General features: G+C 48.3%; 9 protein-coding genes across 22 annotated transcripts; 5 read left to right on the top strand and 4 right to left on the bottom strand.

The window, feature by feature from the left end:
• The first annotated feature begins 3,741 nt into the window (after nucleotides 1-3,741).
• On the top strand, nucleotides 3,742-11,235 carry OLFML2A (olfactomedin like 2A). Of its 2 annotated transcripts, XM_014257954.2 has the most exons (8): nucleotides 3,742-3,844; nucleotides 7,546-7,809; nucleotides 7,928-8,035; nucleotides 8,141-8,326; nucleotides 8,508-8,769; nucleotides 8,882-9,115; nucleotides 9,272-9,457; nucleotides 9,691-11,235. In XM_014257954.2, the coding sequence occupies exons 1-8, from the start codon at nucleotides 3,779-3,781 to the stop codon at nucleotides 10,290-10,292; spliced, it is 1,908 nt and encodes a 635-aa protein (XP_014113429.2). In that variant the 5' UTR covers nucleotides 3,742-3,778; the 3' UTR covers nucleotides 10,293-11,235. The 2 variants fall into 2 exon arrangements, with proteins under 2 accessions (XP_014113429.2, XP_014113430.2); XM_014257955.2 differs by lacking the exon at nucleotides 8,882-9,115.
• A 6,095-nt stretch (nucleotides 11,236-17,330) lies between these two features.
• RPL35 (ribosomal protein L35) lies at nucleotides 17,331-19,204 on the bottom strand. The gene is made up of 4 exons (XM_014257965.2): nucleotides 19,123-19,204; nucleotides 18,593-18,729; nucleotides 18,188-18,269; nucleotides 17,331-17,548 (listed from the first exon to the last, which is right to left on the bottom strand). The coding sequence occupies exons 1-4, from the start codon at nucleotides 19,123-19,125 to the stop codon at nucleotides 17,399-17,401; spliced, it is 372 nt and encodes a 123-aa protein (XP_014113440.1). The 5' UTR covers nucleotides 19,126-19,204; the 3' UTR covers nucleotides 17,331-17,398.
• A 254-nt stretch (nucleotides 19,205-19,458) lies between these two features.
• Nucleotides 19,459-52,476, top strand: SCAI (suppressor of cancer cell invasion). Its single transcript, XM_088065937.1, has 19 exons — nucleotides 19,459-19,582; nucleotides 19,717-20,072; nucleotides 27,665-27,726; nucleotides 30,814-30,945; nucleotides 36,952-37,047; nucleotides 37,651-37,737; nucleotides 38,277-38,375; nucleotides 39,030-39,126; nucleotides 39,886-39,984; nucleotides 40,607-40,759; nucleotides 41,588-41,689; nucleotides 42,259-42,360; nucleotides 42,991-43,069; nucleotides 45,126-45,225; nucleotides 45,692-45,773; nucleotides 50,136-50,208; nucleotides 50,743-50,916; nucleotides 50,998-51,098; nucleotides 52,175-52,476. The coding sequence occupies exons 1-19, from the start codon at nucleotides 19,459-19,461 to the stop codon at nucleotides 52,322-52,324; spliced, it is 2,268 nt and encodes a 755-aa protein (XP_087922063.1). The 3' UTR covers nucleotides 52,325-52,476.
• Nucleotides 52,477-52,617: 141 nt separating this feature from the next.
• Nucleotides 52,618-75,306, top strand: GOLGA1 (golgin A1). Of its 7 annotated transcripts, none has more exons than XM_088065709.1 (24): nucleotides 52,618-57,887; nucleotides 58,576-58,884; nucleotides 60,511-60,601; nucleotides 61,987-62,061; nucleotides 62,550-62,647; nucleotides 63,146-63,178; nucleotides 63,706-63,834; nucleotides 64,110-64,279; nucleotides 64,666-64,777; nucleotides 64,901-64,996; nucleotides 65,215-65,340; nucleotides 66,180-66,275; nucleotides 66,716-66,811; nucleotides 67,070-67,222; nucleotides 67,454-67,549; nucleotides 68,269-68,358; nucleotides 69,162-69,264; nucleotides 69,521-69,729; nucleotides 69,857-70,018; nucleotides 70,490-70,549; nucleotides 71,095-71,259; nucleotides 71,940-71,963; nucleotides 72,101-72,187; nucleotides 73,027-75,306. In XM_088065709.1, exons 2-24 carry the CDS (start codon nucleotides 58,750-58,752, stop codon nucleotides 73,105-73,107), a joined length of 2,487 nt encoding a protein of 828 aa, XP_087921835.1. In that variant the 5' UTR covers nucleotides 52,618-57,887; nucleotides 58,576-58,749; the 3' UTR covers nucleotides 73,108-75,306. The 7 variants fall into 7 exon arrangements, with proteins under 7 accessions (XP_087921835.1, XP_014113504.2, XP_087921836.1 ...); XM_014258029.2 differs by lacking the exon at nucleotides 52,618-57,887 and adding an exon at nucleotides 58,139-58,237 and having other exon boundaries at nucleotides 64,122-64,279; XM_088065710.1 differs by lacking the exon at nucleotides 52,618-57,887 and adding an exon at nucleotides 58,139-58,237 and having other exon boundaries at nucleotides 69,521-69,639.
• Nucleotides 75,307-76,001: 695 nt separating this feature from the next.
• Nucleotides 76,002-79,024, bottom strand: ARPC5L (actin related protein 2/3 complex subunit 5 like). Its single transcript, XM_005529163.3, has 4 exons — nucleotides 78,844-79,024; nucleotides 78,640-78,712; nucleotides 78,208-78,384; nucleotides 76,002-76,560 (listed from the first exon to the last, which is right to left on the bottom strand). Exons 1-4 carry the CDS (start codon nucleotides 78,981-78,983, stop codon nucleotides 76,498-76,500), a joined length of 453 nt encoding a protein of 150 aa, XP_005529220.1. The 5' UTR covers nucleotides 78,984-79,024; the 3' UTR covers nucleotides 76,002-76,497.
• A 95-nt stretch (nucleotides 79,025-79,119) lies between these two features.
• PPP6C (protein phosphatase 6 catalytic subunit) lies at nucleotides 79,120-82,451 on the bottom strand. Of its 2 annotated transcripts, XM_005529161.3 has the most exons (7): nucleotides 82,345-82,451; nucleotides 82,117-82,212; nucleotides 81,961-82,026; nucleotides 81,447-81,588; nucleotides 80,942-81,021; nucleotides 80,597-80,806; nucleotides 79,120-79,933 (listed from the first exon to the last, which is right to left on the bottom strand). In XM_005529161.3, exons 1-7 carry the CDS (start codon nucleotides 82,417-82,419, stop codon nucleotides 79,685-79,687), a joined length of 918 nt encoding a protein of 305 aa, XP_005529218.1. In that variant the 5' UTR covers nucleotides 82,420-82,451; the 3' UTR covers nucleotides 79,120-79,684. The 2 variants fall into 2 exon arrangements, with proteins under 2 accessions (XP_005529218.1, XP_005529217.1); XM_005529160.3 differs by having other exon boundaries at nucleotides 82,117-82,445.
• A 96-nt stretch (nucleotides 82,452-82,547) lies between these two features.
• RABEPK (Rab9 effector protein with kelch motifs) lies at nucleotides 82,548-84,860 on the top strand. Its single transcript, XM_088065936.1, has 7 exons — nucleotides 82,548-82,576; nucleotides 82,745-82,881; nucleotides 82,959-83,111; nucleotides 83,220-83,381; nucleotides 83,652-83,801; nucleotides 83,984-84,133; nucleotides 84,311-84,860. Exons 1-7 carry the CDS (start codon nucleotides 82,548-82,550, stop codon nucleotides 84,589-84,591), a joined length of 1,062 nt encoding a protein of 353 aa, XP_087922062.1. The 3' UTR covers nucleotides 84,592-84,860.
• A 488-nt stretch (nucleotides 84,861-85,348) lies between these two features.
• On the bottom strand, nucleotides 85,349-89,360 carry HSPA5 (heat shock protein family A (Hsp70) member 5). Its single transcript, XM_005529158.3, has 9 exons — nucleotides 89,271-89,360; nucleotides 88,926-89,064; nucleotides 88,480-88,711; nucleotides 88,112-88,249; nucleotides 87,734-87,846; nucleotides 87,265-87,655; nucleotides 86,757-86,994; nucleotides 86,401-86,568; nucleotides 85,349-86,224 (listed from the first exon to the last, which is right to left on the bottom strand). Exons 2-9 carry the CDS (start codon nucleotides 89,039-89,041, stop codon nucleotides 85,665-85,667), a joined length of 1,956 nt encoding a protein of 651 aa, XP_005529215.1. The 5' UTR covers nucleotides 89,042-89,064; nucleotides 89,271-89,360; the 3' UTR covers nucleotides 85,349-85,664.
• A 142-nt stretch (nucleotides 89,361-89,502) lies between these two features.
• Nucleotides 89,503-118,772, top strand: GAPVD1 (GTPase activating protein and VPS9 domains 1). Of its 6 annotated transcripts, XM_088065832.1 has the most exons (28): nucleotides 90,045-90,147; nucleotides 90,265-90,313; nucleotides 96,235-96,449; nucleotides 96,805-97,648; nucleotides 98,827-98,913; nucleotides 100,048-100,182; nucleotides 100,297-100,486; nucleotides 101,368-101,448; nucleotides 102,246-102,406; nucleotides 103,185-103,314; nucleotides 104,071-104,196; nucleotides 105,004-105,177; nucleotides 105,482-105,622; nucleotides 106,222-106,356; nucleotides 106,937-107,056; nucleotides 107,502-107,579; nucleotides 107,713-108,086; nucleotides 108,601-108,688; nucleotides 109,062-109,142; nucleotides 109,792-109,914; nucleotides 110,397-110,526; nucleotides 110,917-111,026; nucleotides 111,643-111,802; nucleotides 112,100-112,287; nucleotides 112,970-113,183; nucleotides 113,738-113,810; nucleotides 114,177-114,374; nucleotides 115,068-118,772. In XM_088065832.1, exons 3-28 carry the CDS (start codon nucleotides 96,265-96,267, stop codon nucleotides 115,206-115,208), a joined length of 4,467 nt encoding a protein of 1,488 aa, XP_087921958.1. In that variant the 5' UTR covers nucleotides 90,045-90,147; nucleotides 90,265-90,313; nucleotides 96,235-96,264; the 3' UTR covers nucleotides 115,209-118,772. The 6 variants fall into 6 exon arrangements, with proteins under 6 accessions (XP_014113450.1, XP_014113451.1, XP_087921958.1 ...); XM_014257975.2 differs by lacking the exons at nucleotides 90,045-90,147; nucleotides 101,368-101,448 and adding an exon at nucleotides 89,503-89,524; XM_014257976.2 differs by lacking the exons at nucleotides 90,045-90,147; nucleotides 101,368-101,448 and adding an exon at nucleotides 89,520-89,574.
• The last annotated feature ends 3,124 nt before the right edge of the window (nucleotides 118,773-121,896 follow it).

Here is a 121,896-nt window from a genome sequence, read left to right as displayed (position 1 = left end):
GAAGGCTTTATTTAAATAGGCAGTTTATCAACAGGATAAACTGTGCTCCCATTCTCACAGAATGCTGGTGTAAATGCATCTGTTCAAAGCTCTACCACATAGGAGTTGAACAGTAATTCAATAAACCACTGGCATATTTTCCCCACCAAAAAAAGAAACACCACAAAGGACTTGCCAGAGGCAGGACAGAAAGATAGCTATTGCTTCCCAACAATCAAGAAATAGTCTCCCAGAAGGGAAAGTTCCCTCATTTTCTATAATACAGTATCTTTATATTGTTTTATAGCAAAGCAGGGAAAAAATCCTGTTGTTGCAATGTCACATCACACACTGCATCTGCTCAACATACAGCACTAGTCCTGGGCTCAGCACAAAAAGGCATGCATAAACCCATTTTTCTGATTAATGATCTACAGAAGACATCAATACCAAATTCCAACTTTATACCAAGAGGTATTTTTTCCATCTTTACCTCAAATCAAATAAAGGAGTTAAGTTGTTCCTGAATTAAAAGTCTTTCATTTCCCATCACAGAACTGAGTTCAGAATCCTATGCATTATTTTCTATTATTTACAAAAGCAAGAGACATCCACATTCAACAAGACAACACTGAGCTGAAATAACACTGCAGCTTCTTGTTTATTCAGAGACATTTGACTTCAGCAGCATTGCCATTCGACAACTCCATTTGTTTTTCTTCCTACATCTTCAAAGAAATGTTTATAGCAAGTAAACCAAGACCCAACTATATCAATGAAATAGTCTTTGTTAAGCAAAAGCTTATCTCATCAGATGCAAAGCAACCAAGCATAAAGAACCACTAAAAATGTCAGTGTGAGCCAGTAAAGTTTGGGAATGCTGTGGAAAAGGGAAGAGATGCAGGCAAAGGGATTTTTCTTTGAAAACCTTACATTCTTTGTGCTCTGACAACTTTCCTCTCTTCTCTGGTATGAAGTTTATCCAGATCAGTAATCTGCCCATCTGAAACTCCGATAGTTTTACGGGAACACAAAATTCAAGTACTTTCCTGATAAATCTTTCTTCCAAGACCACAGTACACAAAAGAATTGTCCAAAGTTACCACAATTTTAGATAAATCATTGTGTCCCTATTTTAGCTAAAACATAAAATAACTAAAACTATGTAAAAGCCATCATGTCTCAAACACAGAGGAAAAAGATGCCAACTGAAGCTATTGCAAAACTGATCTTAAATGGGACCCTGTTGAGAAATAATTGCTACTACTGCAGGAAAAATGAATGCCTTAATGAAATTGCTCTTTAAAAAAAAACTGTTTTTACATGTTGTCATTGATTTCCTCAGTGACAAAATATGTTTCTTACATGGAAGAGGAAATACTCAAATTGGCAAGGGAAAACCATCATCTTATATTCTAAGAATGTCAAGTGTCCCCTCAAATAATGAGGCTGCAATTGCCCGTAACTACTGAAATAAAACTACACCCCTGCATTTCAAAGTTATCCTGAGGCTTCTCTCACTGAAGACGCCAATAAACTTGCAGCAGTTTACTCTGGGTTAACACAGAAGCCACGTGCAGAGCTTAAGTTCATTAATGTCTTTAACATTAACATTTTAACACCAAGAATACAATCTGACTTTTATACCTCTGTCCTCATACAATTGTCATCGGTTTTGTTAAGATGCTGTTCCTCAAGGTATCAAAAGTACTATCAATCTTTCTTTAGAAAATGAAATATTCAGAGTCTTCATTTGCCATTATCATTTGCAGGTATTTTATAAAACCATGAATTAACAACCCAATCTTTCCTGCTCCTCCCCCAGAGGCTTTAGAAAGACTGAAGGTCAAGCAATGTCTCAACACTGCACCAGTATTTCACATTTTTGAAGGCAAAGTAGTAAAAGGTTGTTACATCACCCATTGAAAAGACTAACCATAGCCACAGGTACGTCTCTCACAAGAAACAGCTACGCAAGAAACTCTTAAAGCTAATCTGATTAATCAAAAGAGATTTCCCCCAAAATCCCACATCTATGGGAAAAACAGCAAATGCAGACAAAGCATTAATATTGTTGTACTCCTAGGGACACTAAAGCATCAAACACTTCACAAATTAAATCAGAAAGTTCAAAAAGTATTAAGGCTACATTAAAGTATTAAGAGTATTGTTAGAGTGTTATTAAAGTATCTAAGAGTATTAAGTGCCTTTCATCTAATTGGACATCTAATTAAGTGAGAAGGAATAAAGTGCTTCCAGGGACAACTCAACACATCAGGGCGGTTACAGAAATGCCCATTTCTGCAGTCCCCACACTGCCTATCTTTTGGTACCGCCCGTATCTCGAAAACCGAGGATGCTGCCTGATAAAAAGCCTCTTTTGTCTGAGCAAACCCTTTGTAGAGAACCCGAGTACCTCAAGATGGTAAAATGCAATTGTAAACCATAAAAATTGGCAGGGACATTCAAGTGCAGATGCGGCATCTGCATACGGGAAGTGTAAAAGGGTCCCAAATGGTGCCCATAAACCCCGGGCAGGGACCGGCTCACAGGGACCGAGCCGAGACACCCGCGGGGCACCGGGAGCAGCCGCGGGGCACGGCCGGGACACGGCGGGCGGCACCGGCACCCGCGGGGCTGCCCCGGGACAGCGGCCCGGAGCGCTCGGAGCGGCCCCGCGGGAGCTCGGACAGCGCGTCCGGACGGGGAAGCCGCGCTTTCGGCCGAACGGGTTCAGCTGGCAGGAAACGCCGAACCGTCCGGGGGCACCGGCTGCGGCCGGCCACCCCCGCCTGCCCGAGCGGGTCCCGGCGCCCCGGCCCGGGGGGCAGCGGCCCTTTGTTGTGCCCCACGGCCGCGGAAAGTCGCGGGGCCGCATCGGGCCCCCGGAGCCCCCCGGCAGCGCCGGCCCCGCGCCCCCGGCCCGCCCGGACCCCTCGCGATGCACTCACCGCTGCGGGGCGGCCCCTTGCTGGCGGCGCGGGGCTCCGGGAGCTCCGCGGGCGGCTCCAGCTCCATGGCGGCGCCGGGGCCGCGCCGGGCCGGGCCGGAGCTCGGCGGTCTCAGCGGCCCCGGCGGCCGCGCTGCCCCATGGCCGCTCGGGCGCTGCTGACAGCCAGGGCCGCGCCGCGCTCGGCCGGGCCGGCCGCGCCCCGCCCCCCCGGGGCACCACGGGAGCCGTAGTCCGAGCGCCGCCCGCGGGGAGCCGCGGCCCGGCCCTGACGGCCGCGCCCCCGGCCCGCCCCGAGCCCCCAGGCCCGCCCCGCCCCGCGGGCTCCGCGCCCCGGCCCGCCCCGGCTCTCCCGGGCCGGTGCACCGGGAGCGGCGGGGCGCCAGGGGGCACCCGCGGCCGAGCCCCGAGCGCTGCCCGCGGCACCGCGCACCGCGAAAGGGGGACCGGGAACCCGGCACGGGACACGGGGCTCCGGGAGAGGGGAACGGGGCTCCGCGAGAGGAGAACCGGGCACCGGGCAGCGAGCGAGGGGAACCGGGCACGGGGCATGGGGCTCCGGGAGAGGGGAACCGGGCATAGGGCATAGCCCTGGGAAACCGCACAACCCCGGCTCGCCCGGGGACACCGTCTCCTCAGAGGAGGGGATCGGCCAGCCCGGGGAGGGACGGGCAGCCCCGGTACAGCGGGAGCCCCGGGGCGGGCACGGCCAGCTCCACCCGGGGGGAACGCGCCGCCCCCGCGCCGGGCCGGGCCCTGCTGGGGCCGGTGCCGCCGCCGGGACGGGGCGGGGCAGGACGGGACGGGCGGAGCGGGCGCTCGGTGCGGGCGGTCACCGCCGCTCTCGCCATGCGGGCGCTGCTGCCCCCCGCGCTCCTGCCCCCGGCGCTGGCCGCGGTGCGCGGCGCCGCCACGGTAAGGACGGGCCGGACCGGCACCGGCACCGACCGGGACCGGGATTGCGGCCGGGAGCGATCACGGCGGTGGTCGAGAGTGGGCAGGGGCAGCCCCTTCCCTGCGGGACCGGCCCGGTGTCCCAGGCGGTCGCTGCTCTCTGTGCCCGGGCGGAGCGGCGGGGGCGCGGGCGGGGGTCCCGGAGAGAGCTGGGGCTCCGGTGCCGGTGGTCCCATCGCGGCGAGGCTTCGGCGCAGGGAATGACCCGGGCTGTGGGCGCGTTCGAGCAGTTGGAAGGTGCCTAGTTCCCGGCGCTGCGGTGATGGGCGCTGCAATGAGCGACTCCGTGCCAGAGAGAACAGCCCGGACAAGCCTTGCCCCGCGGGGGTGAGGAGCAGGAGCGGGACGGGGCAGCGGGGGGGGGGGGGGGAGGGGGGAGAGGGGGCAGCCTCCCCCCTGCATCCAGGAGCCCTCGGTTCCAGCTGGAAAACGTCTCCCACGGGGTCAATGGCCGTAGCGGGGCCGGAGCAGGGACACCGGGACCCAGCCCAGAGGAATGCTGGTGGGAGCAGCTACTGCTAGGATCACCAAATGTTAAAAAGACAGGATTTTCCAAGACATTTGGTGGAAAACGACGCTGACACAGCTGTTGTCGGCAGCACTTAGCTTGGAACAGATATCCGAAGCCTGGAATGCCCTGTTGCTTGGGCTCCCGGCGGGGTGCCAGGGGTGATGCTGGCAGGATTCAGTGATCCACGCGGTGCCGTCGCCTCCTCCATCCCTCCCTCCCCGCAGGTGCTGCCTGCTGTGCTCAGAGGTGTTTTCTCCGTTCTTGCCGTTGGATGAGATCCCATCGGTGGGCATGCGTGTGCCACACAAGCGCTTGGCATGGCTGTGTCCCCGTGACCAACACGGGATGCCCAAGCAGCGCCAGCGCCCGGGGCCTGGCCGCCGTCAGCCACGGCCCAGCCCTGCCAGCGCCGTTCTGCCTCAGCTGCAGGACGTGTTTGACACCTTGTGCCAAGCCTGGAGGAGGAAGAAGAGGAGGGTGACATGGTTTCTCTCCCGTGAAGGGGACATGCCTCCCAGCAGCTGTGCCAGAGGCGTGCGGGGCGGCAGCTTATCAACGCAGCGTGTTTTCCTCCGAGACAAGTCCTCTGGCAGCAGCCAGAGGACAGCTTAAAAGCTGGCCAAGGGTCATTGTCAAAGGTCCCGCTTTCTCCAAATAATGTCACAAACTCTGTGCTCACATGGATGCTCTTGCAAGAGGTCCCGGAAACCGGGAAAATTACCCAGCTCATAAAACTTGCAGTGAGGAAACCCTCAGCAAAGTGCGGGGTCTCTCTCCCACACCAGCCATGTGTGTGTAGCCCCCGTGGAGCTGGGACCCGCTCTGGAGGAGAGGCAGCAGCCGCCTGCCAGCACCCTGGGCCGGGGTCTGCAGCAAGTGGGGGCATCCGGGGAAAGAATCACCAGAGCCCCGGCAGGGCTGCATCAGCCCCCCACGCAGGTTTCTTGGGGAGCTCAGATTCCCACAGAGAAAGCAGAGCAGCATGGGCTGCCCTCTGCACCACGTCCCCAAGCACCCGTGCCCCGTTGGGGAGCGGGTTTGTGCGTGCCCTGGTGCGGGCTGTGCCCTGCAGGGTGCGTACAGCCAGGCACGGGCTGACAGAGGGCACCCAGCCGATGTACCGCCTGGGCGACCCTCACAGAGTCTTCCTACGTGGGAGCCTGTTTTAATACTTCCTTGCTTGTGGGCTTTTCTGTATAAATAGATCATGCAGTTCCTGTTTAGGGAAGCTGGCAAACGGCAGAGCGAGGTTTAGTGTTACGGCCCCACGTGAAGGAGGGCGGCCGAGCTGCAGAGGCACCCACAGCGCATTTCCCAAGCGGGGTGGACGTGGCCGGAGCCGGGCGGGTCTCTGGGAAGGGCTGGGGCTGGCCCTTCGTGCCGTGGGAGAGGGTCTGAGCTCCGGACACCCGCACACTGTGCAGGGTCCCGGTGTCGCGGCCGCTCCGGTGGGTTGGCTGCTCAGCTCAGCCCCGGCGGGACACGAGGGCCCCGCGCCTCCCGCCGCAGCGTGCCGGGGCCGAGGGAGGGGATGCACAGCCCACGGTCACCTGCTGCCTCGGGAACGAGCTTCCAGCACAGGCAGCTGCAGCCCTGCCCTGCAGAAGGTGCTGGGAGCAGGTGGGGTCACAGCGTGCGCCGGGGCCGGGCTGTGCTGCGGCAGTGGCACCCACACCGGTGCCTGGTGCTCTGGGTGCCGGCACGAACGGGGGACCCCGGCTGGGAACTTCAGTGGGGCTCACCAGGATCTCTCACGGGATTCCCACAAGGATGTGCGCGCACCAGGACCTCAGGCAGCGCGGTGCACACGGATGGACGCTGCTCGTGGCCAGGCCAGCCCAGCCCCGGGTGCTGTGGGGCTGTGGAGAGGGGCCGGCAGCTCGGTGCTGGCTGTGAATCGTCCTGCGTGTTTGCACAAGCGCCGGCGTGGCCATGGGGGAGGTCAGGGGGCCCGGGGACGTGCGAGCCTGGCGAGGTGGTGTTTGGGGAGGGGGTCCCTGCCCCGCTCCCTGCTGAGAGCTTGATTAGATTCTACTCAATTTACAGCCCTTTGGCTTCCTGGTGTTTTCCTTCAGCCAGCGGGACCCGGTTTCCCTTTGAACGAAAGAGGGTTTTTTGAAATGCAAAATGCGTGAAGTTTTGCAGCCCTTCAGAAAGGGGAGGAAGCCGCTGGCCCATGTGGGCTGTGGGGAGCTGGGGGTCCGTGCCCAGTTCAGGGAGAGCCTCTGCCCCGGTGCCAGCGGCGCACCAGCCCTGCGCTGGATCCCTGGGCGGCCGTGGGTGCTGCGGGCAGGCAGGACATGCACCCCGCGGGCCCCTGCCCTTTCCCACGGCGCTCTGTGCTCCGCTGTGGTCCGGGGAGGACAGGGAGCCAGAGCTCAACTTGTTTCCCAGCTCTGCCACCGTTCTGTTTCCCAGGATGAGTCAGAGTCCTTCTCCCTCCGGGGTCATCGCACTGCCTCTCCCAGCTCTCCCACCCCCCCGGGTGCTTGGAGCAGACGCATCCCTGCACTTGGGACACCCGGAGCGGGCTGGCCGAGCTCCTGCCAGCCCCGGGGTCCCCCGCGGGTGCATAGCCGGTGGCGGGGGGTGAGAGGGACTCAGCTCCCCTGTTCCTGAGCACAACGGGAGAAATTAGCTAAACCAGCCGAAAAGCACCCTGGGCTCTGTGGCGTGAATCAGGGCCATGTGTGGAAACAAGGGAGTCCTTGAGCATGTGCCTCGGGCCATCGCGGCAGACTGAGGGGCCGAGCTCACCCTGAGGTGGCTGCATGTCACCACAAACAACGAGCCCTGTGTGGGCTTGGAGCCGTGCCGTGGGGGCACAGAGGCGCTGCTGCGTCTTCATGCCACCATCCCTGCTCACTGAGGTCTTGCTGGAGTCTGGGAAACAGCCACGGAAACGAGACTGAAGTACCTGGGCCACAAAACACTGGTGGCTGCAGGGATGAGAGCTCCCTGGGCTTCGTCACAGAGCGGCGGGACAGGCTGCTCTGGACTAGACAATGCCTCACACTCTTTGGGGCACAACCGTGAGCCCCAGGGGCAGTGGGAGATCTCTGGGCAAGCAGCAGTGAGGGAGGTAGCTGTGATGGTCTGCTGGGCTTGGCAAGGTCCTGTGGGATGCCCGGGCTCATCACCTGTCCTGCAGGCTCTGGGTGATGTGGACCAGGTCCGGATGACCTCGGAGGGCTCCGACTGCCGCTGCAAGTGCATCCTGCGGCCGCTCAGCAAGGACGCCTGCAGCCGCGTCAGGAACGGCAGCGCGCGCGTGGAGGATTTCTACACCGTGGAGACGGTGAGCTCGGGGGCTGACTGCAAGTGCTCCTGCACCGCTCCCCCCTCCTCACTCAACCCCTGTGAGAATGAGTGGAAGATGGAGAAGCTGAAGAAACAGGCCCCTGAGCTCTTCAAGGTATCTGTGGTGTGGGACTGGGGGCCAGACCCCTCCCCACGCTGCGCAGCCATCCCCCTGCCCTGTGCCCCATGCCGTAGCCCTTACCCCAGGGCCCCTTCCTGCGTCCTCTCTGCAGCTGCAGTCCATGGTGGACCTGCTCGAGGGAACGCTGTACAGCATGGACCTGATGAAGGTGCACTCTTACATCAGCAAGGTGGTGGCACAGATGAACACGCTGGAGGAGGTGAGTGAGCTCCAGCAGCATCATCCCCACAGTGTCCCCATCGGGCAGCTCAGGACCACCTGAGCTGGGCCCCTGAATGGTGCTCCAGCCTCTCCTCTCCTGCAGACCATCAAGACCAACCTGAGCAGAGAGAATGACTTCATGAAGGAGAGCATCCAGCACCTCACCAACCAGATGAAACGCTATGAGAACTACTCTGACATCATGATCAGCATCAAGAAGGAGATCTCCAACCTGGGCTACCAGCTGCTGCAGAAGGATGCGGCTGCCATCCCTGAGAGCAAGGCCCAGGTACCCCAAGGCACAGGAACCCCCAGGGCCCAGCCCCATGCAGGCACAGTGGGAGCTCCCCCAGGCTTGTGGCAGGTGCACTGGGGTGACGCCTGGGCTGGTGCCTGTGCCCACTGCCTGGCATGGTGGTGGCAGGGAGGAGGAGGGAGGGAATGGGGTCCGACCAGGCTGTGCCCCCCAGGACACAACAGGTGGCAGAGAGAAAGAGGTGGGACGGTACCCCAGCACCCGCAAGGCACTGGGGGACAGGGCAGGCACCCGAGCACCCAAGGAGAAGCCGCTGAAGCCCGAAAAGCCCAAAAAGGAGAACACCAAGGCCAGGGCAGGGTCACAGCCCACAGCCAAGCCCAAGCCCCTGGCGCAGCAGCAGACTGTGGTCCGAGGCATCACGTACTACAAGGTCGGGCAGGTTGGAGCGGCGGAGGGTCCGGCTGGCAGCCGCGGTGAGTCTGGAGACAGGGCAGGGTTGGGGGGCTGGGAGGGCACATCCCACCAAGGCAGAGGGCCAGGGCCTGTCTCTGCAAACACTCTGACCCCCAGCTTGTCCCCCCACAGAAGGCCCTGTGAGAGGGGCAGTTGTGTCAGAGCAGCAGGAGGAGAGGGGCCCCCCACCCCCCTCAGCTGAGGGCACCCCAGCCCAAGCTGGTGCACAGACAGAGACCACCGTGTCCAGCACCACAGCTGCACCCAGCACTGCCCTGGCCCCCCGCAGCACCGCCCGCAGCCCCCCTGGCCCTGTCCTCGGGCATGGGGCTGACAGCACCGGGGACCCCGAAACACCAAACAGAGGTGGGTGAGCAGGGGCGGCTGGGAGAGGGCACCCAGCCCTGTGTTCCCAGCGCCCCTGGCCAAGCTGAGCCAGCAGCAATCTGCCACGGGGAAGAAGGAGGAGTCAGCTGCCTGGGGCAGGGATAAGCCTCCCTCTTCCTCCCCCTCGGCACCCAGTAAAGGAGGTGGAGTGCGAAGGCACTATCGAGTCAGTGGAGCCCCCCACGGAGCACCACAGCTACGGGCGCAATGAGGGGGCCTGGATGAAGGACCCAGCAGCCAAGGATGACCGCATCTACGTCACCAACTACTACTATGGGAACAGCCTGGTGGAGTTCAGGAGCCTCGACAACTTCAAGCAGGGTGAGGGGCAAGCAGCTGAGTGGGCACTGGGGCTCCTCCTGGGCAGGTGTTGAGTGCTGTGTGACACCAGCTGTGCTGGGCCCTGGGGCGGTGGGCAGCTGAGGGGAGCTGGGGAGCACACAGAGGGCAGCAAGGGGGACACAAGTCCCCTGTTGCTGCCAGCATGCTCTGGCCATCGTGCATGGGATCCCAGTGCTGTGGAGGGCCCCAACACCTCTCCCACCCACTCACAGGCCGCTGGAGCAACCTCTATAAGCTGCCCTACAACTGGATTGGCACTGGGCACGTGGTGTACAGAGGAGCCTTCTACTACAACCGTGCCTTCACCAAGAACATCATCAAGTACGACCTGAAGGAGCGATACGTGGCGGGCTGGGCGCAGCTCCATGACGTGGTGTATGAGGACACGACACCCTGGAAGTGGAGGGGCCACTCGGACATCGACTTCGCTGTGGATGAGAGTGGGCTTTGGGTCATCTACCCCTCGGTGGACTATGACTACTCACAGCAGGAGGTGATCGTCCTCAGCCGACTTGACCCCGTGGACCTCTCGGTGCGCAAGGAAACCACCTGGAAGACGGGTCTGAAGCGCAATACATACGGGAACTGCTTCATCATCTGTGGCATCCTCTATGCTGTGGACACCTACAGCCAAAAGGAAGGGCAGATCTCCTATGCCTTTGACACGCACACAGACACGGAGGCAGAGCTCCGACTGCCCTTCCTCAACCACTACTCCTTCACCACGCAGGTCGACTACAACCCCAAGGAGAAGGTGCTCTATGCCTGGGACAACGGCCATCAGATGACGTACGGGCTCCACTTCGTGGTCTGAGTGCCCGGGTGGGTCCCACTGCACTCCTGCACCCACCCTGTGCTGTGCCTGCCTGGGGCACCCTGACGCAGCCTGGCCCTGGCACCCCAGCTCCAGCCAGGGCTGTGGCAAGAGCCCGGCTTCCACCCCCAAACCTTCCCCATCTGCTATGGCCATCACCCGCAGTGTGCCCACTGTACTGCAGGGCAGGGAGAGCCCATAAGAGCAGCCCCCAGCAGACACGCCTGTGACAACGTGGCCCCTGGGGCCGTGGCAGCTCGGCCAGCTTCGACTTCCCAGGGACAGAGAGGAGCCCAGCCCCGCATCCTTCTGCCGCTGCTGGCACCGCCTGCCCTGCCCCAGCACACTGAACCCCTCCTGCACTGCCCCCAGCCCAGCCACACTCCCCGCACACCCACCGGGACCGCGCGTCCCATCCCTGCCGGCGGTGCCAGGGCCGGGACAGCCCCATGCCCTTGCCTGCACCGGGCCCCGTGGGGCGGGCGGGTCCCCTCACCGCCAGCCGCCAGGAACAGGTGCCAGTCGCTATTTTAGGAAATGTGGTTAAGTTGCCTTTGCTTTTGCTGATCATGAATCTGTTATTTAAATGCATTCACTGAAGCTGTGCAAGTCCCTTTCGGCAGCAGGCGTGGAGGAGCCTGCCTAGGGTGTCCTGCCTGCACACTCACCCTCACACCCACCCTCACACCCACCCTCACACCCACCCTCACACCCGCCCTCACACCCGCCCTCACACCTGCCCTCACACCCACCCTCACACCCACCCTCACACCCACCCTCACACCCACCCTCACACCTGCCCTCACACCTGCCTGCTCCCAGCACTGGACAGGGCAGCCCTCGGTCTCTCACTCTCCGTGTGAGGCAGAGCGAGGGGCTACAAGTGCTTGGCTTGGTTTTGGTCATTTTAGACATGAACAGTATTAAAATATACCAGATGTGAGAGCGAGCTGCGTGTGTTGCCGTTTGTCCTGAAGCTGGGCAGGGAGGAGTGGCCAGGCTGGCTGCTCACCATCCCCGTCCCTCGCTGCCCCTGTCCCTCGCCCCCCTTGTCCGCTGACCCGGCTTCCGTGGCCAGGAGTGCCCAGGGGTTGCTGTCACAGCTGTTGCACACCTTGCAGGTGCGTGTGCCCACACCCGGCACTCCTCGCAGCAGCAGCACGGTGCCACGGCCCTGCAGAGACAGGAGGGTCCCTGTTCCGATCCGGAACAGCCTGCCGGGTGCCGGGAAAAAGCTTTGGCAGCGCCCGGCCTCAGCCGCGGCCCGGGAGCCGTCTGGAGCCGAGGCTCGGAGCGGGGAGCAGCTGCCCTGGCGCTGCTGCCCAGCTCGGCAGGAGCTGCCCCGGCTGCGAGCGCCCTCCCGCTCCTGTCCGTGTGTGCGGGGCAGCGTCCCCCGGCCCCGCCGGGCCCCGCACGCTCCGGCTGCTGGCCACGGGCGCCTCGTGCTCCGGAGCTGGCACCGACCGCGTCCCTGGATGCGGAAAGGTTTCCCACTGCGAAGACCTGAAGCTGGTGCCAGGAGCGGGGCCCTTTCTTGGCCCCACGCTGCTCTCAGGTCCTTCTGTGACTCACGGCAGCACTGACAGCCCCTGCTCCTGTCCCTGCCCTTGCCCCTGCTCCTGTCCCTGTCCCTGTCCCTGTCCCTGTCCCTGTCCCTGTCCCTGTCCCTGCTCCTGTCCCTATCCCTGCTCCTGTCCCTGTCCCTGTCCCTGTCCCTGTCCCTATCCCTGCTCCTGTCCCTGTCCCTGTCCCTGCTCCTGTCCCTGTCCGTGCCCCGAGCCCCTGCACTGGCCATGCACTGCACCCCTCGCTTGGCCAGGGGTCCTCGCCACCAGAAAGGAGCTGGCCGACTTTTCCCCCCCGGCTGGGTCCCTGCCAGGCTTTTATCTAGCGATCCCCAGCAAATCCCTGTACAAACAATATGGATTTCTGACATTTTTTTGTGGTAAAGTAAACTCCCAGCACATCTCTAATTCCAGGGCTTTGTTGTTCTTCTGCAGGGGCTGCCGTGGCTCCGCGCTGTGCTGGGCTGGGCTACGGGCACCCCTCCGCTCCCCTCATGGAAAACACGGGGAGGAATGAAACCCACATGGTCAGAGCACTACGTTGTGTTGGGTCCTTTGGGCTGTGGTGGGGAGCTGCAGTCCCAGCAGCCCTTTTGAGCTGATCCTTGTTCTGGCATGGGTCCACGGTGGCTGGTCCCATGTTCTGCCCCTGGACCCAGTTCCAGCCGCTGGACAAGCCAAGCTGGGGAGGACAGGGGTCCCTGAGCAGGACACAGTGGGGACATGTGGGTGGGGGCAGGATGGGTTCCCACTGCCACAGGCGCTGCTGACTTCCAGACATTCCTCCTGTGCGTGGCCGGCACCACCTCAGCTCATAACGTGATTAAAAGATTAAAATCTCTCAGCTCAGCAGCAAGCAGCAAATGAAGCTTGAGACAAGGATGTTGGGGGGCTGTGGTGCTCGAAGCCCCCGTGACAGCGATGTGGTGCCTCAGGAAGGGCAGCTGAGACCATCTGGGCTGGTGGCCCTGGTGCCACAGCCCTTGCTCCCAAAATCTCCTCCTGTCCTCGGTGCAGCCAGGCAGTGAGCCCTGATCCCCCCTGCCTCCTTCTCAGTTACCGGCCAGGCTGGTTTGTTTGTGGTGGTTTTGCCTCCCTCCTGGCCCTGCTGCCCAGGCTGGCGTCCTGCTCTCCCCACGGTGCCTGAGCTGTCTCAGGGTTGAGGTTAGCTGGGGGTGGCCAGTCTTTGGGTGGGCAGGATGTACAGTGGGCAGGTGACATCCTGGGCAGAGCTTGACTATGGTTGCAGTCTGCTGGCACCTGCTGAGGGTGCAGGTGAAGCACCAAAACTTCAGTCCTTGTTCCACCCCAGGAGCTGCCTCCGCCTGGATCCCCTGCAGCTCAGCTGTCTGGGCACAGCCAGGCTCCAGGACGAGGGTCTTGGCACAGGGCTCTGCCTGGGCCATGGTGTTCAGCCATGCCAGTAGCCCCCAGGCCATCCTCGGAGAGCTGAAGGCTCAGTGCCAGCGCCGCAGCCCTCGTGCTGTGCCCCCACCCATTTGCTGCCTGTGATGTGACTTGTTTGGTGGTAGAACATTGGTGCCACCAGGGCTTCTGGTCAGTCTCCAGGAGCAGCAGGGAGGTGCAGGGACATGGTGTGATGAGGGGACACAGGTGCCCAGGCTGACAGCCCCTAGCAGCTGCGGGAAAGGGTTGGGCAGCGGGTGCTGGGCGGTGGCGGTGGCCGGAGGGAAGGGAGGGGAGCCATGGGCTCAGTGCCGCAGCTGACTCACTCACCAGTGGAAACAGAAATCTTTCCCAGGCTTACACCACCACCTCCACAGCACCCGGGCCTCGCCATGGCAGCCCCTCGGGTTGGCAGGGTGCCCCTTCTCTGGCAGCACACATGGCATGGCATGGCACGGCATGGCATGGCACAGAGCAGGGGGCTCTCACGGCTGGCTCTGCTCAGCCTGATGCGGGGGCTTTCTCCATCTCCCTGCGGATGCACAGCCAGGCTGGCTGGCAGCCCAGAGCCCCAGCACGCAGCAGCCCCAGCCCCAGGAGCCCCAGGGCCACCTTTGCCCGGGAGCCCCCAGGACGGCGGGAGCAGAGCCCTGCGGCGCAGCGCCTGCGTCCAGACACTGCCCGTATTCATGAAGCAGCAGGACCAGGGCAGTGTGGGGGCAAATCCTCCCCCAGACTGGCCAACAAAACGGGCATTCAGGGCCGGGCGCGGGCGGCCGCCCTGGACAGACCGAGGCCGTCCACGAGGCCAGCAGGACGCGGCATTTTCCTGCCAGGCCTCACAGCGTGGGGCTTGTGGTCACCAGATGCACCAGACACGCTGCTCGCACGCAGCCACGCAGGGCCAGCTCTTCCAGCATGCCTGCCCGGGGCAAGGCACAGCCCAGGGCGCTGGGATGTGCCCAGGTGGTCGCTCCCAAACTCCCTGCACCACAAAGCACTTGGCATGTCCCTCCGTGTCCCGCTCCCCACACGTCCCACTGTGCAGAAACCAGGGACAGCCCTGTGGTAGCGCACAGGGCAGCAGCCAAGGACTGTCCTGAGGGAAGAAGGTGACAGGATCAATGCCAGGAGCGTTAGGAGATCTGGGGATTGCATCCATCACAGCAAACACCAGCCAAGGGAGGTGGGTCCTAGGCTTTCCTTGGAAATATTTGGTTTACAGTTGGACTCAATCTTGAGGGTCTTCGCCATCCTAACAGACTGATTATACAGCTCACATCTGCCCCTGCCCCCTCTGCTGCTCCTCCTCCCCCAGCCCCCAGGCCCTGCCCCAGATGTAGAATTGGGTCCAGGAGCGGGTGTTGCCAGCTCCCACACACACCATCCGCTCCGGGCCGGTCCTGCTGTGCTGGCCAGAAACATCTGGTCCTGTTGGATGCATTCCAGGGCGCAGGGCCAGCTCTCCCTCTGCAGCAGCACCAGCCCTGGGCCGTGCCCTGCAGCCAGCCAGCAGCTGCTCCTCTGTCCTCATCCCCACCCGGGAAATTATTTATTTGTTGAAGAACACCTTTTCCCAGGAAACCTCTCCAGTGCTGAGGGATATCTTCAATTGCAAGGAGCAAATAAACAGTTTGAGCCTCCAAGGTTCTGGTGCTCTGCAAACACCGGTGCTAAACCCAGGGCTGGCATTGGCAGCTGTGCAGGGTCAGCGCTGCAGCACGGCGGGGTCCCTGCAACCAACCCCACAGGCAGGCAGCGCTGTGCCACAGGGGGACAGGGGCCACACCGCCTCAGGGGCACAGGGGAGACCCTCTGTGGTCCCCATAGGCAGTGCAACACTGGGATGCTCTGGGGAGTGCATGGCCCTGAGCTGGGGGTTCTGCCACTGGCCTCCCTTCTGCTGGGGACCAGCAAGGCTGGAGAGTGTTCACTCAGCCCTGACAGCAGCAGCTTCTGCCAGGGAGCTGGGGAAGCACGGCACCCTCTGGGGCTGGCTGGTGAAGTGGGAACCAGCACAGACCACCAGAGACCCTGGCCAGGACAGGCCCTGCCTTGCTCTCACAGCAGGAACAAGAGTGTTCTCCACCTGTGCCCTGGAGGAAGCCCATCACTTCACCTCTGAAACCTCTCAATCAGTCTGTTGTTCCTGGTCACTTAAAGGGCTGCTTGTCTGTAGGGTGTCTCCTGTAACAGGACAGGGCAGCTCTGATGGAAGGGCTGGATCAGTTGGTTTTGTCACACAGCTATGGAGTAATTCAGCCCCAGGATTTAGTGCAGTGCCAGAAACATGTTCACCTCCTCAAATGGCTGCTGTGGGCTGTGCTCAGACTGAAGCTGTTCTCCAGTACTGCCTCCTACTTCAGCATGGGGATGTCTCCTGGATGTTCAGTGCCTGTTTAATTAATGTTTCCCCCATTTTTGTGTTTCCCACCCTCTTGTTACTGATTGTCAAGCCAGTGATCTGTACTGACTGGATCTTTGAGACAGCAGATCCTCTCTCAGCAGAGCAGCTGCTCCTGTGGTTGGGGAGGAAGGTGATACCTGGAGCACACCCTGATGCTGTCACCAGTCTCTGCAGTGGAGTTCACAGTGTTTGCTTTGTTGTGCTGTCAGGAATGCTGGCAGAGCCACCAGACTCCCCTCAGCTGCACTGCTGGAGCAGAACAGGGCACACACCTCTCCAGAGGGAAGCCCAAACCCAGCCAGGCACCATCTGGCAGCAGCCATGTGCCCCAGCCTGCCCCATTCCCGGCACAGGGACTCAGCCCCTCTCCTGTCTCCTTCTGGCATCAGGCTCCCGGGATAGGAGTGTGTGGATCTGGGATCCTCACAGGGGGTGCTCCAGCTCCTGGGGGGCTGTGTGTGCTGGACAAGAAGCTCAGGCTCCCCCTGGAACAGTTCTGTCAGCCAGGGCAGGACACTGAGACATGGAGACACAGCCCTCTGAAAGCCTGCCTGCCTTCCTGGGAACGCGAGTGTGAGCCAAGGAGCCGGTTCCCACATGCATTGCCGTCCCCCGGCACGCTCCGGCAGCCTGGCCCAGCGCTGTGCCAGCCCAGGCCCGCTCGCTGCCAGACACGTCCCGTCCACCTCAGGCTCCAAACAAAGCCATGGCACAGCCCAGTTGACATCACAGCACGGCCACCCCTCGCCATGCCACCATATAGGGGAAATTCCCTGCGCTGCACGTGATCAGGCCTCTCTGGATAAAACCAGATTGAGGCTTAGAAAGCCTTAATTGAGGGAGCAGAATTAAGATTTTTCCTAAACAGAATCTGGATCCAATCTAGGAACTCCCTAACGGATAGGGAATCTTTTATGTTCGAATGCATTGGCTGCACTAACACAAACCATGAGTGCTGCAGTCCTCACGCTCCAACAGCACTGTGGAACTCTTCCTCACAATCAGGACCAAAAAAGGCTTTTGGAATTGCAGCTCCATCTGAGTCCCAAAGAACTCCATGGGAGACAAAGACAAACCATTTAACCCATCCTGTGCTTTGCAGGTAGAAAGAAGTGTGGAATTGTGAGGCCACAGATGCCCTGGGAGTTCAGCAGTGCCACCCCTGGAGCTCAGACCTTTATCACACCCTGAGCTCAGTGACACCCACAGAACACCTGGTCTAAAACTATTCCCTGCCCCAGGGGGTTCTCAGGAGCTATGAGCTTCCCAGGGATCTGAACCAAGTGCTGACAAGTTTCCATGAAATCCTGTAAAATCAGCTAATTAATTTGTTTCTAGTAACACTTAAACAATGGCATAAGATAAAACTTTAAACCATGATAAACAGTCATAAGTATCGACTACCAACATTTGTGAAAAGCTTCCATTTTACATCCATCTCACGTTAAATACTTCTTACATGTTTGGTTGAACCAACCACCCAGATCTGTACTCATTCATTGCCTCACTCCTCAGAGGAAAATGAACTGCCAAGTCTGTATTTTCATTAGCAGTCACAGTTCAGACACTTTCTGTGAATCCTCCCATTTCCCTCCATTAAGCTGATGACTCCTTTATGGCCTCTTTACCCACCACTACCAAAGAAACCACCAGTGACACTTCCAAACCAAACTCCATTTAATGAGCCATCCCCAGCCCCCCAGCCTGGAGCTGCAGCTTGCTCAGGGCTATGCCTTGATAGCGAATTTCCGGGCCGGGTATAATCGTTCCTTTCGCTGCTGCTTCTTGGTCTTCAGGTTCTCCTCGTGCTTGTTGAGCCTGCGCCGCATGGCCCGAGTCTTCTTGGGCCGCAGATCCAGGGGTTTGTACTTCTTGCCCTGTTTGCAAAGACATGCAGCAGCTGAGCTCAGACACTGCTCTGGGCTGGGCTCCTGCCACAGCACCAGCACCGCTGTCTGAAACTCTTTTCCTTGGCATTGTCAATGCAGTCTGGAAGTGCAGGAGACTCCACTGAGAAACACGAGTGAATTCTAACTTTTGCAGCAGCTCTGACTCAAGTTTAAGTAATGTCTAATCTTACAAGCTCTAGTTATCCAGCACCTCTTGAAAAGTTCTTTTTTTCCCCACCCAATATGATCTAATTCAAACTCAAGGAAGTAGTATTCTAAAAATTACAGAACCTTATGGAATTAAATTATTTCTTGGTCACCTACAAGATGATTAAATTCCAAACAAAAGAGTACCTGCACTTCTGCAAACTACATCTCCCAGCAAGTTCACCCCACCCTACAGAAGGGATGCTGCCAGAAGACTCCTGCAAAAGCAGACTCATACCAAGCTTGCAGAATTCTTGCACTAATATTTAAAAAGCAACCATGCCCAGAGAACTTTAAACTGAACATAAACGATAGTTTTTCATCGAGTTTTAAGCTTTTAAGTAGCAATCATTCCCATAAACTTTGTAACTGTGAACAGCAAGAGCGTAAAAGCTACTTACAGAAGATGTTTGTCCTTACCTTGTAGAACTTTCTCAAGTTCTCCTTCTGGGTCTGGTTGATGACAGTCAACACTCTGGCAATGGATTTGCGCACCACACGGCTGCAGGTGGGAAAGAGGGAGCTCAGGACACCCTGCAGGACCACGGATCAAACCCGGGGCACAGAAACCGTGTGTGATCCGGCCCCTTACACTGTGCCACACTACAGCCAACACCGGCAGCGCCCGGCTCATCTCCGCTCAACATCTCTGAGCACAGACACACACACCGACCCTCAGGCCTACTGACAGGTGCTCCTCTTCCACGCTGTTTTTTTTTTTTGTTTTTTTACAGCCCACAACAACCACAGCCCGCAAGAGCAGCTCTCAGACACGGCGCACTCGGCGGCCCCTGCCCATCTCCCCTCGCCCCCGGCCCCACTCACATCTTGGACAGCTTGGAGGCGGCCCCGCCGGTCACTTTGGCCACGCGCAGCTGCGACAGCTCCACCTTCAGATCGTCCAACTGCTTCAGCAGCTCCTCCTTCTTCTTCCCGCGCAGGTCTCGGGCCTTGATCTTGGCCTGTGGACGGCGGACAGGCCGTCAGCACCCCCCGCGACCCCCGGGCCCGCATCCCACCCTCCCTCAGCCCCCGCAGCGCCAATATGCGGGCCCAGGCCCCGCTGGGAGGTGGGCGGATTGCCGGGATTCCCAGTCCCGATGGGACAGGGGAGGATTCCCGGGCTGCCGGTCCCGGATGCCGGCGGATGCGCGGTGGCCACCCCCGCGGGATGCCGGGGAATCCCAGGCGCCGTTCCCGGGGGATCCCGGGCGCCGTTCCCGCGAGATGCCGGGTGCCGTTCCCGCGGGATACGGGCGGATGCCGGGTGCCGTCCCCGCGGGATGCCGGCGGATGCCGGGTGCCGTTCCCGCGGGATGCCGGCGGATTCCCCACCCGCGGCCCGGCTCTCTCACCATGGCGGGCGGCGCGCGGCGCGGGGCGGAAGGACGGAAGCGGCGCAGGGACGGGGGCGGGGCCGCGGCCGGACCGTACCAACGCGCGCTGGGCGGGGGGAGGAGCCTGCGCGCCGCGCGCCCTCAGCGGGAGGCGCGGTGGGCCCGGCCGGGGCGGTGGCAGGGCGGGAGGCACGGGTGGCCCCGGGCTCTGGGGCTGCAGCCCCGCGGGAGCCGCCCCGTGCTGCGGCTGCCGCCCCCGCCCTCTCTTGGCCGCCGGAGCCCGGTCAGAGCGCAGCCGGTGTTCCCGCGCTGGCCGAGGTGCGGCACTCTTACACCGACAGTGTTGGGGACGTGATGGCGGGCGGGGCGGGAGGGGCCGCCGCGGCACGGCGGAGCAGGGGCAGGGCCTTGCGCGCAGGCGGCCGCGCGGGACGGACGGACAGACGGACGGACGGAGGGACCGATCTCGTTCCCCACGGTGCCGCCGGCGCCGTATCCAAGCAGCCGCCCGCCTCACCGGCAGTCCGAGGGAGGGCGGGGTCTGTCGATTGACGGCCGGTGCAGGCAATCAGAACGCCTTCTCACCGTTAGCCTGGGTGTTCGGCCAATAAGGCGCGTACGGGGGCGGGGCTGGCCGGCGCGGACCGGCGCGAGGCGGCAGCCGCGCCCCCCGAACCTCAGCGGCGCCGCGGCCGCGCCCGGACCGGGGCCGTGCTCGGGACCGGCGGGTGTGGACGGTGATCGGGGCCGTCCGGCAGCGCCTGCCCCGCTCCGGCCCGGCCTCCAGGTGCGGGGGGCGGGGCGGCGGGGCGGGCGGGCGCGGGCGGGGCGGCGGCGGGGGCGGGCGGGAGCGGCGGCGGCTGTGGGCGCCTCGGGGCAGGCCCGGCGACGGCGCGCCCCTCACTGCGGTCTCGCCCCCTCAGAGCTCCGGGCCCGGCGGGAGAGCCCCGCCGCGCGTGGGAGCCCAGGTAAGGCGGCAGGTGCGGGCGGGGGCTGCGCGGAGCATCCCCCGGCGGCGCGGCGGGTCCGCGCCTGCTGCCGCGGTGAGGGGCGGCGGGGGCGGGAGCCACCGAGGCCCGGCGGTGGCACGGGGCCGTGCTCGCCGCTGTCTTTGCTGCTAACGGAGAGGAAGAACACGATGTGACACGTCTAACGCTTAGGCCTGGGTTGGCAGCGTAGCTGAAATAATTACCCAAACGACCCCTTCTTTATTAACTTCTCCGTTCCTCGCGCTCCCTTCCCGCTCGCGGCGGGCGAGGTCGGTGTCCAGCACGTTGGTGACAGGTAGCGGCACTTGGCATCGGCAAACGAGCCCCTTGGGATGGAATATTGCGGGATTTTACGGGAGCAGTCTGTGCAGTGCTGGATATCCAAGCTCCCGGTTTGATAGAATCATCAGTTCTGATTTTAAACTTCTATCGCAGCAGTTCCCTTGTCATCTTTTATTTTTTTTTTTTTTTTTTAAATAGAGAGGTGTCTTGGACAATAGGTGACATGAGATGCTCTTGGGGACAGAAGCTGGATGGTTGTTATGTTGTGTTAACCCCTCAGATTTCTTGCCCTATAAAAATGTCCATAACCTATTAAAGCATTCAAGATCAAGACTGCATATTTTCAGCTCTAGATCTAATCTTCCACCACCGAATAGGACCTGTTTTCATCAATGTCTGCGTTGCACGTCTGTCATTTAATAACCAGACTCCAAGCTTCTGCGCTTTAGCTGTGTCTGGGCCAAGCACATCTAGTTCTCCAACCTGCAAAATGAACCCCTTAATATTAAAAAAATCTAGATTTTGCACAAGCTATCCAAATGCAACCTGTAATTCATGGCATCTTGTCCAAGCTAATGCAAAGCAGCGCTGTGGGACCATATGAGGACTAAAATGTGAGTGAGTCTCCCAGCATGTGTGTGCTTCCCACTGCTCCTGCAGGCTGCAAGACTGCTGTGGTGGTAGCAGTCTTTGCAAATTGTAGAAAATCATCCTGGTATGGGTCTTGCTGTGGGGTTTGCAGGTGCAGTTCCTGCCTGGGGTCTCCTCACCCCGCCTGAACCCGTGGTGTGGTTGTGCTGTCCCTTGCATGGTGGAGGAAGCACTTTGGGAGCTTGGTGCCCTGCTGGGGATTGTGTGTGTAGAAAAAAGAGGCTTCATTTTCAAATCAGATTAATACAGCCTCATTCAAGATGTTTGGATAAATTGGACCACGATTTATGTTAAATGAAAGAGTGAGTCACTTCACTAGGAGCAGAGAACATTATTCTCCAGTCATTCCGGGCTGCCAGAGCAACACAGACAGTCCCAAATGTGATGGCCAGGTCCTTTACTGCAGGAAATAGAAAAACCATTCACAGAAACTATATGGAGAGGGGGAATATTTTGTGCTACAAAGGAGAATGTGATCATTGTTTTGTCTTGAAATGTAGCTACAATACAGTATCAAAATTCAGTTGGCAATCTATGTCCCTTACAAGCAAGGGAATATTTTATCACAACGATGTCTAGTTAGGCTTTGCTCTATGTGTAAGGATGATACCACGTTCTGTGTTCATTTTGCTCTTTTGAGAAAGTCGATCTACAAGTGATAAAGATGCTGAAAGTGCATTCCAGCAGGAGGAACATGAAGCTCATTGTTAATCATTTTTGTGTCCCTGTTTTATTTTGTGGAGGGAAGTAACAAAAATGGAGCGTAATGATTCAGATCATCGAGAAGTTTCTAACCCTAGTCAGTTCTGCGTTGGAATCAGATGGTGGTGCCCGTGGCCTTGCACGGAGGGCACAGATTTGGGGAGGTGGGAGCCGGGGGCTGCAGCTCTCCCGCGGCTGCTGCTCCTGTCACATGATGTTCTGCACAGTCCCCTGCTCGCACTGCAGCTGCCTCACTGCCGTGTGCCACTCACATCTCCCTTCTTCTTGCATCACTTTTATTCTGCTTTAGCTCTGTTGGCGTTAAATGGAGTTGTTGATGATCTGCTGCAGCACAGATGGATAATGGGAATTCATTGGATTATCTGGACACATTACTCTGTTGGTTTATCTTTTATTCTGCTTGGTGTGCTTTGGGTAAGGAAGGAAGATCTCTGGTGTGAAAGTCTGTGGTGGTGGTGGTGTTATTGCCTAAAGAGCTGAAATAGAACTGATATTAAACAAAAACCCCCAATGCTCCCACTAGCCCCCTAAAGCACAGTACAGCTATTGGATTTTGACCACAAAAACTTGGATGTTGATGTCTTTTTACACAGAACTTTACGCAGGTCTCATTTTTTCATAAAAATTATTGCTTTCGTTGGAGCAATCTTGGGAGAAGGACAACCAGGACCTGTAAATGCAGATTTTATAATAATTTGTTTGGTGTTCTTGCATAAGAACATTCTGCAGGTTTGGCTTTTATAGCTAAGGTGTACTGTTAAAGCACAAAAGCTCTGTTCAAGATGTATAGTTTTTAAACAGGCTGGAAAGAGGTGTGGTATGGAGCATGTGGTGCAGCTGGAGGAGACAGTTCGAAGGAGTGGACCGAGTTGTGTGTGGGAGCTGCACTGAGGGTCAAATGGAGGTCTGGTTCTGTAAAATATGTAAGGAAGTTGCCAACACAAATACTACCTTGCAGTTTACATGTGCTGAGAGAACACAGCATGGCCCTGCAGCAGGGATGGAACAGAGTAGCCATCAATCTAGTTCCCTGAGGATGTCAGGAAAGGAAGTTTGCAATACCAGAAAGCCTGGATGGAACTGCAGGTTTAGAGGACTTGTTGTTTGAAGTATTTTTAATTATTGCTATTAATATAATGGAACACAGACTAGAAGCTGAGTTTTTAAAATATAATTAAAGCAGAAGTCAGCAGAGGGATTTCTCTGCTCTGAGGCAGAGGCATGGCTCAGGAGCAGTACCTGCTCAGGAAGGTGGATTCCCAGAGTGGTGATGCTCTCCATGCAATTCCCAAGCGTGCTGGCAGCTCCCACCAAACACTGGTTTGGAGGGAAGAAGTGAACCGAAGGGATCAGAAAGCTTTCCCAAGCTTGTCCTGCGTTCCCTTTTGTTGGAATACAGTTCCATTTGGAAGGCAGCCATTGGCACCTTGGCTGAGGATGGGAACAGGCTGCAGAGTGTGACGATAGCAGCTCTCCAGATCGGGCACTGGCCTCAGCTGCCATTTGGGCCAGCCAGTAAATCATTTGGCTCGCTGGAAGGAAGCCTCTCCATCCCTTTGCTGTACAATGCTGCTTCACGTTAGCTGTTCCATTTCAAATTAATGAGTGTATATAAAAGAGTTAAACATCAGTTGTTGTCAGAGGAAAGAAAGAAAAATCTTTCTTGTAGCTGGGATGCTTTTCAGGAACTTGGCTGCTGGGAAGGCGAGAGGCATGTGCTTTTCCACCCCGCTTTAGGTGATGGCTTAGTTCAAGGGGGCCCAGATTTGGCTCAGTCAACAGTTGTGTTGGCGTCTTGCCATCAAATGTGCATAAAATGGAGCTGGCTGCAATTCCCTCCTCACTCTAACATGGAGGGGCAGCCGGAGGGACCCGAGGCCGCTGTGCCGTGCCGTAGGTTGGCTTGGTTGTGAGGGTTCCCTGGGATGTGCAATCCCTGCAGCACGAGCTCTTGCATTGTGACTGGGTCGTTGCTTTTGAATCCCTGGGTTGTATTTTGGTATCTTGTCACAACTAATGCATTTCAGCCCTCGTTGTGCCTGTGCTCCCAAAATCTCTCTCCTTTCTCACAGTGGCTTGTGTGCTTTTCCAGATGTAGGAGGTTCATCTCTCATTTGCAGGCTCTTCCTATGATTCTGTGGCTTATGTGGATTGCCACAAAATCGAGATAAAACACAACTGGCATTTTAGCTGCTCCAAGAACATTGTGTGTAAATAAACCACTAAATAGTTCAGCCTGTGAAATGTAAATACACACAGCTCACTGCCACAGCTGATGGTGTTTTTCTGTCTCCCTTCTACCCTCCCACCCCTGCCAAGAGTGGGCCAGCCTGATGATTTTTTTTCTCTTGCTCTTTCATACAAAGCAAATGACTGTTAAGTACCATGTAGGTGGTATGCAAGCAGCACGACAGATTCATTATTTGAATTTGGATAAAAAGAAGCACTTGTGTCCTCTTTCACATTGCTTCTGCACCATCTTCTGGAGATTCCTAGACTCTGATGACCCAGAAATTCTTCTTTGGTCTGACTTTGAGCTTGAGCCTATTTTTAATAGCAAACCAGTGAAGTCAGTAGAAGAGCAGAGGCCCAACTGTGATGACAATTTTAGCCTGTGCCCTTTGTTCATCCTATACACAAAAGGTCGTGAACTGCAGTCAAAGAGGGATCACAGAGGGCGCAGAACAGACAAAGGTGGAACAAATTGTCAGTGGCAGAAACATAAAGAAGGGAAGTGAAAGTTTTGTGTTCTGAAGGCGATTGAAAGCCACGTGCATCCCATGGTGAGATAATGTCTCTTGTGTTCCAAGTGAGTCTGCCCAGAGTGAATTCAGAGGAGTCTGCTGTTGAGGTGTGGCTTCCATGATCTCAGTGTAGGAGGCAGGAAGGGACTACACGGTTTCCATGGCATGATGTTAACGAGCACCTCCGCATTTTTCTGAGAGAAAAGATGCCAAAGCTGCAGTTCTGGATACAGACAGGTGTGCTTCTAAGCAATAAAAGGATTTTAAAAGATGTCTGAAACATATGAAAAGCCTGATTCCAGACAAAGCACTTACTTGAAGTTAAAATAATGGGATTGACACTGCATATTGTATTTTCTGACTCATTTGACTCAGAATGGAGTTGAATTTGTGGTGTTGCCTATTTTCCTACTGGAAATCATGAGACTGTTCCTGTCAAAATGTCACAGGTAATGCAGAGGTGGCAGCTCCCCTTAACTCTGAGGTCTTATTGTGAGGCTGTTAGCAGATCTTCTCATCTTCTGATGTGCTGAGGAAGGAATTGTGCATTCATGTGAGAGTAGTAAACTTTCAGTTTGCAGTAATACAATTTGTGCAACTTGTATAACAGTTCTTGTGTAACTGTGAGTGCCTGCTCTCTGCCACTTCCACTGGCCACAGCAGTGTGCAGCTGGGGAATGTACATGCGTGGGTTTATCTTGTGTTCTTATTTATCCCCTGCCTGCTCCTTTCCCTTTTTTCAGGAAAGCAATTGCATGATTAGGGTTCCTCTTTTTTCTTTTTCTTCAAGCAGCTATCAAATCTCTTGTCTGATGTAACTGTTGTTGCTCTAGGGAGAAAGGTCCTGAAGATTATCTCACAAGTAACTTTCACAAAATTCAGAAGAAGTTGAAGTAGAGTGATGTGTTTAGTGCGTCTATTAAAGGGAAGGACAGACAGAAGAAAGTTGTGTTGTAGGAAGCATCTGGCCAGCCCCTCAGAACGTGTGAAGCCCCAGGGCAGTGGAAGCTTTCCCTGTGCTGGGAGATCTGGGTTTATTGGGATGCAAAGGGAAGGATCAACCCAGGTCCATGGGGGACCAGGCTGTCTGTCCCTGGAGGAGCGACTGTTGGCGCTGGCTGTTCCTGCACAGGAGTGTGGGTGTGTTCATGCACAGGCTCACTGGCCTTTCTGTGTTTTTATTATTTTTTTAAAGTGACTTCCCTCTTGCCTAATCTTTGGACGTAGCAGTATTTTTGCAAGTTAGCTGTAAAAATTCATTTAGTAGGAAAACCAGCTTCTTAGAGAATTCCCAATAGGAGGTAGTTGTACCTAGTTGTATTTGCATGTGATTTTATCAGCCATGCTGTAATTTTTATATGAAATCAGGCTTTCACCCCTGTAATTCATATCTCCTTAGTGCCCTTTGAAATAAGCAAACGTCTAGGCAGAGAGAATATTATTTGACCAGCATTATCAGTTAAATACAACACCTACTTGTTTCTGTTTCTTAAGTTAGAGTTGCTTACCATTGTGGCATTCAGACAAAAGTGTCCCCAAAGCCCAGACTATGTCTTTTTCCTTGTGCAGCCCATGTGCACAGAGCACTGAGCAGAGCTGGGACAGAAATGCTCCAGTTGTTCTCTGAGCTGGCCCTGGCCATTGCTGTCCCCTGGGACTGAGCCTTGCCAGGAGCTCAGGTGTGGGCTCAGCCTGCTCCCAGATGCCTCCTGCAGCATCCAACGAGCTGCTGGAAAAGGAGCTGGATACGTCTGGAAGAGCTGCAGCCACTGCAGTGCAGACATGCCCTGAGGTGAACAGTGGTTGGGGTGAGGAATGTCTGTGATTGGTTCCAAATTTTACTAAAAACCTTGGAATAATAAAGAAATCTCCCCCCCGCTCCCCATTTTATAAAGAAATGGTTTGATATATAACTGCTCACTACCATTCCCTCTGAATTCCTGACTTGAGCAGGCTGTGAGGTTTTCAGTGCCTGTCTGGGGGAATTGCCGATTATTTCGGTTTTTCTTGGACAGAACTGAGTGGTGTCTTGGGAACTTCAGGGCAGTGGCTCTTGATGGAGAGTTAGGTATTCTGGCAAGAGGAATGAATTTGGTTTCTGATGCATTTTGTGTTGTCTGAGGCTCTGTCAGGACTAGCGCTCTGAGTAGATCACATGGAAACACACAGATGGTTTTCCCAAAACGTGCAGTACAGCGTTGAAAAAAAAACCATGAGACATGAGTGTGCCAGTCTGCGGAAGAAAAGGACAGGCAAATAGGAAGCCAAGGTAGGCATCCTGCTTGGTGAAGGTAAGTTCAGCTGTTTTTTGATAGAGTTCTGAGGCATGATGGTTCCAGGCTTTGTGTATGAACGATCAGGAGCTTCGTTTTATCTGTATTGTTAATTTTCAGATAAGAAATAGATACCAGCTGGGTGTCTGGCTTTGTGTCGCATCCCCTTTTGGCAGTGATGCTGTGGGAGATGTGTCAGGATGAAAAGTGGAAAGAGAGCTGGTCTCTGACTCAAGGTTTGACAGCTTTAAAATCCTGATAGACGGGAATGTGTTTTCCACCATTGGTTTCTGTAGAGAGCAGTTCTAGGAACATCTTAGCTTGGGGGAAATCCTGTATCAAAACATAGATGAACAAAGTGTGTTTGCTTTTGGTTTTTGGTTACCACTTGTGCCTCTAAGTGGGAAGCATTTGAAAACCAGTCCATAACTGAGAAGAAATTATGGCTTAAAAAAAGGCAGCTGGGTTGTACAAGTGCTCTGTTGGGAGGTCAAGGTGCCATGTCCAGCCAACTGCTGTGCAGCTCCAGTAAACTGCTCCTGATTCTACTTGTCCTCGCTGATACATGAGCTTACAGACCCCTGACATCCTCCTGTTCACTGTGCCCTCTGGTTACACCCCAGCTGCATCTCCAGTGTGTGAGGTTTTATTTGCTCCTACGTGTCGGATGGAAAGTTATGACCCTCCCCTTCCAGCAGGCAGCTGAATGGCAGCTTACAGTGATGCTACCTAGCAAATCTGAGAGGATGTAATGCACTCATTGAACATATCCATGCTGGGCTTGCATTGTCATTCCCTCACGGCTCACAAAGCCTGCCTTGCTTTGCAGGCCTGAATCCCAGGGCAGGGCTAGTGGGGAGTGCATACCATTAACTTCAGCATTCTTTTTCCCTTCCAGCTAAGCCTGGAAAACCTTAGCCAAAAGACAGCAAACCACAGGGAAGTGGAGACGTGTGTGATGTAAGTGACATCTGACTTTAAAAATACTGGCCAGCACCATGAAACCTCTATCCCTGTCCTGTATCCCTCCTCCTGCTGCCCTTCAGCTCCAGTTTTAACTGCCATCCTCTGGGATGTCTGTGAAGCTCTGCTGCCTGGGTGTTGCAATGGGATGAATTTGTAAAATCCAATAATGTATTGCATTAAGCAAACCTGGAATTGTGTGTTCTGAGAGCTTGTAGGGAAGAACCTGGCACACCACGTGTGGGGCTTGGCTAGCATGGGTTTTCTGCCTTGTGTGGCCTGAGGAGTTGGCAAAATCTGAGACAATAATAAGTTCTGCTGGAAGCCACCATTTTCTGACTTATTCTAACAGTCTTTTAAACCAATGTTTCAGTGTCTCCTTCTGCAGACTCTGGAGAGCATTTTTTTAATGTGTTACTTAAGAAAAATTGTCATACAAAACAGCCCAACAGTTTCTTTTGCATGAAAGAAAGCAAAAAGCATCAAACAGAGAACAAGACATTAAGTAGGTAATATTCCTGCTATAGTTGGGCTGTCAAAACTGGGAGAACTGTCTGTCTGCAGACGAGCACGGATCCATGTGATAACTTCTAGTATCAAAGGGAAGGAGAGGTCCCCGCTGTGGCTGTGTTCCTGCTTGCTTTTTATTTATATTGTTCATTTGGAGCTGAGCAGTCCCTTAGGAAAGGGCGATGTCAGGAGCTGTATTCCTCCCTTTACTGTGCCCACTTGCTGTTCTAATAATAATTCTCCCTCCTGTCTGTACTGCTGCTGCATTACAACACAGTCCTTAGTGCAGGAGCACCTCCTCCTCTCCCGAGCTGCTCCTGATAGTAGCTCTTCCTTTGTACAGCACCAAATACCACCCCCTCCAGAGCATGATAAGCCAAAACCAGTGCATGAGATAACTACTTTTATTTTCCTTCTCTGTCAGCTGGAAAAGCCAGCTTCACATATTTTTCTTGCCTTCCAATACCTTTCACATTGGCAGGCTATGGATTTTCTTGTGTATCTTTTATTGATTGCATAAATGGCCTCTTCACAGTGGGTCTGGTGAACTCCTTGCATGTGAGAACTACTTGGTTTTGAGAAACAACCCAAAGCCTAGTTGGTTTTACTTGCCTGGGCCAGGGCTAACACAGGTTATGTTGGCAGTGCTTGGGGTTGTTGGGTAGTGTATCTTAAAGATAGTGTAAAATAAAATTCACTGCTATGAAATGAAAAGACTGATATCTAGACTGTATGAAACATACTTTGCAACTTAAGCAAGCTCCTCAATTTTTGCAAATGTATCTGAAGCTGCTGTGGAGCGCCTGGACTACCACGGTGGAGCACAGAACCTACGGGCTCGCTGCAGGATTTAGGTCACCCTTGCTGTGGAGCACACAGGACCTGGGGTATTGTCCCTCTTCCTGAAATTCCTGAATCACCTCCTGGCTACTTCTGACATCTGTTTTTTAGGTCTCACTGTTCACTTCAGTCTCATATGTTGGTGCTTGAAGTACTTGGTGTTGTTTGTTCTGTGCTGTGTAAATGTGAGTGTTCAGAGGTTTCAGACACAGGCTGGTGCTTCACAGTCTTCATGTCCTTCTTGCCAGGCTCATGCCAAAGCTTGTGACATCTGGGTGGTATGTTCTGCACTCCAGCACCCATATTGCAGTTACCTGAGTACAGAGACACTTTTTACCTTTTTCTGGAGCTTTTCAACAAGTGGTTTGTGCAGTGCTCCCGTGGCCTTGCACTGGTGCTCTGATGTGCTGTCACATGGGTGTGTATAAACAAGTATATGTGGGCTGCATCTTGTCTAAACTGGGAGATCATGAGACTGCTTGGTTGGCAGGATGGCCCTCTAACTTACCCCAAAAGCTGGGTGGAAACTGCCAGTTTCTTCTGCATTTGTTGGGCATGAAATATTTGTTCAGGGAAGCATTTCTGAAGCCTCCTTAGTTATTGTGAAGAATTTTTTTGTGACAGTTGCTGAAAGATGCTTCTGGGTGCTTCCTGATGGCTGGAAAGAGTGAGCTTTGCCATTTTCTGGCTTGGACTGGGATATGTAGGTAATTATTTGTGCAAATAGCATCCAAATAGATCTGCTGCACAAATGGAAGCTGGTTGCTTAACAGAAACACTTACCAGAACTGGTAGGGAAGCTGCTGGAAGTAAAAGCTCTGCATTTGCCCAGTTAGAGGTGTGTTTATCTTGCACAAAAATCCTGAGCATGGCAGAGCTGAAGATCTAGCAGCCATTTCCAGAGATGTTTGGTTGTTGCTTCTGCTGCAAAATCTGTAGCTCATCTTTGTATGCTCAAAAGGAAAATTTGATATCTGTGTATGTCTGGAGTAAGATTTTTTAAAGCCACTCTGCCTCTGTAAGCTTTCATATTCCCTTGCTTACTCAATTCTACAATTATCTACATTATATCCTAGTTTTTTTTCAGATGATTCTTGTACAATGTAACATTTTACTCATGTGAAGAATAGAAACAGATCTGCAGGTATGAAACAGATCTGCAGTTATGATTGTTGGCAATGCCACCATGGAATCAAACAGTTAGGAGGATGCAGAGAGGAAGGATGGTACGGTACTTTTCAGCATTCTGGCTAAATTTCCCTTGTTTTAGCAATAGGAGCTATTGAGCTACAGTTTTCAGCATTTACAGAAGAAAATGAAATGTAAAGAGAACTGAGGCTGGTCTCTAAATACAGCTGCAGGATAAATACCTCTGCAGAAGGCAAATTTGGAGAGCATTTATTTGTCCAAGTGTGAAACCTGCATGTTGTTTGTGCTACAGTCCTTTCATTGTCAGTTTTGTGTTTGTAAAGACAGTCCTCAGAGTTATTTTATTTTGTGACTGTTGTACCACTGTTACTTTTCATTTTGCTCTATTAACTAGTGCAGTGTGCAATAATTAGTCCCATGCTTGGATTCTCAGCTGTTTTTTTTAAATGAGTCTTGGGAAGAGTAACCTGTGGAGAATTGCATGCTCTGTGTTACATCCCCATGGAACTGAACATGCATCTCAGTCTGGATGAGTTCATAGCAGCCCTTGATTTTTGAGTAATATGGCTATTTTTTTCTTCATAGGACTGAGATTGCCATAAAAGAAATCATGTCATCAGGGGGAGCTGAAGATGATATTCCTCAAGCAGAGAGAAAAACTGTGACAGACTTTTGCTACTTACTGGATAAATCTAAGCAGCTCTTCAATGGCTTAAGGTTAGTGGATTTTTGACAGTATTCCTTCAAAAAAGCCTTGGAACACACACTGCAGTATGTGATGCTGAAGTGAATTGTACAGTGAACATTTCAAACCCAAACCCAGTAAGTTTGTTTAGGAGAGAACAATGCACCTCTGTATGGGTAATTTTGGACCATGTATGTAAGAATGTTTGTAGGAGCAGAGATTCCAGTTTCTAGTGCACTAGAAATTGGAAATCCCATGAAATTGATGTGATTATTACTGAAATGGTGTGTTTGAAGGCCACAATTAAGGATTAGGTGTGACTGTGCAGTCCACAGCATCCAAATCCAAACCACTACTGTCTTTGTGAAAAAAAATAAGGATGAGGAGGATTGGTCTGGGTGCGAGGAAAGGAAGAGAGGGAATATTTTGGGGAAGAAATTTAGGAAGTGATAAACAGAAACATTGAAACTGTATCCTGTATGTGTCTGGTGAAACAAGTACTTAATCTGAGCTGTGGAGAAAGGTAAAATCTACATTTATCTACTAAGCAGCTGCAACAACAGCTGGAAAGTCTGACTGGTTTGTCTGCAGGGGAATACATGTTTGGACAGTAATATGGATATCCTGTTTATGTCAATATATGCTGAGTTAAACAGCATGTATCCAAAGCTGATTTATTTCTAAGCTTTGCTGTAGTCTCTTAAGTAATGGGTTTGAGCTCATATCTGGTTGGCAGTTCAGCCTCTTACTGGTTTCTGAGTAATGCTGTATGTTTGGGCCCTTATAGCTTGCTGTTAGTCAAACACAGATGGTTAGCAAAGATGCTTTTAATTCCTCCACCCCCCGCTATTGATAATCCTTTCATGTGCTTTAGAAGTTGATTACCGAATCCAAAACAAACATTTTGTGCTCCAAAATCTGAATGGCAAATGGGCAGTAGGGACAAGGAGTTCTTGGTGATTGTGTTTGACCCCCCCCCCACCCCATGAAAAACAGTCTAAAGTGAAAGGATTGAGATCTTGAGACCAGGATTTCCAGGACTATATGACATTACATTGGCTTTCTGATAGATTTTGCTTGAAATTTTGGACTGAGTCACTGAAGAGTACAAATGAACACAATTCATGTGTGGCTGGATGCTGCTCCAGTTCAGATCAGAGAGGTGGCAGAGAACCTCCAGCCATTCTGTCTCTGCTTTGGCCATGGAGGGAGGTACTGCTTGTATCAGATTTTGAGATGAGAGATGGAGTTTCTCAGTATATCCACAGTACTTTTCCAGAAAGAAACATTCTTGTCCAGCTAAATGAAAAGAAAATGGAAAATAACTTTGGATGAAGTATGACAAGTGAAAATAGAGATGGGATTAAGCAGCCAGTTCTGCTGTGTGAAAATAGGAACACTGCAGAATGGACACCTGCCTTTGTCCTTACTGTGACCTGGCACAGTTACTTCTTACACTTGACTGTCATTTCACCTCTAAGACCTGTGATTCCCATGGGCATAATGACAGGGTAAAGCAACATTATAATTCTCAGGTATCTTCTCTGTTAGTGCTTGTTCTCTGGGGAGTTCACCTGGAAATGTCTTGGCAAGCATCCCAATTCTTAGTCCAGTTGCTTGCTTTTCCCTCCAGCATAATAAATGCATTTGATTCATGCCTGACACCTTCTGTTTTGAAGAAGATGATGGCCTTTGCTCTGTGTTTTATGCTATTCTTTTGCCCCTACCACGTTTCATAGAAAAGAAGTAATGGGGGAGGGAGAGGAGAGCAATAATTTCCTTCCCAAAACCTCCTTTGGGCACTTCAGCTACAGGGAGCTGAGCCTATAGCTGTGTTGGCAGCTGCTTAGCTGTTGCTGCTGCCAAAAATTGCAAGGGCTCAGCCTGCCACGTCTTTGTTTCAGTAGCATTTCCTTCCTCTCTTCCCAATACAGATGCCAAATACAGCATTTGAGGAAAACATATGATGGTCTGCCAAGGTTGCTGCTCGAAAGTGTACTTTGTGCTTGTGCTCCCAGTGATAGCATCCCCTGTGGCCATGCCTGCTAGGATAACGCAGGGGGGCTGTCTTTCTAGTGTCTCTACTCTGGGCTATAAGTTGGAACACACTGTTAATGAAGTATGTTGCAATGGTTCTCTTCTCCCCTTTACCCACTCCCACTTGATTTTTTTCTTGAAAAAGGCTGGGAAGAGGGAGGGTATAAGGAAGCAGTTTGTCATGGTGTATTGTCACTGGTATTATTTTCTTTTAAATGTTAAAAAGTACTTAAATGTGTTCAGTATCACAAAGAAGCCTGAAACTTCAAGGAATTTAAAAACTTTCCATAACTATATTTTAGGGAAGTGATTATCCCTTTGTGCTGGGCACTGGTGAGACAACTTGTCCTGTTCTGGAGCCCTCATGGCAAGAGAGATTCTGAGGGACTGGAGAGTGTCCAGGGATGGGAACAAAGCTGGGGAAAGGTCTGGAACACCAGGTGCAGCAGAGGGAGCCGGGGGGCCTCAGCATCAAGAAAGGAGGCTCAGGGGGTACCTTCTGGCTCTGTGCCACCACACTTTGATCCCACTGCTGCCCAGGTTCTGGGAATAGGAGCTTGTAACTACTACAGCCCATGAACATAAAAGGAAATTGCCTCTTTTTATCACCTGTCAAAACTGTGAATGTATTTAAAGCTTTGAATGTTAAACTTACAGTTATTGTAGCCTTCTCCTTTGAAGCGTACTGCTGAGTCTCTAGGACCTTCTTAATATCTTTAATGTCCCTATGTGACAACTTCCATGTGGCACTGGCCAAGCACACCTCAGCACCTTTAATTTGGTTTCAGCCAGTATTATCTGGCAGCATGACTGAAATGAACTCCTGACAGAATGAGCATATAAGTAGTGCTGGTCTTTGTGGAGACAAAGAGTACAGCAAGAATTGGATAAAATTCTGGATTGTGTGAAATTTATCCACCAGCCACACTAGTGCAGCAAGAGAACCGGTCTTCTGTGCCCAGTGTGAGAAACCCATCCTTCTAGAACATCAGTTCTAGAGTATCTTCACATCCCATTTGGAATGTTTTAAAAGCCAAGAAATTTGAGATGGTTTCCAGTTGTTGTTGCAGGCTGTTGTACTGTCCCAAATCAAATCTCCAGCCCCTCCTCTGCATTTGGATTAATTTGGCTGCCTCTTAATCCCTCCTGTGGTGGTGTTCAGCCAGAGTGGGTGCACCCTGCTGCTGTCTATGAGCCAGCAGCCTGGGCTGGGCACACCCCACAGGAAAACCTGCTGCCTTGGTCTATCCTCAATGCTCTGCCGTCCTTCTGTAGAGCTGGAAGTAGCAAAAATCTTGCTGTAACAGGTCTTGAGCTCTCAAGGTGGGTGTATAATTGCTTCTGGGTCATGTATTCCCTGTCTCCTTTGGTGGGAGGAGCTGTGTTAAAAGGCCACTCTGCAATCAGCCAAGGCTTTGGGATTCTTTTGGGCTGTTTCTCACCAAATAGTGCACATCCCCATGTTCTATTAAAAAAAACTGCACTAAATGCCTTCTTTTGCTTATGCATGTGTTTTCTCATTGCAAAATTTCTTGGTATGTGGGAGCAGCATGTGTGATGCTCAGCACAGAGCAGTAAAGGGGTGGCAGGAAGGGCAACTCTTGTCTGTGAAAAGCTGTAGTGAAACCACAGTAATGTATTGTCATAAATGAAGTTTTATTACAGCCATGTCAGAATACTATCAAAAGAACAAGTGCTACTGTCTGTTTCCATGGAGATCCTTCCCGTTCCCTGGGGAGCTGAGGAATCCATGGTATTGTGCAGCTATGCCAGCTGCAATTAGGCGAGCACGCTGCTTGAGGAATATCCGTGTGGACACCCAGCAGCGGCTGAGGACAGCAGTGGCCAAACACACGGACTCTGTACCCACAGAGGCTTCTTAAAACACCACCAATTTTCAGATACTCAAATCTAATGTAGCACAGTTAGTTGAGCTGGGTTTCATGTTTAGGTTATGTTAGAATGTTTAGGCTTGTGCAGAGGAAGGTGTGGGATGGGGAGGTGACAGGTGAGGTTTAGAGAGTGTGTTAATTAGCTTATTAATGAGGGATAGATGCATGAGCATCATCAGCCCATAGTTACCTGCTTATTTCTTAGTTTGTGCAGATACCAGTGTTTGAGGGAAGGGTGTTTTCTTGGGTTAGGGTTCTTCAAGTCAACTTGTTAATTCATTCATTCTGCAAGTTAGTGCCAGGGAACCTTTATTTGTATAATAATAATTGTATAATTTTTTAAAAAATTATCAATTTTAGTGTTGTTTTGTATTTATATTCTTTTTTTATATATACTTTAACATTGAATCTTGTGGATGTGCTAATTAAATTAAAGCTACCTCTTGCTTTGCGTATCAAAGTCTGTGCTGTATCTTGGGTGTGTGTTTAGACAGTGCCTTAGCTTCTTTTGTTTAGCTAAAATGTTTACATCTATTACAACAAAAGAAGGTGGTGAATTGTTCCTTGGAGAAAATGCTTTAAATTTGCATGTGTTTGTGTCAAGCTGTATTTGAATGAAGATGTTGGCACCCTGAAGCACATATTTATATTCCTGTTTACCCCTTGCTACATCAACATACGTTGCAAGATTTTGAGCCAATTACAAGCTCGAAGGGATTTTTTTTGTTTTTCAATTTGGTAAAATGCTGCCCAGATTCCTTGGCATCTTCATGGAATATCAGCACCAAGTACTGGAATGCTTTTCCAGGCTGGTGAGAGCTGTAGCTGGTAAGGGATTAATTTTACTTGTAGTAGCTGAGCTAGGTCCCTTCAAGCTGTGTGGGAAGTACAGTTGGCTGACAAGCAGAGGAATATTAATTTCCTTTCCTACCTCGGGTGCTGTTAAAGCAATTACAGTGAGCAGAAACAGGCCAGAATGCTGCTCTGAAATGGTGTATACTGCTCTGCTTCTCTGACTCCTTCAGAGTACATGGCAAGGTTTCCTAAAGGTGGTGCTTCCCTTGGTTTCTACCCTCCAAGCTTGGAAATGGAATGTGCTGCTTTTCTGTCTGCTGAAGGTGGTACATGAACCAGCACAGTGATTTGAGAGAGAATTCCTTGTGGAAATCAATCTTGAATCAAGTGAAAGAGATTTCTGTCTTGGAAAAGCTGTGCTACTTCCACTTGTAGGGTTGTGCACCTCCTTCAAATGAGCTTTAGTGTAGATGTGTAGGGAATGTGTGCTCAGTGGGACTCGGGAGTTTGGTCTCCCCTGTTGCATTTGTTTCAAGATTCAGGTCACTCCTGGGAAATGGGAGGAGTGAGGGTTGAGAGCACAAACCTTTAAATTAAAGCCAAAATCCTTAGGAATATGTCATAGTTGTGGGGTGGAAATATACAGCAGCAAGGAAATCGAGGGGAGGTGGGAGAGCAGAACTGAACTGGGTTAACTGACTCACCTTGTAGCACTGGAGACTGACAGGAAAAAAAGCAGAAGTTCTCAGGTTGTGTCATGTCACTGGCTGAGTTAGAGGGTGACAAATGTGGTGATGGTGTAGCAGAACCCAGTGAATGTTAACTGTGAGCATCCATATGCCGGCCTGACCTGGTGATACTGGGGGATGTCATAGGTTCTGCTTCTGAAACAAGGCAGTATCCATCTGAAAAAGATTATTTCCTTAAGGAGTAACAATAAATATTATCAGTCTAAATTAACTAATTTCCGCTGGGTTATTCTGCTTGCTCTTGGGTAGGATTTTAACAGTCCAGTTTGTCTTTCTGTGCATATAACCGTAAAATGACTTCTCTTTTAGCAAAATTGTAAGATGTTTTTCAAACACCTGTTGAATGCAGGAACATGATCATTTCCTATTTGGAGAGATCCAGTAACAACAGGTTTTGAGAAACTGGCAATCATGGTTCTTGTAGTTCTAGGTGCAGGCAGAATTCTAAAGTATGTTGAGTGAATCCTGAACAAAGCAGTTCTGACTTTGACACAAACATGCTCCTGTCATGTTGGGCTGACTGGATTCTGCTTTCTAATTCTGCTTTTGTCACTGTCTCTTGCAGGGATTTACCTCAGTATGGGCAGAAGCAGTGGCAGTCCTATTTTGGGCGAACATTTGATGTTTACACCAAACTCTGGAAGTTCCAACAGCAGCACCGGTAAGGAAATGTTGTAGGCAGATGCGTTGTGTGGGTTTAAGTGCAGCTTTAATCTCTGGAATGCCCAGGGCCCCAGCTAAGATTGAGATTTCACTTTGTTGTTCAAGCATGAAGGGAGGGAACAGCTGCTTCCTGCAGTGCTCACAGTCTATTGAATTAAAATGTTGCAGAGTGTTCAGTGTGACTTTTTTAACAAACCCTTTTGCTCTACCTGAGTGTGTGGCGCTTTAATTTCTTACTGAGGAGGTGATGGATTCTGCAGAGCAGAGTCTGGAATGGTGTGAAGTCTCTTGCTGCAGCGTGGGCTCTGATCCTTCACACCTTCCTCTGGCTACATAGTCTGAATGTTCTCCTGGGAAGTTGTGACCTTTTGTTGCATTTTGTGCAACACACTTATGTCTGGTTCTGGCAAGTTTATGCAAGATAAATGGCCCTTGTTGTGGGGTGTGTGTGCTGTTGGCTCTGTGAGGGGCTGCTGCTGGCAATGCTGCACCAGTAATGAAAGCTGAATTTGGCCTTGCAATGGCTCTTTGTCTCGTCTGGTGGGATGTTCTGGGAAATTTGGGAATCCTTTTAATTTTTCTTTTCTCTCCTGCGACATAGACAAGTATTGGACAATCGGTATGGGTTGAAGAGGTGGCAAATTGGGGAAATTGCTTCCAAGATTGGGCAGCTCTATTACCATTATTAGTAAGTAAGCACAGAAGAGGATTGAAGAGGGCAATGCAGGGTTAGTGGCAGCTGCATGTCAAATGTCTGGATGCTCAGTCAGGAGGAATCAGTGATTGGGCTGAGTCACGATGCCTGTTTCTGAATGAGGGTCCTGGGGACTGCATGGGGTGCTGCAGGGAAGGGCCCCTGTGAGCCTGGTGCTGGTCACGCTGGTACTGCCCAAGGACTTCACTCCTGCCTCCAAAGTATCTTCCATGTGTGCTGCATTGGAATGTTGTGCAAAAGCGTGATTTAAAAGTTTGGGAGCTTAATGTTCCTTTAAACTGTTCAGTGACCCTATCACCTGTACATGTGGGTGCAAGATGGGCAGCTTTGATTGTTACTTGAAATGGGATCCAAGCTCTTATATCTGCCTTCCCAGAGTGAGTGTGGCTTTCATATGGTGGCACTTGAGGAGGGAGTTCTGCCATGGATGCCCATGGCTGAGGGGCAGGAAGGGAGGGTTTGGAATGGCTTTCCCTTTGAGGCAGTGAGCTGATGGCCTTGTTCCTCTGCAGCCTGCGCACCTCCGAAACCAGCTATCTCAACGAGGCTTTCTCCTTCTACTCAGCAATTAGGCAGAGGTCCTACTACTCCCAAGTCAACAAAGAAGACAGGTATGTCTGAATAGAGGCCCTTGCTTTTTCAAGACTGGAAGGTGTGTAGAAACAGCAAGGAACTCTAAACTGTAGGAACACAACTAGGATAAAATCCATGTTGTTGAAGGAAGTTTCTTTTAATCCTTCTGCCACGGTTGAAAAATTCAGGATAAATAAGAGCTGTGCTGTATGACTGGAAGAATATTCTGTTACCTGGTCCTGGATAGAAGGCTATTAGCCCCAAAGTTTTGTCATTTTAAATCCTGAGCAGTATCAGTGCCAGGACTCGTGATGTTGTGGGTGGAAGATGGGTCAGCTGGGCTGAAGCAGAGGAATCTATTTGATTCTCATCAGGCCTTTCAGGGGAGCAGCAGCTTGTACTGCAGTACAGCAAAGTTTGAAGAGCCAGCCATGATATCTGACTCCCATGCCCCTGGCATGTAAGGAGGCTGTGGCTTTCTTAAATTATTTTTTATGTCCCTATACTCAATTTTAACTAAACCTCCAAGCAGCCAAGTGCTTATTCATCACCACATGAGTTCAGTCAGAACTCTTAATCTGCAAGTGTTCAGCCCTGCTCTGGTCTTAAACTCCTCTCCCTTACCCCTGCTACCTGCCTCTGTTCTATTTTGATCTCAAATTTGGCTGTGGTGTTTTTGTTGTTGTGTCTAGGCCCGAATTAGTGGTTAAGAAGCTGCGTTACTATGCAAGGTTTATAGTGGTTTGTCTCCTGCTCAACAAGATGGATGTTGTAAAGGACCTTGTAAAGGTATGCTAAAATCAGGATAAAGGGGCTGAGGGGTAGGAGGTTGCTGATCCTTGCTTTTTTAGTCTATCTCATATCCAACATAGGGAATACCTTCCTTCTGTGATGCAGACATTTAATAATGACACTTTAAGATCAAGTGGTTTGGTAGCATTGTTTGAACAGCAAGTAAAAATATTCCAATAGCTGCAGCCCAGAGAGGGAGATGCCCTGGAAGTGCAGCAAAGGAACAGCAAGCTGCTCCCCACAGCATATGCTTCCCAGCCTCTCTGACAACCGCGCTTCAAGCAGTTCCTGGGCTTGACAGCTTTGTGTAGGTTGCATTGCTGTCTGTGTCACAGCTCCCTTGAACTGCAGGCTTAGCTTAGCACAGCTAAACCAGCCACACCATCCCCTTTCTCAAGGTATTTAAAGTTACTTGCAAGCTGAAATTTGAGTCCTTGGTATCCGTAGCTTATGGTAATAAGCAGTGACATAGCTGTGAGTGGGATAATTATGCTTACATCCAGATATTCTTTGCATTTGGACCTACGTAAAAGACAATTTGCATTGCCAGAACTCAGTGTAACATTGGCATTCTGTCTGCTGAAAGAGCGTGTTTTGGCTGGCATGTTAGTCAGGAGTATGCTGCATATGTTCTCAAGGAATTTATTTATTTATTATTCTTAAAGGCCAGCACAGCTCACCAAATATAAGGTTACTGACTGCCTGTTAAAGTCTGGCTTTAGGACTGACTGTGTCTGTCTGAACTGTTTGCATCAGGAGCTGTCAGATGAAATTGAAGACTACACACATCGTTTCAATACTGAAGATCAGGTGGAGTGGAACCTGGTTCTTCAGGAAGTGGCAGCATTTATTGAGGTGAGAATACCATCCCCTGTAGTTGTTTCAGAGCTTCCTGTCTTATTGATGGAAGTGTTCCTGTATCACCACATCTGTGAGGGAAGCAGGTGTGCCAGTGCAGGGACAGGATCCTGGTCTCATGAATCACTGACACGCGTTCACAGGAATATTTAAATATTGCCAGAATCGGTGGCAGCATTATCATTCACTCTCCTCCTTTGCTATTCATTTCTACAAGGGAAGGAAGCTAAAATAGGCAAGCTAAAATTATTATGAATGTAGGAATATTTAGTTTATTCCGCATGAATTTGTAAGGTTGTTGATGACATTTGACTCCTCAGGCATAGTGAAGCTGAAGCAGAGTCCATGTCATTGGAGGCAGTGTGCTTTTCTCTCTGCTGTACCTTGTGCTTGTCACATGTATTTCTTGCAGTCCCTAAGGACTTTGCTTTTCCAGCTGGGAAGGCTTTACCCTGTAGCCTGCATACAAATATATAGATACATGTATGGAAAAGTAATTTAAAAAATCTGCCTCATTTGTGAAATGTTTATTGTAAGCGCCAAGATCTGTGGACTTCTCTCTGACTGCAAATCTGTATGCTTTCCTGAATTCTTGATTTATTCTGGTTGCTTTTTTTAGGCAGACCCTGTCATGGTTTTAAATGATGACAACACCATTGTAATCACCTCTAACAGGCTTTCTGAGACAGGAGCTCCGTTGCTGGAGCAGGGGATGATAGTGGGACAGCTTGCTCTTGCAGATGCGCTCATTATTGGGAACTGCAACAACCAGGTAAAGGAAATTCTGGGCACCTGGGTTTGCATCTTTGGAGTCCCCCCCATGACATCCCTTCTGATCATACAACAGAGATTTCCAACAGAGGAGAACATTGAAATATTTTTATTGTGATGGTTGCAGTAGTAGCAAGAGGAAGAGGGTTCTCAGAAATAAGAGCTAAAAATGAAATGTTAGATATGAGACCTGTGGTACAGACCTCTTATTGTTTATATTCAACATGTCAATTGAGTAGATACAATTGATTTTCATATACTGGTTTATTTGTAACAACATGCAAGCATGGGAGACCTCTAAGAGACCTCTAGAAAAAGCTTGACTTAAGCTTTCATATGACTCACTCCAACTTGCTGCAACTTCAGTGGCAACAGGAAGAGGTTTTCAAAAGACATTCTACGTCCTGTTTTCAGATGATAATGATAGTGTAGTTGTACAAATTTCATTACTTCTCTCTGAGCTCTTTTCAGGTAAGGGATTTGTATTCAAACTACACTTCATCTGTCTTTGTCAGATTTTTTTTCTGAATTCATAGTACATAGCCATTTCGGCACCTGAGTTGTACACATCCCAGAGAAGCCTGTAATTTGGAAGCAGGGGTCTGCAGTGCAGTGACTTGGCCTGGTAGATCGGTAACAAATAGACTTTGTCTTCTGTGAGCTCTTCTAGAAGTCAGTCACAGCTCTTTAGAGATTCAAAGATGACACTGACAGATCCCTGAGAGAGAATAGTCTCTCTGGTGTGCAGTGTAGTCTCTTAGCTGGTTTATTCCAGAGAAATTCTGTTTAATGTGTATCAGGCAGAATAAACTGTGTGACTCTCTTGCAGGTCAAGTTCAGTGAATTAACAATCGACATGTTCCGAATGCTGCAAGCCCTGGAGAGGGAACCCATGAACTTGGCATCACAAATGAACAAACCTGGAATGCAGGTGAGTTCCACTTCAGTAACAAACCTGGCAACACATCTTAACTGGGTTTTTTGTTTGATTGATTGGTTTAAGTAGTGCACTCCTTCAGTATTATCACTGTGCAGAGCAGGTTAGTAAAGGTGGTGTAACCTTGACTAGAAATTAGTGAAGAGTAGCTCAAATCCATGGACTCATCAGGTTACTAAATCATCTGAAAGTTAATGTTCCCTTCAGAGAAAGCATCAAGTGTTCTATCTGGGGCCAAAAGAAAATATAAAGATTTTTAATTTATTTAATTGAGATGAAGTGTGAATTTTGTCACTAACTTCTTGGGTGATACTTGAGAGAATAAGAAAGATTTAGTTCACAATTTTCAGTGAGGGGTAATATAAAGTTCTGGTTTGAGTGCTGTGCATCTTGCTTTATTGTGTAGTGGGAAATGCAGAATGATGAGATGCAGACCATTTGTGTGGGTAGTGTGTTGGAGATGAGCATTCTAATAAACAGGATTTAGAGGGTTATGAAACTGCTTTGATAATATCTGGTTGTTGGGGTTTTTTGAGTAGTATTTTGTTTCTTTCTTTTAACAGGAGTCAACAGAGAAGCCAGCCAGGCGGGAAAACCCCCACAAATACCTACTTTATAAACCAACTTTCAGCCAGCTATATACATTTTTAGCAGCGTCATTTAAGGTTTGTGAAATCAGTGAATTTATTTGTAATAAAAAAATACCCAGGACTGCTTGTGAGACTGAATGAAATGTGGATTCCACTGATCTGGAGAATAGAAAAATCTTAAGAGTATTCTTTCATTTCCTAGCATGCAAAGCACAAACGAAAATCAGGGAAGTGCATCAGGAGGTTGTTGCTCTCGAGCACTGTATAGCTAAAGAATCTCCAGTCCTCTATCCCATTCAAACTGTAAACAAAGCTTCCTTTGTGAATTGTCTGGGAGTTGGGGTCTGTGTGGATCTTGGAAGCTTTTGGGTTCCATATCCTGGAGAGCCTCAGATCTGGAGAAATAGTAAAAGACTCTGTGTGGAAGCAGATGCTTTCTCAGTGCTGCTTGGAGCTCTGATATCAGCCTAGAGGTTTGTGTGGAGGAAAGTTAGAGACTTTTAATGAGGTGACACTTTTGGTCTGTTGGAAGGGCTGTAAGTAGTGGGGCAGGGCAAATCCATGCACCAAGAGCAGAGTGGAGGGGAGCCAGAAGCAGGAGTAGCACAATTATAATGACAATGTGTTTGTGAAAGTGATGATTCAGTGTTAAAATAAACTTGTACCTTTCTTCCCTTGCCACTGGTCCCCTTGTTTGTGTTCCAGGAGCTGCCTGCCAACAGCGTGCTGCTGATTTACCTGTCTGCCACGGGCGTGTTCCCATCAGGTCGTTCGGATAGTGAAGGTACAATAAAGGAATGCTCCCTGTCATGAACAGGGCTTGAATTCTCTTTATGTTCCAGGACAAGTGACCAAGAAAGATGTCACAAAGCTCCTTTAAAAAGACAAGTCAATTCGATTCTCCTGTCTACTTAGTAAGATAGCCTTTATTTTCCACAAACAGTAATTTAATCTTTGTGTTTTGATTAGTGTGCATTAACCTGAGAACTTTTCAAAGGACACATCCAGTTTTTGATGCATCTGAAATACTAAAAGCCTCCCAATTTTGAAGACCACATGGCTCAGTTGATGCATCAGCACAAAGTTCATAAAATGGCTCAGTGGCACTCTGATTCTTTCCAATGCCCAGCACCAGGAGAACGTGTGGCCAGGACATGGGTGGTGAAAGGACTCAAGCAGCTGCAGGGACTGGTCTATTTGCACGCTCATTAACCTGACAATTCAAGCCCTTCTCATGATTTTTGACAATTCCCCTTACCTCACCCTCCTGTTCTTTTCAATCTAGCAGAATATTTGGATGCAGCTGCAATGTAAAAGCTGAAAACTGGTTGGCTGAAGTAAACACAGTCCAAAAATCTGTTTATATAATTCAAGAAAAAAATCAAAATAACTTTTTAACATCCTAAATATTGTAAAAACCTCATCTGTTTGAGACTTGCATTCCTTTATAAAGATGCATGCTTTGTCCTCCCCAGTGCATGATTTATAGAGCTCTCAAAATGTTAAAAGAAAAAAAAATCCCTGTCAGCTTTGGATGGTGGCAGTGATTTTTTTTTTTTAAATGCTTTTAACATTTTACTTCTGCAGCTTGGTGATAGGTCCTAACTGAAGTGTGTTCTCTGAAGCCTGTGGTGTATCCCCCGCTCTGCATGTATTGTTTCAGCTTAAGACCTTGTGGCAGAGGCACGTGGGCTCAGCCACCTGAGGAGCTGCACAGCCAGAGTGCAGCTTTCCCTCAGTGAATCCATCACAACTGCATTCTTTTAATAAGGCACTGTGGTCTGCACACACTTCTGCCTTATTAAAAGGGAGAGCAGCTGCAAGTTGCACTGTGTATTGCCTGCAAGCCGTGTGTTTGGCAGACCATGTGAGGTGTTTGTAACAGTGCTAAATTAATGTTTGTTCTGTTCCTGATTTTGTATCCCCAAAGCTTCCCTAAAATGGAAAGGTGCCTTGTATCCAAACCTGAAAAAATTGCATTTGGTGGCCAAATGTGGGTCAGCCAAGTCTGCAAATGTATGACAGAATGAGGAAACTCTAATACTTTATTTTACTGAAGTTAGTGACATTTCATACCCATACCAATGGCAGAAATATTTCTTGGTATCTTGTAGGATTTGATATTTTTTTATAGCCATTGCTTTTGTCTTTGCTCTCCATTCATTCAGGGGGTAGCTCAGTTTTGCAAATTTATATTCAGCTTACAGTGGAACACATGTCCAGGATTGTGTGTATGTGAAAATTGTGAATTCTGACTTTGAAATCTTGAAATACAAACCTTTGCTGCAGATTTGAAATCTGGTTAAAGCTGTTTTGTCCCTTTGTCATTCTCTGAGTTCTCGCTTCTCTCCTTTGCAGTGTTAGAACTGCAAATGACAGTAGTATTTCTAGTCTTTTTGATTCATTTAGCCTTGTTTTTTGATTAAATTCTGAATCTGGAATATGAAAATTCATGCAGTAACTTTACAAAGGTATTGCTTTTCCTGTATCAGACATTTAATGGGTTTTAATCTTTTTTCTCTATAGTGTAACAAGAGACAATATTTGGGTCATTTGCATTAATGTTTGTGGATAAATAGTGAATAATTAAATTAAAAGTTATGAAGTTGCATTCCTTGCTTCTATTGGATAGATGCTGGAATTTCTAAAAAAGCATAAAAAAGGAATATGCAGTTAGTGAAGTCTTCACATTCCTCTTTCCCCTCCTTACAACTGCAGTAGTTCAGATTCCCTTAGTTTTCTGGGATTTCTTGTTGCTTTCTCCCTTTCATGTAATCACTAAATGTACTAGCAGGGGTGAGTTGCCCCTGCTGATTTTAGCTTCCTTTTCCCTCGTGAAGGTCCGTACGATTTTGGGGGTGTGCTGACCAACAGTAACCGGGACATCATCAATGGGGACGCCATCCACAAGCGCAACCAGTCCTACAAGGAGATGCACTGGTGAGTGCTGTGGTGCACACCTGCACATTCACAGGAGTTTGTCTTTAGTAGAGAAAAATGCATCACCGCCTCTGGAGCTCAAACTCCTTGGTGCAGGACATCATAATGGAGCTTGGCTTAAACAATTAGAAATGAATGTGCAGCTTTAAAGGATTGTTTAAACATTTCAGCCTTACTTATGGAAGTTAGTTAATATAAATTCATAATTACTGGCAAACTTCAGATCAGTGGTGGATGACCTCTCAAGAAGTTAAAAATCTCCTGAACTAATAAGTCCCACAGCCTGTATTGTAGACAAATACAGGCACTAGTGCAGTTGTTCTCTGAGGATGAATCTGGGTACTGGGTCATGGGGAATCATTCTGCTTTTTATCTGGCTGTGGGCAACTGTGTGGCTGAGACGCTTGTGCAGTGTCAGAGCTGTGCAGCAGTTGTGGTGCAGTAAGGTGTCCCTTTCTCTTTGCAGCCTTCACCCTGGAGATCTCTACCCTTTCACCAGAAAGCCCCTGTTCATCATCGTGGATTCTTCCAACAGCGTTGCCTACAAGGTAAGGCCCTTGGAGGCAGTTTGTCGTGTGGTAGGATACAGTGCCAACCCCTAGTTAGTTACACTTTTAACAGGCTATTTTTTTAAACAGTTTGTATTCAGTCTTTCTTTTCTTTTGAGGTTGTGCATGCTAGTCAGGATCTGACCCTATGAATAGGAACAAGAAGGAGAAGCACATGAACAGCCGCTCATTGGAAAGTAATAAATCCTCCTGGAGGGAAAAAAGGTTCAAGATTTCCAAGGTCTGGTGGGAGGTTTACTTTTGTTTTATACCAAAGACAAATCTCGGTGTGTGTGTGTGTGTGTATGGGGGAGGGAGATAACTAATATGCTTTTCTTTTTTCCAGTCACCCAACATTCAGTTGCTTTTAAGCAACAGAAAGGAGTCAAAGCATTGAGCCTGATCTTATAAAACATGGGGTGTCTGTGTCTGAAAAGTGTCTGAATCAAGGAAGTAACAAGCCTCAAATTAGCATCCAGTGTTACTGTAGAGTTGTGTTTGCTTGGACACTGAGCCTCCTTCCTGGGGTGCTCTGAACTTACAGTAGAATTGCTCCATGCCACATCACGTCTGGGGATCTGCAGTTTGGGTAATACAGAAGTAGGCATTGCACTCATGGTGGCGAGTTGAATCTGGAGAGCATTACACATGTGTTTCATTCATGAATGGGGTAATAAGAATGTGCTATATCTGGGGAAAGTGTCACTTCTTCTGTGTTCCTTTTTATAGCTCCATTATGTGCAGTGAGGGAAGGGAACATCCATCCACAGCTGCGTTTTGGAGGAGGAACAGGGACGTCTAGTGGCCAGAGGAACTTGTGCCTTGTTCAGTGTCCACAGGCTGTGCTGTTGGTTTTGTTTTGAAGGCATGTGTTGGCCAAGCAGAGGTACTAAAGCAGTGGTCAGTGTGTGATTCAGGATAGTTCTGTGCTGAGCCAGGGAACTGCTGCCTGACAGCCAGATAATGATCTGGCCTCTCTGTTGGGTCTTTGGTTTGTTGTAGTGTAATGTATCTCAGAGGGCTTTTTAAACACCACTTTATTTGAGTTCACTGCACTGGTTTCAGAGCAAATCTGCTTTTTCTTAAATTCCCTTCCCCATTTAAATGGAGGGAAACACAATTGGAATTATTCACTTGTCTTGTCTTCTGAGAAGGGATTTATTTCCGTAGGCTCTTTCCTGAGGTTCATTCCATCAGGGGGATTGGTTTCCTTCAGGGGAAAAAGGTATGGCTTGTTTTTGGTTTGGTTTTGGTTTTTGTACTACCTTCCTCTCTAATAGGATTGTTAAAAGATGTCAAGGGAATCAGCTCTGTAGGAGAGCAAGGGATTCCAGCTCTGGACAGACTGAGGTTCTGTGTAAAGCTTAGAGAAAAGGACCTGTTTGGGGCAATGGATTTCCACATGTAGATTTGTAGGTCTTGTGAGAATAATGTCAAGTGTTTACAGTAGAATTTGATTTCTGTATTACATTTAAATTTGATAATTAGGTTTTCTTTAGATTTTGTGGGCACACAGTAAGTAGCTCTGTAACCTCCATTGAGTTTCTTTTCCTTGTTCTGCAGTGAGCTGACAGGGGTGTGAAACCCACTGGTCTGCTCAGCACAGCTGGTGGAAAGCATCCAGCTCTGTCTGTGTAGGAGTACAGAAATGTGAGCTTTGGAAGTATTTCAGGACAGGATTATGGAAGTGGCTGCTAGGAGCACTGACCCAGATCAGAACAGTGTGGGCAAAACTGCAAAGAACCTAAAAAGAAGTATGTTTAGCATTTCTGAAGTGACATTCACCTTCCCCATCTCTTGCCACTGAATGTGTGAGGGGCTGGTTTAGGTGTCTTGTTTTGTTTTCCACTGAAGGTTCATGGCAGAGCTCTTAAAGTCAGTACTTCCAGCCCTTGTATACTCCTGCCTGTGGTGGTGCTGGGGTCCTTGTCCCCAGAGTGCCCTGACAGAGCTGTCCTGTGACTGTCCCCTGGCGGGCTGGGAGGTGTCTGGAGGCTCAAGTGTTGGCATAAGCGAAGAGGTTCTGTGCGACCCTCTGAGGAATTTAAGTCAATTCTGACTTTTTTCCATGTGTCTGCTCTGATCCTTCCTGATAGGACAGGAGCTATTCTGACATTTAAATGTCACTGCCAGCAGTACCGGCAGCAACAGCAACTGCTCACACATATTTTTCTGCAGCCCGCTCCTGCTCTCCTGCACGCATCCCCGTCCTCTCCCTCCCTCCGGAGGACTTAAATGGTGATGACTGAAAGTAAGTCCTGCCAGGAAGTGACTTGCCAGTTTGTCAAATCAGCGGCACTTGAACAGCTTCCTCCCTGTATATTTAGCTGAAAGTGGAAGATAACTGCAAACCGAGCATATCTACTGAAAGCCGTGAATTTTTTTTTAACACTTCCATTTAAATATAGCTGTCTGTGTGTTCTTGAAGGTTACCACTGCATATGTGGATGAAATAATATTTTTAAATCAATATCTTCCTGTAGCTGTGGTTGTCTAGGATCATGGTAAAATGCAAAGTCTTCAAACCAAACCAAACCAAAACCTCCAGCCAGTGAGAATGCAAGGCCTTTGTCAGTGATGTGGTATAAATACTTAGCTTAGCAAAGCTTAAATGTGAAGTGACTTCTTTTGGAGATGATAGGCAGTTCTCTCTTGGAAGGAGATGTACATGACATGCATTATAAAAATCAGCAATATTTCTGTTGGAAAACTTGAACACTGAAGTAAAAAAACAGTCAATTTTGAAACAGAATGAGGTTTTGTTTTTGGAGTTGTCCATGCACTGATAGGTAGGGCATTCCATATCCAGACCTCTTGTCAACATCTGGATTGCAGGGCAGATTTTCCTGGCTTAACCTCTGCTGGGATAGGGTCCAGAAGTGCTCTCAGCCAGAGACACACAAATGACCCAGGGGTGCTCTTGGCTGTTGGACTGCAGGGCTGTTCTCACTGGTGGTGTGGCTGCTTTGGTCTGTAACCGAGTGACACACGACGGAATTAATGAAATGTCAATCTGCTCATGGTACTGAGCATAGGAGTTACTGGAGAAGGTAAAAACTTGCCAGTGTATGTACAGTTCAAACCAGCAGTGTCTGTGTGACTCCTGGAGTTTGAAATGTTTTTTTTCACCAGTTCCTGGGCTGCCTGTTGTTACTGTGTGCAAGGGAATTGTCTTTGTTTCTTCCCTAGAGACCAAACCTTAGTATCCAGCATTATCAGTCTTCCCTGGGCTCCTAATGAACTAGAAGGGATTTTAGTACTACTCAGCACTCTTGTCAGAGATGGGAAATGTTTTATTTTGATTAGACTAGATTTCTGTCTCTAGTATTTAGCAGATTTAGATCAAATTAATTTGGTAATACTAATATAATGGAAATATACTGCCTGGAAGGGAAAGTTCATTTGAATTATGCAGAGGCCAGAAGGAATTAAAAAAAAAAAACTTTTGAGGATTCTACACAAGCAAATACTTGTGGTGTTGTATGTCTTACACCTGTAAACGGCAGTTTTAAGAACCCAATATTCAGATTTGTGGCATTTGTATGCTCGGGAGGTGAGGTTTAAGTCTGTGCTCTGAAAGGATGCAGACATAATCACATTTTCTATAGCTTTGCAAGCATTCAGTTTTAAAAAAGCTGTTCTGGTGATAGCTGATGAAGTTGTCTGCATGATTTTTGGCTTTTTTCCCTTTGTGTTAATTGTTTACCACCAGAGAGATATACAGTAGGAACATTATCAGGTAAATATTGGTGAAAGTGGACAATGGTGGTGTTTCAGGTTTTGGAGAAATTCTTGTGCAATTGGACACTTTGGCAACATTTAAGGTGCTGGTGAAAGGGGCATGAAATGAGTTTTGTAAAATGAGGGCTCAGTACAGCAGATGTTAAGGTTGTGACATACTTGCTTTAAAGGAAACTTTAAAACTTTTCTCTGGGCTCTCATGTTTCATCAGACATAGCTCCTCCTGCTAGAAAGAAAAGGGGAAAAAAATATTTTTGACTGGGCAGTTCAGTTGGTGTTGAGGGAAGATGCTAAACCAAATTACTTTCACTTTTACTGCAGAACATGTTTTTTTATTTTCAAGTAATGTGTTACTACTGAAAGCCATATTTCCATGAAATTAGTGTCTGCCATCAGTAGCAATGAAATGAGAGAATTGTAATTCCTTTAAAATGTAGTTGGCTATATTCCTTCTGTGCAGTGATTTCTGAGTAAGTGAACTTGTGAGACTCGTTGCCAATGCTCAGCTGTGTGAGGGGCATTAGTATCTTCTGCCATTAATGTGATTTGTACCCTTGACTTGCTGAATATTCAAGGCAAGCTAAGTGACCATCAATACTTCAAAACTCTTATCTGTTACAGAATTTCACAAACTTATTTGGACAACCATTGGTGTGCTTGCTTTCTCCAACAGCATATCCAAAAGCATTACAAGGTATGTGCAGTATTGCATTTCCCAACAAGCTGCAGTTGCATCCTGTATCTATCCCAAACAGATTCCTCAGGAAAAAGCTTTTCACTGCTGTGTAACCCCTAAATCAGGTTACCAATGCCTGAAGTAGTATGATAAAGTTTAGCTATTGTATGTGGTAAATAATTTGTTCCAATGCTGATGACATTTCTACAGATGGCTCCAACAAGAGCTGGGAGCTCTCCTACACGGAGACTGAGGAAGTGGCCAGCCCAGCCTGGGGTGTGATGGTGGTTATTACAACTATGGGCAGCTTTATTGCTCCCAAAAAGGGAGCAGCGTCAGTTAAGGTGTCTTGGTGTTAATGCACGTCTCCAGCAAGCCTTTATTGCCAGTCATTGATCAGGTCTGCATGAGAGAAGGTGTAACTAACACACAGGAGTAGCTCCTCTGTGATGGAATTTAGCGGGTGAGCGACTTCGTTGTGTGGCAGGGACAGCGTTTCTGTTTCATGTGCCAAATGTATCCTTTTGTCTATTGATTTATTTTTCCTTTTAGATCAGTCTCAGCGGGGTAGCCTCTTCACACTCTTTCTGAACAATCCGTTAATGGCATTCCTGTTTGTCTCTGGATTATCAAGCATGCGCCGAGGATTATGGGAGAAGTGTCAGGATTACCTCAGAAAAATCAACCGGGACATTGCCCAGCTGCTGACCCACTCCCGATCCATAGGTATGGCCTGGCCAGGCACAGCTGAGCCTTTTGGGGGACTTTGAGCCTTTCTTAACTGAGCTTTCTTTGCCTTTTGTACAGACCAGTCATTTCTTCAGTTTTTTGGGGATGAATTTCTTCGCTTGCTTCTCACGAGATTTATCTTCTGTTCAGCTACTATGAGGATGCACAAAATCTTCCGGGTATGCAGGGATGTCTGTGCCTTTGTGGGAACTCCAGACCAGGGCCTGTAGAGCTGCCCTAGCTCAAGTGGGAGGGTCCAAGGGCTGAGCAGGTCTGGGTGACCTCAGGAAGGTGACTGATGCTCACATGCTGTTCCAGCAGCTTACACTGAGGCTGTGCCTTCGTGTGTCTCCAAAGGCACAAAGCCTTTGGCTTACAAGAGCCTCAGTCCTGCATGTAACACAGCAGGCACACTCCAGTTCAATTATGTCATTCTGGACAACCTTGTCTGCTAGAAAAATTCCTCCTGATAACATAAGAATATTATTTCTATACAACCAAAAAGGTATAGAACAAGAATATAAGAGGAAGAGGGGAGGAGTGGGTCATTATTTCTGGGATGTATTCATGTGAATGGGTTTTGAAAGGTCCTTGAAGTGTAAATGAATACACTAAATAGGAAGATGGTATTTTGCCTCCCTGTTGGTTAAAGCTGTGCCAACAGAGAAGTCTGCTCGGGATCTACACCATTTTATATGAATGTTGGCATATAAACTGCCTGCTCCATTTTAAATACTGCAGGGAAGAATGGGACTGGAGCATTGAAAGGTGCAGTATTCAGTTGTGGAACTGCAGACGTCCAGCAGCTCTCCAAGCCTAAGTCAGCTACCTGGGCTGCTCTGATACCAGGGAGGAGAAGCAGGTCTGTGTTAGTGGGAAGAGATTTGCCCCCAGTGTCTTAGATATTTGTTTTAGGATGAGATGAATCTCCCACTGGAGATGCTTACATGTCTGTAATTTCAAGAAATGAACTCCAGCCTAGTAGGTAAGTACAGGTGAATATTTTTTTGTCTCTTTTTTTTTTTTTTGCAAAGCCTTAGTGAACATACCAATAACTATCTGAGATGGACAGGCATTTTTATTGCCACTGTGACCATCTCTGAGTCAATGGAAAGAGAAAACTGAAAATTGTAGACTGTTTTCTGTCACCGTGCCATACTGAGTACATTAGGGCACAATTGGCCTTTTGCTGTTTTCTTCCTAGAAGGTGTGAAAAGATGAGTGTCTGATTCTCTTTGTTTTCACTGTCATCTAGCAGGAGACTCGAAATTATCCTGAATCTTATCCTCAGCTGCCAAGAGATGAAACGGTGGAGAACCCTCACCTCCAAAAGCACATTTTGGAGCTGGCTTCCATACTGGATGTTAGGAATGTTTTCCTGGAAAACACACTCGATGACTATTAAAAGAAACTGTCTTACAGCAAAGGGGATTCCCTGGCCACAGATTTTGAATGGTGCAGTTTTATAATGTGAAAATCATAAAAGGAAGTACTTGATTTTATTTTTAAATTTAGGACCATTATTTTAAAAAATAATAATAAACAGCTATTAGTTGAGCTGTTCCATTCTGTATGGGGTCAATTTTATAAGCAGAAGTTTTCATGTCTTTTAAATGTTAAAGTAAAGAATCACTAGAGGTTTATTTCTGGTCTTGTGGCTGTCAACCACATTTCCAACAGCTGATCCTAAGTATAGAAGTATTATTGGTTATACCTTTAGCCCACATTTGTGGAAATCCTTTATTTTTATACAATTTTAAAAAATTGGAAAGAAAAAAAATCAACAGAAAAAAACCAGTATTTTATCCCCAAAGAGTTTGGATTTGAAAAGGTAAAGATGGAACCACACAGTGCAAACCAACAATAGCAATAACACAGATTCCTTCATAACAAATATATTTTTTCAGTCTTAGGCAAGTGAGGAGACAAAACTGTGGACAATTAAGTTGCATTTGGAGCAGTGCTTTGAAGTGAATTTTTAAAGATACTTAATGCTCCCTATAAGTTTGATGCTGCAGTTTTCTGTATGAACCCAAGGACCCGGTTGGGCAGATGATCAATAGGTGAACAAACTGCAAACCCTGAAATTTGGCCCTCACCTCTCACTGTCGTGTGGGGCATCCTGCACAGGAGGAGGGGGCATTCTTCAGTTTGAGGTACTATATAGAAATTCCAGCATTTCCAGCAGGTGTTCCCCTCCTTTCCATGTGTGGATGGAATGTGTGGCTCCCAGAGCATGACCACTCCCTGACAGGAGCTGAGAGGATGTCCTGTACAGTGCTGTGCCTGCCCCTCCTGTCACTCGTGTGTCTGACCCCGCTGTGCCACAGCCCTGTGCCCCGGGAGAGGTGCTGATGTTCCCCTTGCAGGTGAAACCAAGCGGGAGCTGCCATAACCCCCTGGATGTTTTGCATGTCCCCCCTATGACTCAGTCCTGCCCTGGAAGCAGGAGCAGCGAGGGGCTCGGCTCCCCAGCCTGAGAGCTCAGGAGGGGCATCTGCAAGAGGACAGTGGCCTTTGGGAAGGGGCTGGCTGGAGTAGGCTCTTGTGGCTGCTGGGAAGAGTGCTGGCTGGCACATTTGGGACTGCACTGCCTGCCCTGCAGAGCTAGAGCAGCTCCTGGCAGTGCAGGGTGAGCAAGAATGAGGGAACGGAGATACTTTAAGCTATTAAATGGAAGAGTCAATTGTCACTGTTCCATGGGCTGCTAGAAAAGAAGTGAGAGGACAAGTCCAGTCAGTGCTTTTTGTTGAACCCCAGCCATGCCTCATGCTTAGGTGGAAATAGTGTAGAACTTGGTGAATGCTGTAGTGTCATGGCAGTCCTGGGTGCAGAGCATCACCCAGGGTGTGGTCTGGTCAGCCAGGTCAGCACTGGTGGGTCCATCCTGCCGAGGGATCACAGTGTGCAACAGCAGGAACGGCTGCAGTGTAGCTGGGGAGTTTGCATGAAGGTTCTCTGTAGCTGGGCTGAAGCTTGCACCATCCGTTCTTTATTTCCCAAGTGTACAAAATCCTGTGAATGCTTGTGTTTGTCCTAAGCAGTCTCAAAGCTGGTACATTGAGACCCCCCCCACCCCTTGGTGCTGCTCTTTGGACTCTGGCAGGATTTCATTTCCCGGGCTGTGGAGTCTATTCTAACAAGTGTGTGTTCATGTGTGTGCATGTGTGTGCTCGGCGTTTGTGTGTGTATGTACAGTACACATACATCTACTGGCTGGTGTAAATTGTAAATATGTATATATGTATAGGTACTTGTATATGTATTAAAAAGAATGAACCACTACAATGTCTATATACAAAATTTATATATACACACATACGCCATGTTGGGTGGATTCCACAAGGTGCTGCAGATCATTTGTGGTTGTACTAAAGGTTATGGCTCTTCTTCCACTGTAATTTGCTGTTTCCAGGGACTCACCCTTGGACCTTGAAGTAATTGATAACTGATTCCAGGTACAGGAGCCCTTAGTTAGCCAGGGGAATGGGTACCCCTGTATGTATTACAGTGATAAGATCCATGTATTTACTGTGAAGCTGATCCCTGCCTTTCTGCCTAGTAGGAGGTCCCCAGTTGCCAAAACATGGGATTGTATGTGGAGGCTCAAGATGCAGGAAGCCTTTAATACAGCAGCAAGTGAGAGGCAGGTTATTTGTTGCCCTTCCTGCTGTTCCTCTACCAGCAGTGTTCAGCTTGCATGGAAAGGGGGAATTGAATTTTCCCCAGCTCACTGCCTTCCAGCCAAATGCTTTTGCTTTGCTTTAGCTTTTGCTTTGATGAAGCTATTCTTATTTTGGTTCCATCTCTGTGGAAAAGAGTATGGTGTTTCCAAGCATAGGAGTGATGATGATGACGATTCCACTCGTGTGGGCTGGTGAACCTCTGGGACATTGCTTGTGAATTGACTGGGAAAGTCTTGGTGGTCCTCACCTTTGTTTAGCCAGGCTGAAGTGGGGAGTCCTTGCATGTGACCTGAGAGGCTTCTATCATTTGCAGCCCTTCGAGGAAGTTCTGTTTGCTTTTTGCCAAGGTAGATCTCATCAGAGAAGAATGCACTTTTTAAAATACATAATGCCCTGAAGAAGCTGGAATGTAGGAGGAGAATGTAGGCCTTCAAAATTAGCTCAGAAGTTGAACTTAGCAGCAATGACTGTCCAAGTCAAAAATTAATTCTTGAGGTTCCTAATTCTCCTCTTACCTGCTGATCTTTGTTAGAAGGTCCAGTGCTGGGACATTCAAAGATAAAGATTTCACTCATCTTCACTCATGGGAGGAGTATGGAATTGTACTGTGGAAGCAGAGGGCTCATACCCTCTGTCTGCTCTAGCTGTAGCTAGGATGAGTGTCTTGGATTTTGAGCCAGCCCCTTCTTTCCCACCCAAAGAACTGCATTCAAGATGAAAATGTTGATATTTTCCCCTCCAAGTAAAAGCTTGTCTTGTTTGAACTAAGTCATTCTAAATTTGTGCTACTGTGTGCTCTGTGCTATGGTCGTAGGTACCTCTCGGTGTATGCTTGTGTGTACTGAAGAAAATCTGGTTTCTGTATCTCGCAGTCCTCAGTGTGGAAGCGAAGCAAAGACTGACCCATTTTTAAGTGAGAAGAGAACAAATCCTTTTCTTCTCAGGCCTGATGCCTTCCCTCTTGTCTTGCTCTCCCTTTCTCCATGTATCTTTATTGCTTGTATTAGCGGAGATGACTTGCCAGCACCAGGCAATGCCAAATTAAAGGGTTAAATTCTGCCTGTAATACATTGAGAGGACAAGGTGAACTGGACGAGCTGTGTCCTTATAGGACTGCTCCTGCCTGGCTCCCTACTCCCTGCATGTGGTGTGCTCAGATGAATCCTGCTCCCACAGTAGGTTTGTGCTCCTGCTCAAACTGGCTTTGGAACATCTCGCCAAAGTTACTACCGTTGCCTTTTTTTCCCCTTTTGGCTTCTCCAAATAACAGTGACAGGGCAATGCAGGGTTATGAGTCTTTAATGCTCGGGTTTTTAATTCCTCTTGGGATGTGACGTGTCATTTTGCTTTGTGCACCAGCTAAATGGAGCACTAGCTTCCATGAGCTGCGCAAACAGAACTTGCTCCCTGGAGTGCTTTCTTGAGAAGTTTCAGGACCTTTCTGTGAGCAAAAATCAAAATAATGTCTGTCAAGTCATGTCTGACTAAACCTCTCAAGACTGTTCCCCAGGGAGATGTGCAGAGATGTCTTTAAAGGATCATAGGAAATAGATGGGGGCAACAGGAAATTTGGCTCTAATTAATCATCTTTAGAAGCTACAATTTGAGTAGATCTGGTCAGGCTTCTCCCCTAAGGGTGGGGTGGAAGTGCTGTTCCATAGCCCTTCCCTGGCATGAGTCAGGAAGCACCTCCCCTGCATCATCACCTCCCATGTCCTGTAACCATGCTGTGCTGCAAGTCTGCTCCTTCCCAAAGCTAAAAATTTTGGAATCTGTCTCAACAACTGTTTTGTCTTGAGATTTCTTTTGTAAAAGCTTTACTTGTGTTCGATTCCTCAGTAAGTGTCTGAGTGCAGCTCCGTGGTGCAGCAGCGGCCGAGCCTCACTCAGTCCTGGGGGTGTTGGCAGCTGCTCTGTGGTGGCTGTGGCTGCTCCTGGGGCTGAGGGAGCTCTGCAGGCAGGAGAAGTTACCTGAACAAGGGAAAAAAAGTTTCAGAGAGCTGAAAACTGCTCTGTGGCCTTGTAAGGTCAGACTGGACACAGCAGCTGGGGCAAAGCTCTCCAGAGCAGATTATACACTCCTGTAACATTGGACTTGCAGAGCAATACTGTTCTGTGACCAAATGTATTTGGGTGCTTTGAAGATCCATAGAGATCCGCTCAAGAGAGCAGAGGACACACGTAACTTCTTTAGATTTAGGAATAAGTCAGCCACTTCTTGTTTTCCCATCTAAACCATTATTGTGCCAAGACTGAGGAGAGCTAGTTCAGGATTTCTGAATCTGACACTTTTTGGGGTTAAGGACTGTCTCTGAATTCTGCCTAGATGCACCCATAGATGTTTTGTTCCTGGTTTCACTCCTGTTGGGAGCAGACCCCCCAGCACAGCTTGCTGGCCTGCAGGAGCCCCAGAGCAGAATAGATCTCACCAGCCCAGTCCCAGCAGCTGCTCCTTCCACAATAAACCCTGCTGGGAGGATCTGCCCCCTTGACTTCACAGATGGCTTCTGGCATGTGTTTATTACCATTCCGCCATTGACCTGGTTTGTTGGGAGCAGGATTCTGCCTCATGCAGGCTGAAAAGCACAACTTGCTTCTGCCCTGGGCAAGGCCCAGTGAGAAGGATGAGGGGAGCGCAGGTGGGAGTGTTCGGGAGCGTTCTGGGAATGCAGAGGGACCGTGCCTCGGGCAGCCCAGCTGCGGAGGTACAGGGAGCGTTTTGCCTCTCTGAGAATCAAATTATTTATTACCAAAAGTAATTTTATATAGTGAATTGGTTGAAAGTTATTTTACAGCTGTGTGCCTGTATATCGTATTTTGGTAAAAACGGATATTTTCCTTAAAATATATAGAGATATATAAATAAACTTTTTTTTGAGCAAATGGACTTTTTTGCAAGGGATCTGTAATCGCCAAAGCAGTGTGATGCCAGAAGCGACTCTGCCGTTGTTCGGGGAGGGAAGAAGCGCGTTTGTGTTCCTGCTGGACACTGCGGGAGAAGCAAAAGCCGCGATGGAACTGGGCCCTGCCGCTTGTCTCGCCGGACACCACCCCCGGTCCGGGCGGCTACCACAGACCGAGCGCCAGCCCCGCGTCCTGCTCGTCACCGCCTTTCCAGCCTTTCCAGAGACTTTGGAGCAGATTGCCGTTCGCTTTTGTCCCCGCCGCGCCGGGGCCGCTCCCGCCTGGTGTTTGCGGTTGTGCCGTGTCCAAGCCGTTCGCTGTCCCTGTCCCGGCCGCCGCCCCGGCCCCACCGGCGGACTGTGCTGTCAATAAACTGTGGTAAACGCTCGTACCGACCCGCCTGGTCCGCTCCGGGGTGGGACAGCGGGAGGCACGAGCGGGGCCAAGGGACGAGCCGAGCCGAGCCGGGGGCGGAGCCGAGCCGAGCCGGGGGCGGAGCCGAGCCGGGGGCGGAGCCGAGCCGAGCCGGGGGCGGAGCCGAGCCGAGCCGGGGGCGGAGCCGAGCCGAGCCGGGGGCGGAGCCGAGCCGAGCCGGGGGCGGGGCCGAGCGGCGCCGGGGGCGGGGGGGAGCCGGCGCCGCTGCCGCCCCGCGCGGCGCTTCCGGGTCGGCGGTGTCCGGGAAAGCGGCGGCGGCCGCGGGACCGGCGAGGCCCGGCCGGGCATGGGCGGTGAGCAGCGAGGGGACGGAGGAGCGGGGGAGCAGAGCGCGGCCGGGCTGGGGCCGCGGGGAAGCGGCGGTGACAGGCCGTCGGTGCCGGGGCAGAGCAGCCTCCGCGGGCCGGGCCTCCCGTGCGTGTGGGTGGGGGCCGGGCTGAGGGGACCCGCCCGGGCCCCGACGCCGCCGCCGTTTGGGGCCGTTGGTTTGGGACTTTAACGGATTCCGCTCCGGGAAATGAGATTTTTAGCGTGTTGTAACAGATGCGATGCTAAAAGGTTTTCTGTTACCTTTGAATGATTCATGCCGGTGGGGATTTTTAGTTAGAACCCGTTTCTGTTTGATTTGCAGGTTCTGCCAGGCCTTGAGCGCTTTAATGGCACTAGAAATGCAGTAAACCAGTGGATGAGGCTCAGAATTAAGTCTCAGCCTTTGGAAGCTTTAGACAGGAGTGTCAGTGTATTAAACGCTGGAGGTCGTGGCTTTCCAAAGGACCTGGATATTTCAGGGCTGTAGAACACAAAAATGTTTGCCAAATTGAAGAAGAAGATCGCAGAGGAGGCAGCGGTGGCTCCCAGGCCCGGAGGAGCCGCCCGCATCCCCAGGTCTGTCAGTAAGGAATCGATCACGTCTGTGGGAGCAGACTCCGGAGACGACTTTGTGAGTTTCACCTTGCTTTGAAATCTGATTTCTCTGATGGTTTTTTTATTACGGTTTTGCAGATAACCATTTTAAGTCTAGGGTGTTATATGGATACGTGCTGTGGTGTCTTTGGAAGTGTATCTCTTACTGCGTAAATGTATCATTAGCTTGAGTGAGCTTAAATATTGAAGAGTAAAGGTTTGTTAAACAGTAGTTGCCAGGAGGCTTCCATTCCCATGTAAACGTGAGTTACAAAGCTGCTTCAATGCATTGATAAATATACGTAAATTATTGAATAAAGTTGTAATTATGTTTAAGATATGTGTTAGTAAAATTAATTACAGATGCATAGAATCCTAGAATGGTTTGGGTTGGAGGTGACCTTTAAGTTTGTCTACCCCCTTGCATGAGTGGGGATGCCTTCCACTAGACCAGGTTGCTGCAAGTCCTGTTCCACCTGGCCTGGAACACTCCAGGGATGGGACAGCCACAGCTTCTCTGTCATTAGAAAAGCCAGCTAGACTCTGGCTTTCATTTTGCCTCTTGGTTTCCTCGTACTCTTCCTACCTGAGGCACTGTATATGTCTCTGCTGAAAATGTATGCAGTGTTGTGGCACTCAAAGCTATTGTAGTTCCTCTCTTTCATTATAGAGCATTGTTTAAAGAAGCAGTAAAATTCCAGCAGCATGTGGGTTAAATGAAACCCTGGAATGCTCTGGAACGTCTGCCCTGGCTGTCTGTCACATTTTTGAAAGCCTGGATTAAGGCAGTGTCACCCCATTGCTGGAGCCAGCAGGGCCCACTGCAGAGCCAGCAGCAAGTCTCTGCTGTCTGCAGAATGAAGAAGTTATTTACACAGTGGAGCTTTAAATAATTTTTTTTTTGAAGCTCGGAATTTTCTGTTCTGTTAAGCAGGAAGTTGGAGGTCCTAATGTTTAAATACATTTTATAGTAGATATGTATTAGTCTTGTGCTTTTCTGAGGTTTTTTTTTTCTTTAGCACTTAGGAAGTTCTCATGTAGAAATTCTGTTTACCATCTTGCAAGTCTGTAGAATAGAAAATAAGTAATGGCAGTGACTGAAGTCTTGAGTGGTTTTCAGAAAATCTCCAAGAATTAGTTGTTTTATCAATATTCATTTAACTGCTCTTGCCATTGATTTTTACGAAGGAAAAACCATAAGAGAACTCAGTTATGCAGCAGATTTTGTGTGGACAGATTGCTGCATCAGGGCTTCAGTGAGTTTATCCCACCTGAAAAGCATTACTGCTTCTTTTCTAATGACTTTGGTTTTCCTGACCCTCTCTTTGGCTTTCCTGGTGTCTGTGCTGTAGAGCCTGATTTCCTCCCCCTCAGTCATTCCATTCCCCATCTCGTCAGTGACAGTTTGGACAAACAGTTCCCAGCCCAGCTCCTTCCCAAGCGTTGTACTCTAGGGAGCAGGGAGCCTGGTGCTGTTAAGCCCTTGCTGGTTCTGGCCTTCAGCATTTTTTACACATTCTGCTGTGCTAGTACGATTTTCCCCTCTATGTGGAAAACAAATGCTATTTGTAGGCAGGAGAGTGGTTATTATCCCAGACTTAATGTATGGCAGGATCACTTTTTCTAAATTTTGTAAGTTACAGAGTGTTGCTTTTCTCACAAGGCTTCTGATGGAAGCAGCTCCAGAGAGGATCTTTCATCCCAGTTGTTGAGAAGAAATGAACAAATAAGAAAACTGGAGGTGAAGCTGTCTGGTATGTGCCCTAATACATACAAAACTTGTTACTTTAGAAGATGTTTTCCTTTGAATTTACATGGATTTATTTATTTGTATTTATTTAATTTATTAAAAATACAGGGGGTTGGGGTCTTTAGAAAAATGATTTGTAGCAGCCCTGTTGATTGACAGCAAGAGAGTATTCAGTATCATTACTTTTTTATGAAGGCAACTGGGTGGTTGCTGATTTCAACAATCAATTTGTGTGATTCCCTGGAACAGCTGGGATAGCTTTCTGTCCCATATTTCAGACAGTGTCTGTCCCCACTTGTGTGTAATGGTTTGTTTCTCATAGGGTCTGAGCTTACTGGTGTTGACAGTAACAAGTGCAGTCCTTAATGGAGTGGGCTTGGAAATGAAGAAGAAACAAAGAATTCAACATAAAACAGTCCTGAGGCTTTTTTTTTTCTAATTCCTTGTTCTGTAAAGCTGTAGTGAAGGCTGGCACTGCTCTCCATTCCTGTTGTAGGGAGGGGACCAGAGACCAGGCTGGTCTTCTGTCTTCTGCTGCTTCCCAAACCTCATGGGAGGCCTTGGAAAATTAGGAAAGGTTACAGCCAGATCAGGATTATCTTAATTTATTCTGTAGAGTTACCAGGCTTCAGTTCAAGAAAATATAGGCTTCAAAAATTATTTCACATCAAATTTCAAAGGCCCAAGTGCTCATCTGCTTGCACAAGGTGAACTTAAAAGTGCTGGCTGGGGTTTAACACAGGAGAGGGAGTCTCTGAGTATCAGGAGTCTCATGCAGGCAGCCAAGCACTGAGTAAATCCTCTTTTCTGTCATACAGGAACTTCTCCAGGGTGTATATATACTCTCTTTGGGTTTTAATTCCCTGCCTCCTGTGTCAGTTCTGCTGAGAGAGGGTGAGGGCAGTGCTGTGGGACTGGAACAATGAGCAAATGGATGCAATGGCCATGAATTAACCCTTCCTTGCACCCTCCAGTGCCAGACACCTTTCTTGAACAGAGTTACATATATCACTGTCCTGGGATGCAGTAAAAAGGGAGGGACAGTTGTTCATTCTCTGGTTCTGCTTTTGTCTGTGTGACTGACACCCCTGGGACAGGCCCTTCTGTTTGTGCCAACCCTGTGGATAGTACAGAACTATTTGCTTGTGTTCATTGTTGTGGTCACCCAAGTTTTCCTCAGCAGGAATGATTTTCTGATTGAGAAAATCATTGTCATTTGCCACTCATCAACTTTTCTTTTTTTTCTTTTTCTTTTTTTTTCTATTTTTTTTTCTATTTTTTTGCTCTTTTTATTCTTTTTTTTTTCTTTTTTATTTTTGTGTTACCCTAAAAATGTCCTTCCCCAATGTCTGTCCATTCCTGGTCTCTTCTTCTCCCTCCTCACCCAAGATTATGCTGATCAGATCCGAAATCTGCAGAAGATAAAAGAGAAGCTTGAAAATGCATTAGAAAAGCATCAGGATTGTACGTATTTTTCTTTTTTTCCTTTCTGTTCAGTTAAGTTGGAAATTGCTGTGGTTGGATGGAAAGAGGTTTGGTGTGCAGGTGTGCTAATGGTTTCCTTTCAAACTGTGCACCTCTGTACTGTGAACAATTAGAACACGAGTTGTTGCCTTATTCACAGCATAGAAAGCAGCAGCAGTGTGTTGAACAAAGTTGTTATTATACTCCTTCTGCCAAATTTGAGGCTAACAAGCAGGAAAGACCTTTTGGAAACGCACAGCTTTGTTCTAATCCAACAAGGAGCAGTATTCCTGTCTGCTGTTAGCTTTGGCTCTTGGCCAGTGTGCAAGCAGCGTGAGGGAATGAGTAGCACTGTGCTACAGCTACAGTCAAGATGGGGCTAATTACTTGCAAAAGAAACTCTTTAAAGTTATAAATAACTTACAGAAAAGTGAGAAGCAATTTTAAAAGATGAGTTTTTAACATAGCTGGTGGTTCTCTGTTGATAGCCTCCATGAGGAAGTTTCAGGAGCAGAATGAAGCTCATCAGGCCAGTCGAGCCAAGATGGCTGAAGGAATGGCTTTGGCCTTGGAAAAAAAGGATAAGGTAAGAGAGCTTGAGCAGGACTTTTGGCTCTCATGGCCCTGATGTCTAATCAGGTGTTGCTATTAATTAAAATAATTGTTGAGCACTGTGTGTGAGCGTGCCAGCGCTGAGGGAAGGAGGGAGCGCTGAGCTCAGTGCCAGGAATGGTGCAGGGCTTGTCACTGCTCAGACTGTTCCAACTGGTTTTAACAAGAGCCCACAAAAATTCCTAATGAAAGGTTGAGCTTGTGCTTGGATAAGATTCAATGGCAGTAGGCATGTTGTCACATTTATTTTACTCGCATAAAACTTATCTATTCAGGTAGCATAAATGATTCTTCGGCCTTTATCTATTCAGGCACTGGCTGTTACTGTACTGCTGCTGATTTTTTTAATCATTACCAAAGCTTAGTATGTGCTAACAATACAATTATTTTTTTTTTTACCATAATTGCTGTCCTTGAAAGTCTACAAATGGATTTTGATATCTTTTTTCTCCTTTCTTTCTTTCTTGTTCAGGAGTGGATGGAAAAACTTGGTCAGGTTGAAAAGGTAATTAACCTTGGATGTTTTTCTCAGGGGGTGTAGTGTGTCTTTGTGTATTTGCAAACACCATCCTGAGCACTTCCAGCTCTATCAGAACTCAACTCTGTTCAGCCCTTTTTTATTATTTCGTCTTTGTTCAGTGGGAGAGGCCAATCATGTGCTTTTTGTTACCAGCCCAAATGCTTGGGGAGGTCTTTCTGGTTTGATTTTTCAGTGGGGAAGTAAAGAACGATGAGTTGTGATGGGAAAGTTGTCCTTCTGTAAGGTGGAACATTGTCCATTTTTAAGAGTTCAGTTTAGATGGTCCTTGGTGGCATTGTAATGAATTCAGATTTCTTTATGTTTTTCTGAAGTTTGGTATTTTACAGTGTGATATAAATCTGAAAGGATTTCTAATTCTATATGGAACTCCATCAGGATCTGTATGGATGCACGACAAGATTCCTTTCCCAGAGAGTTTACCCAAACTCCCATTAACTTGACATGAGCAGATAGATATCCTTTGATTTCCTTTTGTTCTCTTCATTTATCAGGAAAAAAAAATGCTTCAAACACAGTTACAAGAAATGAGGGAGCAGAGTTTGAACCTTTTCCAAAAACGAGATGAAATCGATGAACTGGAGGGCTTTCAGCAGCAGGAAATTGCCAAAGTTAAACACATGGTAAGAATATTTTAAACTTTTTATTTCCTATAATTTTTACAAGGATATTAAGTTAGTGGTAGCCCAGCATTAATTTTTTTCAGCCTTTATGCTTGTACACGGATTTGGTTAGTGTCAAAATCCTAACAGTAGGTATTGAACGCAATATTGCTGTAATAACATAGATTATCATCTCAGTTCAGCCCACAGATTAGTAAAACAGGCAAGTTTCAGTGAAAAGGTTTGTCAGTGTTACTGGTCATCTGTAATGCCAAAGATAATCTTCTAATATCCAGCTTTTGAAAAAGGAAGAATCTCTGAGCAGAACAGAACAGGAGCTCGAGGCACATGCTCAAGAACTGACCCGTGCCCAAGCGGAGCTGCAGGAGGCGAGGAGCGAGTCCTCGGGCCTGAGGAAGGATCTCCAGGACTTGCAGCAGCAGTTCTTGGAGCTGGAGGCTCAGAGGTATGGAGCTGAGGATTTCAGAGGAGCAGTGGATGTGTTTCCCCTGTATTTTTACTTCATACTCAGTTCTGTCTCCTTGGAAGAGTTTGTATATGTAGTGAGTTGACTGAATTTTTGCCTCTGCTATGGTCCTGGGGATGTAAATGCCAAGCCAATGATAATAATACTTTTTTTGTAAATTATTTATATTTTTCATAGTTTGAATGCTTGACTATCACTTTTTTTTTCAAAAATGTATAATCAAGCAGTGATTGATGATGGTGACTGGTTTTAGGACAAGAAAACTTTGTTGATGCTTAATCCGTTTTCATAAGCAGCAGAATTATCTGCTAAAGATTATTTTTCTGGAACGGTATGTCACTTTTTTTTATTCTCTTTCTGTGAAGAGATGAACTAATGACAGCTGAGACAAATGCAGAAAATAAGATCACTGCTCTGGAGTTAAGAGAACAGGAGCTACAAACTGTCATTCAGCAGCTTTCTGTAGACTTGCAAAATGTAAGTTTGAGCCAAGTGAGATTTGAATCAAAGAGCTCCATGTCTGCAGAAGTTAGATTAGATATCAGTTATGTGGTGTTGGAAATTTAAGTTTCAAAGTAAGTGATTTCTCAAAATGTTTAGGCTCGAGTGGCTGCTTCTGGTTGTGAGAAGAGACTGGAAATGTTACAAGTGGAGCATGAATCTCTGAAGGTGGAATATAAGCAACAGAAGCAAAAGGTGAGGTGGTTTCAGGTGCATGTGCTGGTGTAAAGGTGCACATTTGGGTAATGTACACCTTTGTGTAGCTGGAAGTTTGGTGTCTAGAAAGTGTTCCGGGATTATATTGTCTTTCAAATAGGACTTTCCTTTCTACTAGCATTTCCAAAAGACAAACCACAACAGATTAGCTGAAAGCTTCATTACAAAAAAGATTCTGTGATTTTTCATTTTCACAGATGACTTTTGAATTTGCTGAGAAAGATAAATTTACTGAACAGCTGCAGGAAAAGGTGTCTTCCCTGGAAAAAAAGCTAGAGAGAAATCTCTCAGGAGATGAACATGTGCGGGAGCTGCTCAAAGAGGTAATTACACAGTTAAAGGCTGCTTAGAAGTACAATATTAGTGAGTTGTTTGTTTTGGGTTTTTAGGTCATACAGTGCTTCTCACCCGTGGAAAGAAAGCTGCTGATGTCATACAGCCACATTTGTCCTGTTAGTGTGTTTTGACACACTGTCTGTGCCGGGCAGCACGTGGGTGGCTACACTGAGCCTGTTTGTGTAGATCCTGCACAGATGTCTGTGTTGGCCTTTCTGCATTGTCTGTTTGGGCACTGCATCTGACTGCTTAGAAGGAAGAGAGCAGCTTTCTAGCATCCCCACAGGAGGTGGAACAATTAGGGAGTTTTTCTAATTAATCCTTACAAGAAGAGTGAATGCTTTTCCTTGTTCTTTGGCAAGGCAGTGGGGCAGGGAGGGAACTGTTTGCACATAGGTGTGCAAACAGAATGTTGTATGGCGAAAACCTCAGCCTCAGAACTGCTGAACAACAGCTGAAAACAGAAAGTTAGCTGTGTTTAATCCCCTTTCTCTTATTGCTTCTTGATCTCTTTCTCAAGCACTGATGCTCCTGCTCAGAATCAGCTTGGAGCAATGTTTCCCCAGCTGGCTCCTGGGGAGACAAGGGGGTGTTTGCTGTTCCCTGGTCAGGATGCCTACAGTCGCATCATCTCAGTGTTGCTGCTACAAAAGGACTTGGCTTAGTGAACTCAAGGCAGCTTAAAGTTTACCTAGAGATATTAAAACATTCTGTCCCATTTTAGTTTGACCTTATTAATAAAATAAAAAGGGAAATTTTAATTATCCCCCCGACTTATGTCTTTGTCCATCCTTCTTTGTGTTCTTTGCCTCAATGTAATCTTCAGAAAGCTGCTCTTGAGCAGAGGCTGGAGGAGAGCAGGCAGCAGGTACTGACAGACAGGACACGGCACAGCGAGGCTGTGAACCGGTTGGAAACACAGGTGAGTAGTTTTTAATCTCACCACAGATCCCCCTCTTTTCATCCTCTGTGCCCTATTCCTCCTCCCCTCACTGGACTCCTAGCCAAAGGTGAGACTGCACATTTAGTCACATTTAGTCTTGAAGGGAGAATAATCGATCAGTGTCTCTGGACATCTCCACACTTCATGGGTGGAGGAGGGCCTAGAGGTGAAGAGAGAGGTTTTGTGCAGATCCTCCCTGTACTAAGAAACAAATAACTCAAGTGCAATCATTGCTGGGGCAGTGCTATGGTGAAGAATTTCTAAAACTAGCATGTGTCAAATAGTCAGCCCCTTTGATCTCTGTGGTTTCAGGGATTTAACATTTACCTTCCCCTCCTGGGCCACTTTGTGTTATGCAAACGTTTTTTAGTAACATAGATGCCAGTGGGTAAGGAATTTAATTCATGGTGTAATTTTAGAATAAAGAACTGGAAGAGAAACTACAGATTGCAACAGAAACATTGAAAAAGAGCAAAGAAGCAGCTGCTGACCAGGATCTGAAGATCCAGAAGCTAGTGAGTATCCTGCATGTTTCACTGACCAGAAACAGATTAGTCTTCAGCACCCCCAGAGACAATCACTTCTCTGTTTTGTTATTCAAGTGTTTGTTTTCTTGCTGTTTGTCTCCTGAACTCCGGTCTGTGAGTACATGACACTACTGCCAAAGGAATAATGTCCCTCAGTTTGAGAGTGTCTCATGGAATGATGTCTGGTCTTGTCAGAATATGTCAAAATACCATTTTATTGATGTGGGTTTATTTATTTTTCTTAAGCAAACTGATCTAGAGGATGAAAGAAATCAACTGCAGCAACAGATTTTAAGTGAGAAACATCAGTATGATCAGAAAGTTACTGGGCTGGAGTCTCAGATTGGTGCTCTTGAAAAGGCTTGGGAATTGGATAAAACAACAACTCAGCACAGGATTGTAAGTACAAAAACTGTCTGGTGGGTTGTGAGAGTCTTCACAACATGATTTTAACACAGCCTGTAAAGCTTGCTTGTTGTCTTAATGTTCTTATTCAGCGCTCCTGGCATTATAATAGAAGATACCATACTTTGAGGAACTAAATATGAGCACAGCATTAGACGTGTTTAATTGTTTAGGAAAAGCATTAGAATAATTGTACTAGGTATTTAAACACTCTTTATTTTACAGAGCCAATTGGAAAAGGAAAATGAAAACCTCAAGAGAAGCAAAGAAGAGTATGAGAGTTCTTTAAAACAACAAGAGTCTGAACTGAACAGGCTAAAGGTGAGGGCTGAACTGGGTACTGGCATTATCTTGGGACAAAGCTGAGGCTGGGGAACAGTAAACAGCACAGTGGGTTACATTCAGTGCTTGGAGGCCGGTTATGTTCAGGTTGCAGGTACTTGGAGCTGTAAATCATCTCAGGTGCTCAGCAGAAATGTGTTTGAGAAGCATTACAAAGGGCTGATCTTTTTCTGAATCAGAATGCTTGGGTGTGCCTAAATCAAGCAGAAATAATACTTTCCCATATTGTCAGGGATGTGAAGAGCTTGGAAATCCTGTTAGCAATGGTAAATACAGAATAGTTCAATATCAGATTCCACTCGCAGTGTTCAAACCAAAAAGTTAAAAATTTAAATTCTTTGGGTGTTTATAGTTTATCCAATTTTGACTGTAATTTTAGATAGTTGACATTTTTTCCGTAGCTACTCCTGGATGCACAATTGGAATAAAGATCTGTTGTAGCAAGGAGCTACTTCTTTGTAATAGAGACTTCAAGCTGAAGGATCTAAGCATTGAGCTTGTTTGGGTTCTTACATCAGTTCTATGTTGCTCTTGCAAATGCAGAGAGCAGCAGTCAGTAAAACAAAACCTAACTCATTTGGAAATTGTAGTGTGTAAGAAAACTCATAAATGTAGTCCTAATAGATTTGGGGTTAAAGATGAGAGACTGACTTGATTTAGTTGTCTCACGTAACCTCTCAATTACTTCTGGTTTGCAGAATGAGATGAACAGCAGAGAAACTGTCAGCGTGGAAATTGCCAAAGCACTGGAGGAAACACGGAAACAGAGAGAGGAATTGCAACAGCAGGTTGGTTAATAATGACTGGTTTAAAGTGTATTTGAGACGTCCCAACTTTTCAAAGAGCAGACTAGGTTTGGATTTCTTTATCCTAACATTCAAGACCATTGGTCAGAATCATATCCACAGCATGTGAGACAGCAGTGGTTGCCTCAGTAAACTTGAGACTGTTTCAGAGCCCTGTAATCTGTGAGGTGTTACTGTCTCAGTGCACTGGCCATCCGGAGCCTCTGACATCTGGCAGCTTCTTTTAAAGAAACCTGTTTGTCCTGGTGAGTTCCTTTCAGTGCCTGTGACACATCTGATTCCTCCAGAGCACAGCAGTTGTAAAATTGTACATTTCCTCATAGGGAGGAGCTTGTGTCCAGTACCAAATGTAAGTTCTAGGTAGTCTTGGTTTCCTCTTCCTGTGTAAAATATAGTGGATAATGTGAGCTTATGTTTGCTTAAAGTAACAACTGTCAACTGAGCAAGTTTGGCTGGAGTTAGTCCCATCTTTTGGTTTCTTTATTCTTCTGGGACTGCTGTAGATCTGTGCTTACTGGGCCAGATTTGTGTAGAAGGGGTTTAAGGCCATGTCCTGTTTTGCTCAGGGGCTTTTGCAGCTGCCACATGCTGGCTGTGACAATCTGATGGTGGTACAGAAGCCAAGCAGGGTTTAGCTCTTCCAGTATTAACATGAGTGCTTGTTACTGAAGGCAGCATTGTGGAGGTGGTGCCTGCTAAGCCTCTGGAGGATGTTGGATATTTCAACATCCTCTTCCTGTTTTATATCTTTAATGACTCCTGTTCATTGTTTTTCTGCTTTGAAGGTTTCACATCTGAATGTCCTAATAAAGGAGAAAGACCAGCTGATTGATGAAAAATGTGATCTGCTGCTAAAACAAAAGGAAAAACTGAACCAACTCAGTCAAGGTTAGACCAAACGAGTCTAGTTCTGCTAGAGACTTGTCTCTACTAGTTCTTGCCTGGTAGATTTTATTTTTTCTAGATTTTTCTTCCATATGTAATCTCTTAGAAATTTCAAAATGGTTTATTGTTCACTAACAATTGGACATTCACTGCCAGTGTCTGTCTCTCCCTGGCTTTCTGTCTTCATGACAGACAAAATGGATTAGAAGCTCCCATCTGATGTGCAACACTGATACTAAGCAGGTCTCTCCTTTCCCAGACCATGAAGCTGCCTTGCTGCAGGTGCATCAGTTACAGTTGGACATAGAAGCAAGTCAGAGCCAAGCAGTGGAGAAAGAGGAAACAGCAAGAAAAGAAATTGATGAGCTGAAGCTGCAGGTACAGGAGTGCCTGTTGGCCAGAGAGCATGAGAAAAATGTGAGTGCAGTTGGAAATCCATTCTGTCAGACTTCCCAGGAAAAGAGGGAGGTGCGTGGGAGCCCCCCAGTTCTGTCCTGCCTGGACAATCAGAAAAAAAAATGCCTGTCTTTCTGCCTGGGGAGTGTTCTTGGGCTGCAAATGTTATATCTCTCCACTTCACTGTTTATTTTTATAGGTTTTAGAAATGGAGGAGTCAACGAGGGTCTTGAACAATGAGCATTTCCCTTCTCCAGAAAACTCTGTGGTGGAACAGAATGGAGAGGTGGCAGCTGCAGATGTCATTCAACTTCAGAAGGATAACAGAGAGCTGGAACAGCAAATTGCTGAGAAAAACAAGGTGAACAGAAACCTTGTAGTCTTTCCCCTTTTAATTAGGAAGCCAAGTAATTGGTGCTGCAGCCTTAAAAGGACAGGCCTGTCTAATTTGAATCCAGTACTCTGCGAGTAAATGCTTTTCTCTGGATTGCACATCTACTAACCATGAATAAAAACTGCAGCAAGAGCTGCATGAATCCTGATCTATTTTGGCAGAAAGATGCACCAAATGATACTATTTACAGCTTTCCTGCAGAGCCCTTTTGTGTGAATTGGGTTCAGTTCCACGGTGCGGTCACATGAAAGCCCAAGTGTCCTGTCACGTGTCTGCTGCTGTGTGCAGCTGGCAAGGCAAGGCTTTCAGGTTGCTTCTTCACTGTCAGTGTTGGTTAATTATTTTTTCATTCAGTACTTGTTTATCATGGGTTTTTCCAGATACCTAGGGGTCCTGACAATGAATACTGTGTTAAACTCTCCTTTGCTGTGCTTACAGATGATAAAGCAGCTTCAGCAAAGAATGACAGAACTCAAGAAAACTCTCCAGAAAGAGCTGGTAAGAGTTGTGTGTTTTCAGTCCCTTAAGATTGCACTTGCTGGCAGGTACTTGCACTGCCATTCCAAAACCTTGACTGTTAACACCCCTTCCATCTCTCTGCAATGGTTTATCACTCCAAGAAAAAAAAAATCTATTAAAAAAAAAGAATTAACAGGGGTTTTAGAATTGTTATTTTTGCTCTGATGTTGAAAATTATTCTGAAGAAAGTCCACATTTGAAGGGCTCAGAGCAGGTTAGTGATAGGTGATATCACCAAGTGATTGTTTCCACTATGGAGCCAGTTCCATGCTGGTTTGGGTAACGTACACAGAACACTGACATCAACCAGCTCCTGTCCTGGAGTGTAGAGAGAGCTGGAGCCACTTCTCTGCTGTGACCCCATGAAGGACGAGGAGCTGTTGATGCCCAATTTGTTCCCACCCAATTTGTAAAGAGGTACAACCCTCTTTAGATATCCTGAACCTAGACCCCTCCCAGTGTCAAACTAACAGCATCTGCAATGTGCTTCTCTTTTTCTTCTGTGGGTTTGGGTTTTTTTGTAGAAAATAAGGCCTGAGAGTGAGGTACCTGAGCTACGTGCAAATTCTGAAGTGCCTAATGCTTCTGTGACTGTCACCAACAACTCTGACTTGAACGACTCAAGGGAGATAAACTTCGAGTACCTTAAACACGTTGTACTAAAGTTCATGTCCTGCAGGGAGTCTGAGGTAAAGGTGCCACTTACCTTCTCTTTCTATATCTGTCTTTCTCTAGAAATTTACACCTGTCACCTCCTAAGGACACTTTATGCCAATTCCATAATTTTACATTTAAAAAGTATACAGTGGGGGCAATAATACAAAATAGCTGACAGCAATGTGTTTACAGACTACTATGAACTAATAGGAAAGGGAAATGTGAGTTTTTAGGAGGTAATTACATCTGGTTGTTAGAGATCTGCATCTATGAGAGATTCCCTCTGCACTGCTCTGAAGAGCATATGGAGTATGAAATTAGAGAGGCTGTACATTTAAGAAAGAGGAAAAAACAAAAAAAAAATACATAAATCACTTGCTATTGGTCTGTAAGAGGTAATTTCTTGTACATTTGGAGCTCCTTCCTGTTCTCCACACATTGTGTTAAAGTTAAAGTCATGCCAACAAAACACTTAATTGCAGTCAGGGGGTAAGGTAAAAAAATTACTGTAGAATTCCATGGTATCCCAAGTGCTTGACTCTGTCACTGTGCCCCAGTTAGACTGTGGAGTTAATGTGCCCCAGTGTGTATTTCAAATTACAGGAATCACTCCTGCCTCATGCTGGTTTAAGCCACTTTTTAAAGCAGGAGCCAAGCTGCTTCTCTACTCTGACTAACCAGATTCCCACTTGTCTTCTTTCCCCAAAACAAGAACAGAAAGCCAGGAAACACAGAAGTAAGATACTGGCCATCCTAGTCCACTGAAACTGGGAATAATGGGAGGCTGCTGTTCTGCTGAAGTCTGTGACAGACCTACAGAACTCTGTGCTGAGTGTAGAGCATCATAAGCAACACAACTCTGGTTTCTTTCAGGCATTCCATCTCATTAAAGCTGTGTCTGTGTTACTGAATTTTTCACAAGAGGAAGAAAACATGCTCAAAGAAACTCTGGAGTACAAGGTAAGGGTTCTGTGCCATATGTGGTCTCTAATGGGATTCCCAAGAGACAGTGAAAATTCCTGGATGCTGGGAGATTACAAAAAGTCTTTTTTCCAAACATTAGCTACAATAGTAAATGTAATTTATTATTAAAATGCTAGCTGACCACATGTATGCATGCCAGGGATTGTCCATTTCAGTGAGAGAAACAGCAGCTTTCTGGTGCTCAGAGGAATTGGAGCACAGCTTTGCCCAGTGGACTTAATCTGTGGGGAGAAGCTGGAAGCTCCTCACCCAAACGGTCAGTGTTTGACAGCAGGAGCCTAATTCTGGGTTTGTCCTTTTGACATTGGGCTAGGATGCCAAGATCTGTCTCCTTTCCATGGGCTGAGGTCTGCATGGCCCTGGCTGTGTGGTGGTTAGGGAATGTTCAGTGAGTGCTACCTCCAGCAGTGAGTTCAGCTCCAGGTCCTGCATCATCCCTGCCCACCCAGGGAGCTGGGATGTTCAGTCTGCAGATGATTTCCTCACCATCTGGTTCAGGGAACACTGTAATGCTACACTGACTAAAGGCACCGCGTTTAAACGACTGCAGAGTTCAAATCTGAAATTACTTTAAAGGAATATATATATAAGTATATATATTCAGTCATTTTCACCTGTGAGAAGTGGGCGCTGTTCCTTCCAGATTTGATTGTGTGAAGCTGCCTCCACTTCTTCAGTCTGGAGTCTGCAGCATTCTGATCTATAAATAGGTCTTTCCATCAAATGATGAGAACATGGCTGTGTACCATATTATTTCTCTTTCACATCTTACAAGTGTGAACCTGTGTGATGTGTGTTGTGCTGTTGTGTCCTAGATGTCCTGGTTTGGGTCAAAGCCATCTCCCAAAGGCAGCATCCGGCCCTCTATCTCAAGCCCAAGGACTCTGTGGCCTTAAGGGAACCTGAAGGTGGCAGGCAGTATCCAGGCACTTCTTTCTGTGAAAAGAATGCTGAACACACTGCTCCAGGTGTGTCTTAATCACTGTCATTGCAGTATTTTGTACAAGAACTTCTGGCTCTGTTTACAAAACTAATACTGTGCAAGGAGACATTTCCACTACAGACTGGAACAGCTCTGGGCTGGAGTTGGGGACCACCTCGGTGTCTGTGATGGGAGAGCAGCTCCTTGTGCTCATCACTCCTGGGTTCCTGGCACCAGAGGGTTCTGAGGACCTTGCTGACAGCAGGGCTGCCAGCTCTGTCTCTTGGGGTGGTGATTCCAGCTGCTGTTCCAGGGTGCTGGAGTCCAGTGACTGGGCACAGAAAAGCTGCTTGTCTGGCTGTGGGAAGCCAGCAATGAAAAATGTGTTAGCAGAACAGTGTTGAGAGTAGGATGGTTTGCAAAGCCTTTCACAGGACAGGAGCAGGAGCTTTAACCAAAAAAGAACTCTGCCTTGCCTTCTAATACTGACATAACTAATGGTTGGCATTTTTTCATATCACTGTGTAATTTAAGGTGCATTTATCCTGGCCTGCAGTCCTCAAGGCTGCATGTTGATGATTATTTAATTTGAGAGCACAACTTTAGAGTTGTCTGATTTTACTTTTCTTAAAGAAAAATAATATTTAAAATGGTCTTAATTATAGTACCTAATCCTCAGTCGCCTTTAAAACTAATCCATTAGCCTGTTCCATGGGTTGTTAGCAATGGGAAAAGGGGTAGGAAACCATTTTAAATTTTTAAAGGTGAGTTCCAGCTATTGTAAATCCACACTGAAAAATACCTTTTATTTAAAAAAAATAAAAAATAACAATCTAGTGACAAAGGGTGAAGAATGCTGGTACTAAACACTTTGATTTGTTTTGATTTGTTTTAGCAACAAATCCTCATAACCAGGATCTGCCTCTTTGGTTGTGGTTTTCTGTACTTCAAATACTGATGCTTAGAAACTGTTACGAATATGTTAGCTGTGTCCTGACTATTATGGTAAAAGAAATGCTGCTCATGAGGGGTTTGAGGGTAAAATTCAACTCTTAGTGAACAAATTGTGGTTCCAGCAGCTTGTTTTCCTAGTACAATAAGGAAAGGGGACCAAGGTGGCACTTCCTCCCTGGAAGCACAGTTTTGCCCAGTTATTAACACCACTGCAAAATCTGAATCCCAATGGGAAGCAGCACTAAGTCTGACTTCTGAAAACTGAGACCTGTTTCCAAAAATCTACACGTGTATGGAATTCAGCTGCAGTTCTGGGAATTCTCTTACAAGGAAGTTCATACTTCTGTTAAATATACTGAGGATAATTCAAGCTTTCTCCAATGGAGATCCAGCAGGAGGTGGATGTGCTGATGCAGAGGATCCAGACCCTGCTGGTCTCCCAAACAGCTGCACCCCAGACATGGTACCCCAGGAGCTGTCACTGGGCACAGGTGATGCTCCTCAGCTTAGAGCCAGGTTGGATTTGTCTGAAGTTAAGAAAACCAACAGAATTTTTTGGTACACTGAAGTTTGTCCAAACAATCCAGTAACCAGATTCATGGCACTTCCAGACAGGATAGAGCATGGAAGGGTTCAGCCCTGCTCTACTGTGAAAAAAGACAATCAAAAAGTGCATTTATTTAAATTGTTTTTTTACTGAGATACAGCAGGGTGGAATAACCCTGTTGGTTCTGGGAAGATTTTATTCTCTGAGATCTTTTCCTTTCTAATGTCCCTTTACCCTGCCCTGTTTCTATGGGACCAGGGGTCAGGACTCCCTCACTCCCACTGCTCCCTGTTGAATTGGGTTTATGCTGATCCTGGCTTCAGAGGTTACTGCTGAACAGTAAGAGAAGCAGGACGGTGAGCCTGGAACTGAGTGACCTGAAATCGTAGGTTATATATTCACTAACAACTTCAGTTTCAGATCCCAAAGCTTACACAGGATCAATTTACCATAAACTAGTTCTTAAGTGTTGAGTTTTCATTAGGTATCAGAGCAAGACTGGTGTGTATACATGTATTAAAAAGCTAATGCACTTTCCCTTGTCTCAGAACAGTGGTTATACATAATCTTTTCTATCACCATTGGATTTCTTTCCTTCTGTGCTGTAAATATGGATTGTATGATGAAACACTATGAAATTTGTGGTGCAATACATTTTGGATCAAACCCCTACTCCTGATTTCTTTCTTTTTATAGTTCTGGTTGTCTCCCCTGGGATGCTGTAGTTATTTAAAGTTGACTTTTAAACCATGACCCAAACCCCACCTTTGCCCAGGGTGAGGATGGGTGTGCCAGCTCTGCCACCAAGGCCTCTCTCAGGGAGCTGTGCCACAATGAGGTGGCACTGCTGCTTCCAAAATCACCTCCCACCAGGAGCAGCTGCTGCTGCACTTTGAGCAGCTAATGGAAGCAAGGACTGGGTGGAGCTGGGGCTCCCTGAGCAGCTGCTCCTTGGTGCCAAAGGGCAGGGAGCCCTGCCCCAGCCAGAGGGATGTGGGGCCAGCCATGGAGCCAGGAGTCGTGTCCTGCCTGGGCAAAGCACAGGCAACACATCTGGTGCAGAGGACACACTAATACACAAATCACAAGTTCTGAAATATCTTCTTGACTTCCTAGCATGAACAAGAATATAAAAATCAAACCTGGGGTGATTATGTGTTCTATTCAATGCATCTTAGAAGTCTTGATTGGAACAGCTGAGCTTGGTCTCACTCCCTACATCCAGGACAGCTGGATTTGAGGACAAATTCTCTAAGCAGAAGTTAGGAGCAGTCCTACAAAGGTGGACACTGGGTTGGGACTGGGTTATTGCAGGCCTGCTTTGAAGTAAGTGCCAGACTTAAAATTTAGGTGAAAATAAATTTAACTCACGTGATCCAAGAACTTTATTGATGCAGCAGGCACTTCACTTTACATTAACCCAAGCCCAGAGTCCAACAGTCCTTCGCTCAAACGTTCAAAGCCACCATTCTAACAGCCCTTCTCCCACCCTCGGCTGCAGGATCTCAGCCCGGACACAGCTACCTCGGGACTAAGCAGGAAACACGGGAGCTTCTTTCACCACACCTGGCTAAAGCAGCATCTGAAATACCTGTTCACTTACAGTAATAGCAGGCAGGAGTGTGCCTTCTCTCTGCCTGTTAAGGGAGCAGGAGAATCTCTTGGCTCCTATAGGTGATAGTTGGAATATGCAGGAATACCTTTACTCTTCCCCCACCTTTAAGGTTAAAAGCATTCCCAGAGGAGGTTACTGTAGGATTTCAGTAGATTGCAATCTCTAAAAAAGATGGACCAGTGTAATTTCAGCTCACTCCTTCTTCTGAGGCCAAACCTGACCGCCACCTCTGTCCAAGTTAACAGTCTTTACACAGTCTTTCTTGCTGTGAGAACTCTTACTATGGAGCCCAGGCCTCCTACTGCCAGTGCCTGTGGGAAAGGAGAGAGGTTACAGAGTCACCACATCTCACACGGAACAAACACTGAAGAATTTAGCCACACAAGGGACTATGGCTCTTCTCCAAAAGTAGGAACTGTCATTTTCCACAATCTAACCATCTTTTGGATCTCGAGGGCTTCAGTGTTGCACATCACTGACAGCAGAATGTCTCACCTCCCATATCCCTGAGGAGGAGGAAGTGCTCACTTCAGTTTCATTTGTGTCCCTCAATGTGAACAGTGTTTCCTTCTGAAGTCTAGAAGATGGAGGTGATTATGAAAAAATAAGTATTTAAGCTGACTGCTGAAAATGGGGCGTTTACTTTGCAGCCACAATCCAATAGAGCACAGGGGTCTCAGCAGTGTGAGACACGGTGCTGGGGAACATGACAATGCAAAGCACCCACCTGGAGCAGGACTTGCAGGTGCTTTAGACAGGTAAATGTTCCTGAGCTACCAGACCTGCCACAGGCCTTTTGCAGAGAACAGACTGGTACTACCACTGAGCTGACTCTGCTCTGAGCAAGCCACACATCATACCAGTACTGCCACAAAGCAGAACACCAGGCTTTAAACCCTGCCCAGCCTACTCAGACCTGCCTTTCTCCTTTCACAGCACAGAGGACGAGATGCCTTTCATGTCCCTACATGCTCTGAGTACCAGTCAGGGTGGTGGTGTGTCACCTCCCACGCTGGGAGCACCACCCACGCTTACCTGAAATCACCTCAGTGGAAACAACAGGAAAAAAAGGAAAAATGAGCAGAAACATGTTCTTTGCTGTCCTGAGAAATTCTCTCCTCCCTTGTCAAGGCTTGGCAAAGCTGGTGACAGCAGCCAATAGCTGGAGCCATGCTACATCAGCTTTATGTACCACAGGAAAAGCTTTGCACCTTGGGAGAAATGACACCAGCATTCGCAGCAGCTGCCCTGCACAGGGAGCTGCAGCATTCCCAGGGATCAGTTTTCCTAGGAGCACTGACAGCCAGGGCTTCAGCTGAAACCCTTGCAGTGGGGGAAGATTTCACTTGGATTCCTGCCTGGGGGCAGTGGCACCCAGCAGCTGCTTCAGGGATGTGCCTCAACCCATCCCAGAGAGAGAAGAAGGTTTCACAGTCAGCTGCTGAACACATCCCACATTCCCTGTTTCACAACCGACATTCCATAGAAGTACAAGAGGCCCCTACTGGTCCCCAATGGAATCTTTAGAGACCTCAAAATCCTCTCCTGGGCAAACCGAACAGGTTTGCTAAACCCTGTGACTCAGCTGATGAAAACTGCCAGACCTGAGCCAGCCTGGGCCCCCTCAGCTCGGCCACAGAGGAAGCTACAGCTGCCCCATTCCTCCAGTCCCATCTCCACTGCCTCTTCCCCCCGCTGGAGCCCCTGCACACATTGGGTGCCACTGGCAGGGAGAACTCCCTGCCGTAAGTTTCCTCTCCCCATGGCAAAGGGTAAGGTTTGAAATACAGGCAAAGGCTTTGTTAATGCAGGCTCAGAGAGACCAAAGATAAAAGGAAACACCGAGCTCCTCAGGGATGAGGCCCTGCCATCACTTGCTTTCTCTTCAGGGGCTCTCCTGAAGCCACTGACCAGGACCCTGTGAGTGTGGCTGAGCCAAGAGTGCCCCCAACACGTACCTTTTCATGCCACTGAAGTAATATTGCACTGCTGTTTTCTGTCGGCTTTTCAAATCCTTTATAAATGTACTTCATTAACAAATCAACACCGTTTCTGTCTAAGGAATTCACCGCTTGTTCTATTTCACTGCTTTTAAAAGAGGTGAGGACTTTAAGCATCGTTCCCTGGGCCTGCTCCTGGGAAGACAAAGCAAAGAGAGAAATGTGAGAACGAGAACAGCTGGGAACGATCCCAAGGCTCGTGTTTGGCAAAAGATGGCCACGCTCCAGGCTGGGTTATTTCTGTAAGCGAGGTGAGCAGTTCTGGGGTTCAAGGAGGAAAGGGTAAGCACAGGGGGAAGCAGAAGCTCATTAACCGCAGCGGTGCTGCTCCAACCTGCGGGGTGCCGCTGTCACTTCCCAGCCCAGCAGGGCCCTGCCCGCCCCCGTTACCTTCATGGCCTGGTTCCTGCTGTTGCCCGGGGAGCTGCGGATGGCGGTGTGGAAGGCCCGGAGCGCCTCGCCTGTGCGGCGGCGGGTCAAGGACTCAAACCGCGGCCTGGGCTGCGCGGGGCCCCGCGGGGGAAGCGCACCGCGCCTCACGGGCCCCGAGCGCGCTCCCCGGGACTCCCCCGGCCCCCCCGGCCCAAAGGATATTGCCTGAGCAGCGCTTCCACCTCGGGGCTCGCATCGGGCTCGGCAGCCGCCGCCTCCTCGGGCTCCTCCACGAAGCGGTTCTCGTCGTACTGGTCGATGTCGAGGCGGCGGAAGCGGGACGAGAGCGTGCTCCGCGCCATCCCCGCCGCCAGCAGCGCCCGCCGCCGGCCCCGGCGGAACCGGAACCGGAACCAGCGCGGCCGCGCGCCCCGCCCCGCCCCGCCCCGCGCGGGGTCACGCGCACTCGGGCTCAGTAAAAACACAACGGAGCCTGGAAAAAATCCGAACAATGACTTTAATGTACAAATCCCGTCGCTGCAGCAGGTTCGCGGGTTTAATCGGGATCCCGAGGAAAACGGAACAAACGGGGAACGGGGAAGAGCCCTTGGACCGCTTTATTGGGATCCACGTAACACTCGGAAAAGGCTGGCTCGGTCCTGCGCCGTGACCGCAGCACGGGCAGCCCCGGCCCCGCCGCGCACCGGGCACTGACTTTGCTGCTGAAATTTCTTAAAAGTTACCAAAAACAAAAAGCTGAACAAGAGACGGGCCCGAGCGGCTCCTGGAGCGTGGTGGTTAAAGGAATCGGTTCATCTAACCCAGGACTAAGCGAGAACTACATGCAGTAGTACAAATCTCAAAGACATATTACAAATACTCTGAAATTAATCTAGGGGAGGGGGAAAAAAAAAACTTGCTACAGACACCATAATACACAATAAATTTAGATAATTTAAAAATAAAAAAAGGCAAGAGGCAGCATTTCAGCAGCAAAGTGCTCAATAAAAAGTATATTGTAGAGGGGCAGGACAAGGAGAGGTGACAGCAGGCAGGTGAGGGCTCAGAGGAAGTACGGCGTGGTTGTCCTGGGAGGAATGACACGCTCTGAGTCTGGAACTGCGCGGAATAACTTTGGTTCTCTTGTATTTACATCTTTAAAGACCATGATGGACGCGATGTTCCCGCAGCGGTAGCAGTAGTTGGGAGCTGACCATACTGTTACCAACTTCTCATCAAACATGAATTTGTATCCTTCGTGGACGAGCTGGTGTGCTCTGCAGATCAGCTTCAGGTTGTTGATGTGAACAAACTGCAAGGGAAGGGGGAAGGTCAGTGTGCCCCGAGCGGCCGCTGCCCACACAACACCCTGTGCAGCCGGAGGGAGAACAGAACAGGGGCTTTGGAGACCTGAGCAGTGAGAAACCCCTGTGAAATACGCTGCCAACACCGAGCACTGAGGAGCAGCATGAAATCCAGGCAGCAGGGCTGTCTCCAGGCTCAGCCCTTCCTGAACACGCTGTGCAAGCGCCACAACACAGGGCAAGCGCAGCTGTTGTGATGTGACCAGGTCAGAGCCTGGCAAGGCCAGTGTGTGGAGCCTTGAGGAGTCTGCTCAGTGCTGACACAACAAAATTAACTCAAGAATTGCTTAAAAAATGGTATTTTTCTCCTAGGTCCTTAGGAAAGCATTCCACACAGAGCCCAGGGACACTAGTGAGTTTCACCACATCACACTTTCCAAAAGCAAGATGGCTATTAGTACATCTGGCATTATATTTGTTCTTTTAGGTTCAAATGCCTCATTTACTACAGCTGGCACAAGCAAAGCTTCCCCAGCACCATGAGTTACTGGCAGAGGCGTGACAGGGGAGTTCACTGTCTTGCAGAGTCCACTCAAAAACCCCACGAAGCTGAGCCCCTTAGTTCCCCCATCCCCACACTTGGGTTGTGTGGCTCTGAGCAGCAGCATTACCTCGTTGGTGACCTTGGCCCCAAAGAGCCAGCCCGCCCCACGTGGGCTTATGGCCCACGTGTCCACGTCCTCCGGGTCTGACCACACCAGGTCGCAGAAGGCGCCTTTGTGAGGGATTTCCTGGTTACGTTCAATGGTCCGGATCTGGTCGAGGGTCTTGATGTCTGGGGAGAGGCCTCCGTGCACACAAAGAATCTGTTCATCTATTAACTGCAGGGAAACAACACGTGAACAGAGCACTCAGCATTCACCCGGCCCAGATGCTCCAGGGGAGCCTGCACAGCTCACCACCTCTGGAGCTCCCTTTAGACAATCTGCTGCCGTTAACGTGGTGTTTGCACTTACAGCTGCTATTGTGAGCATGTCGAAGACTTTGGTGCAGTATCTCCAGGCGTTCGCATTCCCGTATTTGGTTTGGCACTCGTCTGTTGGAAAGAATGGCTTTATTTGTCATGGATCACGGGAAAACAGGCAACACAGGCAGAGCAAACACTGACAGGAGAACCTGCACACTCAGGTGTGTCACACGAGCCCTGTGCTGGGCCCCTCCTGCTGCTGGCCAGGACCAGCACCAGCAGCAGGAGGAACCCAGCACCTCATGCTCTGCTTCTGCCTGTGTAACTGAATGTGGCACCATAAGGCAAGCAGAAACCCCATGTGCCAAAGGAAAAGAGCAGCAAGTTCCGCCTTAAACACATTCCATTTCAGAAACACAGTGACCGTGTTAACAAACGACAGTGCTGGAGCCCATGTCCCACCCAGCCCACGGAGAGCCCCGCGTGCTGTGGCCTTGCCAGCAGCTTTGCCACGGCAGAGGTGCTGCACACGTGTGCCACGGGGCAGGACTCACCGTAGAACCCATACACCTGGGTGATCTGCCTGCTCTCGTGGTTGCCTCGCAGCAGCGTGATACGGTCAGGCCACTTGGCTTTTAGTGCAAGGAGGTACGTGAACGTCTCGAGGCTGTAATACCCTCGGTCTACGAAGTCCCCCTGAAGGCAGAGACAGCCGTACATGGAGCAAGAGTCACATGAGAAAGCGCACAGTGACACATCTGCTCTCAGCTCATCACTGTCACAAAGAAACCCAGCGCTGGAGGGCAGCCGGGATCTGCTCGGGCCCTCGGGAGCTCCAGGCACTATCGGGTGTGGGCTGGGCACTCGCTCACCGCCACCCTGACATGACCCCAGAGCCCCGGGCAGGGCCGGGAGCTGGGCTCTGCCTCACCCCGCGGGGCTCCCGGCAACACAACCGGCGGGCAGGAGCCAACAGCGGCCCCAGCCCGGGGACTCGGGAGCCCCTCGGGATTTCACCTCGGAGCCCTGTCAAACCCAGCGGGGCCGGGCCGCGCCCGGCGCACGTACCATGAAGATGTAGTTGGTGTCGGGGACCTGCCCGCCGGTCCGGAACAGCTCGCACAGGTCATAGAACTACGGGGGGAGAGAGGCGTGAGGGGGCACCGGGAATCGGCACCGGCTCCGGCCCGAGGCTGCACCGGGAGTGGCCCGGCCCGACCTTACCTGCCCGTGGATGTCCCCGCAGACGGTGACGGGCGTAGAGACGGGCTGGACGTTGGATTCCTCCAGCAGCAGGTCACAGACATAATCACAGAGGCGCTGCGGAAGGGAGCGGGGCGGGCTCGGGGTCAGCGCAGGGACCACCGGCACCGCCCGCTCCGGCCCGCCCGGCAGCGCCCGATCCGCCCCAGCCCGCCCCGGCCGGTCCCGGCCCCGCCGCCGCGGCCGCACCTTGAGGTCGTTCTCGGGCAGGTACTTGCAGAGCCGCGCGATCTCCACGTACTTGTCCAGGTCCAGCGGCGCCATCTTGGCTCGGGCAGAGGCGGGCCCCCCGCCACTTCCGGGCGGCGGAGCGCGCCGCCGGCGCGGGCGGAAGGGCGGGGCCCTTCCGGCGGCACTCCCGGCCGGCCGGCCCGGGCAGCGGCCCCGCCGCCATGGCCCCGCGGGCGCTGCCGCTGCTGCAGCCGGGGCGGCGGCCGCGTCCGGGATAGTGGTGAGCGGGGCGGGAGCACCGGCGGGCACAACGGCGAGCGGGGCGGGCGTGATGGGTGGATGGCGATGAGCGGGGCGGGGGGACCAGCGGGACCCCAGGCGCGGCCCAGCCCCGCTGAGCGCCGCCCTCGCCCCGCAGGTACCGGCTGGGCCCGCGCGGGGAGCGGCCCCGCGGCCGCGTGGGACTCGGCTGCCTCCTCCTGCCCGGCCGCGTCCTGCTGCTGGGCGGTGCTGACCCCGCCGGGGCCTTCGCGGACGCGCATTTCGTGGAGCTGGGTGAGGGTCGGGCCGGGGCGGGGCTGGAACCGGGACCGCGACCGCGACCGGGTCCGATCGCCTGTCCCCGTCCGCAGCCCCGCTCCGCTGGGTCTCCGCCGGCTGGCGCGGACTGAGGCCGCGCTACGAGCACGCCACGTTCCTGCCCGCCACCGGCCCCCCGCGCCTCTGGGTGTTCGGCGGGGCCCACCCCGCGGGGAACCGCGGCTGCGTTCAGGTGCTGGATCCCGGTGAGTGCCCCGCATCCGTGTCCGCAGCGGGGCTGGGCTTCGGGGCTGCAGGACGGCGTGACTTCTCTTCCCGTGTTGGTTGTTCGGTTAATCGAATGTCTTAACTAGAAATAGGAACGTGGGAGAGCCCTGCAGTGCGGGGCGTGCAGCCACAGCCTCGGACATTCCACACGTCCTCGGCGGCCATCGGGACCCGTCTGTTCGTGTTCGGGGGTGGAGACAAGGGAGCAGAGCCGGTTAAAGACCAGCGGCTTCACGTGTTCGACACAGGTACCTCAGCACCTGCGAGGGCCATTCGTCCCTCGGGATGGGAGCTTTGCCCTTGGGGTTTAGTCAAGAGGGCTCGAAGTGTTGAGCTGTTTGGACATGAGTCCCACAGGATGGGTGGCTGTTGTTCCCTTGACAGGCCCTTATGTTCGTGTGGTCACTGGGAATTCAGACCCAGTGGCTTGGGTGGGAAGCCTTGGCAGGGCTCTGGGGTTGCTGGTCTGTAGAATTTCCAGAATTTTCTTTCTAATGCACACATACTCCCATTTTTAGCCACCCTGACCTGGTCCCAGCCAGAGACTCAAGGTGATCCCCCTTCTCCTCGGCACGGACATGCCGTGGTTGCAGTTGGGACCAAGCTTTTCATCCATGGAGGTTTAGCTGGAGATGTTTTTTACAATGACCTGTTCTGCATCGATACAAGTAAGTGTGGGTGGAGGTACTGCAGGGCAGTACCTGTGTGCTGTGTGCTTTGATGTGGGGGGATGTTTTTTCTGAAATTCTAGTTCTTAAGTGCTTAAAGTATTACCACTTTTGTTTAAATCAGCAAAACATGTGGGTTTTGTATAATGCATAACTGTGGACCTGTTGTTTCCTTGCACGAGATGACATGAGATGGGTGAAGATCCCTGCCACTGGGGATATCCCTGGAGGACGGGCATCCCATTCCTCGGCAGTGTTCCAGGACCACTTGTACATTTTTGGTGGCATAGGTCCAGATGGGACACTGGATACTACATACAAGTATCACACAGGTAGGGTGGCTGCTCTCAGGGGTGCCAGGCAGCTGGGGAACGCGTTACCTGCTCATGTGCTGGGCTTCCCCCTGGAGTTACACCACTGCAGGACTGAGTAGTTAAAACTGTTTTAATTAATGGTGTCGGTGTCTGGTGTGTGATGTTTAAAGCTGTGACTCTATCTTTGCACTACAGGAAGGCAGCAGTGGACACTCCTGCAGTTTGAATCTCCCCTGCCCAGTGGGAGGCTGGACCACACCATGTGTGTCATTCCCTGGCAGGCTGGGGCACACGGGGACACGGGAGACAGCCCAGCTGAGACAGAGCCACCTCTGGCAGCCGGTGACAGAGCTGAGCCCCTCCAGCAGGGTGCGGGCTATGCTGAAGATACCTCTGTCCATCTGTTGTTTGTGTTTGGAGGGATGGACACACAGGGGCAGATACACAGGGACTGCCTGGTCACCCTCATCCAGTAGTGTCCCCACAGCACCAGCCTCCTCCCCTGCGGTTAATTCTGTCCCTTAAACACATTCTTAGCCTTGGGCAGCTGGTATGGTGCTGACAGCCCAGAGGGACAGGGGCTCTGCCTGAACATGGTCCTGCTGCAGCCCCAGCCCAGGGAACATGGTGAGAACCAAGGTGTTTGAAGGCACTGCTGGAGCTGGTACCCAGACAAGGTCATTCTGGACTTAACTAATCCCATGGAGTGGATAAGGATCAGTTAAATAAAGAGACCAAATTTCAATTAGGCTTCTTTTTTTGTAAGAACCTTTATTAGGTGTAAACTACTTTTCAGTCTTCAGAAAACTGGTCTCTTTCAAATGAGACTTTATTAAAGTTCTGAAGTTTTAATACTGCAGGAAAACAAGCCAAGCTTCTCCCTCACTGCTGGGCACCACCACTACTGCAGGCAAGGGGTTCCAATGGATAAACCTCCCTCTCCCAGCTCCATAAAAGCTGTCCCTTCAGCAGTTACTCAGGCTTGATCCCCCCCTTCCTTATCAGGATCTGCTGTAGAAGTACAGTGAGGTCCAAGTCCACCTGCTCCCTTCAGAAGTTGAGTTCCAGCTCATCCCAAGGCAACTGAGGCCCAGCTCCTGCTTTCAAACTTCCCACTTTCCATGAGCTCGTGAAGGGTGACCTTGAGGGGGTGAGCTGCACTCAATCCTTCTTTAGGGTTCCTCCAGATCCTGGCTGGAGCTGGGTAATGGAAATCACAGAACTAGAACAGAGTCCAGTGTAAATAACAAATTTATTGTGGTCACTCCAGGTAGAAAAGCTCTACGCCAAGTTCACATGACCAAGTTGTTAAATAATGTTTCACTGCCAATACTTCTAAACCCACATTTACACTCCCCACCCCACTCCCCTCCCCAGACATCGAGCAACTGCTAACGAAAAGCAGGATACAGCCACGTCGGGCTAGCGGTTCCAGCTCCACTCACGAGTGAAGATTCAAAGTTACATTCCAAATTAAGAGTTCAATATTTTAAACAAGTGTTCCTGAGTCCAATATATACACACACACCACATTCAGAGACGCCAGTATCTACAACTCGTCCTTCTCTGCTGCCTCCTCCTCGCCGGGTGGGGGGCCGGCGCTGCCGTACAGCTTGCTAACAATGGGCTGAACCACCTCCTCCAGCTCCTTCTTCTGTGCTTTGAAATCTTCTATGTCCCCATCCTGATGGCTTTCCAGCCACTCAATCTTTTCCTCCACTGCTTTCTCTATAGTTTCCTTGTCCTCAGAGGACAGCTTCCCACCCAGCTTCTCCTTGTCCCCAATCTGATTCTTCAGGGAATAGGCGTAACTTTCCAGCTCATTCCGGGCATCGATGCGTTCCTTCAGCTTCTTGTCTTCCTCGGCAAACTTCTCGGCATCATTCACCATCCTCTCGATCTCCTCTGGAGTCAGCCGGTTCTGATCATTTGTGATGGTGATCTTGTTCTTGTTGCCGGTGCCCTTGTCCTCGGCCGTGACACGGAGGATCCCATTCACATCTATTTCAAAGGTGACCTCGATCTGGGGGACACCACGAGGGGCAGGAGGGATTCCCGTGAGGTCGAAGGTGCCCAGGAGATGGTTGTCCTTGGTGAGGGGACGCTCACCTGCAAGAAACAATGAGACAGGGTTACTTTCCCAGCTCTGGCTTGCACTTTGTGAAACTGTGAGTGACACAGTTCCATGAACAAAGTACCTACAGCCTTTATGACAATCAGGAACAAGAATGAAAATCCAACAGCCAATTCCAGTTGTTGCATGGGTCACCAGAGCTGACACCCACCTTCATAGACCTTGATGGTCACAGTTGGCTGGTTGTCAGAAGCTGTGGAGAAGATCTGAGACTTCTTTGTGGGAACAACGGTGTTTCTTGGGATCAGCTTGGTCATGACACCTCCAACAGTCTCAATGCCAAGAGTCAGGGGACAGACATCGAGCAACACCAAGTCACCTGGAACAGATCAAAGGCAAGACTGTGACACAGCTTCAGCACAAAGCACAACACTGCAGACAGGATCCCTCAGGGGCACAGAACTCCAAGGACTGGAGAAGACCCAAGTTTGTCTGCATTTGCTTGTCAATGCCCAACCCATCCACCGTTGGAGTCAGCTCTCTAGGTGGCAGTGAAGGTGTCATTACCTGTATCCTGGTCCCCAGAGAGAACCCCAGCCTGGACAGCTGCCCCATAGGCCACAGCCTCATCTGGGTTAATGCCACGAGAAGGCTCCTTCCCATTGAAGAACTCTTTAACGAGCTGCTGGATTTTGGGGATGCGAGTTGATCCACCAACCAGGACAATCTCATCAATATCAGACTTCTTCAGGTCAGAATCTTCCAGAACTTTCTGAACAGGCTTCATAGTGGAACGGAACAGGTCCTGCAAAGACAAAACCCCAAGGATTGTGAGACTGTATTCCCAGCACACCCCACTGTGCAGCCCCGGGGATAAAAAGTAACAACCACTATGGAGCAGAGACGTCAAACTGAGGCACAGCCTCAGCAAGGCCCAGCTGCCTGGTAGCCAACAGCTGACTGTAATACCAGAGTTATTTATATTCCAAAGTTCAATGTCACAGCATCAGATGCTGCACATTCCCAAGACCCAATCCAGAGCTAAGGCTGTGTAACTTTACCTTTCTGAACTTACCATGTTCAGCTCCTCAAACTTGGCTCGAGTGAGTGTCTCTGAGAAATCTTCTCCTTCAAAGAAGGACTCTATTTCAATCCTGGCCTGGTGTTGAGATGACAAAGCTCGCTTGGCCTTCTCCACCTCCCGCCTCAGCTTCTGCACAGCTCTGTTATCCTTCCTCACATCTTTGCCAGTTTTCTTCTTGTAGAGCTTGATGAAGTGCTCCATAACACGCTGGTCAAAGTCTTCTCCACCCAGGTGAGTGTCACCATTAGTCGCCACAACTTCAAAGACTCCGTTGTCAATTGTAAGGAGGGACACATCAAAAGTCCCACCGCCCAGGTCAAATACAAGGATGTTCTTCTCTCCCTCTCTCTTGTCCAGTCCATAAGCAATGGCAGCAGCTGTTCTGTACAGGAAATGGGCTGTCAGAGCTGGGGGTGCCAGCCCACAGCTCCCCTGGGGCAGGACAGGGTGAGGTACTCACGGCTCGTTGATGATCCGCATCACGTTGAGCCCCGCGATGGTCCCGGCGTCCTTGGTGGCCTGGCGCTGGGCATCGTTGAAGTAGGCTGGCACCGTGACAACAGCATGGGTCACCTGAGTGGGGAGGGAAGGACAGCTTTGTTACAGAAAAAGCAGTCTGTACATAGTACCAGCCACTTTGAGCAGTGCTGGGAAGGAGCAGCCCACCTTTAGAGATGAAGGCCCAGCACCACCTCAGCCCATTGAACAGGGCTGCTAAAAGGGCCTGCAGCACTGACTGTGGTTTGGGATGGCAAGGTTAGCCCTGACTCAGCCTACCCTTCTCTCGTTTCATAAAGCTGCTAATCCAAGTTGTTACCAGTGTCTTCTATGCACTTACTTTCTTCCCCAAGTAAGCCTCTGCTGTTTCCTTCATCTTCGTCAAGACCATGGCAGAAATTTCTTCAGGAGCAAATGTTTTTGTCTGTCCACCTCCCACATCAACCTGAATATGGGGCTTGGCTTTCTTCTCAACCACCTGAGGAAAACAATAGATGCTGTTCCATTCAACTATTCCAACTTGTTCCTGTGGTTCTTTCTGAACATCAAGCAAAACCTCTATGACAGGCATAACTTGAGTGCTGCTAACATCAGGAACTGTTGTTTACACACCAATCCTCCTGGGGAGGCACTATGAGCAGATGCCTCTTCTGGCCAGAACTGTAGGTCCTCCCCTCCAGCCCCCCCACTGCTGCACTCGGGGCCCACCTTGAAGGGCAGGTACTTGATGTCCTGCTGCACGGAGGGGTCGTTCCAGGTGCGGCCAATGAGCCGCTTGGCATCAAACACGGTGTTCTCCGGGTTGGATGTGAGCTGGTTCTTGGCAGCATCCCCGATCAGGCGCTCCCCCTCGGGGGTGAAGGCCACATAGGACGGTGTGATGCGGTTCCCCTGGTCATTGGCGATTATTTCCACGCGCCCGTTCTTGAAGACGCCCACGCTGGGGTTGGGGGGGGAGCAGAACGGTCAGGCGGGGCCGCGGCCTGCACACATCCCCTCCCCTCCCCGCCTCCCCTTTTGCTCCTCCCTGCGCCCTCCCGGGCCTGCAGCCACTTCCCTGCACCTCCCGTGGGCCCACAGGCCCTGCCTCCCCTGAAGGGCTCCAAGCACTGTCCGCCAGCCCGGCCGGCCCCCCGAGCCCTGTCCCCACGCACCAGGAGTAGGTGGTGCCCAGGTCGATGCCCACCACCGTGCCCACGTCCTCCTTCTTCTCCTCATCGTCGGCCCAGACGGCGCCCAGCGCCAGCAGCGTCAGCAGCAGAAGTCTCATACCGACCGCTCACCTGCGCCCACCTACCGAGAGGCCGCCGGTTACACAACGGAGGCGCCACGTGCATGGCCGCCCCCCCTCACCCCTCCCCGCGCCGCAGCCACCCTTACCGTGCCCAGCCCCCGCCGTGCGGAATCCGTCCCCACCCCACCTTTCCGTGTCTTCAACCGCCATCCCCCCACCCTCACCGGCCCATCCCCGCGCGGCCCTCACCGCGCCCGGCTCTCACCGCACAGAAGCGCCGCGCCCCGATCGCCGCTAAGCCGCCAGGCCGCGCCGCCCGTCCTTTTATACCTTCCGTTACCCCTTCGTGGAGTCTCTCCATTGGCTGCCGCGCCCTCGCTGGAGCCTCTCCATTGGCCGGCTGCTACCAAGCTGGCCTCCCGCGATTGGCGAGCACGGCGCGACCGCTCCGCCGTGCCCGGCGCAACCCCCTCGCGCCGCCCCATTGGTTCCACCCGCCGGCCGCGGCCACAGAGAAGCGTGAGCCAAGCGGAGCGTTCCCATTGGCTGGACGGGACCACGGCCGCGGGGTGCGGGTGGGGGGGGGGAACTTCTGGAAGTTTCCATGGTTACCGGCCCGGGGGGAATAACCCGCCGGTGGTGGGGGTGGGGGGGGGAGATGCCGCTGATCCCGGGGGTACGGGCGGTACCGGGACACTGCCGGGAGGGAGTGCGGGGCGGTTAACCAGGAGCTGGGCCGGTATCATGGCCAGGCCATGCGGGGTCTCGGGGCAGAGCAGTCCCACCCCCGTCGGGCATGAGGTGACACGCGTGTGCCCAGCGCCCCGAGGCGACACCGGGCCCCGTCCCCGGGCAGCCGCTGCCCGTCCCGCCGGTGCCAGCAGGTCGCCAGGCCCCGCCGTGGCGCGACAGCCAGCCCCGCACGCACAAGCCGGGGCCGGGCGGAGCCGGGGCTGACTGCGGAGCGAAGCTCCGAGAGCGGCCCCGGCTCCGCCCGGTCCCCGGCCCTCGCCCCGCTCCGCCTCGCCCCGGCCCCGCTCCCGGTGCCGGCCCCGGGACTACAAGTCCCAGGAGCGCCGTCGCCGCCTGCGCAGTGCCGCGCCCGCCCGGGCCGCAGCGGGAGCCGCCGGGGCGCTGGCCGGGTAGGGACACGCTCGTATCCCGCGACAGCGTTCGGCTTCCTCCCCCTGAGGAGGAGGAGGGAGCGGTGGGAGGAGGAGGAAGGCCCGGGCCCTGACTAAACCCTTTGGTTTTTGCAGGGAAGCGAAAGGGAAGGCGGGCAGCCGAGGAGAGACGGAGCTGAGGAGGGTATGTCGGGTGGGTTTATCGCGATAGAGCGCCCGGGAGGCGGGGGGAGCGGTGCGGGGGCGGCGGCAGAAGTTGTTGGTGGGGTTTGCTCGGGGCTTCGTCTGTGCCCCTCTCCTCCTGGCCGGCCCTGCCCGCCCGGTGGCCCCGGGACCGGCGGTCCCTTTGCGGGGGCATTTGGAGAGTTGGAGCCTTTGGCAGCGGGGCCCTCGCGGCTCCGAGAGCCGCTCGCTGCCGCGTCTCCTTCGTGGCTTTTGTGCTGTGCAGGTTTAAAACTGGAAACTTGACGAGAGTGCTGACTTCCCTTTTCGGTTACTCACGGATCCCTAAAGCTGGAGAACTCGATCCAGGCAGGATCAGGCTTTTTTTTTTCTTGCAAAGTCATGATACCGCGCTCCTGAGAGCTGTTGGGATGGAGCTCTCGGAGCGAGCATGTGACACTACACTTAGCGATAGGTAAAGTGCTATTTTGGTGGACGATGCAGTTGACTCACAAGTAGAAGCTGCAGTTTGAAGAGGATGGAGGGGAAATGGCACTGGCAGTATGTGAAACCTGAAACACTCTGTAAAAGCAGCAGGACGGTGGCTTCAGGAAGCAATTTTCAACTGCTGCAGCCGAGAAGGGTTCCAAAATATTTAAGATGCTCAACACACGGATTTTGATGTGGTATTTGTTAGATCATGGAGAATATATTCTCCTCGGTAGCAGCTGCCTTTCCTGGTGGATGGGAAGGGAGCTGCTCTCAGAACAGGCTGGGAACAGGTTGGTTTTGTCAGATTGAGCGGCTTCAAGTTCTGCACTTGTTCTGACTAAAAGTTTATTAGTGTGACTCTCACCTAAAGGGAGCTCCACTTTCTAGCATCACAAGCAACTGGAATAAGTTTTAACCTGGTTATGCGCTTTTGTGGCTTTTATGCAACATAGCACTGCCATAATAGATAATTTAGTAGCCAGCTGATGCTGTGCTTTACTGATGATGGGGCACAAGAAGTGAGGTTCTCCTTGCACATGGATGGACAGTGTGTCCAGGGCTAGCTGAGAGCAGCCTCTGGGCAGAAACAAGCATGAGGGATGAGTTTCTTATTAATGTCAATTAGACAGTGGACCTGCATTTTGTGTGTTGCATGCATGTTTGAGCTGGTGGGTGTTGTAACGTGAGGGTTCAGCAGTGAGTCCTAGGTCATGGTGAACCATCCTACTGATAAAAGGGCTCTTTTAGCTCAGCTGTGAGAGACAGGCAGTTAAAGAATTAAAGTTTGTGAGATGCTACTATAAATACTAATGAGGAAAGAGGTACTTCATCAGGGCTGAATTACCTTGGAATTCAGGTTTACTTAGGAGTTATTTTTCAGCAGGAGGGAGTGATTTTGCCTTGCCCTGCCCTGCCTACGTTAGATGTGCCCAAACTTGCTCTGGAAGTCGAGCCTTGTGTAGCAAGGCTCAGGAGGAGCAAGTAACCCTGAGCAGGAAATACAGGAGGAGGAAGAAGGATCTGGTGTTCCAGCAGTATTTACTACTTTACTTAATCTCTTTTCTGTCAACAGAATCACAGAAGTACTCAACAGAGATGTGGCTCATTCCTGCATGTCACAGGACAAACTCACAAACATTGTAAGGTAGAATTCAGCACCTGGAGATTCAATGTTGTGTTTTCCAGGACTTTTAAGAGTAGAAAGCAGTTGATGTCCTGTGCTCATCAAAGGCTAGACTGCCTTGGGTTTTGAACAAATGCGTGCTGCCAGCAGGGCAAGGCACCTTGGATGCTGTCAGGTCACGCAGTCTTTGCTGTTGATATGTGGAACATCACGAAGGGAAATTGTTTGAGTTGTTGTGCAAAGCTGCTCTTACTGTGTCACAGTTACTTGTAGGTTCCTGAGGAGTCTTGAAGTAACTGTCAGAAATGGAAATGTTTTCATATCAACATGAAATTCCAGGATTGAAAAGTAATCTGCACATAGCACAATCTTAAATATCTGTCGTTCCTTCAGCCACAGCAGGCTGTTTGATATCTAAATATCCTAAAGTGACTCCTTTTTAAGCTGTGTACAGATATCTGCTCTTCCAGGTGTGGTGTGTGGTAGTCATAAACCAGGTTGCTGGATAATTACAGACACCTTTTTGTTTATGAGCAGCTGATAAGGTAATCTGGCAAACGAGGACTCGGCAGAGGCTCTGCTCCAGAGCTGTTCCGTGGCGTGTCACTAAATGTTGGCTGTGGCCAAGTGCTGCTGAAGCTTTGGCCCAAATGCGCTGGAGTGAACCTTGTGGAGCCTGGTGAGAGGATGCAGCTGCTTCTCTTTGTACTGTTGTAAAGGGAAGAGGTTTTGGGGAGGAGCAGTGTGTGTCAGGTAGGTGTGTTAGTGGTTCAATAGTTTCTTCTTTCAGGACAAGCTGTGTTGGTAATACCAGTGTCTGAAGAGAGGGAATGTGCACCTTGCCCAACTGGGATTTTTGGGTTTTCTTCACTGAGCCTTGCTGAAGTACATTGTGTGTTAAACTGCTGCTTTACATCTCTGGTGTTCTCAGGTGTGTGCCAGAGATCTCAGGTGAAGACAGAGTTGCTTGTGCTCTTGTTTGCTGTACTTTTGTGGCTTCAGAATAATTAATTTAAAAAGTGGTAGAAGGCAGTGATGAGGTATTCCACAAAGCTGGATCTCAGCAACAATCCTTGCAGTCAAGCCACTTTGACTTTTATGAAGGTTACCAAGCTGGGGAAGCTGCTGATCCCATGTTCTTGTACATAGGGTGAAAGCTGCTGTCATGCAGTTGTCTTCCTGTGGATTGACAGGAAAATCCTGTGGATTTTCACAGTTCTTGACAAAGCAGTGGTACACAGTAACCTGCTGTGGCTTAGTTCTGAATCAATTCTCCTCTCACTTTCATTATTTCTGGTGCTCTGCAGCAGAGGCAGATAAGACACACATGTGGGTAGTGGCCAACTGATGGGATGTTATCAGGTAGTCACAGGACTGGTATATTTAGCATCACAGATGCAGCTAAGGGTGCTCTTTGGAGCCTTGTTTTGGGCCTGGAGTTCAGAGAGGCAATTAGTTTAAAAGGAAAAGTCAGAATGCATGGCAGTTGGCAACAGCTTCTAGGGGCTTCTGTGTCTGTGGCAGGGCTGAGATGCTCTTCATGAAGAGGTGCCCGAGTTGTTCCTCTATTGGGTGTTCACCTCACTTTCCAAGGTTTCTGCTGTCAGTTATTTTAAGTGTCATCACAAATGGTACAATGCAGGAGTCTGACCTCTTTTTGCTGTACAGGTGGATTAATGCATGTGTAAGAGGACTCTGGACTGTGTCAGAGTCTTGTTTGCTTCCTGAGTATTAACTTTGTATATTGATTTTGTATATTTCTTCTTTTTTCATTGTCCATAGCTCCAGGAAAGGTTACCAGCAATGTAACTGCTGTTTTGATGATCATACCTTACCACAAAAAGTCTCTTGTTTCCAGGACACCTTTGTCTCTTTTGCTGATGGGGCTTTTGGAGCTCGCTCTGAGCCTTGGGCAGAGGAGGAAGAAGCAGAGCATCTTCCTCAGAGGCTTCTTAGGGAGCTTTGCCCATCCCTGATCCTGGAAACATCTTCTCTAATCAAAAAAGCTAGAAAAAGACCCTGAATGAAACTGAGAGAAATTGCTTGTAAGTGTAGGAAACACCTCAGGAGCTGTTTAATCAGCTTGTCTGCTCTTAAATCGGTTTATAACCAGTGACACAAAAATAGACACTTGTTTTACAGTTTGGCTAAACAAAGGCATAGGACTGTAGCAGAGGCAACAGGCTGCTGATAGGGGTGCTCCATGTGGGTCTTCCTTCCCAAACTTGCTTAGAAGCAGGAGATCCACTTGGACTGACTTTCTGTCCAGAAAAGCGGAGACTGTGGGTTGACACTTCAAAATGGAAAATGCACAGCCCTACAGTGGGAAGTTCTGAAAGGCAGAAGGCAGCTTTGCAGGTCTTGTTTGTACGTGTTTTTATGGATTCAACTTCCTTTTCCTGGCTGATAGCAGTAGCTCACAGCCTAAAAAGTGGTTACTACTGTGTTTGCAGGCAATAGTAAGTTTACTGCTGGGGTTTTTTTTGCAAGCTCTTAAATTCTGAGACCAAAAATAAATTTGTTGCAAGAAGTTGTTATTTGTTTCACAAAGAACTTTGGCAGTAGCAGCAATGTTTATTCTTGTAATCATTTCTCTGAGACTGTCCTAGTTAAAAACATCTGAATTAGCACATCCTTCAAGTTTCTGTCGTAATCTCATTTTTGGATGCATCAGCTGCAGCCTCTGGTTAGGGTTGCTGAATTTGGTTTGGGGTCTTTTTGAGTTTGGGTGGTTTTTTGAGAGTTTTATACCCAGTTTTCTGTGTTTATTAGGAATGGCTGTTAAACTATGAAGTGTAATAAAATTGCAAATTTTTAATGCATTGTGACAGCTTCTCTGTTCGTGTCTGCCTGGCTTCTGGTTGTGAGGTTAAAACTGTAGATGGAAGGACTTAATTACACAAGGAGCAGTGATGGTTGTCAGTGCACCTGGTTGTCAGGCCGCAAAAACCCAACAAATGGGAAACCTGTGCCTAATTAGAGAGCTAATCTGTATTCTTCAGTGAGGATCACCTCCTGCTCTGCTGAACAGTGAAACACAGATCTTTCAACCACTAGGAGGGGAGAGCACTGGGCCAGCACGTGGTATTTAGCACATTATTTGTAGTTTCCCAAGCATGGTCTAAATAAGTTTGCGAAGCAAGGCTTGTCCAGTGTCACTGCAGGCTGTGAGAAGTAAGATTTTATTTTGACTGTAGTATTGCTTTGAAGGGCTCCTCACTAGAGCCCTCTGACATCTCCAGTACTGATACACATGACAGGTATATTATGATCTGTTATAGATCATATCTGCATCAAACCCTTGTCCTTCCCAAATTAGCTGGTGTGGCTGTTAGTTCTAATGGGGAAGACATCAATTACATGATCTGCATGATTGTACCACTTTCTTTGTCATTATTAATGATGCACTTGATGGGGGTTTTCCCTTGCAAAATTTAATTTTTAGATGGATTTGCTCCTGGAATGTATCTTGTCTGGTGCAGTACTCTGCTGAGATGTTTTATAGTTGTGAAGTTAAAACTGATATTACCTTCATATAGAACAGTAGTTTGTGGAGCTGTTGTGCTATGAAAGCCTGTGTTGTTTTAGTTTTTCTATCTATAAAACAGCATTTTTGGATCATGGCCCAAAGAATTATTCTTCTGAATTGAAATATTTGAAGAATTTTTTTTGAATGAATTTCACTGTTGAGCAAAGTCTCCAGACTTATTTCCAACTACTGCCTTATCTGGGTATTGATATTCCTTAATTTGTGGTTTGGTGGGTTTTTTCTTAGCTAGTAATATTGTTTTGGGTTTTTTTTAGCAGAAAAGAGCAGCATTGGGAGCTTGGTGCTTCTGGTGCATAGAGAAGTAACAGGCCAGAGATTGCAAGACCCAAATCCCTGGGGAGTGCTGGGTTATGTGGATGGGCTTTAGGATGGAGTAAGTGCCTGTTCCCCAGACAGTGAGTAGGAATGGGGGCTGGTCTTCATCTCCCTGAACTTGTGTCACCTGAGCTGTAGCAAGGGCCACATGTCCTCAGGTAAAGGTTGGGCTCCCACCTCGTGTACCTGAGTGTGGTCAGGCTCTGTGGCAGGGCTGTGCTCCTGTTCCTGCTCACCAGGGTGAGCTGAAAATACTATCTGCTTCTCTGCCAGCATCCCTGCTGTGTGATGGAGCAACAGAACTGCCACTTGGGAAATGCTAGGAGAGAGTGACTCAGGGCAGAGTGGGGGATTCGAGAGGGGCACGGCAGCGTTCCCTGCCTGCTGTGAGCCCTGCTCACCCCTGGGGCTGGCAGGACTTGCTCCCTTTGCTGGGTCTGACCCTCTCCGTGCTGTGTGCCAGGGCTGCTGTGCCACCTGCCCGCCGCCCACCATGGTGAAGCTGGACATCCACACGCTGGCCCATCACCTGAAGCAGGAGCGGCTGTACGTGACCTCGGAGAAGCAGCTGATCCAGAGGCTCAACGCCGACGTGCTGAAGACAGCGGAGCGGCTGTACCGCACGGCCTGGATCTCCAAACAGCAGCGCATCAACCTCGACAGGCTCATCATCACCAGGTACCGGGGCAGCGCACCCCACGCTTCTGTCACGTACACGTAATCCGCAGAATCGGGAGGTCTTTGCAGTACTGATCTTAAAAATAGGGAGGCTGTAAACCAACCCTCAGCTAGGGAGTCTTACTCCAAAAGCTACTTGTTGGCCATTTAAGCAGTGTTTTTTTAATACCCGTGTTTGTTTTGCTTCTGTTCATGAGAACAAGCTCTCCAGAATTTGAAAATAATTTGCAGTAACTATCTGGAAAGACCTTTTTCCACTGTGGCAGCCTGGTTAATAGATAGATCATGTGGCATCTCTTAGTAAGTTTGTTTACTTAAGAATTACTTAAGCTGTTCCAATGTTTTTCTTTAAAAGTGCTGAAGCTTCTCCTGCTGAATGTTGCCAGCACGCAAAAATCTTGGAGGACACGCAGTTTGTGGATGGATACAAGCAGCTGGGATTTCAGGAGACTGCTTACGGAGAATTCCTGAACAGACTGAGAGAGAACCCCAGGCTTATCGCATCCTGCCTGGTTGCCGGAGAGAAGCTCAACCAGGACAACACCCAGAGCGTCATTCACACAGTCTTCACCTCCATTTATGGCAACTGCATCATGCAGGAGGATGAGAGTTACCTCCTGCAGGTGCTCCGGTACCTGATTGAGTTTGAGCTGAAAGAGAGCGACAACCCCAGGCGGCTGCTGAGACGAGGCACCTGTGCCTTCAGCATCTTGTTCAAGCTTTTCTCTGAAGGACTCTTCTCTGCAAAACTTTTTCTTACTGCAACCTTACATGAGCCAATCATGCAACTTCTGGTTGAAGATGAAGACCACCTGGAAACTGATGCAAACAAGTTAATTGAGAGATTCTCCCCAGCACAGCAGGAAAAGTTATTTGGAGAGAAAGGCACAGAGAAGTTCAAGCAGAGAGTCCAAGAGATGGTTGACTCCAACGAGGCCAAGCTGGTGACCTTGGTCAACAAATTCATTGGCTATCTCAAACAAAACACGTACTGTTTTCCTCACAGCCTGAGGTGGATTGTGTCGCAGATGTACAAAACACTGTCGTGTGTGGACAGGCTGGAGGTTGGGGAGGTCAGAGCCATGTGCACAGATCTCCTTCTGGCCTGTTTCATCTGCCCTGCCATCGTCAACCCAGAGCAGTATGGCATCATTTCTGATGCTCCTATAAATGAGGTGGCAAGATTTAATCTGATGCAGGTATGATTCACAGTAAGGCAGTCTTAAAATATATAAATGGCCTTTTTCGTCCCTCTAGAACTGATGCTACTACAGTAAAAGTGAAGGTACTGTCTGGCCTACTTAGAAAATAAATGCTAACAAAATATTTGTGTTACTTGTTGCTGAAAAGGCAGGCTCCATAGTTTATCTGTTTGCTTAAAATACTGACTTGAAGAAATTTGCAGCATGTATTCCTGTATCCCTTAGAAGAGTTGCAAATACCCTTTATAAAAGCTGTTTTAAGGGATGGAAACTAAGGCATGAAAATGACTATAAGATGAATTCTGGAATGTGTGAAAGAGGATGTTGTGCTGCTCTTGCTATTGTTAAATATTATACCAGATATTGCAAAAAAATAATGAAATACTTTGATGAAAACCCCATGTTGTCTGGCAGTAGTGCCCAATGCTCTGCTTGGAGCATTCCCCAGCCCTCATGACCAGTTTTTGTAATTATGCAAACACTTGGACAATTTAATGATATTACATAGAGGAGTCATCTGAAGGTGTTGAGCAACACTTGTCTGACTGAGGATGTTCCTCCATGAGAGGAATGAAACCTGCTTTTTACTCTTGTCTGTAAAGTGGGCAGGGAGTGATTCTCACAGTGCAATCACGCTGGTGAGCTTTACTCAGTGTTTCTCTAAAACCCAGCAGCAATTCTCTCCTGTGTCACTGCTCATGTGCTGTAGCAGAGCAGTTGGCAACTCTTTAAATTGAGGCTTGTTTTGCAGTTGGAGATGAATAAGGGATATGTGCTCTGAAATAAGGGTTAGGCCTCCTGCTATTTTTCCGTAGTAAAATATATGCAGCCTTTGAAAATCTCTAGGTTTAGATGACCTAGATTCAACTCTCAATTCTGACGTGTTGCAAAAACAAAACATGCTTTGTTCCTGGGAGGGGGAAGTATGGATGCTCACAGCCTACTGTGTGCACATTTTCTTGTTAAAGGCAATGACTCCTTTTTTTCCTAAACCTTTTTGCTTTTTTTTTTTTCCCTGAGAGCAAGCACAAATCTCTGTCCACTCAATCAGAAGTATTCCTTGGAGTATTAAATGAAAAAGGATTTAGAATGGAGGAGGTTTTTTGAATATTTTTTTTTAATTGGGTCTACCATGGTTTGAAAGGCTTATTCTGTGTATTTCTTTTTAATTTCAGGTTGGGAGACTTCTGCAGCAGCTGGCAATGACAGGCTCTGAGGAGGGAGATCCACGTACGAAGAGCAACCTTGCTAAATTTGACAAAGTAAGAATCCAGGCTGAAAAAATCCAAGACTTGGTGAATACATCATCATCCTTCTGCAACCTCCTTTCTCAGACTTTTCAAAGGACTTACAAAATGTTTAATTTCCAAGTTACATGTAATGAAAAGCAGATTAAATCCTGCACAAAGCTGGGAAAAGAAATCTTGAGTACTAGAATTAAGGACTGGGGATTCTTGCTTCTACTCTGAGTAGAGTAACCCTAATCCTAATACTTCTTAAAAGAAAATATTTTAAAAAATTAAATGAAATAGTATTTTCAGCTGAACACTGAAGAGTTGAAGGCCAGGCTGGACAGGGCTTGGAATAACTTGGTCTACTGGAAAGTGTCACTGCCCATGACAGGGGGCTGGATGGTCTTTAAGGTTCTTCCAGCCCAAACCAGTCTGTGATTCTGTGAAATACTGAATTGTCTGTGGTTTTTCAAGTGAACCTAACAAAACACTTTGATCTGGAAACAACCTTAGCATAATGTCTGTTTTAACACCAAGAAATGTGTTAGTGCAAGTAACTTCTCTTTCTTTTTTGCATAGTTTTGCTATTTTTATTCGGCTTTTCCTGTTAGTATGAATCATCCATAGCCATAGAGCAGTTACCTTCATCAGAGCAACAGTGAAGCTGATGACCTTTGATAGATTGCCAAGTGTTTAAAAACCTGTGGGTATCGCTGGTAACCTTGTATCCCTGCAGGGTTTGGTAATTCTATTTGTTACACAGTCACCACACAGAGCTACACATTTATTGCACAAGTAACATTTTTACTCACATTAGAAAGTGATATTATTGTTGCTTCCTTGTTTCATTTTCAGTCTGTGCTCGGCAGATTCTTCAGGAAGGGCCAGTTTATTACCATATTCTTTTCTCTTAAATTGTAAGAGGACACTTAAGTAAGTAACAGGAGTAAGGAGTGCAGGAAAGCAACAAAGGAAATACTGGAAGTAACTGCACATTTTCCTTGCTAGCTCTTCGCTGACCTTAAAGTAACCTGCTGTTTTATCCTAAGATTTTAGAAGTAGGAAGAGAAGCTTAAATTGCTCTGTAAAGTACTTAACTCCTGTCATAAGTTTCTTTCCAAACTCTAGGAGATGGTGTCTCATTCACTCTCTGCTATCTCTCAGAGCTGTGTTGCTGCTTTCCTGGACGTGGTGATCGACGGGCGCGCGGTCGAGACTCCGCCGATGTCGGCTGTGAACCTGCTGGAGGGGCTGAGCCGCACTGTGGTGTACATGACCTACAGCCAGCTCACTGCCCTGGTAACACCCCGCTCCTGGAGGGAGCCAGTGTCAGCCTGTACCCTTGTGTTCCCACCTGGCAAAAGCAGGCTGGTTTGCACTGCAGTTCTTACCAAAACCATTGTCAATGTTTAGGTTGGCTTCATGCGGAACGTGATGTCAAGCGATCAACTTAAGGAAGATCGGATGGCTTTGGAGAACTTGCTGGCAAATCTACCCCAGAACAAACAAGGGAAGAGCAGCAGCCTTGAAATGACTCCGTATAACACCCCCCAGCTTTCTCCTGCAACTACTCCAGCTAACAAAAAAAATCGACTGCCCATAGGTAAGGAGAGCGAGCAGAGCTCATGCATGGTTTCTGACACCTTGGCCACCTCTTCACCTACACCTTCAGTTCCCACTTTTTCTGTGTAGATGGTGAAGAATTTTCTTTAGCGTAGAAAACCAGGTAACTTCCTTAGTGTCTAATGCAAGTGTGGTGGATGACCTTCATCACTTCAGCCTGAACTGGAGAAAATTGCTGGAGTGGTTGATAGGCACCGTGGTGGTGGTTGGCAGCGATCATAAAGAGAGGGTTTGAAGGTGGGAAGCAGATCTAGGGAGGGAAATTGCTTAGGAAAGTAGTAAGATGGAAGCAGAGGCATTTAATTAGTGGGATATAGAATAAGTTTAATATTTTTGTTAGAGAACAAATGGACAGGAGGGTGAACAAGCAGGAACAGGACTTTTAGAGTATGTGCTGAGAAGAGAAGGTTTGTCATTTCTCCATTCCTTGCCTGCTCTAATCCCAACTGTCAGTATTCTGGAATGCAATTTTAGGTTGTTTGGGTTTTGTTTTTTTCAATAGGATTTCTGGGTCTAGATTTTTTCCATATTAATAATATTTTCTTTTAAAATAGGAGGTGTTTTACTCTTCTTCAGTGTGTGTTTATGTGAATATGACCACGTGGGATATTTTTGTTTGAGAGATTTGGTGTTGGTGTGAAAAAAAGGATGAAAATATACAGAGGCCAATAAGTGGCAAAAAAACCCCAAAAAAGCACCTCCAAAACAAACCTGTCCCATGTTGGTTTAACTCTGCTTTTGAATGGTTCTGGTCTTACACCTCTAAAGTAGTGGCACTTCACAGCATTTATTTTATGGTATAAAATAGCTTTTGCTCAAAGATTTTGTTCTTTTGTTTCATTTTAATGCTTTCGAATCCAGGACAGCAACTGGCAGCGATTACTGCCTGGGATACCTCTGCTACCAATCTGTCAGCTCACATAACTCTAGTAACCCCTTTTGGTGGGTAATGCCCTCTTTCCATTCTTCTGTGAAGCTTTGCCTCATGTCACATAACTCAGCATGCCTTTGGGCCACCCTGGCAATCAGCTCCCTGTGCAGATTTCTGCAGTGTATGAACTCATTTTGAACAAACCCCTCTGCGATAATCAGAATTTGGCTGCGAGTTCTGCACGCTTGCCTTGTTTTCCTTGGGTCAAATAAAGAAGTAATTGGTATCATGCTGCCATTCTTAGAAACCTTAATTTCATGTGGGTGTTTTTACTTCTGTGGATCCAAATGTGGGAATCTGAGGCCAGATGAAAAGAGGACTTAAGAGTGGCAAAGTAATCAGAGTAAACCACCTGTTGTTGTATTGTGTGTCTGGGTTTGAGACACCTGTTAGGATAGGATTTCCTGCTTCTTAGGAGAAAAAATCTTTTAAACAAATTATTATTGTTAATTAGAGTTTTAAACCACAGAAACGCAGACCTTTTTTAAGTAACAAACTTGATTTTCTCATAGAACCTATAAAAGGTCTTTCTATGATTGGAATAGGCTGAATTGCTCTAGGCAAACATGTCACAGTGTACCTGGTTTTTCTGCTCCTCAGCTTTTAGTTTCGTTCTTCACAGGGCAGTTACATTTAAACACCAGCTCCATCTCTCAGAAGTTTAATAACACTTTGATTTTGAAAATTGATTTAGTGTGTATTGCTAATTGAAACACTACAGTTCTGTATTTCCATTGTATTGTCTTTTGTCCCTCCTTATACAAGGAGGAAAACTTTCTAATGTGGATATTTTAAAATATTTTCTTAGCCACTCGAAGCAGAAGTAGATCAAACATGCTAATGGACCAGCACGGAGATCATGAAGGCTCCTCCCAGGAGACTATTCCAGAAGTTCAGCCAGAAGAAGTGCTGGTGATTTCTTTGGGGACAGGGCCACAGATTACTCCAGGAATGATGTCAGAAAACGAGGTATCCAGAAATGATGACATCTCAGGTGTTTTGAACCGTGCAGCCTCTGTCTTCTCTAATAGCACATCAGTGAGGCTGCAAAGCTAAGTTTTGGTAGTAAATGGAATGGGAATTGAAATCCTTCCTCCGTGTAACTGAGCTTGGGGGTTGTAGCTTTCCAAGGGGCCTTTGTTAGGTGGGCTTTTTCCCGCACTTGAGAAGCTTAAGAGCGAACGTGGGCCCTTGTTTCTGAGAATGAAGGAACTGCTGTCTCTGTCCTTTGGATCCAGGGACACAGGTGAGTGGCAGAACTGGAGCGCTGATCCTGATGCTTTTGGCAGCTCATGAAAGGCACAGGCCAGGTTCTCATGAGGGCAGAGCTGAGCTCACAGTGCCATCAGTGCCTGCAGTCTGCTTCTAGGGCAGGGCTGGTGTTCCAGCCTTCTCTTCCTCCAGCTGTAGCACAGCTGCTGCTTCCGGCTTTGCTCCCTGCCTGGTGGTTGGGATTATCTCCTCTGTCAGCCTCGTGCAGATCCTTTCCATACTGCTGTGCTTTGAGGGTGATGAGGGAGCTGGGGCTCTGTTGTTATCAGGACATTCCTGATGTCCGTGGGGTGGTTCCTTGCATTCTCGCCAGGCTCTGACTTGGGAGATTGCTGTCTTTTCTCAAACAGAATGTTAGAAATTTGATTGTTCCATTAACAATACAAGAACATGTCTCCAGTGTTTTATTTGCTGTTTAATTATCTGAAAAATAGATTATTTTAATGAAGTCTTGTTTCTCTCTCCCACCCTCCAGGTGTTAAATATGCAGCTTGCAGATGGCGGGCAAGGAGATGTCCCCATTGACGAGAACAAACTCCATGGTAAACCTGATAAAACCTTGCGCTTTTCCCTCTGCAGTGATAATCTGGAAGGAATATCTGAAGGTGAAGGGCTGCTTAAGTCTTGAAGAAGTTTTGTTGCTCTCTTGGTTTTTTTCCCCCTTAACTGTAAAAGGAAGGTGTGTTAAATACAGCATCTTGTCTTTGCTGTTTTGAAGGCTGTGCTATTTCATTCTGAGAGCCTGTCTTCTTTCTTAGTTGTTTAGAGAATACAGCCTGGAGATAAAATTTGACCTACAAAGGCATAACTGAGTCTGAGAATTAGGAATAAAAAGACTAAGTGTGTTTAGAAAGAGAAAATAGAGGGATTTTGATTTTTTATTATTCAAACTTAAGTGCAATACTAGTTATTAAGATAATCTAACTTAGCTCTAAACTTAGATTTCTCAGTTATTTTTCATCATGTTCTAATTAGCTGTTATGTATCTCAGAATAGTTTCTGCACAACTCCTTTATATGAACCTCAGTCATAACAAAGCACAGATGTCTGTGGGATGGAAGAGGTTTGGACACATCACTTTTGCATTATTTTGTATAACTTCCAGAACTTAATTTTTGCTCTCTGTCTCCTCAAAATAAGAAAAAATATCATGAGCAAGTAAATAAATTAAAGACAGAGACTTTATTGGCTTTTAAGTTACAGCTAAGTATACGGTAGTGGTGAAATTCAATATTTTGTGGTGGAACTACTACTTCATTTCTTGTAATTCTTCTAGTGAGTTTTTGTGTTCTGAATTGTTAATGCTGTATATTTAGGAACTGTTATTCAAATTAGTTTTAAAGTAAAATCTGTTTTCCCAGGTCCTTCCAATCGGTCCAACTCTGTGTCCTCTCTGGATCTGGAGGGGGAGTCTGTGTCGGAGCTGGGCGCGGGCCCCTCCGGCAGCAACGGCGTTGAGGCTCTGCAGCTGCTGGAGCACGAGCAAGGCAGGTGCCAGTTCTCTCTTACAAGTGCCTGAGCTGCTGTAGATGCTAAGGCCAAAGCCTTTGTGGACAGAGGTTGCAAAATTGACCAATTTGAGGAAAAAAAAGTATAAATTTTCCTTGTGCAATTGCTCTTGTATTTATTTGTGGGTTTGGTTTGTTTTGGTTTTTTTTCCCCAAGAAATATTCTTAGTAGTCTGTTGTTAGGAAAAGGAAATTGCCTGGGATTTGGAGACTTTAAGTCCTTTATAGAAAACTGCTCATAAAGTTTTGCTTGATATCAAACTCTTCAATTCAGGAATAGGGTGATCTGGATTGGAGTAGTCTGGAAGTATCTGGATAATTTTCTGTTTAATGTCCCTTTGTCAAACACTGAACAGGGTGCCCGGAGGTTGTGGTGTCTCCAGCCTGGAGATACTCAAATAATGATTGGACATGATCATGAGCAACCTGTTATCCTTGACCAGGGCAGGGAGTTTGGGCTGGAAGGATCCCTGGAGGCCTCAGCTTTTCTGTGATCCCGTTCCTCTACAGGAATTGTATCAGTGTCTTTGTGGCACTACATTTCATTTATTTTTTCTGTCAATTTAGTTGATAAATTACCATGTGTACTTCCAGATTTTTCTTCTTATGTCTCAAATGTGTTTTCAGGCAGCATTCCTGGATAGTGTAATAGTGCTTTACAGGCCTTCCTTTAAACCACTGGTTTACCTGAATTAGGGGGTTGGTTGTTTGTATTGTTCCAGGTTTTCAGTCTGAAGTAATTGGAGAAGCCTTTCAGAAAATCAAGAACTGTTTCTTTTTCCACAGCCACAACTCAGGATAACCTGGATGACAAGCTCCGTAAGTTTGAAATCCGTGACATGATGGGTTTGACTGATGACAGAGATATTTCAGAAACTGTGAGTGAAACCTGGAGCACAGATGTCTTGGGAAGTGACTTTGACCCCAACATCGACGAGGACCGGCTGCAGGAAATCGCAGGTAACGGGTGTGCTCTGGGTAGGTGCTGTGCTGCTCTGGAACCCAAGGCTGCAGAGCCCTCCTCCTCCTCTTCCTCCTCCTCCTCCCTCCCTCAACAGGGGAATTTCCATGGATTCAACTGGAGATGTGCTCTAGGAGGATTTTTGTGTGCATGAACTGGACTGTACTTAGTTACTCGTTTCTTTTCAACACTGTGTTTTCTGATTGCTTTATTAAGGACACTTAGGATGTGTTCTTACTTTTCTCTCTAGAGCTGACTCCCCAAGCCCAGCTCTAGCCATATGCTCCGGCTTTACTTTTGCAGGTGCAGCTGCAGAGAACATGCTAGGCAGCTTGCTGTGTTTGCCAGGTTCAGGATCCGTGTTGCTTGATCCCTGCACAGGTTCAACCATATCAGAAACCACAAGTGAGGCGTGGAGTGTGGAAGTATTACCAAGTGATTCAGGTCAGAATCGGGTAGTTTTTGCTTATTTCTTTAGCATGATTCTAAGACTCTTCCAGAGGCACAGAATGCAAAACATCAGCCTCTTCCTCTTTTTTCAAGAAATCACTGTCCTAGGGTTAAGTTAGTTTTTGTGAACACTTCCAGGATTAAAAGGACAAAATACTCCTAGGCAGAAAGAAGATGAAAAGCATTGGGAGAGACTTCTGTTACTTAAGAAATTCTTAAAGTGTGAAGGGGAAGAAAGGGTTTGCAAAGAAAACTTGTTCTTGCTTTCCTTCCCTCTGGTAGGAGCTATCCATGACCATGGTTTACTTTGGTTAGTGAAGATGTGACTGTACCCTGTTGTCTAAGAAATACAACAATTAAAACAGTAAACACTCCTTTGCATGGCTGTGCAGACAGAGCATTGGTGTCTGTGCAGAGTCCTGCCTCCTGCACCAGAGGATATAATAAAGCTCTTGTTGAAGTGGTTGAGTTACCTTAAAACTTGAGACACTAAATCACCTCCCACCCCTTCCTTCTGCTTGTGAATATTTAGGGAGCATGGCACTGAGTAATGATACTTCCTCTCTCTACTCTGCATTGTCTCCCTTTTGTAGAGGCTCCAGATTTAAAACAGGAGGAAAGACTTCAAGAACTGGAGAGCTGCTCTGGGCTGGGAAGCACATCTGATGACACAGATGTGAGGGAGGTCAGCTCTCGGCCCAGCACCCCCGGCCTGAGCGTGGTGTCAGGTGTGTGCAACTATCTCTGGCAATGCTGCTCCATCACAGCATGGTCAGCACTCACTTTGCTGCACGTGCTGTATTTGTACATCACTTCACTCATAAAATAACTTTCTGTGCTCATTCTGGAATTTTTAAAGCAGTGATTCTTCCTTCACCTCACAGAAGAAATAAAAAAGGCAGCAGAGTGTGCTGCAGTAGCAGTGGTTAGCAGAGGAGGGTTGCTTTGGAAGACACTCCAAACTTTCTAGTTTTATTATCACAACTTGTTTTATTTAAGTAAATCATAGCTCTAGTTCTTGATTTTGTGCGAAGTATATAAAAGTGTTTCTGATATAAAATATAAAGTATATGAAAGTCTTTCTGATGCCCCTTGTCAGAGTGCATTCATGGCTATGGTAACACTTTTGAATATGTAGAGCAGAAATAAACTGTTATTTTATGAGTACAGAAATTTGTAGTGTCTGTAGGTGCTACTTTGAGTTGGAACTTGATTACTCACTGTCCACCAAACATTTTGACAGCCTCAGGATTTTGCTTCCTTGCTCTTTGAAAGACTATAACAGATGCTTCTTTTGTTATGTGTAAGGTATTAGTGCAACATCTGAAGACATTCCTAACAAGATTGAGGATCTCAGGTCTGAATGTAGCTCTGACTTTGGGGGAAAAGATTCTGTAACAAGTCCTGACATGGATGAAACAGCCCATGGTAAGTTACTTATCTGGAATCTCTGATAAAAACAAGTGACATTTATGGAATCCTTAAATTTTACAATTTCTCCTCACTTTCAAAGTGCTGGTGACTAAGCTTAATATTTTCCTTATTTGCCAGTAGTGTGTTTGTTTGACAAAGAGACTCCAGTGCTTTGCAGCACTAGAGCTTGGGTACTAGAGCTAGGATCCCTAATTTGGTTTGATTACATTGACTGTCCTTTTGCATTTTGGGACTGGGCTGCTCCTCAAGAATTCCCAATTTTGTGATGTAATTCTTAGATCATTTCAATGTACTACAGAGTTCTTTCCAGACAGGAATACCTTTACAAATACTTTGCAGTATAAGTTTTATAAACTTCTGTTGCTGAAGTCTGTTTTTCCAATGTCTCTCATGTTAGGAGTTTTGGTAGAGCACTAACTTTGTTCTCTCTGTATTTCAGGAGCCAGTCAGTTGACATCTCCTCCTTCTCAGACAGATTCTTTGCTTGCATTGTTTGACCCTCTGTCTTCAAATGAGGGTGAGTTGTAAAGATTAAGCTTTGTTTTAAAAATAGGCATTTTCGATGCCCCTATGTTAGTACCAACTAGTCAGGTAATTTGGAATAATATTAAAAGAAATGTATGTGGCTTCTTTTCTGCTTGTTCCCACAGGTGTGTCAGCTGTAGTAAGGCCTAAAGTGCACTATGCAAGACCCTCTCACCCACCCCCAGACCCCCCCATCCTGGAAGGAGCCGTGGGAGGCAACGAGGCCCGGTTGCCAAACTTTGGGTCTCACGCTTTGATTCCAACGGACCTGGAAGCCTTCAAGCAGAGACATTCCTACCCGGAGAGGCTGGTCCGCAGCAGGAGTTCAGACATAGTGTCCTCAGCCCGGAGGCCTATGAGTGATCCTGGGTGGAACAGACGTGCTGGGAACGAGGAGAGGGAGCTGCCCATGGCCTCCAGCAGCACTGGGGCAGCGGTGCTGGTGGCCACCTCTCAGTCGTCTTCTTCATCTCCCAGCAAGGACTCCTCCAGGGGAGAGGTGAGGCTTCTATTCATCAGCTTATTTTTGTCTCTCATGCCCACCTTAGCTACACATCTAATGCCAGAAAGTTGGAATGAAATGTCTTTAGCCAAGGAATTACAACACGCTTTTGTTACCCATTAAATGTTGGCCAATAATGTTTTTTAAGATAAAGCTGCATATGTTCATAGTGGCTTAAATGGATCTGGCTTTTCTTAAATTGACTGGATGAGGTTTAGTGGATTTGGTGGTACTTCAAAAACAGGTTCATTGTAGTGTCAAATTGCTACAGCAGCCTGAAAATTAATTTTCTTTAAAAAAAAAATAAATTAAATCTAAGGTTCTTTGTGGCTATGGGTTTGCATTTGTAGGATGTCTTCTTTAGGAGAGGTATTTCTGACTTAATCTGCTCTTTGTGCTCTGCTGTAGTTCTGTTTTTACAGTCAGTGTTGCAAAAACTGATGTGAAGGAGAAATTTTCTCTTTACACTTGATTTGGTAAATGCTCAAATGTAGACTCTGCCCTTCCATAGATTGAGGAACGGAAAGACAGTGACGATGAGAAGTCTGACAGGAACAAGCCCTGGTGGAGGAAACGTTTTGTGTCTGCCATGCCCAAAGGTAGGATCATGTCTCTCTGGGTTTGGTACTTCAATCGGAGCTCACACTGCCTTTATTATATCTTTAGCCACTTTTATGGTTAAAGTATAAATAAATATATAAATAAAAATGGGAAGCTACCTGATTCCCTTGGCTGGTAGTTCCCTAGAGTGTGCTGTACCCAGAAGGCAAAACTTTTGCCTGGCCTCATGTCTGTTAAAGGTGGAGCTGGCTATAGATGATGAGGTACAGTACTGCTCTACCCCATGGATAAGCTTATGCTTTAATGAAAATTGATTTGATAAAAATTTTCTGCATTAGCCCCTTCCTTAAAGTTTCTGCTATTTGGCCATTATCTCAGAGTAGTCTTTGATGAGGTACCTTGCATTTTCAGCTCCTATTCCATTTAGGAAGAAAGAAAAACAAGAAAAAGACAAAGACGACACGGTTCCTGACAGATACGCAATGCTTCAAGGTATGTGAGTAACACCATCGCAGTAATGTTCTCTGAGAAAGTGCCTCCTGCAGCTCCAGAGTGCCCACCAGGTAGCTATTGACAATCAACTGTGTGCTGCTGTAGTTTATGCTCAGAACTGGCATTTTGAATAAGAAAATGGATAAAGATTTCCTGACTTGAAGGCTGTTTTTAAATTCTAACGTGTCTGTTGGTGCATGCAGTGGATTTTCAACTCAAGTCCTCACTTTTCCCCTGCCCTTATTATAGAGCGCCTGTCCTTGTCACAGCTGAGCTCTAAGGATAGCTGTACTCACAATCCTGCAATAATTACTTAACTTTGCTTTGAACCTGGGTGTTTTGTTTCCTGTTTGCCTGATCCTTTCTAGAAGTCTTCAAATATCCAAGAGCTGTTTGTGTATGCAGTATAAATGTACTGAAGATCTGCTCAGGATCTGACCTTATTTGTTCACTTTGATTTTATTGTTTGTTTTCTGGTTTGCTTCAGACTTTATTAATACATTTGAATTTGGGCCACATGGAACACAAGCAGCTCTTTGTTTATTTGGGCTAAAAACAAGAGGCTAAATGTGTAGAATTAAGTTTTTGTATTTGCTTTCAGTTGGCCCAACACCAGGGTAACTCTGGTTGCTTTTTATGGTCCTTTCAGATGATCCCAGCCCAAGGCTCAGTGCACAGGCACAAGCTGCTGAGGACATTCTGGACAAATACAGGAATGCAATTAAGAGAACAAGTCCCAGCGAAGGAGCCATAGTGAACTACGACAGTGCAGGTGAGAACCTGGCTTTTGTAATCACCACAAACATAGCTTCTGCTCCTTAAAGACTTCAAAAACACTTCAGTATTCTAGACCAATGTTAGTGTTAGCAGCTGAACAATGTGAGCTCTGAACAAGGAATGTTTTGTCAAATAATCTGTGGGACAATCCCTCAGAGGCTGGGAATTAAATCAGTATTCCCAAGGACAGCTCTTTCGTGTTGCCATTGAGGGAGCTGATGTTGATAGCACATCTCCTACCAGTTTTTTGTTTTGTTTTAAATGACACTGAAGAAGTGCCTTCCAAAACTTTTGCAGTTTCTTCTTAGGAGCTTCTAGGTTGTATGTTTTAATGTGCCCTTTTTCATATATCCAGAACAAGCTGGTTTATTTGCTGTCTCCATTCTCTCCCTGACCTTAGAATAACAAGCACAAAATTAGTCTGGTTTCTTCTTCTGACTCCTCTCTTGAGGTGTAATGTGGTTTTTGTTTCCACAGAGGCCATTGGGGATGGTGAGAGCATGCATGACTCCCCACGGGATGAGGCTTTGCAGAACATGTCTGCAGATGACCTCCCAGACTCTGCAAGTCAAGTAGCACAGCCACAAGGTTCTGCTTTCTCCTACAGGTAAATATATTTGCAGGTTTTATCTTACCCACAAAGTAGAATTAAAAGCTGAAGCTGTGTGACTGGACAAGAATCTTAATATAGATTCATTGTAAACTTTAATGTGCTTGTAGTTTAAACCATCTCAAACTGTCATATTTCCACTGATGAAGGAGGGATGTTGTAACCAAAGAGGACAGTGCAATTTGATGTTTAAGAAAATCCCTTTGAAAATAGTGCTGTATCAAAAGAACTGATATTCTAAAGTCTTGAGAATGTTGTATATTATAATGATGTAAAATAACTTCTAGGCAGTATTAAAAAAAGAATTGAAGAGAAATCTTCAATTCTGCTTTTTGAAGAAGTAGACCTCTCATCAACTGTGTTAAGGAAGTATTTTTCCTCTTTAAGGGATGCAAAGAAGAAATTGAGATTGGCTCTCTGTTCAGCAGATTCTGTTGCCCTCCCAATGCTGACACATTCAACAAGGAATGGTCTCCCAGACCACACAGACCCTGAAGGTAAAGGCTCTGTGCTGTGTGTGTCTCTCCTTGTCCCCATGTAATGGCACTTGCACTGCACCATTTATGGTCCCTTCTCTTTGCCATAAATACTGAGAGCACAGGCTGCCTTCTGCCCCCAGAGTGTTTTCATTCTTACTCCACAGACAAACTGCCATCTCTGCCTGGTCTAAGATTTTTTTGTAATGAAGTATCACAAATACAATGCAGGTAGAGCCTGGAGCTATAGAACAGACTCTCAAAATACATGTGCTGTTAGGAGTTTTGCTGCTTGAATGATTTACTGGGTCTTTATGTTGACTTAGTATAAATGTGTTTTGTTGTATCCTTTTATTCACTCTTGGTTTATTTGCAGACAGGAGAATATGTCACCTTATCTGGTCCTCTTCACTTTCAGAATGGTTCTTAATACTAGATAAGATAGTGATATGCAAGCTATCCTCTAACAGCTGGAAAATTCAGAAAGGCTTATTAAATTGCTCTAAAATAACACTGATTCCCTAATGTACAGAAGTTTTGTTTTAAACTGTTTATGTGTTTCCCATATTCAAAAATAATTTATTTTCATCTTGCCTGCATTTCTTTTCCTTAATATTTTTCCTTTGTTCTTTGTTAGATAATGAAATTGTGTGCTTCTTGAAAGTTCAGCTGGCTGAAGCCATCAACCTGCAGGACAAGAACCTGATGGCACAGCTGCAGGAGACGATGCGCTGCGTGAGCCGCTTCGACAACCGCACCTGCCGCAAGCTGCTGGCCTCCATTGCAGAGGACTACAGGTAGCTTGTCCGGTGTCCCATCAGCAGTGGGCTCCCAAATTCATGTGTTTATTCAGCAGCAGATTGGGAAGATGCCTTTTGTTTTAAATTGTGCTTTACCAAACCAGGTTATTGCATCTCTGCGTCCCCACAAAAGGATGCAATTTGCTCACCTGTGTGAGGCAAGCTTCCGAATTCAGGCATTGTTTTATTTTAAAAGCAACAAGTGGAAGAATCCTTTGCACTATGACTCAGCAGTCTGTAAAGCTGTTAGCCTCTGTTTTTGTTGTGAATCTGATGTAGAGCTCTTTGCTTTAGGAAAAGAGCTCCATATATCGCTTATTTAACTCGCTGTCGCCAAGGCCTGCAGACAACACAGGCGCACCTGGAGAGGCTCTTACAGAGAGTCCTGCGAGATAAAGAAGTGGCCAACAGATACTTCACTACAGTCTGTGTGAGGTTACTGCTGGAGAGCAAGGAAAAGAAAATAAGGGAGTTCATTCAAGGTAAGATTAATGGAGACCAAAGTTTTTATATTCCTTTACTCCGTATTTAGGTGCTGACTTGGGTTAATGTTTTAAAATATGTCTTTTGATCTGAAGAGTAGATTCCTAAAATTACTTTAATTTCAGATGGTGAATTAATGGCTAAACAGACAGATTACTGTGCCTTTACAATATGTTGTGGCAGCTAAGCTATGGTAATTGTCTGCATTTTTCATGGGCTGAGAGAATGAAGGTAATTTGACCTTACTTGGCTGAAAAAGTTATGCTAAATCACATTATCTGCTCCATGGCAGAAGCATGAATACTATTAATTATTTTATATCTACTAATATCTACTGATAATGATAAATTAAGTTGCAGCATTCAATTCTTAGTCCAGAACCTATGGCTGAACCTTAGAAGACATGTGGGATAATAATAGTGTGAATCAAGTGAATCAAAGATTCAAAAATATCACAGCATAAGAGACAGTGGCACCAGGAAATTCAAAATAGTCACTTATACCAAACTGGTTCTATGTTCTCAGTGCACATATCTGACTAAATGAAGCACATAAGGAATTTGGTGTCAGTTCTTGCTCCTGGAGCATATAGTGCTGCACATTAAATGTCCCTGAAAAACCTAGAAGAAATAATATTTTTTAACTTAAGCAAATGTTCTTTCTCTTCCTCCTTTTTATCAGATTTCCAGAAACTCACGGCAGCAGATGATAAAACAGCCCAAGTAGAGGATTTTCTCCAGTTCCTGTATGGGGCTATGGCTCAGGATGCCATATGGCAGAATGCCAGTGAGGAGCAGCTCCAGGATGCACAATTAGCCATAGAGCGCAGTGTGATGAATCGCATTTTCAAACTCGCCTTCTACCCTAATCAGGATGGAGATATTTTGCGTGACCAGTAAGTTAATGGAATTCAAAGGACTTGTTTTCTCCTTTGCAGTTGGTGCAATGGAAGCTGTGCAGCCCTCCTGTGACAGACTTGTGTGAGTCAGCCACGCAAATTCATGTTTTCGTTCAGAACATTTTGTAAAAGAATGAGGAAGGGCCTTAGCATCCTGTGCAAATGTGTTTGCAACAAACTGCTAGAACAGGAAAAAAATAGTTGTAAGTGTAATGGTTTGGGATACAGACTGTCAGGTCTGCAAGTGTGTGTGCTGAGAGAATGATCAAAACCTGGTTCAGGACTGGACCTGGTCCATTTACTGCTTTCGGTCAGTATTTTCCATGCATTTGGGGTTCCTGAGGTTTAGAACAGATTATGTTGGGATGCTTTAGAAGATTTATAGTTGTTCTTGGCTGTACAGAACAATCCTCTGCATCTTCACTGACCTGGTGTCCATCATCTGTAGGGCCACATTCCTGAAGATCATTCTTGTTCTATCAAACATGAAACAAGTTACCTCAGCTGGCTGACTGCTGCTTACTTTTCACTCTTGTTTTTTGTGTTTTCAGGGTCCTTCACGAGCACATACAGAGGTTATCCAAAGTAGTAACTGCAAACCACAAGGCACTTCAGATACCTGAGGTAACAACTCTTTTCCTTTGCTTCTGTATATGTGTGCTGGGGCTGGACTGGGATTGGGATGGGGAGAGGATTGTTCTGTTTTACACTTAGAAGGCTTGCTTTGTTGTCTGTGACAGCTGAAATACCTGCAGGAAAAATATGCTGTACCCATGCTGTGGCCCTGGGCAGCCTGTGCCAGGGCCTCGCCATCTTCACAGGAAACCATTTCTTCCATATATATAACTTAAACCTCCCTCTTTCAGTTTGAATTCATCTTGCCCTAAAGCTTCCCATTTCTGCAAAGCCTGTGAGCCTCTAGTACATCAGCTCCTCTGTGGTGCACAGCAGTGGCTTGTCCAAATGCAGGCTGGGTTGGTTTTTCCCCAGGTGTATCTCCGGGAGGCACCGTGGCCATCGGCACAGTCCGAGATCCGCACAATAAGCGCTTACAAAACGCCCCGGGACAAGGTGCAGTGTATCCTGAGGATGTGCTCCACCATCATGAACCTGCTCAGTCTGGCCAACGAGGATTCTGTTCCTGGGGCAGATGATTTTGTTCCTGTTCTGGTCTTTGTCCTCATAAAGGTGAGTTCTTTGCAGAGATCACAAATTGAATTCTAGTAATAAACAAGCAAATTTAGGAGGAGAGATAATGCCTGTGGGTCATGGGGAGTTGGCCAGGCTCAAACCCAAATCTGCTTCAGCAGGGTTTGAATAGAAATGTCAGAAATGAGTCAGAGTTACGGTTTTTGAATCCAAGCAAACTTTGCATTTGGAACCAAGGAAATTGGGGTGCAGATGTTGTGTGTGGAGTAGAGTTTGTTTGAGGCATGTCCACCAGCATCTGTCTTCTGACTGCTTCGTGCTGTCCTCAGGACCAAGATCCAGACCAGGAGTGACTTGGGTTGTGTTGTTGGTTTGTTTTGACATGAGTGGAGAATGGTCTGAAGCGTAACGTGCTGAAACAACAGGCTTTACATGTGTTGAGGTCCTGATGACCTTCACAGATTGTGCCAGTGTTCCCCTTCTTTCTCTTGGCCTGATAGTCATTTTTCCTTGTTGGAAAAATGTTCCTTTCATCAAACCTGATGCTTTGTGAGCGTGTGAAGTGGGGCTGGTGAGGATAAACAGTCCCTACCCTGCAGTGGGTTACATACCCTGTAGGATGAGGATCACTGCACAAAGGGAATTGTGTTTCTGTTCTGTATCTTGCGGCGTTTGTTGATGTTGAGCTTTGTGAACAAGCTGTGAGTATCTCTCTCTCATCTCCCACCCCAGGCAAACCCCCCTTGCCTGCTGTCCACTGTGCAGTACATCAGCAGTTTCTATGCCAACTGCTTGTCGGGAGAGGAGTCGTACTGGTGGATGCAGTTCACGGCAGCCGTGGAATTCATCAAAACCATCGATGATCGCAAGTAGCTCGCACAGCACAGGCAGCCTGTGGACAGGAGAGGAGTTTCTAAGAATGTACAACAGCTATAAAAGCTGAAGAAAAGACTTTCCTTGTAAAATACTGTACAGAATTGAGGCATTTTAAAACACACCTTTACTAATCTAATTAATTTAACAGGTTTTCCTCTTCTCTCTGGGTTGCGTTTTTCTCCCCTTTAGATACTGGCACTGCAAAAGGGACCACAGTTTTCAGGTATTTTGGAATCTCAAAACATTCAGAAAATTCTTCATGTTTTCTCCACCACCCCTCTTCCTGAATTCTTATGTGAATAATCCACTTCATTTAATTTCTAACAGAAAACTGAAATGAGGAATCAGGGCAGCCACATAGTAAACTTTCTAGTTGAATACACCTTTTATTAAGAAAACACCAGCCACACTGAAAGTTTGTAGTAGGTGACATCAATTATTGGTTATATTTCATCTAAATTTAAAATCTGTGAGGACAGTGTAAATATTATATAATTATATTTAATGCATTGCAAGTATCTTTGGACTTACTATCCTTTGAATAAACAAGCAAAAGCCTCTCTGACCTCTAACAGGTTGTGATGTACCATGTTTTGGTGACACAAGGACTTCCTCAAAAGGCTAAGATTTAAAAGGGCAAACTGAACTATTTATTAAGATGTAATTAAGATTACTGAAATTTCTAAAACTGGAATTTATAACAAGGCTTATTAGCTAGCTGAACACTTCTTGGCTAGGGCATTAGGGTGTTACAGAGGTTTGGATATATAGAGGAGAGGGACTGTAAGTTACAATAGAGAAGTCTAATATAAAAAGGAGAAATAAAATACCTTACTGTAATATTTTTTCTGAGCTATTGTGTATACTGTACAAACCCCAAACAGAGATCCTTAACAGAACCTTGGGCTGTAATATATATTTTGATTAGTGACATTAAATACATATGCCAGGGGGTTCAGTGAATGTTTTTACTAAATGTTCTTCGTGTTGTCTGCTATGCAGCAGTGCAAGTTTTACTGTTCATAAAAAATATTTTAAAATAATATAACACTGTTCTTTATGAAACATATCATGACATCAGTTCAGGGTGTTTTATAGATTTCTCACCCCACCTTCCCCTTAAACTGACAGTTATCAATTTGAAGAGGTTTTTATGCACAACACCACATGGGTTTTTCATGAGTGAAGTGGTCTGGGGCATGGCCAGTGGGTGTTGGCTGTATATAACCACTTGCTGCTCTTTTTCAGCTTCAATACAGTGAAAAAGGACAGCGAGCATTGAACTTTTTCATGTCAGTATTATTTCTTGCTCTTTCCAGAGTGTTCATTGCACTTCTGACATAGGGATGTGGTAAGACTTGGAGTCTGTGAGTAGTAAAGAAAACAAAATCTTTCTCACATTCTTTTCAAAACACAATTGGTTCATTCTGTGTGTGTGTGTGCATTTTGATGATTAAAACCTGTAAGAAACTAGTACTTGGAAAAATCATGTGATTAATTGGCATTAGAGCAACTTATGTAAAGTATTGAGTGCTTGATTTGGCTGTGCTACTTGTCAAGGCATAATCAGGAAACTTACTTTTTAGGGCTCTCAGATATAATTCAATCTAGTAGTTTTGCCAAACTAATCACAGGTGAGAATGTGGGATGGTAACCTTTTCCTTTTCTTATTAGTCTTTCTCCTCTATTAGAGACTCGAATGTGTGGAGGAGCAATACTCAGTCAAAACAGAATTCTTCTGATCTGCCTTACTTGGTGTCTCAGTCTGTGTAGCATTGCAATATTCTGGTTATTTAGCCTTGATGGGTTTTTGGTGCTGAACATAACTCAATATTGCAAGCACAGCCCTGCAGCAAAGCACAAACTTGCCCTTGAAGATATGGCCAGATCATATCAAAAAGCAATATAAATTCATTTTTATTGAAGTGTCCTGTAATATGTAATAATTACTTGAATATCCGAGATGTTAAGACTGATGTGTGAAAGTTCTGCAGTTTGGGTGTTGGTTGAGGAGAGTATTTGTAGGATCCCTGAAGAAGGCACAAGGATGCAGGAGGTGGTGATCACCCTCTGTGTTGCCTCTCTGTGCTGGCCTGGCTCATGGGGTTTGGTCAGCACCATCGGGGCTTTCAGGTTCACTCTCCTTTATGGAAGGGGCAAGAACCATTTCCTTCACAGCTTTTATCACTTGGTTTCTCTGCATAGAAAAATACTTAAAAGAACTGGAGTCTTTTTTAAAATGTTACTTAGTTATTCTAAAACCGGTAGGTTTCAGTGAGCCCCAGGTGAGCTGAGAGTTTTTGTAGCAAGATGGTCCTTTGCTTCTTTTTTCCAGCCTACTCTGAAGGTCCTTTATATAGTCTTGATAGGTGTAGTTAGAGAATTAGGCTTTCCAAAGAATTAAAAACCTGCCTGTAATGTCTGTTTTACTGTTTTCCCCGGTGTCCTGTAATGTTTTGTTTTAAAATGCTAAATTCCTTGTCTAGGAGGTGATGTTGTTAGGTTTGATGTGCAATAGCAAAGGTGAAGAGACACTGCATAAAGGACCAAAAGTACCAGAACTGCTGCCAAAAGGTGCCAGCCACGGGCCTTTTGCTGTAACCTCAGTGCTTTCTGTGAATTAAACTACTTCAGCCAGTGGAGGAGGAATGGAACATTTTGGGCAAAGCGGAGCAGGGAGAGGTCCTTGGTAAGAGGTCACAGTCGTGGACTCCAGGCTTGGTCATTGTCTCAGCACAGATTGTTGGCACGTTCTGAGGAACTGCCCCGTTAAACAATGCCATGTCTGTGCCTGGGAATGCTACAGAGGTGTTGGTTTCCTTTTTTGGTAGAGGAGGGAAAGGAAAGGGCTGGGGTTTTCATCTTTAGGAGATTCCTTTGTGCTCCTAAGTGAGATTTCTCTTTAAACCTTTTAAAAATCCTCTTTAAGGAGAATCAGAATGTGTCTGGCCTGTCAAGGATTTGAGTTTAAAAGTTTTTGTTTTGAAGACCTTTTACTACCAAATGCTGAATGTAACTGCCATAAACTTCAGGAAAAAAAGCCACAAACATGATGCTGTTTCCTGTGGGTGAGCCTGGTGAGCACAGTGTTGGTTTGTATTGCTTGAAAATGTTCTTGTTCTGTTAAGCCAAATTCTCACAGAATTGGAGAACTCACTGCCATGGGAATGGGGTGGGGGAAGGGGGTAGGAGGGGGCAGAGCTGCTGGCAGCAGAGCTGTGTGTTGGCACGAGTGAGTCAGTGTGCCTGGAGAGCTGGAGCAGCAGGAGGGCAGTGGGGACGGAGGGAAGGATGCTCGTGTCTGGGTGCAGCTGGGAACGTGGTTGAGCCTGTACTACTTGAGAATTAACCTCTGCTGAGTTAGTAGTGTGTGTTCTGTACCTTTTAATTGTGCTTTACCTCTATTGAAAAGCTTTGTACTGCCTCTCCTCTTTGGTAAAGCCTTTATAAATCTAAATTAACAAGCTTGCACAATCTTGTATACAGGAACCCCATCTTGTCTCTTAACGTGATTATTAATGTATTATTCTGTAAAAACTGATTAAAAGGAGAGCAGTTTAACCGCCTGGCTTTGACGTTTCTGCCTTGTTCCAGTGCCATCAGCAGTTGTGCTGGGGATGGCAGTGCAAGCGTGATCAGCTTCCCACTAACTCTGTGGTTTTGTGTTGGGCATTGCTGCTCTGCTCCATCCTTCCACCTCACGGGGAAGGGACATTGGCAAAAAAGAACCAAACTCCAGTAAAGGGGAGAGGAAGCTCCACTGCACTGACTGCTTAACTCAGAGCTCTTCAGTTACTATTTTGAATCTGCAGCTTAGCTGTTCTGGTAGCTTGAGAGGAAAGAAAAATAGCTCTGTCTGCAGCAGGACTGTGCGTGTCCCTCTGCTGGCTGCTGTTTGATGCCTTACTGAGAATAGTCGAGTCCAAAAGGAGTATGTTTGTCATCTTTTTTCTTAGGAAATGTTCCTTTTTCCTGATGAGACAGGAGAATTTCTTCAGCTGCCGTGTACCCGCCCAGCCCTGCGGGCGGGGCCAGGGCGGGTGCGGTGGTGACGGTGCTGTGAGCCTGGTCCCCGCAGTGTTATTGACCTTGATTCTCTCTCATTTGCATCCAGCATTTTTCATCCTCTGGAATATGGTGTTTGGGGACCTTTCCATCATTAAGTGGATTTACAGCAATTTCCTTATGTGTTTTCTCCAAGGGATTCTGTTATGAGAGGCACATTAAATCTCCATTAATACCTCATTATCCGACTGATAAGATTACCATGATAATGAGGCAGAAATTCTAATTGTTTCACTTCTTGTTGTGCCTTTCATTAAATCATATACCTGGAAGTTGCTGTCAGAGTGGGGATCTCCAGCCTGCAGAGCTTGGGAGGTGACCTGGTCCTGTGCATCCTGGTTCTGTCCGTGCTGCTCGAGGGATCCTGGGCTGCACTGGTCTTTTCTCCTAGGCTCCTGTGCCTCCTGCCACGGCCTCTCCTCCATGGCCATGCTACCAGAAGGGCTTCCAGTGGCCCCAGGGCCCTTGACAGCCTGCACTGGGAGCATGGATTTGGCAGGACTGTGTTCTGTGTGCCCATGCCGTGGCTGTACAGAGCCGCCTGCTCCTGAGGGTGGTTGAGCACAGGGCTGTGCAGCCTCTCTCAGAGCTGCTGCAGCCCATCAGGTCAATGATCCATGAACTAAAAAGTCTCTAAGAAAGAGCAATTATTGTCTATCATGTGTCAGAGGCACCCGTATTGACCCCGATGGATGGAGCCATTATGGCCTGTTGAGGCAGCGATCCATGAACAGGGTTTGTGGGAGCAGAGTTCTGGACACACCACACTGGGTCTGGACACACCACACTGGGTCTGGACACAACACTCTGGGTCTGGACACACCACACTCGGTCTGGACACAACACTCTGAGTCTGGACACAACACTCTGGGTCTGGACACACCACTCTGGGTCTGGACACACCACACCAGCTCTGGACACACCACACTGGCTCTGGACACATCGCACCAGCACTGGCACCACACGGTGCGGGGGCAGGGAGGCTCAGGAGGGCAGCAGCGGGGATGCTGCCAGCTGCCCTGGGCAGCCTGGAGCCAGACTGAGGTGGGGAATGGCTCGCTGGGCCCCAGAGCTCCCCAGGGGACGTCCCCCAACTGCTGCTCCCCTGATGCCTGCACAGGGATTCCCTGTGACCAGCATGACAGCCATCCTCACCAGGAAATGGCACAGAGCCCTGCCTGGCATTGGATCCAGCTCTGGATCCAGCAGCCATCCCTGCACTCAGCCTGTGCCTCAAGCCCAGCTGCTGAGGCAGAGGAGCCCGTGGGGACTGGCACCTCTTGCCGGCCCCCGTGGGCCCCGGCCTTGGCTGTGGGGCCGGGCAGGGCTGCGCTGCTCGGAGGGGCCTGGCCCCCAGCCCTGGCTCCCCGGCTCTGCACAAAAACTGAGCATTATCCTGCTCGAGGGGTCTCAGGCTCCTCCTGCGCAGAGAAGGAGATGTCTCCATAGTAACTGGCACGTTTGGAGGGCAGGAGGCGCAGGGGACGGGAGACAAAGCCTGTGCGGGAGCGGCCTGCCCCCGGCAGGGCACCCTCGGCCGGAGCTGTCCCGCGGCTCCCTGGGCACACAGCGCTGGCCCTGCCAGCAGCCGTGTGGCGGTGTCACCCCTGCGCCAGGGGTGGCTTTTGGCAGCAGCCCGCAGAGCCCGCGGAGCCCGGGCGGGGCCGCAGCTGGGCCCGGCAGGTGCGGGAGGGCGGCGGGGCCCTGAGGGGAGCGGGCACTGCCCGCCCTGCCCGGCAGAACCGCGCCGAGCCACCGAGCCAGCACAGTCGTTGGGCTGGGGTTAATCAACATTCATTCATGTTTCCAAGTGTAAATTGAGCATTTGTTTAATTATGTGTAAGCAGCAATACATTCTGGCCATTATCTAAATCACTATTTTATTTCCTGGATGTGGTTTCATAATGCCGGGTTTGTGCTCCAGCCTCTGCATCATTAACAGAGAAGAGTTAATGAATATAAAAGCGTAAAGGCTAATTACACTTTAATTTACAATCATGGTCTCATTTTGGGACCACATGAAATCTGTTTTGAAAACAATTAAAACAAACGAAAAAAAAAAGCCCGGTGCAGGTCTGGTGAGCAGAAGGCTTTTGGCACAAGGCAAGTGGTGGTCACCGCGCCCGGGGAGCTGCGGCCGCTCGGGGCTGCCCAGGGAGGGTCCCTCGCCCTCCCCTTGGCCCCGAGGGGTGGTGGCCCAGGCTGGGGCCCGTGCTGCTGTGGGGACAGTGCTGAGGGATGGAAATCGGAGCCCAAGCGGGAGCACAGTTCACTGGAAGGAGACAAAGATTTATTGGGCTGCAGATGTTGGAAGCAAAATTCAGCGATCGTGCTGACTCCAGCACTTTGCAGTGTTTATGGTTCCTGGGCATCCAGTCCTGTGCCTGCCTGCAGGCAGAGGTGCCTGGTCCTTGGAGGGGCGGTGGATGGAGCAGGGAAGGTGAGCAGGGCCAGGCTCTGTCCGTGCCACGCTGTTGGTGGGAGGATCACACTGGGCAGCGGAGATTTTGTGACCTCAGTGCTGGGTGTCAGGACAGCTCCCTGCAGGCTGCCCAGAGCATGTGGGCACTGCCACAGCCGATGCCATGTCCAGGCACGGGGCAGGAACTGTTCCCACTGA

The sequence above is a fragment of the Pseudopodoces humilis genome, chromosome 22 (assembly GCF_049639895.1).
Source record: "Pseudopodoces humilis isolate 2021_Gansu_Grassland_sample_001 chromosome 22, ASM4963989v1, whole genome shotgun sequence".
In the NCBI taxonomy this organism is placed as follows: Eukaryota; Metazoa; Chordata; class Aves; order Passeriformes; family Paridae; genus Pseudopodoces; species Pseudopodoces humilis.
This window is presented reverse-complemented; position numbering and strand designations above follow the sequence as displayed.

Bases quoted from the DNA above. Each gene is read 5' to 3' on its own strand.
- OLFML2A (XM_014257954.2), top strand. From the start codon at position 3,779: ATGCGGGCGCTGCTGCCCCCCGCGCTCCTGCCCCCGGCGCTGGCCGCG. The intron at 8,770-8,881 runs GTGAGTCTGGAG...GTCCCCCCACAG, and splicing joins GGGTCCGGCTGGCAGCCGCG to AAGGCCCTGTGAGAGGGGCA. The intron at 9,116-9,271 runs GTGGGTGAGCAG...CTCGGCACCCAG, and splicing joins CCCCGAAACACCAAACAGAG to TAAAGGAGGTGGAGTGCGAA.
- RPL35 (XM_014257965.2), bottom strand. The intron at 18,270-18,592 runs GTGAGTGGGGCC...TCCCACCTGCAG, and splicing joins GCCTCCAAGCTGTCCAAGAT to CCGTGTGGTGCGCAAATCCA. The intron at 17,549-18,187 runs GTAAGGACAAAC...CTTTGCAAACAG, and splicing joins ACTTGAGAAAGTTCTACAAG to GGCAAGAAGTACAAACCCCT.
- SCAI (XM_088065937.1), top strand. From the start codon at position 19,459: ATGGCGGGCGGGGCGGGAGGGGCCGCCGCGGCACGGCGGAGCAGGGGC. The intron at 19,583-19,716 runs GTGCCGCCGGCG...TCGGCCAATAAG, and splicing joins GACCGATCTCGTTCCCCACG to GCGCGTACGGGGGCGGGGCT. The intron at 27,727-30,813 runs GTAAGTGACATC...TTTTCTTCATAG, and splicing joins GAAGTGGAGACGTGTGTGAT to GACTGAGATTGCCATAAAAG.
- GOLGA1 (XM_088065709.1), top strand. From the start codon at position 58,750: ATGTTTGCCAAATTGAAGAAGAAGATCGCAGAGGAGGCAGCGGTGGCT. The intron at 69,730-69,856 runs GTGCGTGGGAGC...TTATTTTTATAG, and splicing joins CTTCCCAGGAAAAGAGGGAG to GTTTTAGAAATGGAGGAGTC. The intron at 71,964-72,100 runs GTAAGATACTGG...GGTTTCTTTCAG, and splicing joins GAAAGCCAGGAAACACAGAA to GCATTCCATCTCATTAAAGC.
- ARPC5L (XM_005529163.3), bottom strand. From the start codon at position 78,983: ATGGCGCGGAGCACGCTCTCGTCCCGCTTCCGCCGCCTCGACATCGAC. The intron at 78,713-78,843 runs ATATCCTTTGGG...CCGCCGCCGCAC, and splicing joins GTGGAAGCGCTGCTCAGGCA to AGGCGAGGCGCTCCGGGCCT. The intron at 78,385-78,639 runs GTAACGGGGGCG...TTGTCTTCCCAG, and splicing joins GCAGGAACCAGGCCATGAAG to GAGCAGGCCCAGGGAACGAT.
- PPP6C (XM_005529160.3), bottom strand. From the start codon at position 82,419: ATGGCGCCGCTGGACCTGGACAAGTACGTGGAGATCGCGCGGCTCTGC. The intron at 82,027-82,116 runs GTAAGGTCGGGC...CTCCCCCCGTAG, and splicing joins GCGGGGACATCCACGGGCAG to TTCTATGACCTGTGCGAGCT. The intron at 80,807-80,941 runs GTAAGTGCAAAC...GTTTCCCTGCAG, and splicing joins ACATGCTCACAATAGCAGCT to TTAATAGATGAACAGATTCT.
- RABEPK (XM_088065936.1), top strand. From the start codon at position 82,548: ATGGCCCCGCGGGCGCTGCCGCTGCTGCA. The intron at 83,802-83,983 runs GTAAGTGTGGGT...TCCTTGCACGAG, and splicing joins CCTGTTCTGCATCGATACAA to ATGACATGAGATGGGTGAAG. The intron at 84,134-84,310 runs GTAGGGTGGCTG...TTTGCACTACAG, and splicing joins TACATACAAGTATCACACAG to GAAGGCAGCAGTGGACACTC.
- HSPA5 (XM_005529158.3), bottom strand. From the start codon at position 89,041: ATGAGACTTCTGCTGCTGACGCTGCTGGCGCTGGGCGCCGTCTGGGCC. The intron at 88,712-88,925 runs GTGCGTGGGGAC...CCCCAACCCCAG, and splicing joins CTGGGCACCACCTACTCCTG to CGTGGGCGTCTTCAAGAACG. The intron at 86,225-86,400 runs GTGGGTGTCAGC...TGTTTCTTGCAG, and splicing joins GACCATCAAGGTCTATGAAG to GTGAGCGTCCCCTCACCAAG.
- GAPVD1 (XM_088065832.1), top strand. From the start codon at position 96,265: ATGGTGAAGCTGGACATCCACACGCTGGCCCATCACCTGAAGCAGGAG. The intron at 97,649-98,826 runs GTATGATTCACA...TTTTAATTTCAG, and splicing joins CAAGATTTAATCTGATGCAG to GTTGGGAGACTTCTGCAGCA. The intron at 100,487-101,367 runs GTAAGGAGAGCG...TTTCGAATCCAG, and splicing joins AAAAAATCGACTGCCCATAG to GACAGCAACTGGCAGCGATT.